The sequence below is a fragment of the Melanotaenia boesemani genome, chromosome 22, assembly GCF_017639745.1.
Source record: "Melanotaenia boesemani isolate fMelBoe1 chromosome 22, fMelBoe1.pri, whole genome shotgun sequence".
Lineage (NCBI taxonomy): Eukaryota > Metazoa > Chordata > Actinopteri > Atheriniformes > Melanotaeniidae > Melanotaenia > Melanotaenia boesemani.
In genome coordinates, this window is record NC_055703.1 from 11,318,525 (window position 1) to 11,462,703 (window position 144,179).

Below are 144,179 nucleotides of genomic sequence, written 5' to 3' on the forward strand. Positions count from 1 at the left end.
TTATCATTGCTCCTCTGTTTCTCTGCATGCTATCCTTCCCAATTTCTTCCCTTTGGTCTTTCCTTCTATTTCTTACCATTTGAGCCTCATTTTATTCTCTGTATGGTGTTGTCTCCTCTGGGAGAGGAAAATAAATTTGCCATTTCTTTGATCTTATTGAACTACTAAACAACTTTAAAGCACCTCACATGGAGAATTTAGTGAAGAGTAAACTGACAGATAATAAATCCTCCACTAGATGTGTAACTGAAAATAGTGTGTATCATCTCTGCATTCAGTTAAACAGCAATCAGTGTGTCGATGAGAGGTTTTTATCTAATGTATTGTGTGCACATGGTTCCATCATTTTCTAATACTTTTAGATGTTTACTTTTAAACTGTGCTGATGTGATTAAGAGTAGCTTTCTTGTTTTTGAACCACCTGGAAGCTGAGGATGATTGCTCTCTGACTATGTGCTTTGACTGCTGTAAAGCCTTGAACACCTGTCTTACCCAGAACAAGTCTGCCCACATGCTGCTAAGCAACTGCTAATTAGCTCCAGCACCTTCAGTGTAGCACAGAGTGGAATTACAAAAAGCATTTTCATCACTTAAATGATGTCAAATCTGGAGACTGGATGGCAAACAATGAAGTATGTGACAGAAAGGGGGATGGATGGATGGATGGCTCACACGTTTCCTGTTTTGATTGTGTAAAATTAGAGGAACAGGTCTGCATCCAAATTAATAACATGCAAAGCAAATAATAAAATTTTACTTTAATTTTCATGCTGTACAGTTAATACCTGCACACCAAACACTGAAGAAGAATCAGTGTGTGAGGTTTTTCTAATGTTTCTCTGCATGGAGGACAGCAGTGCACATAACACCAGTAAAAAAATGAGCAGAATTGCAAAAATGTGGCACTCACTAACCAGAGATGCACAAACTCTGGTTAGCGATCATTAGCCGAGTGCAGTCAGACAGGAGCATATGGAGAGGTTGGGCCCAAAAGCACGGTCCATCGTATCGTGGGGAGGGTGGAACAGGTGGACCTGGCAGATGAGCTGTTCATCTTGCTCCTGAATCATTTCACTGTGCATGCAAAGGTTTTTCATCACTCACCAGTGCCAAACATTTCTGTTTCTTTCATGTAGCTAAAAGTTTGAATTAGTTTACTTGACATCTCACATGCAAGCTTGGCAATATTAATAGTTGAATGATTGTTTGAAAGGTTGAAAAGGACAACTGGTTTGATGATATTGCTAAATGATGGGTTAGAGCAACTGTTTTTGTTTTCGTTCTTTTTTTTCATAAATATCTCCTATTGCCCGTGTTTTTTTTTTTGTCATAATATTAAGTAATACAAATGCCCCAAAATAGCCCATATTTCTTTAGTTTCTTGCTTTGAAGCCATCAGAGTCTCTTGTGCAATGATTTTTCAGGAATAAACCCTGCAAAGACCAGACACAAGACCTGACTCATTCATCTGACTGTTGATCCATCTATTGTTCACCAAAGTCGTATTAAAAATGCTTTCTGGACGGGTGGCTGTCAAGAAGTCCTCGTTAAAGTAACACTATGTAACTTTCAGACCTTAAAACATGCATTTCTGGTTTGTTTTACATCACGTGCTAGCAACTGGATATCAACAAACTAGCTGTATCGAACACACACTGTTGCTTATTCAGTGTCAGTGCAATCAACTTTATTGTCTTCATACAAGTATAACTAAATGTGAACCAGCAGTTCTCAACATTGTAAAGTGCATTTGTAAAATCCAAATAAACTAAGCTATATTAAAACTCAGATAATTTTTAAACCCATCAATTAAAAAGCATTAGCGGCATGTAAACAATTTGATTGCATAATACAGTAAAATAATAAATCTAAACATTTTAGCCATTGTGAGTTATAAAAGAGGCTCAGTAGCTTATACAGGATTGGATTGTTCTATAAAAGTTCAAACAGTGTGCAACCAGGGTATGAAGATTCTGAAATGATGCTGCTAGCCTTCTTCCTCAGACGGTTGGTGTACCCATCCTTTAGGTGTGGGCACTCTGAACTTACCACACGCTGTGCCATCTTCCCCGCATGGTGTAGGCCAATCCGCCCAGCTGCTGTGCAGCTTCTGAATTCCACCATGATGCTGTTTGTGAGGATAGTGGTTCTATAAAAACTACCAGCAGTTTCCAGGAGAGCCATTCTTGTTTTAGCTTCCTACAACAAGCTGTACCAAGTGACTCTAAGAAATTTGATTATTTCCACACCTGTGAATGGGAGCTGGACTGTTCTTGTTCTCCTGAAGTCAATTGTCATAGGGTCATTAATCCTCCATGAGTCTGAATCTCAACATTACTGACACAGCGTTGAATGATCTTGACGGAGAGCAGAACATACAGCAGAAAACATCCAAAGAAAGAAAGAAGGAAATGCCCTTTAAAGAAGTATTAAATAGCTTTCCCACCTTAAAACTACGTTTGGGACTCGTTCGATGGCACAGTGGCATCTAATTGTGCATTATAGATCCCAGCAGCGTCTCGAGGCTGAGAAACTGCACAATACAACTTTTTCACCCGGGACACCACATGACGTTGCAGCCAAGTTTTGTTTTACGCACTGCGCCACACGTTTACACATTTCAAGAAATCAACTATAACCAATCAATATATCTGACAACAAGGGGTGATTCAAGACTTTTACACAGTATTGTGCCTACTGCTCTCCCTCTGTCCTAGTGCATCAGAGCTGTGCTCTTCCTCCTGCAATGCCTAGCATCAAGCATTGGCCTTGGACTTACATAGTGGAATGCAATATTTTCCATTATGGACATACACTGCACAGCCAAACATGAGACTGTCAACTGTGAAAGATTGATAATCCCATGAAACTGTATGTGTGTTGAATGATATGTGTGAGTGCCTCCTGTGAGTTTCTGAAGCACATATCTGTGAGTCCTTAAATAGAATTTAACATGAAGCCATGTGTCAGTATTCTGTCAGCTGTTCATTTAAGCCTACTTTATCTCCTCTGCTGTAGCAGCCTGGAACAAGAGATATTTGGAACCAGCAGTGATCTGGACATGTGGGTTGTACCATCATGTCACCATTTAACAAGCAAGTGGCTGTAATGGCTGCCTGTTGTGATTTGTCTCAGCTGGCATTCAGATATACACCTGCAGAGTTCCTCCACACCCACAGCTCTCACATCAGTGGATGCCAGATGGACACCAGAGATAGGGAGAATGACCCTGTGTTCCAACCATTATTGCAGAGGGGTTCTTTTTTGACTAGCCTGTTGGCAGAGCACAGCCCCAGGAAACCCACTGGCTGGAACCAAATGTGCAGTCTGATCACAAACTTTGCATATCTAATCAGATAAACATATACTATCAGGACATCATCCCCAAGCTACAGAGATGCTTTATTACATCCCCAGCAGAGATACTGAGGTTTTCTCAGCTCCAGGCAATGCTTAGGTAACTGATTGTCCTGGAAAAACATGACCCATTGTGCTAGATTTCATGCCTATGCTATGAAATTTTACTACAACCTGGTAACGAGAACAACAAATGTCTGTGATTCTGCACAAAAAAAAAGAAAAAAAAGAAAGTAATCTAGTAAACTGGAGGCACAGTCTGGGTTCTGCCCATCGTGAGCAAATTGAATCATTAGAGGAAAATGACTGAGACAGGCATGGAGACATTCTACTTTCTGAACATCTAAGGAGAAGCAAGAAGATAAAAGACTACAACTTTGAGGCATTCAGAAGACACATACATTTTCTGTGACTTTGGGAAAAAAATTACAGTATCCTCTTCTACAAGAGACAATAAATCTTGCTTTTCATTTCCTTAGAATAGGTTTGGAAACTGCTTAATGCTAGAATATAATGACCTGTAAATAGGACTGTAAAACCATGAGCACATTACATCAGTGGCATGAAAAAGAAGCATCGATCTCCAAAAGGACATTTTTGCCAAAGATAAGTAAAGCAACAAAGGAAACACAGACAAATTAAAAATTCCAATATTTTATACAGTGTCATTCAAAATGTTTGGACGAATCTATTCACACAAAAATACACATGCATGAAGAGCTGTACAGGAGCCAGTAAGTTTGTGGGAGACAACCTTTGACCCTGAGCCTGTTTCTGTTGAATATGCTTCGTCTGTGTGGGTGGTGGAAACTAAAGTTCATGCTTACTGAATAAAGATACAGCAAATATCAAGAGTGTGCAGACAAGAATAATAAAGCACAAACTGAAAGAGGAAAGCTAACTTAATGCTGACTGGAGTATTCAAATCCTAAACTCTGCAAACAACTCATACCAGAGCTACAACATTAATATTTGTCGTGATTAACTGTGATTTAATAATGATTATATTTGCAAGGTAAATTACTTTTATAGTTCTCAATTTGTTTGACGTATTCCTTTTGCAATTAAGAGCAAATTGCTCCTGAGCAATTGATTTAATCACCATACAATCAAAATGAGAACATATCCAATCTCAGACATTACACAATTACCATTTTTAATTGGTTCAAATGTAATTGAAACAGGTGGGGTGTGAACATAAATCATAATTTTATATAAACTGTACATAAAGCGTTGAGCCAGTGATGGCATAGTAAAATGTCAGTTTCCTAGCAACAGAACATATTGGAGACTTCTCCCATGTTTGTTTTTTTTTTTTTTTAGTCCGTAATGGGGGCTGATGACTACAGAATCTGCAGGAAAGCAAACTGATTAAAATCAGATGTAACACTACGCTTCAGCTCTAAAAATATACCTGATGTGAAATTTGTCTTCACTGTAACTCCCCTGACAGTATGTCATCACATCTGATGATTAACTTTGTGCAATACCTTGGTGCAATATTAATGAGACTTGTCTTTTTAAAATAAACTTTTTAAAGTGTTGCTTATTAATTAGAACATAAAATATCCTCAGTTTTCACATTAGGCCTACTGTACATACCGGAGCAGGTAGCGTAGAGATGGTGTTTTTTTTAAATGAAATATAATTAAAATCTGATGTACAGAGTGGCTGAAGAGGACATTAAAGGGTTTGGTGGCGTGATTGATGACAGCAACACACAGATGTAAAAAACAGTAACTGCACAAACAGAGACATTTTGTTCAAAAGTTAAAAAATCTGAGTTAGAGGTAATTGAAACGTCCACACAAAAAGGGTTAAAAGAATATACACCCCCTAGAGGAGATGAGATGCAACTGCATCTGTTGGTGTTGTAGAAAGAATGTATTTTAGCCATACTAACGATCTTTTTCTACAGCGACAAACAACTATCGATTTTTAACCGAACATGTTTGCAAGCATTTTGCGTGTGTTTGTGCATGTGCATGAGAGACAGACCTGTTTAGTAGTTGAGTTGTTGGTTGCTACACCTTTTCTCTATCTGGCATTTGGTAGCATGTGATGTCTACTTGTTGAGATTAGTTGAAAAAAAAGACACTAGCATCGAGGTCTGCCTGCCTTTGGACTGTAATTCTATTATACTAATGCTTTTCTAGTAGTAACTGGTATAAGTTTAATTCGTATTACTGTGAAAAGATAATAACCATAATAACTTTTTTTTTCCTTTTTTACTAAGAGTTTTATTCAGTACAGAAACATTTGCAGATGTGAATGACATTGTGTGAGTTTGCTGGACCACCATATCTTTCAGGAAAATCCAATTTACTGTTTCCCTTCCTGATCACCATGGCAACCATCAAATCAGTGTGATTTTGGACAGGACACTCATCCCGTATGCCATCTGTCTCTCTAGTATTGGGATTGGTTTTGATTTCTTTTTTTTTTTTTGTTCTTTCTTCTGTACAAAAAAATTCTTTGAGGTAGAAGAAGAGGAAAAGGTTGGCAGAGCACCAAACAGATTTTCTCCACTTGTTTATGTAAATTATTCATGGTCCTGATGCATTATGCATTCGGCATGAGACACACACAAATGAAGCAGTTCTGTTTCATGTTTTGTCTTCATGTGAACAGGTTGTAATTTGGCAGAGCCACAGTCATGCACCAGGTACTCTGGGAACTGATCCTGATGGCAGCCTCCATCTGACCACAGACATGAAGCTGAGTTCTTTCCCTGTGTATGGTTTGGCAAAACTATGGATAACAATATTAAAAGTAATTTGAATTATTTAACTGCTTGTTGTAATTTACATTTGTGATAGTATGGACCATTCACAGTGAGATCACATTGTTTCTTTAGGCCCCATGATGAGTGGCAGTGAGTGACTGTTAATTTGCCTTTTTTTTAAATTATAAATTTATTGACTGAAGAAACGCTGTTATACAATGACATTTTTCAGTCCGTTACAATAGCATAACTGCATTTTTTGCAATTATGTTAGTGAACTTCATATTTTACAAGCCAGTTCAACACTTATGTGTGAGGTCAGGGAGCAATTTTTTTTAAAAAATGTGTGCTTGTTAGCTCTCAAGACCCAAATGATTTTCAAAAATCCAGGTTTACAAACTTCCAAATCTGCCAACTGACAGAGATATTGCTACCCAATTTAGGTTACCACAACTTTACAAGTGTTACACTGCTATTTTATTACTGTTTCATTTACTGACACAATTCGAGTGCTGGCTAGACAGCCGAGAGCCCTGAGACGGCTTCCTGTTATCTTGTTTGATAGCAGCAACCATTTAGTCCATCATTCAGGATCACCAGGTAGTCTGTAAGATTAAATCCCATCCTTAAGATTTCAGTTGAAACATGCAAAGGCGCGGCATGAATGTGCTGTTTTTTGTTTTTGTTTTTTTTTACGCGAAAAGCACTCTGCAGTATCTTTTTGCAACCCACAAATGTCACAGATGTGCAAGTCACACATCTGAGTGAATGACAGAAAAAAATCTACCAAATAAAAGTTGGAACACATGGTTAAAAGTTACCAAAAAAAATAAAATCCCAGTCTTCACTTTTGATGTCTGGCTGCCATGAACATACAATACATTAATGACCTTATTTATTCCTTGGTGGACACCTGGGTCAGTGGAACTTGTCCTTCACATGCATCTTTTCCCTGTTGGAGAGAAATGAAACAGATATGTGTTTTGTTGTTTTAGGCGATAAAGCTACAGAGAGCAGTCTGGTCCTCTCAACCTCCTGCCTTGAAGCAATAATTTCAAACAGTTTCACACACTCAAAGTCATCACACACAGTCCTGCAGTATGGCGGAGCAGGATTAAGCCAATTACCCTAACTCAGTGGCTGCACTTCCTGTCTTACATGCACCGATGCACAATCCAAATAAAGTAGAACTACCCTGTGTGTCCCACTGTGCAAAGTGCAAAAAGGCTGTCTGATATTTTGAACCCATTGTTCATATGGTATTAGAATCCCATGGACACTGCTAAAAATAGTCCAGATTATATTGTTTTATGACATTTTGTGATATCAAAAGGAGACGGTCTTTACTGGGGCATTTGCTTATGGATACCAAAATTACCTTGAATAATAATTTAAGGAAATACTACCTCAAGTTTTTGTATGTGTAACTTTATGTGAAGTGTGGAAATCTTTTATGTGAAGGTGATGGCCATGTTGTAAAAATGACCCAAATAACTTAAAAATTATGATAAGCAATAATATACAGAACCAGCCCAAATCTGAAAAAGTTAAGACAGAAAAATGAAGAAATTATAATAGAATATACAGTATGAGTATTTTTTAATTCACTTCGATATTTAACTTCAGATAGCATGAACTCGTCATTTAATTTAGTCCTTTTTCCACTGTACACCATCTAATGTAATGTTATCATTTTTTCTCACAAAACTTGTAATATGTTGGAATATTGAGGATACCAAATAATAAACAATTTCAGATGATCTTTAGTCAGTTAACAGTGATAACTTACTGGTTAGTTATGCATATGCATCTGTATAACAAACCAGTTGACATGTCTGCTTGTTTTCCACAATATACATATATTTGTATATTTTATACACACAGTAGGTTGATGTTTTTACTTGTAATTATATGTCAAACTGAGGTAACTCAGTCCTACATCACTGTGTGCTAACACACTTCAGTCTGGCATCGTGGAATCGAGTGATGCTGGCTCAGTGGTTGTACAAATAGGCCATGTTTTAGAACGTCTTTTAAATGTTGTAAAAAGGAATTGTACACCGAGTTTGTTTCACCTTTGTTACTTCCTCCTTTGTTGCGATGTAAAGCCCTTTAGCTGCTCTTATACATTCGAAAAATGTGCTGTTAAATAAAGTTAAGTACAGTTGAATATTGGCATAAAATATAAATTTGTCTTTTCTAAATTAATGACAGAAGGTTGCAACAAATGTTCCAGGTGTAATGTTTAATAGAGCCAAAATTATAAACAAGGCTAGCCAGAAGGACAGTTAGAATTGTGTTGATCGTTTGATCATTGATCTTTCTGTGTGTTTACTCTGTAAAATGAGTCTTGTTTAAAGCCTTTTATTTTCCTCTGTGAGATAAAGAACTTTCTGAGTTTATAACACCAATTTTCAAAGTTTAAATCTTGTAAGATATTCTTTAAAATCTGTAAAAAAAAAATTTAACACTGAAGAGAGCTCAAAACTGTTATTTAAGGGTTTCCAGACACCTGAGAATCCCTGTATTTCACACACTGAATCTAGCCAAAGTTAACAGTGATCCTGTTGGATGTTGTAGTTAGTAATATATATTGACCACCCCACACTAACGTCTGTCTTATCTTGGCCACCCCATTAAAAATTTCCTGGATACGCCACTGCAGTATACAGGAAAAACTTATCAGTCCCGGCATGGAAAGGCATATGTAAGAAGCTAAACCGATGTTTACGGAGCTAAACTGTTTTGTAATGTTGATCAGTTCAGTAATGGGGCTGCTCCTCTTGGAATTCCAGACTTGGTACAAAATACAACAGCATGAAGAAAATTAACTTATGAAGAGGAGATATTATGGAAATGGGGAAGCTTGAGTTTCAGTAGTTTCTTGGTTTTACATTGTCAAAAAAAGCACCAAGAAGTATCATATAAATAATAAGTATAATTCTCTTATTCTTCACACAGAAAATAAAATTAAACCTTAAAGACACAAAGCTCTCTGACATAAAATATAACCTCTGTTCAGGAAAAAAGTGAGGACAGCTCATGGTCCCTAATTCATCAGACTGTCCAAAGACAATTGCACAGGCAGCCTCAGATCAAGCACACCATTTATTAACTTGAATCTCTTGGTGTCAGACACAACACCTCATTCATCCTACCACTGTGGTGATCCTAGCGGCCTCTTACTCCAAGACAATATCCTCTTGTTCAGGACCCACGGGAGTCTGACACATATAAATTGCAAGTGTTTTGGTTTGGATGTTTTTTGCTTTGCACCTGCATGTGACTTCTCATCATTTGTGCTTCATGAGGAATGAATGTCTCAAGCAGGATACACTCAGGGATAGCCTGAGTGTATCCTTCTTATTTTCTTTGAAAATCACTGATCATGTGACTTGCACGTTCGCAACATTCATGGGTGGCAAAAAAGATAAACAAAGCAGACATACTGCTACTGGCTCGGTACTGATACTGCTAATACCTTCTCAACTTGAACTGTACAATTATCTTGCAATATGAAAAGTCATTTACATTAACTTACAGAAATCAAGTGTCTGTAGGAGAACCTGAGAAATTAATAAGCAGATAATTTACATTCATATACTGTGAGACACCAAACATGCACGTATAAGAAGTGTTGACAAAGCATATCAAGAAATTACCATTCATCTTTTCCATTAGGAGCTAAAGCAGTGTTTTCCTTGCCAACTTATTGAAGCATCACTGTCGTTGAGTCAGAGCGCAAAGGCATTTTGAATATTTCATGATTTAAATCTAAGCTTTGAATCCCTATAAAGCCTTTTTCTGTTTCTAAACATATAACATAGCAATGTGAAACACCAAAACCAATTCTACTCAATTCAGAAAGTTTATTCTAATTTAAATGCATTATGTGGAAGCACTGATCTACTTGGCCTAGTACAATCCGGTGACTTCAAAATATGTTAGAATGATAAAATCTTTCACCACAGACTATTTTTTCTATAGAATTTATTCTATGACATGTTCCCAAAGCTAGGAATCAACATTAACCTACCATCCTACCATCCAAAGCTTGCAGATAAATCCATTCAAGCCCTAAGCACATCTTCCTGTTTATCCCAATAATTTATCTTAGCTTACTCAACTCCAGGCTAAATATGCAGAAAACTCTGTCATACTAACCTGTGATGCTCTTTGCAGTCACTTTAGACAGTCCTTGTAATTCTGTCAGATGTGCAGCAAGTTTCAGAAGTGTCCCAGAAACAGCTTGAAGCTCATCTAAAAATAAAAGCATGGTCTAATTACACACAGAAGTTGGCTGACACTGCACAGGGCTGATGAGTCTGACAAAGGTTAGACACAGGAGAGGATCACAGAGAATTCAATCTGTGTTCAAGATAAAGATTATTAATCATATATCACATCGGTACATCTATATAACTGCTTACACTATGCCAGCTGAAGAAGTTGAAAAGTAGACTGGGTCCTTATTTTCTTTTTCAAATACAAGGCAAGACATGGAACCTAAAGGTAAGTGACTGGTTAATATGCAATAAAATATGTGTTTTTTCGGGAACTCTTGTGAGGTGACATGAAGTCGTGTAAGGGACAGAAAAAAATTGTGTGGCATTTGAAGAGCGACATTGCTTTGGGTTAAATCCAGGTTAACAGCCTTGTCTCCTCTTTCCTCTCTCTCCCTATCTTTCTTCCTTTCTGTTTCCAAATGTGACAGATATAAATGGAAATGTCAGCAGTGAAGCAGCCACTGAGTCCTCAGGGCTGGATAATGGCCAATCTGCTGGGGAATCCTACAGGGGATTTGTTTCTAACCCCCAGATCCAAAAACCAATCGACCTTATGGCACTTTGATTGTCTCCACTGAGCAAAAAAGAGCTAAACAAAGGTTAAGATTTATTGTTACAATCAAAAACTATATGTCTTGAAATGACCTTTTCCGTGACACAGAATGGACAAAAACATGGACATGAGTATTTGTGTATTTTAAAATCAAATTTTCATGTATTATTCTTCTTCCACCTTTGGAATCAAGAGAATCCCCTGGATTTGTTTCAAATTCAGTTCATTGACCAGGGATAGTCCCCTAATTCGTTTCGTATATGCTTTCTGCATTCAAATTTTCTAGATATTAAGAATGCAAATATTTAATGCATCAATTCAACATTGCTTGCAGAGTTTAACCACAGCCGCTCCTTTGTACTTTTAGCCAAGAAAAAAGGGAGGCCAAGTATGAATACAACAACTTTTATGGCAAGTAGCTGATTACTGTCTAGTACTCTCCTTCTGGACTGTCAGTTGCTTCCAAACTGAGAATATTTTTTGCATCTTGTCCTAACAACATTGTTCTTTATTCAGACACCATTCTGGAGTCTTTCCAGTTGTGAACATATCTCATGTAAATTAGTAAATTGCTTCTGCCTTCAAAGCATGTGTTCAAACAGGCAACTGCAAGGAAAGCAGACAGTCTCCTGTTTTTACACCTAAAAACATTCAAATCAAATCAAATTTTATTTATAAAGCCCTTTTCATACCAAAAAGCAACACAAAGTGCTTTACATAATGAAAACAATGTGAGCATAATAACATAAAACAAGCCTTTACATTACAAAGTATAACAGAGCAATTTCAAAATATTCTAGTTTCTCTGTCATACACATGCGTACACACACATACACACACACAAGAACGCAAGTACACCCCCCTCACAATTTCACCCACTTCTCCCTCCCTCTCTGTTCTACCCAAATACGAATCCTAACCACCCTGTTTTTTGTCTCTTAATCAAACGTAGGTATCGTACTAGAATACTAATACTAAAATAAGCATCTGGCTTGACGCTGCTGTGAGGAGACAATATTTTGAGCATTCATCCACACCCAGAGCCCATCCATCCATGACCAGAGCGAGCGCCATCACAGGAACTGCCCTGATCATATTTGACCAGGGTCTCTACCACAGCCATAGGGCTGCAGTGTAGGACCCCAGTCTTCCAGACAGGACGAAAGCTGCAGAACGAGCAGGTAGAACCCCCAGTATGGTGTCCCATGAAGAAAACACTGGATTGAAAAATTAAAACAAAGATCAAATAAACTAAAAACAATAACAGACAAAAGCAGAAGTTAAAAAGATACTGAAAAATACATTATTAAAATATGAGTAAATTTAAAGAGACTAAAACACAAATGAATTGATTAAATAACTTCATAAAAACAAATAACAAATGAAGGCACAAATAAATAATTACAATAAAGATTTAGTCAAAAGCTAAGCTAAGAAGGTAGGTCTTAATCAGAATCACTAAGTAGAAATATTTGCAACAAGTTCATGGCTGTTCTAAGGTACTCCATCATGAGGTGGGTCATAGTAAATATTTAGTTGTGCATAAAATATTTAAGCTTTAAGCCCAATTTCCAAACTGCTTTGCAGTTGGATAAAGCACCCTGTGGCCTGTTATTAAAATGTTTAGGCACAAACCTTTTCCAATAGTCTCCAAACATGGTACAGACAATCTTCTGCATAAATTCATCATATGGATCTTTGAATTTCAAGAATTCCCCCCTGTTAAATAAATATATCAACACCTACGAGCTACAGTAGTTCAGCAAGGCAACTCAAGTTGATCTGCTAATCCGATGTGACTTGTCTCACTCTACATGCCACATACCAAACATACACATCCAATTTGGGCAGAAAAAATATAAGCTGGGTTCCTATCTAGTTCTCTGTGTCATACTTGCTATCACTGCACTGCAACATAAAATGCTGCATGTTTTTACAGGAGCCTATAGCATCTACCTGCAGGTTAGACTTTCTCTCCAAACTGAGGTAATATATGCACAAGGAGTGATGGGATCAATGGCTAAACTTCAGTCATAATCCTTTCATTGACATACATGCAAGTTGTCTGACTGAACTGAAGATGAAATTGAAGTTAACAATTAATAGGTAGGTTAATAGCTCAACCACTGTTTCCAGTCCCCTCCTGTGGATTTCAAAAGATGTGTAGTTATTTGATCATTGCTGGATATGCTATAGCAAGGCTTTTAGCAGTTTTTTCAACATCAACATGCCAGGGTTAGTTTTTCCTACTGAATGCTTAGCACTCTGGTTATATATTAATTTAAGTAAAAGTTGGTAGGTTCATTTTTTTCTCTACACTATCAGAAAAATACATACCTAATTGTAACTTTAGGGGTACAAAGGCTTGTCACTGGTGTGGTACAGAGGAAGATATCTGACTTGGCTGATCTGTAAATATGTTTACATAAATAATCAGGATCAGCAAGTGGAAATATTTGCAACAAGTTCAAATGGTCTATAGAAAGGTAAGGTGGTTGTTTTGGGGCACAGTATGTTTGATGTGGTAGTAGGGGCTCAATGGCTTCCTAGAGGAGGAGAGGGGTAGGTGCTACAAGGTTGAGATAGTCGTCACTCGTAAAATTCTCTGACGCTAAAAGCAGGTAGCTGCTAACCACCAATTAGGTACAAAGGGGGAAACTGTGGGGCTGTGTAGCAATAACGCTGAAAAGCTGGGAAAGTTATTGTCACCACTGTCCTGGGTTCAGGTTTTTATGTTGTTTTTCAACAGGAGTCCCCCCACCATCATTTCTTAAGACTAAAAATTCCAGTTTTGTTATTTACAGTATTAAATATGGTTATGAAATAGATAAATGCTACAATAAATAAGGGTCTCAGGGGCCTGCATCTAAATTTAATTTGGGGACAAATGTTTTCTGACAAACTGAAGGGTAGACCAGAATGACATCTTCATTTGGCAAAACCTGTTTTTTCCTATTGAACATAACATTTTGTTCATATTTATGCTATCATATCTCATACAAAAACGTAATTTAATAAAGTTATTTATTCAAAATAACTGAATTTGTTACAGACTATTATTACTGTGGCTTCACAATGAGTCTGTTATGAAATAGTCAGTAACATGGTGATAATAAAGCTGTTGTCTTTACAATCACCCACTCACACTCCATCTTTTAGGACATAATAGTTAAATAATTATCCTTTTAAAGAGCAGATGAGAGGTAGATGAGAAAGTAGGTCAGGGAGACACTGAGATTGAACCTGGTCTGGCTGCATTTTAGGAGCAGCTGCTGTGCCAGGTGAACTAAACAGAGCACCCAAATGATTGTTCAGCAACAACAAAACCAGTTATTTTCTTCATCTTTCTGTTTGGTCTTTTTACTCCACTAACTAACTCAGTTTGATCAACTTGATGGCTGTAAAGCCCCCATCTATGAGTAAAGTTTATTTAACCATTTCTTTGTTTCTTTTGTTTCTTTTTTTCCACCACAGACTATCTCCATCTCCTGATATTTTTCCCTACCATTTACAAATATGTAGCATTTACTACTCAAGAACATAAATGTACCTTTTAGGCCCTCAAATGGGAACAAATAGTTACCTTGAGGTCCATTTGTGAGCCCTAGTGGGTACATAAGTCTAAATGTACCCTGTGGGACAGAAGTGTACTCTGACTTAACCTCTTTACTTTCAGTGTTAGTCAAATTATTATTTTAAACATGTTAACTGTTCAGGATATTTTCCATACATTACCATAAAACTGAAAAATGAAATGTTGATTGTTAAAAAAATTCAGCTTTAATTTCTTGTTTATCATGTTATGCCACTATACACAAACACAAATACGCACAAGACATCCAAGAGGCTGTTTTTGTTCAGCAGAGATACTGTTACTATCACTTATCTTCAGAAAGCAGTGTCCACTGTTGCGGCTTCACAGATGTATCTAGTGTGGCAGTACAGTTTGTTGTTGCAGCTGCCAGCATGTAATGCTGATGAAATGTTTGCTTCAGTGTGATTGGATTAAAGAAGCTTCCTGCCAAAAAAATGTCCCTTTGATGAAAGTCTAGAGCACAGTTTTTTGGAAGAATACAGCAGGCAGGTTAGAGGAGTGTTTCTACTCTGACATGTTCTTCCTAACACTAATGAAGACAGCAGACAAAGAAAAAGTATGTAAGACAAAAGTGTTGTTTCAGGTAGCTTCTCTATTCATGTGAATGTGGACATATTACATGACTGAAAATGCTGAAATGGTCTAATGAAGAGGAATTGTTGCTGTCAACTTGCATTAGCCCACACACTGTTAAATGCAAGCTGTGAAATCCATCATATTGCAGGGGGTAATTACGCATGGATAATTGCATCATGTACAGAGCATTGCTACAAAAGCAAATAAAGGCTTATTTCAGTGCCAGAGAAATACACAGCTCTGCAAGCTAAACATAACAGAGTGCAAGTCTCTCAAGCCCCATGTTTCATGCAGGAATTCAGAAAAATTTCTAAGGAGAGAAGTTAATTGTAAGCTTTGTGTACAACATGTCCCTGTTGTATATGACTGTAACATGAAACAGTTTCAAAAGGCAACAGAATATATCACCACATGTTTTGTTGTGCTGCAATTCAAACCAAACAACAAGCCTGCAGCCCTGCAAGGCTCTGCTCAGCTTTCAGCATTCGGTAAGATTTTAGCTGGTGCCTCCTTGTATCACAGTCAATTTCACAAGCAATCTCTATACACTTACATTAAAGCTGCATGCACTTATTAACGATTTTGTTTCTTCCAAGTAGAAAATAACACATTGAGTAAAACTGAAGGAACTATTGACACAACATAAAATATAATTCAAATAAAGTTTTGCATAGAATATTTTTGCTACATGCAAAATCAAAATGCTGAAAATGAACACAAGTAAGATCATATGAATTAAACCAGCGCAGACACAAGACACACTAGCTATTGCAGAGTATTACTAAGAGAAATCAGAGACCTTTTGATTTAATGCAGTTTACAGTGATTCCTAAGCTCTCTGCATGTTGATTGTAATAAAAGCCTCAACAACACCTCAACTAACTATTGTAAAGTTTTTCTTTTCTAGATTTTCTTGATGCAAAGTTGTTTTTAATGCCACCATATGACAGCTGTTTTGTGATATTATGTTTGCTGCTTATGATGAAAAGCCCACTGACATCTTCTTGTGCCATCATAGATCTCTGGTAGGTTTAAATAAACTGGGGCAATAGATAAGCTTCTTTTAGCGTCTGTTGGTCAAACCTTTAGTCTTGATGGTTTGATTTGGCTGTGCTGAGGTAGAGGAGCAAATGATACTGGTGGTGCTGGAAATATTTCTTAAGTGTATCTGAAGAGAAAGAAGCAAATGTGAGTACTGAATCATACACTGTAATAGAGAGGGAGAAAAAAAAAACTTGGTGTGGGCTATAGAAGACTAATATAATATAAGAATTAAAATATATCACTAGTGTGAAGGTATGACTATATAACTTATGACGTGAGAAAGTTAAGGTGTAAATGATTAACAATGATACATTTTAACTGCGCTTTAACGCAGATTTAAACTTTTAACATAAACTGTGACAAAATAAACCAAAGGCTTACATCTACTTATGAAGGGAATGGAAAACTGATAGTGTTTTAACTGACATTCCAGCAGGGGAAACACAGCCAACCGGTTTATCTGTTTTCTAATGGAAAGAGGGAAAAATGATGTACAACTCAATATAAGCTGGCAAGTCATAAAATTATGTATGTAAAATATCTATGTATTTTTAGGTTAATAATCTTAATTAAAAGTTTAAATTTTGGTTTTCTAACATAAAATTCATTTTTGGTATTAGAAATTATATTGATAATGAGTTCAAGTTTGATGTCTACGTGTGTTACGTCCTTGTTTGCTAGGGGTGATGAGGACAGAACACAAAGTGAGTCAGAAACCGGATCTCAAATGAGAATACAATTTATTCTAAAACAAAGGGTTCAGGTACAGGTCTGGTGTCGACTAAAACAAACAATAAACAGGTAACTCAAAACCAATAAACAACCAAAAGTGTCCCACAAAGGGTAACAAGTACTAAAATATGCCAAACAGAAAGTCTCACCAAAAGGGTTTACAGTAGCCATTATGAATAAACTGAAAATGTCCCAAACAAAACAGGTTACACACACATGGGTGGATTTTAGCTCAATAACAAACAAAAGACTTCACCTCACGCTGGGTATAGGTAACACAAACTCCAAAGATTAACCAACTTTACAATGCCAAGCGCACACAGGGTAACTTCCATAACCACAGGTTCACAATACTCCCAGTCTGGCAAGCTGCGTCCCTCTGTCCACAGCTGCCTCGAGTGAAGCAGATGACGGGGCTTAATAGGCGCACCAACAATGTTATTGGTCGGCAGCTGGCATCCCGGAAGCAGGTGGACCAATCCAGGTGGGGGTAGGGCGGCGCCAGATGAGGTTTCCCTGTCAGTCATCGACAAGACAAGCTGCAGTCTCGTCTGGTCATTAGGCCGGCAGGCAGGCGGCCGTAACACTCCCCTCCTTAAAGTGTAGCTCCATAGCTACACTCAGGGTTCACCTGTTGGGATCTGCATACAGTGGGTGTGCTGGGTATGGATGGTTAACATAAACATAGTATACACTTAATACATTTCACACAGTTTGGTATATCACACATAATTCTTCACACAACAATCCTAGACAAGGCATCAGCGAGCACATTCTCACTGCCTCTCTTGTGTCGGATCTCAGTAGGGTTGATTAAATTCAGGCTGTTTCTGAAAGAGTAGCTAAGCAAAAACTTGCAGATGCTACAGCATGAAATTTTAGTCTTATTTAGTGACGCTACAGAAACTAAACAGTGTTTGTGCATCAAACTGAAAATGGTCCAAGCAGGAAAGAAGTTGAACATTCCGAGAAGTCCCTGAAAGCATAATTTCCTTGGAAACAGTGCAATGTGTTATTGTTTGTTTTTGTTTTGGGTTGTTTTGCTTAATGTTTACTGTTAATTTTGTTTGAAAAGTTACACTGCAAAATTGACTAAAACTGCGGAGGTAAAACGTGAAAAGCCGAGAAACATGGACAGCAAAAAGAAAACGCTACCGACTCTGGTGACTAAAGATGCCGCTGAAGGGAAAGAGAAGTCCTTGTATTCGACTCAGATGGAATACCTGGAGAAGGAGTTTGAGATGTAAACTTTTTTTTTTGTTTTGTTTTGTTAAAAATTACCAAGAGTGAGGTCAAATTAGCAGGGCTAGCATTAGCTTATATAGCCTGTTGTAGCTAAAGGTAACTGGCAGATTTAAGTAACTGACTGATAATAGATTTGTGGTTTTTTTTTCATGTCTTAGTATTATACTATTTCTATATGAAAAAAAAACCAATTAAATAACAAAAAGATTAAAAGAAAAAGTGTTGACTCAACGGAAGCAGCTATCGGCTATTTTTATTCATATTAAAATCAAATTGAGTTTTTTTAATAAGAATATATTTGAAAATGAACTGTGTTGACTGAAATGTGTTACAAAAAAAAGACAAAAATACTCAAAAATCTAACAGTAGCCTACACAATAAAAGTGTATGAAAGCAGAGGAAGAAAAAAAGTGAACAGCATTAAAATTATGAAAAAGTAATTAAAAGAGAGCAAAATACTTAATCTACTAAGAACATTAACTCTAAGTGATCTGAATTTGGAGCAAAGACACAGAAATGCACCAAAATATAATTTAGGCAAAGGTTTAAAAACAAAATAGAGGATTTTTAAGGATATTCTGTATTTGATGGGATGCCATTCAGTCAATCACATTTCACCTCCTGAAGGCTTTGTATGATAAATAGATATGACAGATACTCATTCAGGCTCAAAACTGTTGAAGAGACCCCCCCATGAATCTAACATGTTTTGTTTTATTCCTATGTGTCTTTTAATTCTGCAGATTTCAGCTAAGATCTAAGGAGCTAGAGAGAGAAATCGAGGCCATGAACTCTGAGGTCAGGGTCAAGGAGGTGGACTATAAAGATAAGTGCCTGGAGTACTTCGCAGGGTTAAATAAGAGAGGCGAGAAGTTGACTGAGGAGCTGGACATTGAGCTAGCTCTATACCAGAACATGGAATTACAAAGATTGCTAATGCGTCAAAAGTTGCAGGAGCTGGAACTCAAGGCCATGAACATGATGCTGGCTTCGAGAAAGGACAAGCTAAAGCAAAGGTTGAAGGAAAAGAATCAGCAGCTGGACAGTCTAATGAAGCAATATGAAGATGCTATACATAAGATGGAGTTGGAGGAGAGCAGACCGATTGAGAAAAAACAGGAGGAGTTTGATCAGAGCTGAAGACTGCAGCTATCGTTCAGAAGGAGAGAGCTCAGCACAAATAATAAATAAATGAATTAATTAATTAAACTTTATTTGCAGACACAGGTCCATAAAACACACTCAAGGGATAAAATAGTAAGAAAAGAGTAAAACCAAACATGATTAGTGCACATTAAAACACATACCGGTTGTTAAACCAGTGCTGTCTCAATTTAGAAGTGAATCGACAGCAGCTTTTCAGAGGGCTAGCCAGGGCTTCTATAATACGGTTTTCTGACACATAAAACCAAACATAAGCTGCCTTAAGAGTGCCTCAATAGATGGCACCCTTGTATACCACAAACAACTGACTAGCACTATGCCACCAAGGGACACCAAGTAGCAACCTCATTGCATCGTTGTAGGCTACCTTGAGCCTCTGCATGCTCTTTTTCCTGTAGTTTGACCATAGCTGACCAGTAAGAAACGGTGTGACATAGGTTCTAAACATGGAGCACTTCACAGAATCAGAGCACATAGAGAAGTTCCTTATCAGCGTGTTAGCTTAAGCATAAATTTTACAGCGCTGTCAATGGATGTGTCATCCCACCAGTCATCAGATATGACATGACCTAAGTACTTCATTTCCTCATATACAGACAGAGGACTGTCAGACAGATAAAAGTTAGGAAAGGTTGAATTCTTCTCATCAGCCTTTCTGTCATTATTTGGCTTTTCTTAGCATTATATTCTCTATCACAATCTATGCCATACTGAGAACACACCTTCAACATTTGCTGTAAACAAGCACTATATGGACTGAGCAGGACAAGGTTGTCAGCATACATAAGATTGTTGCAGAAAATGTGCTATATAAATAAACTTGAAGTTTAACTTGAACTTGCCTTATTTAACTGATAAGATAAGTCATCCATATAAATATAGGGGATAAAGGGAGAGGAGCAGGAGGAAATAGGTGGAGGGAGATTTAAAGACAGCAGTGTCAATGCTCACAACCATTGTATCAAATCCAGAGGTGGCAAACAAGAATAAGTTGATGATGAAAGGGCCGGAGGTCCTGGAGAGTCCAGGACCACAGGAAGCAGGGTCGGCAGCTCGTACTTTGACCCATGTGACTTTTTGTCTGAAAAGTAACACACACATGACACGAGGGGCTTTTTGAAAAGTTCAGAGATTCTTAACTTAAAGATCATGCTGCTAGTTTAGTAACAGCATAGTGGACATAGCAAGATTAGTTGCACTAATGTAATTCTTTATCTCAGGTACCTCTGGATTAGATGTGCACACATCATAACTCCAAATAGTGGATAACTGTTTGAGAACAGGGTGCAACATTCTACAGGGAACACGTTCTCCTAAGAATGAGAGGATTGGGATAAATAACCTTGTACCAACTAACTAAACTACAGTATGCTTATACTTTCCCCCCCTTTTTTTATTTTTATTGTAGCTTTGGATCATCACATTTTAAGTGATGATACATCATTTTAACATTTAGATGAGCTAGAAATCATCAAAAACCATATCTGTGAAAAATACTTTCATTATACATTAATAATTATATTTAAGTGCTCTGAACAAGTTCTGAACATAACTAATATGTAGAGGGAAGGTCAGAGGTATACTGAAGCATACAGACCATTCATATACACTGAGAAATTACACTCTCAGGGCTGGTTAGTGTCAAATCTGAAGGACCTTTTGCAGCATATTGTCAGAGACCTGCAACCTTTGAGGAAAGAGGAGCCCTCAGCTTTCATAAACTTGACAAATGCAAGACATGTGGTCTTGCATGTCTTTTTTGGTTTTGTTTTTTACTTATTCATTTGGGCTGAATGTTGCACTTTTATGACCAAGTTCTAGAACTTTTCTTTGGACAAACAAGTCAGAAAAAAATACATTCACAAAAAATTTAAAAGTGACTTAACGAACAGATAAATAAATTTGAGGTACATCCTTTGTTTCCTACCTCAGCCTGGTTCCTACCTCAGATAGTTTATTAATTCCTCATTAAAAAAAAAGGCCATTCAAGCAAGTTTTCCTCATGTTTTTACTATAGGAGTTAAAGCAGCAGCTGGTTACGAGTGTGGACTGAATATGAGGCAGTAATGGGAAAATACCAGTATTCTGAGGGTAATAGCTCGCAGCAACATATATGGTGAAAAAAGAACCATGAACAAGTTCATTTTTAGAACTGCGAACTTAGAAGCGGCATGGCTCAGTGGGTAGAGTTGTTGTCCAGCAGCCCAAGGGTTGCTGGTTCGATCCTGGCCTGCTGAGCTCATGTTGAGGTGTCCCTGAGCAAGATACTGTGTGTGTGAATGGGTGAATGTGACGTACATGTAAAGCGCTTTGGATAAAAGTGTAAGTACAGGCCATTTAGTTAAAAAATGTGAATTATGAACTAGTTCATTTTAAAATGAGTGAACTGAACTTTAAACTAGTTAATGTACAATTTAATGTACAGCAGTTTTTTCCTTAAGAAAAGGTTAAAAAGTTAATTGTTTTAGACAGTCATACAGAAATTTATTATGTTTAGCTCCCACCCATGTTATTTAAAAAGGTAGTTTTATTTTGTTTTAGTTATTAGCAGTAATTTTAATCCACTGATGATCACAGACTGTCACAGTTTGTCATATTTTGGTAATTTGCTATACAGTAAATTTAATGGGTTATCCCCACTGAGACAATGTGCTGTGTTCACAATAAATGACGATCCTTTCTTGTCCTTTTGTCATGTGCAGATCTTGACATTCTGCTGGAATAAATGGACTGTTACCATTATTCTGAGCAGCCTCAAGTGGTTTGCGAGCAGAAGGTTTACACCACATTTACACCAGCAAACTTTACTGCTGCTGTCAGTTGTTCCATCTTTCACAAAATGAAATGAAATGAAAAGTTTTTTCAGGTTTTTTGTAGAAACTATGTCTTACATTACTTTTATCTATCTTGTTTGGGATCAGTTTTCAGCCAACTTCTTCTTCAGGTATAAAGCAGGGTGGCTTCCGAAACATAACACACACTTTTTCAGGAGCTGCTTCTGGTTTGCAGACTATACCTTTTTATCTGATATTACCTTTTCAGTCCAGCACCCAGCATTACTTTTCTGGGATGTGGGTCTTATCTTCCCTTGTCTTTCAATAAAATCATATTGCCAATTACTTAAGGAGAAAGAGTAATGGCTTATTTGGAAACAGACCGTTGAAATGTCAAGTAAAAATAATATTAGTATTGAACGGTTTCCATTGGCCGTAAGAGCAAGTTCTGAAACTTAAATTGGATGGCAACTTTAATATCTTCTGTGCTAAAATCTGCCATTGGGTTTCTTGCTAGTTGTCCAGCATAACATTACAATATCAAATAGGATCAAATGCTCAGTGGAGATTAAAGTTGTTTGCCTGTGAATGTGTTTATGGGCTCACAATAACCTTATCTTTTGTTACTTAAAACACATACAATAAAGTCAAGCACGCAATCTCTTTTGAGCTATCTGTTGTCCTTATCTGTGGTTAGACTTTTTTTGACACTGTGTAGCTCTGTCAACTATTGTACTGAAAGTTTTTTCACTGTTATTTCTCAAATGATGCAAAACCATGAATCTTATTAGTTAAGATTAATTCATTTACATTTTCATGGGATGAAGTAATAAGGAGATTGGAAGGAAATTGCATCCTCCTTTTTATTCCCAATTTTGTCTGCTCTTTAGTTATTCAGCTAACTGCCTTCAGTTATTTTAGGGTGTGTTTCAGTCTTGTGTTGCTCATGGTTGAAGGACACTGCCAGAGGGCAAGAGAAATAATGTAATCTTCATGCAACACATGATGAAAGATGAATAGAAACATAAATGCCACAACTAAGTTTGGATCTGTATCAGTAAAAGTGTAGCTACTATCATCTAAAGTTGTTTGATCATTTTGAGTTAAAAATGTATAAATAAATGAACTACTTAAATTAAAGACAAAAACATTTACAAAAGATTCGGATTGGATCCCTGCTGAGCGTGTCAACATCATCACTGTTGACCTCTGACCTCTGTAGGTTTTACTAGTGTAAAGCTGTAGATAAAGATAATCATGTCTCAGTGCTTTTATTATGATGAAATTAGCTTTCTTACCTTTTCATCTCTGCTCTGTAAAAGTTTAACTCTTAGCAGGTTTTTTTTTTAAAGATTTTGCAGTTCTTTAAAAAAAAATATTGTGTATTAACACAACGGAGACAAAAACAAACAGTGCAGTTTCCAGAAGGGAAGAAAGTCCTCCTCTCTTCAGTTTTCCTTCTGTATTTGCCATTGTCCTCATACTGCTGACATCAAAACTTTGAAGTTCAAAAGGTCTCAATCACAACCCTGGCACAGATATTGCCATTAGATGTAAGAGAAAAATACAAGAAAAATGAAAAGAACTGGGAGAGGTTTGAATGCAGATGAAATGAAGCCAAACACTTGAGGTGCATTTTTTTTAGTTTCAGTGTTTACAACTTTGGTGTCTATATCATTTTCTAGCTGTCTAAGCCTCTTCCCCTTCAGAGTAAATGCCACTGAGCTGTGAAGTGCTCCATATTTCCATTTTAGAGGTGATTGGAAGCTCTATTCTTGAAGTGCCATGTTTGCAAGGCTTCTACCAGCAGACACCAAAGTGACAGGAAATTTCCTCCTCAATGGTTCGTGGCACAGTCCAACCCTCGTTTTTTTTTTTCCTCTCCAAGTGAGCATCAAGTGTAAGGGAAATGCTCCTGATGGGATGCTTTTGGATGTGCTCTCAAAAGTTTCTCCCCGAGGGAAACAAAGGATGTGATTTATGCTGTCATGTGTTGAATCAAGGAGTAAATGACAGAAATTGCAAACTTGACAGTGTTGCTCAGCAAGTGTCAAGTTAAAAACGTTTTCTCCTATTGAGCAGCATCTGAAAAGAATGTAAAAAGACCAGAGAATGATACCAACACAACCCATCACCAGAGTAAAATATAAGCCTTTAACATTTCCAGGAATAACATATGTGTATAATCTCAAAATTTTTTGCACTAAATGCAAAACATCTCAAATGAGATGTTCAGATCAGATGTTAGATGGAGGCAGATGATTTCCTGTGGGAATGAGAACACTCAAAAAGTAAAAAAAAAGTCAAAGAAGTCTTTATTAAACTCACAAAATAACAGAAATAAAAAGCTGATTATGCAGTGCTTGCAAGAAGACCACAAACAGAAAGACAAAGTGTTTGCATGACCGGTCTGCTGAGTGAAACCAGCAAATAAAAGGATCTGACTCTGGACAAAGGAAAACAAGTAGCAAACATACTGAAGGAGGAGACTTACAAGGAGCAAGTGTTATGATGAAAATCTAAACAGGTAAGAAACAAGAACAGGATGTTCCCTCCAGAAAACATAAGGGGCCAACCTACAAGATAAAACTAGATTGTTAACTAAACCATAACATTAGACCTTAAAAACTAATGAAAAAATAATCAGTCACATGACATAAAGTACAATCCTCTTGTGTTAATTGTACAATAAGGTGAAAGTTGGACTGCACTCAGTCTAATTTGGACACTAACCATTTTATTCGGAGGTCTAACCCTGGTTTAAACACACTGATGACATCCCCCTTCATTAAAAGGTAGTGCACGATTTCAAATGTCTTATCATATCTTCCCCTGCAGCAGCCTCAAGCTCTGAACTGTGAATAGATGACTGTTACGACCCACATCAGGGGCATGACTGGGCGCAACACAAAAGTACGTCCGGACAGATGTGTAAGTTAAACAACACATTTTTTATTGACATAAACACAAACACTGAATAAAAACCTGGAACGAAGGTAAACAAGTGTTGGAGTTAATGAAACTGCTAAAAGAAATACAAAAGGTTTAACCGAAAACCTTATACAAAAACCACTGAGGGAAACGTAGGAGTGTCCATAACTCGGGGTGAAAACTAAACAAACAAAAAGAACAGCAGTTCCCATTAACTAAGTGACCTCCGTCACAAACAAAAGCCTAACCTAGCCCAACACAACAAAACCTATAATACAAAGGATAACAAAATGGCTGAACACAAACTAAAGGTGCAGCAAAGCTTGAACCGAAACTGAGTGTATAACGAAGGTGAGTCCAAACTAAACAAGACTATAACTAAGTCCCCTGAAGGGACATGAACAGCCAGGTGCAGCCCCGCTGTAAATAGAAAATAGCCTTGCACCAAAAGGACCGCCATATGGCACAGCAAACTAACACCCAGAAAAGCCATGCCACCTTACTTCGGCCAAACCAAGAGAAGAGACCACCTGCGCTAATCAGCCGCTCTCATCTAAGGTGAGGGGAAGAAGTCCGCTTCTCCCTCTCGACTAAACACTGCAGCAGCCCTTTATTTCAGCTTTCCACCAAGCTGCAGTTTGATTGGCCGAGCATGGAGCCAATCACCGGGGAGGAGACCTGGGGTGCATTTGCTCCAGTCACTCCGAATGGATGTCGGGGCCAGGGATTTGCATGAAGAACAAGCCCCAACTGTCCGCAATGAGTGGCACTCATAACAATGACAAGTCCAGGACCTCCTCTTTCATGGACAACACATCCAGTTTTCTATATCCATCCATTTTCTATACCGCTTATTCCAATTCAGGGTCACTGGGAAGCTGGAGCCTATCCAAGCGATTACCAGGTGAGAGGCAGAGTACACCCTGGGCAGGTTGCAAGTTTATTTCAGGGTCACTGGGAAGCTGGAGCCTATCCAAGCGATTACCAGGTGAGAGGCAGAGTACTCCCTGGGCAGGTTGCAAGTTTATTTCAGGGTCAACACAGAGACAACTAACCACTCACATAGTTAACCTAACATGCATGTGTTTGGAATGTAGGAGGAAACTGGAGTACCCGGAGAGACATCAAGCACCTAGACCTTCATGATCTCATCCACCTGGCCTGTCATCAAAGGGCATGGTGGACTTGTTTTTGCTTGTTGGCAAATAAAGCTTAAAAATAGAGATGTTTCATGCTGTAAACTGAACTGATTAACATTATCTTTTCTAAAGTGTTGATGGCTTCTGCTTTTGCCTTTTCAAGTGGCAGGATTGTCACTTCATTTTTTAGCTGCACAGTCTAACATCCGTCCAAAAAGAAAGTCTTTGTCTGTTCACTCTGTGCTTGCACAGGCTTTTCCTTTTGAATGGAAGGAGCATCCAGTGCCATAAATTGTAATGCAGTAAAGGTGTGAGAGCAAGGAGACAGGGAGATGTAGACAGAAGAAGGCAGCTAGGGAACAAAGAGAGATGAACAGAGTAGTGAAAAAGAAAGAAATGGACGGAACATTGAATCCTCACCAGTGCATGTTATGAGTGAAACAGAGGGGTGGCTGTAAATTACAGGTAATTTGTGTCACGAGGTGGAAGATTTAAATCTCTGGAATCAATGTCAAGGAGGAGAGGAAAGCTATTGTGCACTGTCAACATTACAAAGCAGAAAGGGGTGGGCTGGTGTTAACGGATGGGTGGAGATGAGGAGTTAAAAGAGCTTGAGAGGAGGTCAGGAAAAAAAGGGCTAATTTTTCACCGTCCTTTCCGTCTGCTGGCAGGTGTATGCACGCGCCATTAAGAAGTAGAAAAATGTGTAAGCAGGTTGTAATGACTCACTAATCACCTAGACCAGCAACTTCAGTAAAATGGTGTCCGCTGCTACCTGAGCAGAAAGAGAAGTGTCGACATAATTAAGTCAATCACTGCCAAGAACAGAAGTGAGGAGATAAAAGAATGATCCAGGTGATTGAAGTGGTCAATGTTCAGTCACAACTTCTTTTATTTTTGTCTGCTGGGACTCAAAATTCCACATCCTTTTCCAGTCTCCATATTCTTAGCGCAAATCGGTGGCTTTCTCATTCATCTTGTGATGGAAAGTTTCCAAAACAGGTGGATTTTAAATACAAACATGGCAGTGTTGTCAAAAAAGCAGATTCTGAGAAAGAAAAATGAACTTTTCTGCATCCCACTGCTGGTGCCTGTGAAGAATATGTCCTGACTTCACCTGTCATGAACCACTGCTGCAATGCATTACGCATTTCCAGACAGTTCCATAGTATAAGTGAAGATAATAAGATAGTGCTTAGTTGGCATAGAGCCCAGACTCTTCAGAAATAGTCTCCCACACTGAAGCAAATAACTGTGTTGCACTTTTTTTCACAGAATGCAATAATAAATACACCAGATTAGCATACAAGCATAAATCAGCCGAATTGATACCAGAGCAGTCCCTTTTTGCAATTCAAAACAAAATAATTTTCTCCCTCATTTGCATGTTGAATAATTCAATATTAGTTTTTTTAATTTTAAAATCAAATCTGGGTGATATCTGCAATCCTTATTTTGGTGTTGGTTTTACAACTCTTTATGATGCTTGTTGAATTCACATCCCCACAAAACAACCTGCAAAGCCCTTGCCTAAACCATCTTATCCATCTCACCTGTCAGAGAGGAACAATGCAAGACAAAGAGAAAGCCTGGAAATGAATTACAGAGCAAAATGGAATGTCATATAGTGCTGGGACAGAATATTCTCACAGCACAGATAAGGAAATCCCATTTGTAGGAAGCAGCCACTCAGCATTTTTTCAGCATAACTCGCCAACAGAGCAGGTCAGCCTGCAGGTCAGCACAGAGATAATTCCACTTCGATGGTGGTAGGCAAAACATATGTGTCACAGGATGTTCTTAATACTTGAACATGCTTATTTTCTGTATGTAACATAGAAAATTTAACTTTTGCTTGTGACTCATTGCTGATCATTAGCAATGACAGGTTTCTATGAAGCCACAGCAGTAACAGATAAAAAATAATTAAAATTCAATTTTACAGTATATGAGATTTTCTGGTTAATTTAGCAACAGTTCATTAACAGCTCTTGGGTTTTTTCAGGACTTGACAGTCAAAGGTAACATTAACTTTGCTCTTCCAGTGGAAAAGTTTGAATGATTAATTCCTCCAAGCTGCAAAGAGAAAGAAAAAATACTTCCTTTGCTATTAATCTTGTTGAAGTTGAATGCTCTTTTTCCACAATAGCATGTTCTGTTATTGTATGTATGTATGCATACATTTCAAATACACTATAGACAAACAAGTCATTACTCTGTACTTCTCCACAAACAACATTAGCATCAGCCAAGAAGCTATTCAGTCACATCCAGCCCTTTACTTACTCTGCCTATGTGGGCACTTCAAAGATAGCTTTGGTCATTTAACTCTCCTTTTATCCCTTCTGTCTGTGCCTCTTTTAATTAAAACCTCTTCTCTGGTAGGAATCAAACAGAAACAATTAAACGAAGAGTGTCTTCAAACTACTCAATGCAGCTAATGAATGGACTTTGAATACAAACTAGGAAAGAACTTCCGAGAAAGTATAAAAGAAAAATTAACTGAGTGGGAAAGCTTTAATTCTAATAGAGGATGCTTATGATAATGATGTAGTTTTCATCTTAGACTGTGGGGGGCTATGGTTCCTATTCAATACAACACTTATGTAAGCTGACATTCAAAGCCAGAGGCTGAGACTTTGATGACATGTTAATAAGCGTCAGCTGCAACTGGCTACTTTGCCTGAGATTGCACAAAGTTTATCGAGGAAGACAGATGATGAGTTAAAGGAGCTGTCATTCAAGGAAATATATCTCAGATGCATGTCAAATCAGAAGAGTCCCATGACTGAGAAGTAGTTAAAAAAGTAAGTAGATGTTAAAGCTTGGACAGTTTACAGGGACATCTTAGCTCGATAAATGAATATACCAACACTGCAAAATGAGGTCTGTGTTGGTTGTTGTTTGCAGGTGCAGAGCAGAAAATTGAAAAGTATAATCTCACTTGCGCTTTTTGCCATCAGGGATATGTCAACTGGATATTAAAACTGCAGGTACTGCTTGCTTCCTTGTTGTTTTATTCAGTTTGATTGTATTTTCATTCACCAGACTGGAAACAGTTCTGTACATTGGACTGAGGATTAACTCTGTAGATTCAGTTAGGTAAATGTTTCAGTTCAGTTTGATCCTATTATATATATATAAATATATATATATATATATATATATATATATATATATATATATATATATATAAGTTAAAAAAAAGTTTTAAGATTTAAGTCTATGGAAACCATAAGATGGCACATCACATTGTCAATTTGATTCAATTGCTCTTCCTGAGCATATCTAGAAAATTTCCATTTTAACCAGGAAGACCTCCAGCAAAAACAGACTTAAGGAGGGCGACCATTTGCCTTGAGGACAAGACAAAGACACATACATGTCAAGCCAAACATTTAACACAGAATCAAACAAACATTTTAGGTTAATGATACTTACCATGGATAAGAGAAACAGACACAAGTTGATGTAAGCTATAACAGCATCTACACACATCGAGAGCAAGACAATGCAATGTGGATGATGCCTCCATGCAGTTTAGGCCTATAGCCGCATAATTAAAGGAAAGACTCTCAGTCATCCAAAACATCCCTAATTATTTTTTTTTTAAACTGTAAAATTTTTAAAGCTAGAGAGGCTCACATGCTATGGCTAACTTGCACATTTGTGAAAACACTATTAATACTGAATGATACATGTAGATTTTGGACCAATAGTATGTGGTGTTATATGTTTGCTGTGTTGGATGCTCATTTTACACCCAATCACGTGGTGATTTGTTAACTTGGGTTCTGAGATGTTTTACAGTATGTGTTCTAGTCCAAGATTTTTTTTTCTCTTGTTCTGTGTGCCTTTTACAGCTGTCTATGTTTAGATTGCCATATAACATTGACTTAGTTTGCTCAGAACCTGGCAACAGTGCAGCCAGTACATTATCATAAAAAACAATGTATGATTACAATATTAAATAGTTTTAGTAGCTATTTATCAGTATATTAGCATTTTCCATTAAGATTTAAGTTCTGGGCACTTATCTCTCTTGGCCTGCTAGTCTCAAACATAAAGGCCTTTCAGAAATATCAGCTTGAGATCAACAACAGTCCAGCAATGAACATTCTTTCAAACTATCACTTAGACAGTACTCACTCAGAACTGATGCTGATGAAACACCAGACAGCATACTAAATATAGCTCATCCACAAACTCTAACGGTTAGATCTTTAATCAATTCAGGAAGCATAAACTATTCCGTCTGATTATGATTCAAATAAGCCGAATGAAAGCATGAACAATGTACTTTGAGTTACTGGAAGAGCCGTATGACTCCATTTAAAAGAGAATCTATAGACTAATGCAAAATTATATAAAACTTGTTTTTAAATACAGTTGAATACCACAATGAGAATATAATGTGATTAACTACAGATCATTTTTATATAAGACATGAGTTGTTTTTTTCTGATACAACTTGGTCAAACAAACCCAAATAGTAAGATGGAAGATTATACAGGGAATAAAATTTCGTCAAACTTCTAAATGATATATTTGAATACTCTCTCATTCTAAGATATATCTGCATTTGTGACTTTTGCAAGTCATTTACCCAGAGCTGGCACATTTACAAAAGGACGATTCTACCATAATTTTAACTGAATGATGCGATGAAGCTCCATTTGCCAGTCACCATGGTTACATGTGTATATGAATGGCAATGGAAGCACAAAAAGGAAGAGATAACTGAGTTAGAGTGACATAGCAAACAAAATGGAAATGAAAGCAAAGGTAATACTGAAAAGGATATTATGTGATAAAGAGGAGCCAACAAGCAGCAGATTTTATTGATGAGACCTGTGTTTACCCAGCCACCATCTACACATCACATCTGCAGCATTTAAGTGTTCAATTATGCAGGAAAAGTTTATATTTTTGGTAAAAAAAATCCTTGCAAACATGAATAGAATTACAGTATAAAATGGAAATTATAGCTTGTACAATTATAACAATGTTGAAAGTCAGTATTTGATTTAATTAACTTTATACTTCAACACAGCCTGAACACTCTGAGGCTGTCTTTCTTGTCATTTCTTTAAGAAGTCTCCAGGAATCGTTCCCCAGGCTTCATTAAGGACATTTCAAAGCTCTTCTATTGATATTTGCTGCCGTTTGTTTTGTTATCAGTCAAGAAGATCCCACACTGCTTCAACAATGGGAGGATCTATCAGTCCATAGGTCCATTTGCTGTTGATTTCCAGTCTAGTTCTAATTGGCATACTTAAACATTTTTCCCATATTTCGTTTCCTTAAGAACGGCTTATTGACATGCTGATCTTTCTCCATTTCTCATAAAGCTTTAGTGAACAGCAGAAGAACCAACATTCGCATGCATCTCTTAGCTCTTGTGTCAGGTCTTTGCAGAAGTTTTCCTACTTCTGATGATCATCAATAATAAAAAAATCTGCTATTATTTCTTCTTTTGACCTTGACTTTTCCAGTGAAAGGCATATTACACATGATGCTAACTCTGTCAAACTGTGTTAGCTTTGGCAATTTTATAGCTGCAACTCAACAAAGTGTTTATATGTATTCATTTAAATTGGTCATTTGCCAAGTTGTCATTAAGTTAGGGACCTTTTTTTTTAATTGTGATTGGCTCATAGGTCAGTAGCAAGTGGCTTGACAGACACACATGGACAAAACAATACAAATAAACAAATAAATAAATAAATAAAATCATTCCCTGGACATAATCTGATAAAAGAATTGAACATCCAATCTTTACAGGAAATCTTTGAAAGACTGTAAGAGAGCCTGTAGAACTATTGATCAAGACCACTTTAACTCCGTGGTAGCAAAATATAAAAAAGACTTATGCATAATACTATATTACCCCAATGCATAACCTGTTAGGAGCTTAACATTCATAGCCTGATTACAAAGTTGCCATAGTTCATTTATTAAGGATTCATCAAACTCTTTTTTTCTTGTTCCAGTGGAAGTACCAGAATCAAAATATATTGACAATATTAAAACTATTTTTCTATGTCTGTATATTTGGTTTGCTCCACTTAGCTTGTTCTACTTGTTCATTCAGACAGAAATGGGTTACTCTCTGCACTGAGCACAAAGGATCCTCCAATGCCGCTGGCCTACAGCCCATTGTTTTCAGTATAACTCATCACAGGATCCCACTTGTTCTAGAAGCATTGGCTTCATTTTAAAGCACTAAGAATATCTTAAAATTCATTTTCCACTGTGCAGGGTAGCCTGGAAACTTTGGGAACAGATGTCTTGAGGAAATTGCAAAATGTTATTTGCCAGTGTTACAGGATTTGTTTCCATAGAAATCTACAAGCATAGGTCAGAAGCCTGTTGGGGGGGAGTATTGTACGTATATAGCCCAGTACTGTTGGGTTGTCTATCTGATTTACATGTTTACTGCAGGTTTAAGTTTGCTGATTGACAGATCATTTGAAGTGATATTCTTCACTTCTCCAGCAATCTGTGTTTTACTGCTTTCATCATCCTGCAAAATTCTTGCAACATTTGCAGTCTGTCAGGGCCATTCTTACATGTTTTGCCAAACAAGTTCTCATTCAGCAATATTTTTTGGAAATACTGTCACTGCCTCTTAGATTTATTGCAGAAGGCAACGGATTGATTTATATAGACGCAAAAATGGCACAGCACTATTTATTCTGTAATGGGCACAACCAGAGCATTCTCATCTGCAAATAGAGTAGTGTGGGGTCAGGCTTGGCTATGCATAAGTAACCTTATCCTAAAAAATTACTTTCTATGTTTAAATCTAACCAAACTGCCCTAAAAAAAAAACAAAAAAAAAAAGGAAAGTAGATAAACAAAATGACCCCACACAAGATTTAAATAAAACTCAAGGTTGTAAGTTATGTCTTTTGTTTCTAAGTTATTTCTTCTATTTACCCAAGAAATATTTGGTCCAATAGTTACCAAGATTCTAGTAAATATTTACTACTTTGCTTCTGCCAAAATATTCTTTTACAGACTACTGCTTGCAAAACCTGTCGTAAAATGAAAAAAAAAAAAAAAAAAAAAAAAAATGAAATAAATGAATGGATCATTGTTGTGTATCCTTGGACATACAGGTAGGTGCATGTGTGCTTCTTTATGCTATTGTCTCTTGCAGTGGCACTTTTGCAGTCCTTTATGACTCATTGATATGATTTTGATTAAAAAGCAGGCTGAAAGCCCTGACTTCACTGCAGTGCATAAGAAGTTATTTTAGTTTTTAAAGAAACTGTTACAATAAGCATCCCAACTATTTTCTGCCTTAGATAACTCTTAAGCTATGGGGAAAAAAGAAAAAAAAAGAAAAAAAGAAGAAAATAGTTCATGACCTCATCTGAAAAGACTCATGTCACTTCTGGTTTCATGTGATTTTGATGTAGGGACTTGTCATTACAGAAGATGTGAATTAAGTAAGATACATATAAGGACAACAAGGCTTTCTTACCATCAAACTGTCAATACAACCAGTATTCTTGATGAAAAACGTCCTCTGCCACTGCCGCAATGCCACTGACGTTCATACACGATTGGTTTGGGGTCGTTGCCGGTTTCTTTGTCTCTCATCCAACTCCCCTTGCGTGCACGCTCCAGTCAGTCATGTGAGAGAGGAATCTGACTTTCCCTGAGAAAAATTATCTCCACGGCTGTCCTCAGTAGTGGAAGGCTCTGCTCCAGCATGATCATATTACACACAGTAAGTACTAAGGCAGGAGCCTCAAAAGCTTCTGGGTGAGAGGATGGTTTGGTCCCTACAGCAAATTGAGGTTGAGGATTAGAGTGGAGATGTAGGGCCATGGGTGTGCTCCAGGGTGGGTGAGAGCTAGTGAATGCATGCTTATCAGTAAGCAGGGGCTCCTGTGTCAAGGTCCCATCATCCACAGCAGCAAAGCATGAATGAAAATGAGGCAATGTTCATGAATATTCTATAAAGTTGTTATCTTTCTCTTTTAACTTTCTTCTTTAGTCATTTTATCCTCCCTCTTAGATTTTCTCTCTGCTACTTCAATCACCAACTTGCTCTCCCTCACTTTATCTTCCTACATCTTTGTCTTGCTCTCTTGCTGTTGTGTGTCATAGGACATTAAGTCATTGTCTACAACAGGGTAGCAAGCACTCCCAGATCACTTTTAAATCTAGAAAGTCCCAAAGACTTTCTGAATCTCTGATAAAGCATCAGAAGCATGAGGATGTTACCACAGTGCTCCCACTGGGAAGCACCCGTTAAATATTCAGAGTACTTTTAAATGCATATATTTTTATTATTTTAACTCTGTCTTCCTTTCTTTTTCCATCATCATGGGTGTCCTCTCAGTAAATTCTACAATCTGTCTACATTCAGTTAACAAAAATCAGAAATCATTTATCCTAATTTTAGCCAAATGAAGTGTTTTCTTTACACCCATTACTCCCTTCTGCATTTATTCCACAATCCAAGCATGAATACAAAGTCCATAACAAATGCTAAAAGAGGCTTGAAGTGTCCTTCTAAGTATTATTGCCCAGACAATCTTTGTTCATCTAGCTCTATGGCATTATTTTTAAATGTTTGTTTCTTTCTCCAGCTATTACTAAAAAAAAAAAAAAAATTTAAATAAAAATATGTTGTACAGTTTAGCAGCTCACATTGCATCTGTTTTGATCTTCAGTGTCTGGTTGAATGTGAAAAGGAGATGGGTGTTTGATTCACAATGCTGCTGCAGTGTCCAGTTCCAGTTGGCGCAGAGGTCCAACCAACAGTGCCATGGTCTGTGGGCCGTAAAATGAGCGAAGAGATGCAGCTTTGAGTGCCTCATCCACAGGACCCTTGGGCATGGCAACAACAATCAACTGCTTCAAATGGAAGTGCAATTGTAAACGAAAAAGGGCAACAGCACTCTGGCAGACAGAAAAAGATAGTGGCCCCGCTAGACCACTTTCTGCCTGATCGGCTCTGAATTTGGCAGGGTCCACACACAGAGGTGTTTGGAAAGAAAAGAGAAGGGATAGTTTTGTGTTGTGTCCCTTGTTCAATCAGTTTGGTTTGTTTTGCTTTGTTTTTTTGTCTTAGGGAAAGATCTGATTATTTATGGACTTGAAATAAAGTTAACACCAAAGTGCAACAGGAGCAAACTGTTTCTAAAAGTATTATTACATTAAAAGCAAAAGTAAATATAAAAAATGAAATTTTTTGACACACTTAAATAAGCAAAATAAATGCTAACTTTAAAAACGTAGACAAATGCTAAGTGACAGCCCAGTCTATACTGATTTTAATTAACTTAGCATATTTGTCCACTTGCAGCATAACTCCAGAGATAGTAATGCTGTATTGCTGCACTGCAGCAGCTATTGGGTGGGCTGCAATTAAATACGTACAAGCAATTATGCTTAATGACAAGGAATCCTAATCACGTTGGCCCAGCTTCCCCTTTGCCTCTCTGGGGATTGTTAAGTAATGGCCATACATGCTTTGTTTGGGTGGATAATGTCCAGTGGTTTAATTTATAAAGGACACCTCATACAGTAGCCTGCATAATTGGTTCAAGTAATTGAATCAAGGGGGAAAAAACAACAACTTTGTGGGTTCCATTAGTAAGTAAAAGAGAATGCAGAAAAACATCCTTATCTGTTAGCTACAGTATAAAGAAGGACTTGCACAGTAACATCTGGTAGCCTACATTCACTTGTTTACACATGTTATGAACCGGCTTGTTTTCACACTCTTTCCAAAGTGACACACGTCTAGGAGTTTTCCATTTCACTCCAACAGGCGTACGGGCTAGATAGGGAATAACAAGGGAAAGGTTTACAAATGGTTGAGAGCTTCACCTTTGTCATTCTTCAGTAGCACAGTGGTATCATGAACCCTACTGCAAGCTAGACATAGAAAAGCTGAGCCAGATATCCCCAAAGGAGCTTCAGTCTTTAAAATAAATCCTCACAATCTCCACATCTCTATCACGTCTTTTCTTTCCTTTCTACTTTCTCTTGCAACACAAAGTTCATCTTGCAAACAGTAATCAACTTACCTGCCCATACTCAGGTTCAGGCTGCAAAGTATAACGGGAAGAGTAAACACACCCCAGCTAAACTCAAATCAAAATTGGAGATAGGCACAGGACAGGATTTATTTGTGTTCGCATGTGTGTGTGTGTGTGTGTGTGTGTGTGTGTGTGTGTGTGTGTGTGTGTGTGTGTGTGTGTGTGTGTGTGTGTGTGTTTGAGGTGCAGGGATACAAGAGGGTTATGAGGGAAAGTACAATCACGAGGGAATTGCTGTAGAAATGGATGAATTACAGAAGTAGATAGAAGACAGGGAATAGTGGTACATGAGAGAGAAAAGCAAACACTAATAAGAGAATACATCTGGAAGTTATACTGTATTTTCCTAGCCGAAGGGAATTAAAGTGCAAAAGTGATTCAGACAAGTCTTTCCTTTGCAAACAGACTCGGCTGAGTGATACTGACTGAGTAAGAAAGAAAAACAACCATAACCATTCACCTGGAAATATGAAAAACACAGACTTACAGCAGCCATATATATTTCAAGCAAAAGGACCTGCGATATACCTTCATGAAGGTTGCAAATTATTTTAGAAAACTCTTGGTTCAAGTGAAATCATCTTGGAGGATGGTGGAACAGTAGAACTATATTGCCATGAAAATTGAAGTCTGAAGATTTTTAGGGATCATTAATGTGAATAACATGAATAAAATACCATAATTACTTTGATTGGCTCCAAAAGTGAGTCAGTCCTCTCAACAAACCCCCATTATGAATTCTTTTCAGTACAAATAAACATTTAAGAACTGATACCCCTCCCTTCCCCTGTATCCAAAACCCAAACTCCTGATAGCCAAATTACAGAATCAAGATTTCAAAGCGGTTTAACACAAGAGTAATTGCTTTCAGTCTTTATTTATAGTAGCTCTCAAAATGTAAAACTTTATAACTATTACAGGTAGATTAAAGTAAAACACTTAACCTGCTGGGATCATTAAGAGTAAAAGGTTAACAGTTTTATTGTAGGGTATCATTAAAGTTTGTACATTTATGGAGCTGTATGTTGGGAGACATAGCGTGCAAAGAGATGCATAAACTGCCATCAGCTATGTTTAAACCAAAGCTTCTCATCTAATTTTTTAAGCATTTCTTAATAACAAATTAAAATAGAAATTTAAAATCAAACCAACCAAATATATTTCTATTGAACCCAGATGCTATGTGTAAAAACTTTGTTTAAAAGTTGCAGTTGACACAGTTTCATTTTTTTGGCTCGCTCGCCTTGTATTTATCACATATAACCTACATTTAACATAACTGTTAACCACATCTATATATAGACCTAGATCAAATATAATGTTAAAACTAATAATTAATTCTAAATATTATATGTTCTATATAAACAGGGTGGACTGGGACAAAATAATAAATAAATAAAATTAGGCCCTGCCATTTTGCCCCAGACCATCATGCACACCACAAAATTTTAAGCTCCCTTAAATGTGTGGCCTCACATCAGGAAGGTCACTGGTTCGAGCCTCAGTTGGGAGGAGGTTTGAACAGAGCTTGCATGTTCTCACTGCTTATGCATAGGTTCTCTCTGGGTACTTGGCTTCCTCCCAGCATACAAAGATGTGCAGGTTAGGTTAATGTTAATTGGTCACTCTAAATTCTCTCTATTGTTAATGAGCGGTTGTTTTTTCTCTCTGTGTTGGCCCTGCGATTGACTGGAGACCTGTCCAGGGTGTACGCTGCCTCTCGCCTGCTGATTGTACGGATAGACTCCAGCCCCCTGAAACCCTGAATTGGACTAAGCAGAATAAAAAATGAATGGACTCCATCACAGTGATGAATATTAGAGCAGCATCTCCTACCTTGTGTTTGATGGACAAAGAAAATTGAAAGAACAGACATGAGAAGTGATTAATCAGATAAAAACTGTTACTGGATAAAATGTAGAAACAGTTTCTGGAAATGCTATCTCAACCAGGTTCAACTAAAGATTAAATGGATTTTTTTGTTTGTTTTTAACATAATGATGCAGTCAGGTCCAGAATTGTGAGATTCTTTGGTAAAGGCAGACAGTATCAGTGTTACTATAAAGACTAAAGAAAAATATATTAACATGTTTTATTACTGTATATTGTCCATCAGCACCTACACAGAAGCTGCCTCAAAAACATTTTGATCCAAAAGTGTCAGAAATCTGCTGACTCACTGTTAATGTTGATGAAAGATTATTTAAAATAATTTATTCTTTTTCAAAACAATGATTCAGTTAAGTAAGACATAAAATAGCTAAATTTAAATCCTGCTCTTTTAATCAGTGAACAAAACCATTTAACATGTGAACAACTAGTCAACCATTAAACACAACCAGTTAACCAGCTGTTCTCCTGCTGGAAACTCTGACGTCATCAACTAAATTTATAAATGTAAGGAGACAAACTAACGTGATATTAAAACATCAGTTTTATTGATGAGTTTTTATCATTTTATAACTTTATAATCTAGCATGTTCAGAGCTAACTGGCTCATATGGGTCAGACTTATTAGGTTCAACGGGTCTTATTACTCAGAACAGAACCTCAATAATATGAAAGCAGTGCAGCTTACCACAACTTCTACCATCATAATCCATAGCAGCTGATGAAGGTCTTGCTGTGGCTGAGCTGTCGATAGTTTTTGGACATTTGGACGCATCTTTTTTTCATTTTTTATTTTTGTCTTTAATGGCAGTTTCTCTGCACCTTATGTCCATTTCCTCTACTCGGTTCTGTCAGGTAGCTGCATCCACTGGCACAGAGCCAAACCGGGTTTTAAAATATCTGATCTGGTGTTAGTTAAGAACAGAACCAATCAGCAGCAGCTCAACCTGTGTCATGGTCAGGAAAGAAAGTTCTGTGCTGACTATTTGGATGAATGAATTAACCATACATGGCAACCACAGGGAAAGAAGGTGGTACTTAAAAGCTTGAGTGAGTTAGCCCAGTGTTATTTGGGCTGCTGATCTACTGAGTTGAACCAGTCAGACCAACAAAAAAAATGTATTGGCCCAAAAAACATGTCACCCACCAGGAAAATGCCCAGTAGATCAGATGGCCAGTCCATCCCTGTATTTAAATGATATATCATAAATCTAAATCTTGATTTTATTTCAAAATCTTAAATAATAAATGTAAAGGTTTAAAATATTTACCAACTGACCCTGAAGAAAAACAGGCACACAAACATTGTCGCCCCATACGTAGCTGGAATGCCTGAAAAACTGAACAATCTTTTCCAAACACAACATTCCTGTGTATTTCAAACCCAGCAACACACTGAGGCAGAAACTGTTCCACCCGTAAGATAAAGCACAAGATGAGCGGAGTTGTATATGAAGTCTAGAGCAGCCAGGAGTATGCAGACCTCTGCATAGACCTCTACTTCACCAGAAAATGGTGCAACACAGAAGAGCCAGCTCTTCAGGTTAAGAGTCAGCAGTCCACCTCCACCTTAAGGATAACAAACAGTAATGTGCACATTTTGTACAGGCAAGACAGATGATTTATAGTCTTAGTATAATAACAATTTTGTAAATTTATAAATTATTTGAAAATTATAAGGCAAGATAATCTGTTCACTGGAATAGTTAAAAAGTTATAGCATACTGCAAAATAAAAACTAGAAGCTGTAAATGCTCGCTTAAGTCACATTTCCAGTGACTTGAGACTCAATTTAGACTCGACCTCAAAAGACTTTTGGCTCATTTTTAACTCTGACCCACTGACTTGTGAACAACCTTTTTTGTAATCTTTGTTTTTCTTTCATGATCTTCTTTCTGTCTGGTCTCATGTGTGCTGTCTGCGTTGTGTGCTGCCATTTTCCCGAGACATAACACTGATATAACATCACTCAAACACAGACGCAATCAATCAAAACAGTGGCAGCACTGGTGAACACATCTGTCACTGCAGCAGAGTTGTAACTTTTGGGGTTTAAAAGTGACAAATAAATATGCAGCAAACTGCAACGTCTGTGGTATAAAAATCCAGGACACTGTATCCACAACATTAACCTTTATCCATCTTAAAACACACTTGGAGAGGTAAGCTGTCCAGTGATATTAAAGCTAATGTTAGCATCTATGTCAGCAAGAAGGTTAGCACTTGATGCACCAGTGCAGAGATCACCAGTTGTGGACCTGTTGAGCCACTGTCCTGCAGATTTTACATGTCTACCTGTTGCAATACAGCTGAGTCGAATTATTAATCGGTCACTAAGAGGCCGGTGCAGAACTTGACAAGTTTATTTTAATCTGGTGTGTTGCAGCAGAGAAATGTCTAAAACCTGGAGGACAGTTGGTGATCCTGCACTAAAGTGAATCATACTGGCCCTCCTCGCTACATTTAGGAAAAAAATACTATAAGTTGCGGTATTTTTTAAAGTTTCTCCATAGGTCCAGATAGGTTTAGGTTTGCATTTAAAAAGTTATGATAAGAACATATTTACTAATCTGAATAAATTTCCATGATCATCTACAGATTTTCTAAATTCTGTAAAGCAAAGAAATCATCCAGAGGAGAGGGACAGGGCATTGTCAGTTTAAGCTACAACTCGGTGCTGTTATTAAAGGATTGTAGATAAAAGGTGAGTACGGATTTTAAATTCCTTGGATATTATAAGGCAGTCCTCTAAGCAGACTGGACAGCAGGCGTTGCATGGCAGATTACTCGTTACAACTAAAAGTGACATGCAACCTGACTTGGACTTGAGGTTAAAGACTTAAGACTTGACCAGGACTCGTGGACATATCTGCCTTGAGAGAACCCACATGCATGGCAAGAACATGCAAACTCCACACAGAAAGGCCTCAGCTGATGTTCGAACCATCTCGCTGCAGGTTCACAATGTCTACCAACACACTGCCATGCAGCCCCTGGATGCATTGGACACCTGGTACCTTGTTCCAGCTGGACCAAATGCAAGTGGGCAAGTTAAATTATCATTGGATGGCCTGAAACATAAGTGACCGCATTATTAGAACAGTGTAAATGCAAATAGATTCCCAGGCATGACAAAGTACTGGAATAAATGTGTCTTGGGCAAATCTAAAAAAAAATAATTGTACTCATTTTACAAAATTTGGAGTTTTGCAAAAAAAAAAAAAAAACTGTTGACATGTTAGTAAATTCTTTGTTGGCTGACACAATTTTCTGTGTGGGACTTAGGATAGAGCGGGGAAGTGACATCACATCGAAAGAACTAACTTAAGATGCATGCTAATAACAAACGTAAGAGAGCACATTTATAGCTGTCTACTTGACTCGTGAACAAATCATTGACGAATCTTGTAAACAGCCATCTTGTCTGATCTCTCTTGTCTGAGCTCTGTGACAGCTGTGACTTAAAGACACACATCTGCACCCCAACTGTGTATCTGTATACAAGGGAGAAAGAAAAATGAATCACCTACAAAGCCCATTAATACGCACCATGAAACTCAATTTAGCAGGAGCCCCTGGGAGCATTTCTTTCATTCTGCTGTAATTAACACTTTACCTGGTGATGAGCCTTAATGATAATCTTTAAATATGCACTCAGCCATATACATTACTCTGTTTTGGTCATAACAGCTTAAAGCCATGTTGTAAGAGAGTATTATTCTTTTTTAGGTTGGAACAGATTGATGCAGAAAGTTCTGGTAGTTTCACTCCGAACGTTCAGATGCAGACTGAAAGTAAATTGTTTAACAGACACAGTGCTGTTACCGCAGGGTTAGGTTCTAAATTACATTTGCTGTGTCAGTTTTCTATAAGAATCCACTTTGCAATTTTCCTTTCAATGACTTTCCTTGAGTATTTCGAATGTGAGTATGTTAGTGAATAAAGATAGAATTGTATATAAATGTACCCAAGTGTTAACTTTCGTGGTTGCTAGTGAACAAGGTGGCATAAAATTAGTTTATTAATTGATGTCATTATTATTTATGTCATTTCATGTAGGAGCAGTCAAGTTAAAAGCTGATCAGCGTCGAATAATTTTGAGATTAGAAAAGCTCATTCCTTGATGTACTAAAAGCTCCACTCTTTCAAAAGTGAGCTCAGAAAAGCCACAAAAAGCAAATTATCTTGAAATAAAAACCTTATCCGCTGTCTCGTCAACTAAAACCAAAATCTCATTCCTTTCTAAGTCTTCTCAGCTTGGACTATTTCATTCTGGAAGTGAGATCTATCCTATTATCTTCAAAGTTGTGCTTAGTCATGTGGAAAGCACAAAACAAATGCAGGGTTACAAGCTTTTCTCCTTTCATCTGTATCATTCCTTCACAGCTTTCTTTCTCTCTTCCTGCATGCCCATAATTTCTGTTTCTTTGTCTTCTACATTGCAGTAATGGATTTTGCATTAATCTTCATATTAATGAAGCATACAATCTGATTTTAGTAAAGTCAGAACTGTATTGTTTACTGAGATGTGCTTATGTGTCAGGTTTGCTCCTGAAGACCCGGAAATTCAGCCACACGTAGGACAAATGGATTTGAAAAGAATAAGGTTTATTGAGGACCAGGGGATGGAGGGAGTGAAACCAGTTCTGGTTAGCTGGCGGAGTCAGGCAATCCCAGGTCTGTGAGAGAGAATTCCTGAAATGAACTTCAGACAGGAAGTTTAGTCCACAAATCCAAAAGACGTAGTCAGGGCAGGCAACGTTCATTCACAGTGAGGCTCAGTGCAGTACTTATCCAGAGGGACAGGCTATTCCGTGGTCATGCGGGCAAGGGTCAATCCAGGCAGGCACTTGAAGGGATCCGGCAGGGGTCAGGCAAAAGAATATCCACGGACGTGACAGGGTCGATGACAAGGAAGTCTGGAACTAGAAATAACTGGATATCACAAGGTAAGTACTGGTGACCATCTGGCAGGGAAGCAGGGAGTGAAGAGAGGTTAAGTAGGGGAGGGAGCAGGTGAGGGAAATGACAATCAGGACAGGTGTAGGAGATCATCCTGATTGCAGCTCTGCAGAGCAGCTCTGCAACATGACACTTATGTTGTTTAATGCAGATTTGCATAAATAAAGTAATGATTCAGTGTCCTTTTTAAAAGGGCAGAATAGGATAGAATGCCCTTTACCCATTACAATACAAAATGATTAACATAGGTGCTGTATATGGTGCTATTTAATGTAGAAAATAAAAACTTTGCTCTACCAGACAGAAATCATTATTAGTTGTAGCATCAGTTCTCTCGAATTGCGGTCTTGGAGTAATCCCAGCCTAAAAAAACTGCTTTACATGCAGTACATACATCCATGTTTAGACGTTTTATCTGGCATTTCTGGCAAACTTGATGCAGGCTGGAAAGACTGGGAGGGAAAATCTTTTACCAGATGTTGCAGCCCATTTGAAGTTAAGAATGTACCTCAGGGGAAGGGTTGAATAACCATGTCTGGTCTAGGCCTTACCTGGTCTGTAATGTATGTGCAGGAAGGAAGTCTATAATAATATGACAAGTCAACAGGAAATGGCTCAATAACTCTGAACATGTTACAGTATGTAGGTACCCCTCAGCTCTCTCCATAACTTTAGGAGACAAAGGCCAGTTTACCCTGGGACTCTGGAGAAGTCTCACTGACATCCACACACAACTAAAGTCATCAAATGCATTTAATGTTTGTGTATACCCACAATGCCCTGCGCTGAACCCACAATGACTTTTCCTTTGTAGTCTGCATGCTGATTCACTTGAAGCAAACATTTTTAGCCAGACTACAGTTCCACATGCTGGCTTTTTTATGCAGTGCATATATGTATACCATCTTCACTTTCACGGAATATTTTACAAACAGATAAATTATAGGATTCCCGTAACTTCATCAGGAGCAGACTGCTATGCATATAAGCAGATGGTTTCATCACTTCAGTCACTTTTGCTGGTAGGATGTTTCTTAGTTTAAAAATGCTGTCAGAAAATAACAGAAGCAATAGCATCATTATTTAGGTTTAATCAGATAATAATTACCAAAAACGGCAGTCAAGCTGGACTTTTTCTGTAAAATTATTTGAAATTATTTTTGTGTAAATTAGCATTTTGTAAATAAAGCTAGATGAAACTTAATAAAACAGGATTGTGTGATTTTCTGAATCTAGTCAAGCAGTAAGAAAACATCTGGAGGGAACATTGGGAAGTTAAACAAGTTTATCCTTAAGAAGGTCGTGAAGTTAAAGGGACAATGTGTAACATTTTCTGTTGTTTACTGGCCATAATCAGTGTCTGTATGTATATATGTGTGATCATAGGTGTATTATGACCATTTGAAAAATGGAAATAAAAAGATAAACTATCTTTAATCACAGTTGGTGCTAAAATATATATATATATATATATATATTTTTTTTACCAATGTCATATTCTGCGTCAGTGATGTACTTATCACTGCAAACATTGTCAGAAAAGGCCATAGAAAAAGGCTGAAGCCCTTTTCACTTGTGATCACACCATTTCTCCACTGTGACACTTTTCAGTTGCAGCTGCAAACATGAGGTCGTTACACAAAAGTTGCAATGCCTCACACCATTCTGTATGAACCTTGCAGCACTTTTTATGGCAAAATTTCAACTAGCAACTGAAAAGGTCAACACTTACGCTCCAACCATGCCCTTTCCTTTCCACAGTCGCCAACCAGGGAAAGTGTATATGTGTGTATATGACCTTCGGGCCCTCACTCAAGCAAGCACAAACACACACGCCAACAGTTCTCAGATGGACCAAGTAAGGTTGGGCGATGGAGTATGTGATAACACTACTGTCTGCTGCTATGCCAAGACAGGTCAGAGCAGCAGAGGCTGGATGCATGTTTGACTGGTTCAGTTAATGACCTGCCACTCTGACCTACCTGCTGCAGTCTCCTCACATCCCTCTACAACCTCAAAGGTGTATGTGTGGCTTAACAATGAGCTGCTTCACCACATGTGTTTCTGAGAGAGAGTGTATCTGCATCAATTTGTAGTAGATGTGACATTTGTGTGAGAGAAGGAGCCCGTGAAATAGATCTGAGAATGTCAGGCAAGTGGGCTGATATGTACTGATTGCCCTGACAGCCGTCATTGTTACACAGGACATTTCACCTGTGAGCGCAATTAGAAGACAGAGAATGATGCAGAAACAAAAGTCAAGAGGTTATAAATCAGATTCTTTATTTATGTATTTTTTCTTTAGACAGGTTCAGAGAAAAAAGTGCAGACAAAATGCAGTTTTTCTGTTTAATAAATGTTGGCTCCATAGTATTCCTAATAATGTTTATTTCATTGTTTCAGTTTGCAAACAGCTTTAAAAAAAAAGAAGAAGATCTTCATTCTGGGGATCAAGCTGTATATTATTACCCTCCTCTTTGTTCATGGTTCTTCTAAATGCTATCATGAAATTTCAATTATGATATTAGTTAATTATGCAAAGTGCAATAGCAATGCACGAGACAAGCTCTTGATTTAGTCTGTATCAGAATTTGATCTCAGGTCTCTACTTAGTGAAAGTAAGTACCTGAGTATAGCCACGTCCTCAATGACAAAGTCCTTTAAGGTTAAGTACATTTTATTTGTATGTGTGAAAATATATCAAATTTAGTACATTTATCAAAAAGGGCTACACAAGTGTATCATTTTTTTGTCCTTTTAAACGCTAAGATTTTGTTAAATCTATTTAGTTAGATATCCTGATTATTTTACTAAATGTTGTCGTCCCATCCATATGGGCCTTAAGGCACTAAACTGTCCACTATTTTCACCACAGTTGTTTTTTTTTTTTTTGTTTGTTTTTTTTTCCTTTCTTTTAGAGCTAGACAGAAAATGGAAATGTAAGCCGCAAATAGAAACAGGTATAGGGACAAGGCAAGGTAATTACTCTGTTTGACAGTTGTTGATGTATGTTGCAACAAACAGCAATCAGAGAGTCAAAATATAAAAATGTTGACTTATCAACCAAATGGATCTAATCAGACAATCACCTGAAAGAAAATGTCAAGCATTAACTAAAATGTATTAGTGTAGTAATTATGCAGATGATGAATGTCACTACATTGAAGAAAGGTCGAAACATGAAAGAAACATGAATCACATGAAGAGAAGTATGTTTTCCCATCGTCTGATTATCAGCTTCAACAACAATGCTCTCCTTCGCCTCCATAATAAATAACTTGTGAAAACAGGAACTGTAAAGCTTATTTTTAATACCTTGATTGACTAAGTGGTAAATTAGTGTTGCACACAAACACACAGAGCATCAATGCAGTTGCAATCAGTCACTCCTCAATGGCTTAACAAGGAATCCAAATAGCCTTATTCCCCCTGATAAACATTTGCCTAGACTATTGGAGTCCACACAAGTGGCAAATTGGCTGTCCGCCTCTCATCATCAATGCCACTGGTTTTGCTGCCTCAAACCTCATTGTGTTTCCTGGAGTTGATTGATTTGAAAATTGTTTTGCATCAGCACAGAGCTAAGTAAATAAGCACAAACGATGGAAGGGAAGTGGGGATCTGGTTAGATAAGATTACACGGTGGTTTAAATGATAAACCAACATAATTTTGTGATTCTGACGTTCTGCATGTGCATTCATCTTTTACCGGGCCTAGAAGGAGGCTTGCTAGCAAATTTCTTTGTTAAGACAAGGCTGCAAAGACTTTTTGTGTTTTTCTATGTTTATTTTTTTTGGTATAAACCAGGACTAACAGAATTAAAGAAAAAATATTCTCTGCATTTCATTATCTGTTATTGCTGTAGCCTTTTTTATATGACTGTCAGTCAACAGCTCACTCTACAATTATTTTTACAAATGAAATATGCTCTTTGTGCCAAAATGTAATGATTGTTTGAAGAGCCTATTTCTTTTGAGAGAATTGATTTAAGAGGGAAGTTTTGGCCTTTTTTTAACATTGGATGTTTTTGCTTTGGAAAGTTTTGAAAAAGAAGAAGAAGAAAAAAAAACGATTATTTCTCTGCAATTTCATTAGCAAGACAGTTTAATGAAATGAACTGTGCATGGCAAGAACGCTAAAAGGTAATCTAGTTTCCATTAAATTGATATTCTTAAATTCCCCTCAAGACCTTATGGGGAATGCTATGATTGTAACTGTGAATTCACGTCAATTTATTTGAGCATTTCATAAGATGAGAACTATTAATAAGAATGTGGCCTTGGAGATAAATTGCACACACACACACACACACATATTCCTGACCCTGCAGCTCCATCTCAATCATCATATTTGGATTACATTTTTAAAAAATGAACTTGATTATAATCTTCATCTCAAAGAAGAGTGAGTTCTCCATTTAGAGTTCAAAAGAATGCTTACCAACATCTCTCTCTCTCAGTACTGTTCCAGAAAATATCTCACATTATATTCATAGCACAAAACCTTTCTGCTTGAGATGCAGGCCCCTGCTCATCCAGCGTATGTCATGCAGCTTATCATCATCCTCGTCATCATGCACATCAAGAAGGGATCTTTTGGGATTATGCATCAATAATACTGTTTATATTTGTAAAGAATGAAGCAGGACAAACAAACTATCAGTTTTATTTGTAGAGAGAATAATGTAGTCATATGAGGGTGCTGATCTTTCTTCACACACAAACCTGAGTTTGTTTATGAAGGATTTCACCCAAACTTCATTGTAGATCTAAGTAAGAAGAAAAACAAAGAAATAAAAGGCTCTTGTCTACAGAACTGAGTCTTTAGAAACTTCAATGAAAATAAGCTAAAAGATGGAAGAAAGCTCAAAGACATCAAGCAAAAGCAACTTGGATCCAATGATTTTATCTCTAAACAACTTTGGTTTTGCATTTTTTTTAGAGCTATATTCTCATATTTTATGTATTTTCTGTTGTGGACATAGTAGTAGCAAATTGGTTATACACCATGTCAGTTCTGGGAATTTTTTATACCCTCAAGTGCTGCTCTGTAGGGATGGTATTGTTTCATGCTTTAACGGTTTGTTTCAGTCTGGTGAATACTGGATGGATTGCTCTGAAATGGTGTGCAGGTATTCACAGTTCCCAGAGGATGAATTCAAATCACCATGGTGATCGGTCTGAGTACATTCAGGCAGTTTGTTTTTTCATTTGAAATGAAAAATGCTCAATTGAAAAACCACTTGTTTTTCCTATTTTCGTTTCCTAAGCGAAAAATTGGAAAACCATTTATCATGGCTATCCAAAACGTAATAATCAGTTATACTGCCACCTATCGGTGACAACTGTTAGCACTTATCATTACGCTGTAATTTTATGTCTTTATCTGTTGTGTGGATGGATGCATGGAAAATCCCATATTTGCAGCATGCTCTGAAAGCCTGGTTGTTTGCAGATCCTGCACCACTTTGTGGCTTCAAAGTTCTTCTTTTCTGCTAGAGATGGGATTTATGGCTCTTTGAAGGGAGCCGGATCTTGAGGAGCCATTCCTTTCAAAGAGCCATTCAAAAGACTGGCTCGTTCTCACAATATCTTACAAAATTTCACAATATATAAGAATGACAAACAATCAAAATATGTACCTATATAAAATCTACTATGCAAGATTAAAAAATTATAGGAAAAATATAGATTAAAAAGGATAAACCTGAGCAGTCAGTGCAAATTCTAGTAAATGTTTTGGATAGAACTCACAGTATTTGTTTCCAAACAATACTCTCTGCCCATAGATGCTTCACATGAATGGAGCGTGTTGGACATCAGACTTCTATGATGTCACAAATGTTATTTATTTTATTTTCATTTTACTCAACTGTACGACTTCTTATTTACTTATTTATTCATTCATTCATTTTTAGCTCGAAGGGGGGTGGGGTGGGGTTGGGCTTGGTGTGTGTGTGTATACGTGTGTGAGTGTGACTGTGTGAAAGATTTCATTGAGTGTTTTTATTCTTATGTTTTTAATCATGTAAAGAACTTTGTGTTGCATATAGCATGAAAGCGCTTTATAAATAATGTTTTATTTGATTGCATTTGATGAAGGCAGTGTAAAAAAATTGTATATAAAAAGAATGGCTCACAAATGAACGGCTCATAGTTGTGAATCGGTTCCCATCGTTCATTTAAAAGAGCCGTTCAAAAGAATCGATTCGTTCATGAACGTCACATCTCTATTTTCTGCCAGTATTCACACGGTTACTGGCCATTCTGAAGTTCTAAATGCCATTAAACAACTTCCGTTTGAAGAATAAATGCTTTGTTCTTGCCACCAAACCCTACTTTTAAGAGATAATGTAAATTATGTACTTACATGTTTTGGATAATGAAAATTGAAATGTTTGTTTTATGTTATAGTTTTGTTCTCACCTCACAAGGGGAGGAACAAAGAAGAAAAATGTGGCAAGATGTTGTTCTGACTTTTCTATGGATCACCATACTGTTATGTATGTGTGTGTGTTTGCCAATTTGCCAGATTTTTTACATGTAGAAGAGTTCAAAGCTGGACTCACTGTGTGTCTTTCATTGTTCCCTCTGTATACAAGCAGTCTTTGTTTTCTAGTAAAATAAATATTTTGCCCATTTTTGTCACATGGGTGTGACTACTGTAATGGAAATGGAGTGGCCTTTTTTATTTTGGATATTAAAAATTATAGACAGTTAACATTATTTATTAACATTTAGCTGAAAGGTCAGGGTAAACCTGGGCAAAGAGCTTCTCTGCTCTCACTTTGTAAAGCCATTATAATGCATGAACTAGACTATACAATGGAACTTCCGGTAGCCTTCATTTTTGGCACTCGGACCAGTCTGTTGCATCTGTCACCATGGTAACATATTCATGAAGTTGGTCAGCATGTTGTTGGCTACTTTATTGTGCATGCACTAGCAGTAGAAAGGCACCATGGGGGGAAATCAATAACCCGAAAACGTAAATTGAATTTATTATTTGGTTTTGGTTTCCCAGTTTAATATTTTTGTTTTGGGTTGAACAAATACCAATCTTCCAATTTTTCATTAAACAGAAAAACAGAAAATATTGACGATATACTGACTCGATTTTTTCATTTTGCCAGATTGAATGGAATAATTGAATGAACAGATGATACATGGATCCCCTCATTTTTGTCTCCTACCCACTGCAAAAAAAGCCTGTTTGTAGGTCATGTGTATTTTTCTTTTACCAAAATATACATATACAACTGTTTGTAAAAACATTGCAAGACATAATAAAAAATTCACCCAGGAGGTTAAAGTTCAAGTCCCATGTAAGACTGGCTAACCACTCTGAACTTTTACATTTATCATGTGGTTTATATTTTCCATTTAACACTACATTTTATGCAACTTCGTAATGTTTCTGTCTTTTGTTTCCCCCTCAGACTTAGCAGCAGTTTTAGTTTTATGTTTTCCTTGAAAAGGTTTGATTTCTTTTTACTTTACCTGGCCTAAGTATTAAGTTGATGGCTGTATTAAGATCTTATGGTTATGACTTTTTTCCTGTCCAAACAACCTTTACAGAAATAAAGCAGCAAACTGACCTGACCAAACCTTAGAGAGATGTGTATGAATGCTAAATTACACTAAGACGTTTGTTTGTTTGTTTGTTTATTATTTAATAAAGGGACAATGCATATTGATTACAGAGGCCTGGGGGACAAATCCCATACCTGTAAATATGCAGGATTATAGCCAGTGCTAAACGTGGGTAAATAGTTTTCACAAATGAGAGATAAATGAATCAGTTTCAATCCATTCTTTGTCTGGAGTGCTGTTTTTGAGCAATATCAACTTCCCATTTTAAATTGGGAACCAGTTTTTCCCAGATTGTTGCCATTTTCTTGCCCTCGCACTCAGACACCAAACTCTCTATAGCCTTTGCACCAAGACAAATAGCTTCTGCAAATTACCTGCAAACACTCTGCCAGTGATTGCCTCTTTATGCTTTGTGTGCCCAAACTCCTCAGGCAGCTGAAATAGATGGATGGTGTGTTGAACTCCACTGCAATCTCAACCCAGAAAACATATAGTTTGGTGTTACCCGTGAAAAGTAATATTGCTTTTATTTGTTTTTTCAATTATAGATAATGAAAAGCAAAAAATGAAACTGCTCTTTTATTCTATTGAATGTACTTTCAAATAGCAGTGTGCAAGGAAAATGAAATATTTTTCTTAGGTTTAGTTCTTGACTTTTTTCAGTGTGTGCATGTGAGTGAAAGGGAGACATAATCATAACAGGTTCAACATTATTACTATGATGAAAGATTACAACAATAAGTAAATGTAGACACATTGCTAGGTTGCAAAATGTATCTCCAATGTACATTAATTTTTAACCATTTAACACCTGAGCCATGAAATTATGGACACAAAAGTCTCTTTTTTAATCTGAAGTTGTTAATTAGCTCCTAAATAAAATGCAATAATAAATAAACATACCATTTATTACTGTATGACATGTACTTTAGTGCAAAGGGTGTCCACCAGGGGGCAGAAGACAATAATCAGGTTGTTTGTAACAGTGTTTTTTTTAAGCAAGGTTTTTACCATAAAAGATGAAATAGGTCTCAGATACAGTTATTTTATTTAGTGGATAAAAGAAACCCATTCATTCAAATGGGACAGAATATGATACTTGGTAATTTATTTATTGAATAAAAAAAAAACATATTACATATCTGCAAGTGAAAACAGTTTGATATCCTTTGCTTTATTAATTAGTGTGGCCTTCTTGTGCTTTAATAACTTTATCTATCTAGTAGTGTTATGCATGACAAAATATTGTCCACTGTGAGTGTGACATTACCAGGGGTCACATTAGTAAAAATATGACCCACATATAAGATGTTTAATGGTTTTTTAGAACGCTTTCACTTTTGGAGGTTTTGCTCATGTTTATATGAAACTTAGGTTATTTGAATGAAATGTCTGCTTGTTTTCTTATTGGGAATATTATATACATGTTTAAAGGAGATATATTTTACTTTTTATAAACAGCTCATTTCCTTTAGCTGTAATGTAGTGTCTATACATGCTTTGTTGAAGACGGCATTGAAAACAGTACAGCAGGTCCCTTTTCAACCATGTCTTTACAGTTCTGTTCAAAGCAGCCTGTTTTTAGGGCAGGGGAGTCCAAGTAGAGCATTATTACACTTTTTTCATCGGCAAATATGACTGGTTAGGATTGTTTCTGCAAAAGCGGGAGTTTTCACTTCCATGGTGAAGAGAATGCTGAAGGATTTAAAATAAAATTTTGGTAGTGATAAAGATGATGGAGGCTGGATTACTGTTCTCTGAGCTCCATGTGTGTTTTTTAGACTTTTTGAGCCAGTAGTCAATTTAGATACCCAAACATCTGCTCAGAAAATTTATTATTTTATCCATGATATATCATCTTAGTTAAATAAGATAAAAATCAAAGTCTTGTGCTAGTTATATGTGTATACTTCATTTTGGAGGTGGGCAGGCCTGTTGTGAATTTGTGCACATTAGCAGCAATTTTTACAGGACTATATTTCCCATGTGAGTGGTACTTAAGAACGTTTTTTCCCCCTAAAAAAAAAAAAAAAAAAGCTTTTCACTATATTTATATAACTCCTAACTTAAATCTTAAGAAGTTAAATGATCACTTAAAGCTTATTCTCCCCCCGCATTCAAAGATCAAGGTAGACCTAAAGATCAAGCTGGACACAATGTAATCCTAATTATTATCTGAGGCATACAGTGTGTGCATGTCTGTGTGCGAATGTAGACCTGTGAGCATTTTATGTCATTCAGCTTTCTGTCTAATTCTAGTTTGGAAATACTATTGAGAGCTCAAATGTCTGAGGTAATTGAGGATGCATAACCTGAGAGTTGTCTGCAACAGTGATTAGAAGCATACATTTTCTGCATGTGTTCCAAAAGAAGCAGATGAGGTAACATAAATAAATAAATGAAGCATTACAAGAGGGGATGTTGTGGTACATGGACATGAATAATCAGCTAAGAAACTACAAAGTCATACTTGTGAGGCTCCCTCAGAAACATTGACAATGATACAGAATGATGGGATCTAAGCACCAAGATGATCTTAAAACATGTAAAAAAAAAACAACAAAAAAAGTCTGGTTAGAGGGCATCTAACAAAAGTGCACACATATTTTAAAAGCTTCATAAAAAGCTTTGGATAGAAAGAAATACAAGACCAAAGTGCATTATTGTATTGTCCAGCACATACATCATCACAATGACATCTTCTGAGATCTGAGACTGTTTTCTAAAAATAACATCTGTCAGGTCTTCTGCCCTCGGCATGAATATGCCCCTGTTACTGCAGCTCATAGGGCTCAATATTTCACCATGGCAACAGTAGACATATAGGTAGGCTATTGGTGATTTGAGCCTCCTACACTGCAAACATCATTGATAATGCAACAGGGAATAACATTTTTAGATCAGGCAAACCAACACTCAGTGAGTGAGCGTATGATGATTTAGTTACTTTTTTATTTATCTGGGCGAAAGGGATTAGCTCTGCTTTTGTAATTACACGTTTAGCATTTCATTGGAATGAGCAGCATGTTTTTATACAGTCACAAGGAAAAGTAATTGCACCCTCTTCCAGTTCAGGAGTTTTATGTATCAGGACATCATAGAAACATGATAGATACTAATGAAATATAACTGATCATCAGGAGCTACGAGCACCTCCATAAAAGCAAACATTTTTTTTTCAGTTTGCTGAGCTGGAGCATTCAGGTAACACCTTGTGTTGTCTTGCTAACAGACAAACAAACAAACACAAGTGAAAGAAAACTTGTCTGTGGATTTCTACTTAAAAATGTTTGCATTCCATATACAATATACTGCATGCACTCAGAAAAAAATCTAGTCTGTGCATACAGGCAATCAAAAAGCTTGCTTTCTCAAGTGTAAGTAGAAAGGTTTCCTGGGAAGTAATGTTTGGTATCATTCAGCACAGCTGCAGCTTCCCACGTGCAGCCGTCAGAGACTTAAAACGATTCCTTTTTACAGAAATGTTTTTATATGAAGTCATTTCTGATCAATAGTTGGAGCCGTGTTCAGCTGTAGCCATCTCTCTCCCTCTTTCAGTCTAATCAATATCATAAATGATCAAAATACAGTTAGAGCCATAAAACCAGTGTTAAGAACACTGAGGCAGATATATGAATGCAGGTCACGCTATCATTTCATGGTCATTAAGGGCTGTAGGAAGACTCAGTGCAGCCCAGAGGAGATATATTAGATGACATTTTAATCACAGTGTAGCCCACATTAAGCCAGTCCTCCTCTCCTAAGCGTTTCATCTCTTTCCTCCGTATTCCTACTCTGAGATAGTGAGTGCATTTCTCTTCATCTTAATTTATTGTGTCTGTGGACTGTGTGTTTGCTTGATACCTGGGACAACAGCAGCGGGAGCTGCATCCTAAGCTGACTGATCTGCCTGTGTGCTCAGACAGAGCAGCAGAGAAAAACCAGCAGCATTCACTTTAAGGTTGACCTGTTACCCCCAGCATAGTCTTAGTGTGTGTCAGTGTGTGTGGAGGGGAGGTGGGCAAAGGGAAGTAGAGAACATGCATTGTTTTTTAATGGATAGACCAGATCAAATTGCCCACAGAGAAATTGAAATATGGTTGGGTATCTAGCATAATTTTCTGAAGTTGTAAAATACTAAATATAGCATCCTGGGGTTTTGGCAAGATCACATGATGTTCGTCCCCACTGGATGAACATGGATGAAGGAGATATTTCACTTTGCCCAATCATTTCAATTTACATTAAAACTGTGGGCAACCAAGCTTACAACTGAGCTGGGTGCTACGAGAGGAGATCATTTTTATCTTAATAAATGCTTTATAAGTTCACGGGTTGTAATACAGCAGTAAAAAAAAGCAACCTGTGTGCTGATAAGGTGCATCATTTGACTGTCATTACATCTGATCTAATCCTTGACATGATGTTGAAAGACTAGTTATTTGATGCAGAAATTAATTTAAACAGTTTCTTTGTGACCACAGTATGAAGGAACATTTTAGTGCCTTGCAAAGCTTATCACTCCGTCAGGGCAACAATGCTGTAAACTTTGGTCAAAACCATCATTGGACTATATAACTAGAATATAAAAAGTTATTACACATGTATGATAGTAGGATGATATTAACATGAATAGTTAAGTATTGCGTTTCTAAATCTCAGTCTGCCCATCAAAGCAGCTTCGGCCTCTGAAGTGTTAACGTGAACTAAGATTGTAAGTCATATTACAAAAATGTACAAACAAAAACATAAAACAGACTTTGCCATATGCGATTCAATCACACAATGATGCAGTTGTAAAATATTTGACTGCTGGTTAAGTTGTGATCTCAACTGTTGATATTCCAGTCTCTAACAACATCGCTAATAACACTGAAAAAAATACAGTGAAATGACAAGTCTTATTGGGATTTTAGTTGCATTACAATACAAATAAAAGGAAAAAGAAAAGGAGAGAAGCAAAAGAGTTTGTTTTTTTTCTCTCTATATCACCAGTTTTTAACTGTATCTGTAAAAGCTAGTTAGCAAAAACATAAAAACAGACAGAAAAGGGGGGGTTGATTTTTGGCTTAGTTTTCATTTGTGTTGCTACCTTGAAATCGTTAAAATGTTGTGTAATCTTAGCATATTTTTTACTTTGAAGAGAAAATGTATTAAAAGCTGTTTTTAATATGGATTAAATGCACTAATTGGCTTAACTTTTTGACAGTTAGTTTTAAAAATGGTTGCATATTCTACAAAAACAAAAAATAAATTGTGTGGTTCATGTTTAACGACCAACCATATTTCTATTTAAAGCTCTTTCAAAAGGTGAAAGTATTAATTCTCTGACTGTTTGATTGATTACCAATGAGATAAATGATAGAATACTCCATTAGGTGAATAATCTTTTACTTCAGGTACTTTGTTATCAAATCTGAGGCATTAAGTGTTTTAGCTTTTATGTTTAATGTCTCAAGCAGCACATAAAATATCACCCACATCTCACCCCAATATTTAAACAAAACCTATATAAAATTTCCAAGCATCAAAGTTGCCCAAAGGATTAATCCATGAAATCGATGATTATGCTGAATCGACTCAAATTACAACTGTGAGTAACCCCAGAGCAGCCAGAGTCTCCTGTCATATTTTCTGATTGGCCATGGAAAATCTCTTCAGCCACACGCTGACATAAGATTGATGGAAAATGCATTAAAAACAGCAGCTTAGCTTTGAGATTACTGACAAATGATGCTCCTACTGAAAATCCTGAAGTTTCTCAGTTTGCTTTTACACCCCACACAAACAGCTTTTATAGCAGCTTTATATTAACAATATGCACTTTTTATATATATCTATATATATATATATATATATATATATATATATATATATATATATATATACACTCAGTCTTAATTTATCAGTGTCATATTTCTTGTAGTCCTTGTTGTTTTTGTTGTCGTTGTTATTGTTAGTTTTAGTTGTTCAAGTCTTCAGCTCTTGGTGGAGCTGCCCCACGAAACACTGCAGCACCTTCAACATGGTTCCTTCGGGGACTGATAGTATAGACTAAGAGCCCTCAGCCTGCCAATAGCATTACTATTACCATGTCGCTATGTACTCAATCTGACTTCTCCCTGAACAACTACTCTGCTCCTCAGGCCAGTCATTTTCAGAGCTGAAGCTGTGTCGATATTGACCTCCCACAGGTACATGACTTTCCTTTCATTATTCCCCTTTCTGCACCTCAGGAGTAAAAAATAGGCAGGCTTCCTTCAGTGTCTCAGTTCATCACCTCTCAGCTGTCAGTCAGAACTTATGGTTAGTGTATTTGTTTGTGAGTTTGTCTGTTTGTGTGTCTGTTTGCATTTGGCTTTCCCCTGGTGTAAGAGTAAGAGGAAAGGATTTCCATAGAACTAACTTTTGACTTTGAAAATGGCAAACGTACATTTTAAAACTTTACAAATTCTGCAGCATTGTTTGTCTTCAAATTTTTACATCATACGTTAATTGTAAATAAACTTTTAATGTGGCTTTGACAGGTTTATTCTGAATAAATGCGCCTTGTTATTCCTTACAACATGTTAAATTAATCAATGAGAGCTTTCCTTAAATGACTAGACATTAATTTATATGTTGCAGGTGCAGGAGTGTTATAATTCTAACTAGCCCTTATAAAATCAGAAATAATCAATGCCGTGTTGATAAATAAAAATATAACTGATTGGCTCTTTATGGTGACCTGTACTTAAAAACTGAGACACACAAAAAAAAAACACTCAAAACGTTAAGATGCCTAAACAAACCAATTGCTGCACAACCCATCATGCCTCTTAAGTTGAAGAATTTGCATGTTGTTCTTTCTTCTGACTGAAATTTGCAGAATCACCTGGAAAAAATTGAAAACATTTAGTCTAATAACATCGAAAACATACCATGTTTATTTTTATGAAGCAACTTTAAGCAAAAGTAGTTTATCCAACTTTGAAAAGCTTGAATGATCCTCTCACATTTATAACCGTAGAATTATTCATAACCTCGACAAATTTTACCTGACTATCATGTCAGTGTTAATTTTAAGCTGATGATAGTGATTTTATTAGAAGCCTTTGGGAGATACTAAGAAATGCCAAAATGATCAAGTATCACTTGTAGACATGGTTTTGGAGCCTTGAAAATGAATTATTTACCACTATATTTTCTCGGTTTGCTTTTTGTTGTTCTTAATCTTTATTTTAAAAGTGCTAGCTTTAGCACTGCTGACTAATGTAGCAGTTACACATTCAGGTGTGAGACAATGATGCCTTGCATCATCTCGCATCCTCAGTCTGAACTTCTCTGTATTTTGTGTGTATAGTTCTACTGGTGCAACAGGCAGATAAAATATTAATTATAATTTGATATATGACTTTGGTTGGCCTCAAGCTTTTGCAATTGAATGCTGCTCATTAAATACTTATGACTCACGAATATAAGCATGGTCAGCACTGCTGGTTTATAGAAATGTAATCTCTTTGAAAAAGTGGATCCATATTGATTGTTTAAAAAGAAACAAAATATTTCTGAGAAGCTTTAAAGTCTATAAGTTATCTTGAATCTAAAGGCCTCTGCTTAAAAGTTTATAACAGGACACTTAGTTCTGTAAAATAGAACCACTCTAGTTATTTTATGATGAAGGTTTTAATATTTGCAATGTGGCTGTTTCATAGTTTCATATGGGGCTGTGCTTTTGCTCTGAGTGGCTTTTTCATTATTATTTTCTCTTATGAAAACTTCAAGAAAATCAATCCTGAATATACACATTTTCGATCTTCTGTAACAAAGTCTAGAAAAATCTATATCTGAATCCTTGCCATGATGAAAGGCTATTTATGTAAACTTGAACATATTCCCACTAAATCCAATAAAATGGGAAGCACACACAGCACGTTTTCACACTGTGCATGTTTCTTTAAAAAACAGTGTTTCAAGATACTTTCTCTGAATTTGCTTCTTTTTTTTTTTTGCCACTTTTATAAATTAATTAAACTAAAACACTGACCTTGCCACATTATCTGATCCTGTGACAAGTGAATGTGCCTTCCTTTCATCTACAGCACAGTCGCCCACAGACTGCATAATAACATGATTCCACCACCGCTCTTCAAGTGAAAAATAAATACAAGGATAATTAATGCCCAAATTCTTGCCCTTGAAATTAAGCTCATAACTTTTTTGATAAGAGCTGAGCAGAATGAACTTGAAAACACTCCTCAGTGTTTTAGTGGAACTGTGGAGCCAATAACTTTAATGACAATATTGTGTTTAAAAAAAGAAACACCAGAGGAAGAGGGGCAGCTAACAAAGTTACCAAAAAACTTCATCAATAAGAAGCATTTACATGCATTTTAGTCAGTAAGCACAGACGTCAGATGGCAAGAAATTGAATATGTATGAAGGTGACTGATTTTTATTTTTGTAATGTCTAAAAAAAGACATCTACATAAAGAAAAAAAAACTTTGAACACATCTTTTCAGCTCTGCTCTGTTCTATCAACAAACTTCACATGAGTCATACAATCTTTATCACTACAAAACTAGACAAAAAACAAAATTAGATTAGACAATGATCTTTTGGTAAAATAGTGAAGCAATCTGAGACAATACATTTAATTGTAGACACCTGGTCATATAATCAGTATTTACATTTTATGCAAAGCAACCCTAAAATGTTTTATTAAAATATTAAATTCACACAGTTGACTAAAAACTGTGGATTGAATGGGGTCCATATGAACTGATATTTACACATTAAAAAAAAAAAAAAAAAACAATAAAATAAATTTGTCTTGCTTTGAGCAGTGACTGCTTTGAGTAAAATCCTCCCCTGAGTTATGGTTTGGTTAATTTTCTTTATAGAAAACAAGTGTAATTAGCATGTTTACTCACTAATCTTGCAGAGAGACAAATATTATATAAATAAGTTTTATTTGCAACCGAAAGGTGAGAGCCACAGAATGAAAACATCAGCATCCTGGACTCTAAAATCTTCATTCACAGGTGGAAATCAACTGTCTTCTAAACGAAGACAGAAACATGTACAGCTGTGATTTGAAGAGCAGACCTTTCCCACCACAGAGGATCACTCCTGACAGTATAACAAGAACTGGAAATGTTCAGTTCCAGTTAAAACTGAACACACCTCCACATTCATATAGAGCATGGGCTATTTCTGGACATAAATGGGAAGATATTCCTAAGATAATAAATCCAACATAACTCATTTTTTTCTAACACACCATAGTCGGGTGCCTAATTGTATTTTTCAACCTAAACCAAATACCAAGGGAATTCAGAAAAACAAAATAAAATCTACAGGAGCTACATAATTGTATATTTTTTATTTGTGTATGTTAAATGTGAATCCATTCCCAATTTGCAAAGCCTGGCATTAATACTGGAAAGAAGTATTTTTTGTCAGGCTTAACTACTTCGGAACTGATCAGACTATGCAAATGTAGAAAAAGCTTCAGACCGCAGCATTTAAAGAACACTAATAGGCATGCAACATTTTAATTGTGCAATTAGGCTGCTCAGTATTTTTATTCCTTAGACAGACTTAGATATAAGAACCATATACAAAGGAAAGCTCATTGGTAAATTATCTGCACTAATGAATATTTATAAATCAGAGTGCTAATAGAAATTTTCCATATAAATAAAAACATATAAGCCAGATGACAGTTGAGGCCTTGGCTGCATGTTTTGCTAGCATAATGCTTTTGCTGTGCGTCGTCTCGTCTTCTTTATTCTAAAGCAGCAGCCAGTCATAAAGTGAGTGTGAGATTTCATCTGTCCTTCAAAGCTGCCAAAGGGAGGTTACACTGCCTAAATTTACAAATGAAAGCTAACTCCAATTCAAATCTGGACTGTATTTCCAGGACAAAACTTATTTCACTTTATATTCAGCTTCTTCTATATTGCATTTTGCTGAACAAATCCACATTTTTAACACTTGTGAACCCATAGACAGAGTAATCTTTTCCCCTTTGCCATCATTCTCTGGTGTGACTCTATTATTATACTCCTTTTTCACTCTTCTGTGTGTCTATGTCAGCCCCTTTAAATGAGATTTAATCCTCTTCTCTTGGTATCCTGCTTCTTTCCTCTACTACTTTAACCCATTATTTCCATATGGGGCATGCCACCTCACCTTTTCTGACTGAAAATGTAAAAAAAAAAGCAATGGAGTAAAATCTACTTTTTCGCTCTATACTCTGCTCAATCCCTAATTTTACACTTTTTCATCTTTTGCTCTAAGTCATCTCTAGCATTGACCGCCTTTCTCACCCAATGGTTTCACCAGCTCTGTTCTTCCTCGTTTTATACATCTGCAACAGCATATTAACGATGGGAGCTGCTCTGATTCCATCTCCCAAATAAATGACTGTCGAGAAGATAAAGAAAAGGGAAAGGCAAAACGATTGTGTGGGTGGAGAGAGGCCTCTCGTTCTTTAGAGATAAGCGGGAACATTGAGTGCAGTTCTCTGTTGTTGTGAGTGTCTGTGCGAGTGTGTGTATAGGGTAGAGGAAGCAGAGTGGAAGCTCCTGCGGGCACCACAACATGTCACCTTATCAGCCACCAACACTCAAGCATCAGTGAAGACCACCCCTCACTGCTTCTTCTTGATCTGCAGTGATAGGCCACTCTCCCGTCTGGGCTCTTGCTCAAACTGCCAAAGGTGCAGAATCATATCACCATCAACCTGCAAACTCCCTGATATGAGATTGACGCACATTCAGGCGGCAAGAAATGTATTTTACGGAACAGTGTTCTTCCTTAAAGGATGAAACTACAACTGGAACAAAATTGAAATCATTTTGACTTTCTCAGAGGAAGCCCCAAAAAGCGTCGCTATGCTCCGCGGGTCAGCAGCTTTTGTTGAATTTTGAATGAATTTGCGATGAATGAGTAAATACATTTTTCATCAACAGAATTGCATTTGCTTTTAAAAAGGGAGCTTAATGTGAATAATGGATCTCTACACTCCATGTGGTCATCAAATACTCCCACACACGCAATCTCTTACTGACTTCCTGATGTTCCTCAGTCGCTTTACCAAAACAGTGTAGTAATAAGGATCTGCAGATGCTGCATCTAACACACCAATTCAGTATCTCACAGGTTTCACAAATTCACTTTTACAGTCTATTGCATTTCTTGTTTTTGTCTGCATTAGTGTGATAAATTGAGATCAGAATTTGAATGTATAATGCTGTTTTTTTACTGTTTGCAAGCTCCTCCTAAAATGTTTCAGGAGTAATTTCACTTCAAAACACACCCTGAAACAGAGTCTTGTGGAAAACTGCACACCAAAGGAAAACAGGTAAGAGTACAGGACATTTTCAGACTTTATTGCCTCTTATTTGTTATGATTAATCAGAAGGTGGAATATAAAATAAATATCTTAAAACCTCGTTTACTTGTGGAAGTCTGTTTATGTTGCCATCTGATGCATTGTAGAATATTATGCCGTGTAACTACAACTAAATCGTGCTGCCAGTACCACAAAAATATTAAATCAATCATCCTCTTTTAATAATGCAAATAGATTACAGGAATTCATCCTAAATTTCAATTTACTGTTCCTCATGAATCTAGTCTTTCAGAAATAATAAAGAAACCACATATTAAATTACAAAGATTAGGGGAAATAAAACTTTGATTGCTTTAAAAAGCACATTTTTTCTCCTCTGGACGACTAGTCTGGACAGCAAACCAGGTGAATTCAGTTAACTCTTTTGCTAGCAGAGCCAGGCTGTTGAATTAAATGCAGAATTTGGTTTGACATTTTACAGAAACAAATAAGATCCAAATAAGAAAAAAGGTAAGTTGTCTGGATGATTGTATATGTTGCTCCAAACCTTTATATCTAATTTAGCATTAATGATGTGCATGTTGATCATTTCATCATACAATTATACTGATGCTGGTTTCTTTTTGAGAAGTTTCCTTTTCCTGTTACTTCCAGATAATGATGCATCATACTTTATAATTTTTAACATCAGGCCACAGAGCTTTTATTCCAAGTCACCTCAGTCCATCCTAAAGGAATTCAGACCCAAAGAAGTCTGCAGGAATTGTGGATCTCCTTTGTAAAGATTTTTCTTTGCACGGTAGAGTTGTGTGTGTTTGCTCTCTGCAGTTTTTAGGTGTGCTCTTAGCTCATGCATTAGCTTTCGCCACAGAAAAAACATTATGTATTTTCACTGTAGTTACTGAGTGTTGCAGAGCCAGCCGAAGCCATACATGAGGCTTAGTTTTAAGTTATTTTGTTGTAGAAGATTGCATTTCATCTCTGTACACTTTATTACCGCTGCAGTCCACTCTACTGTCCACCCCATACACTGAAAAGTTGTAATAAGTAATTAAACTGGCTAATTTTATTACTCTAAATGTGTCTTGTTATTGTCTTTTCTTTTACTTTCAAACATAAATTTAATATGCTACACATATAGATCACACTGCACATTAAAAAGTGCAAATTAATATTAGTACACTTTTACAATATTTGCTTACCCCATCAAGGTTTAAAACCACAGCAGATCAAATTCTCCCTGGGCCCCCATAAAGGCTCTGCGATATAGATCATGCCTATCAATATAAGTTATCAACCTAGTCTTTTTTGTACAGAGATGTCTATGCACAGCTGACAGTTAAATCCCCCATTAGTTTACATTAAACCTTTTTCTTCAGAAGTTTATTGGTTCAACTTCTAATTTCCCCAGACTACATGTCAAAGATGAAAACGTCTGCTAAAAGGAAATTTGTCTCTTAACTATTAAATTAAACATGGAATTTAAAAGATTTGAAAATCACTGCATTCTGTTTTTATTTACATTTTGCACGTCTTGCATTCCAACCTGTTTGGTAGTGAATGACACTGCAAGCAGGTGATTGTGGGTGAAAACATAAAGTCCTGTTGCATTTGGGTTGTAAATGAGCAGAAGTTACCATCTTTTTAATCCCACACATTATAGTATAGTGAGAAACCCACTCAGTAAGTGTGATATTTCACAGGTCATAGCCTCCTGAAAACTTCACAGAGCTTCTATAACAACTTCTGCAACATATTGTATGAGGAGCACAGAGCTGTCTTCTGCCCTCAGGTGCAAACATGACGAGGCAAAGAGGAATTTATCCTGCTGAGTAGCAGTGTTGGAGTCTAGATAACTTAACAAGTCAGGCCTTGAGAAGCAAACATGTTGCATAAGCTGTTAGTAACTATGAAAAATTAGAAAAAAATGACAACAAACTTATAAATATCTTATTATTAAAAGCAGTTTCCTGATGATTCATTAACCATTGTTAACATCCATGACCTACAAACGTGCTGGTTGTGTATCACAAACTAAACTCTAAATGACTTCAACTATTCATAACTAAAGTTATGAATAGTAGAAGTAAACTAAAGCCATTCATAATTTATCAAGGCATTCCTGAGCGTTTACATTTTTAACAAGATGGAAAACTGGTTTTATATCCTGATCCTTTATCTGGCCTTTAAAACATTAATTGTTTTCCACAATTAATTATATAATAAATCCCTATTTATAAACCACTTTTAAATGATGCCTTGTTAGAAACTTAAAACCGAGAAGACACGGCAGCATCAGCTATGCAACATCTTTTCCATAATTAAATTGTTTGTCGGTGCCCTGACCTTTACAGCTACTCAGTTTTTAACAGGAAATAAGACAAATGAAGAGACTAATGTCAGCTGTGTCTTCAATAATATAGTTTCCAAAAATGAGTTTAATACAGCAACGTGCAAGAGTTTCTTTTAAAAAAGGAAAAAGAAAAGTTCACGCAGTTCATCCAAACACTGATATCTTTCTTTGGTTTGTCAGCAGTGCATCCTTAATGTATTCTCTCCAGAAGGTGCAGTCTGGCATTGACCTTTATGTGACTTTTCTGTTTGCAAACCAGCACACCATCTTGTCTTCTCCCCATGGGCACTGTGGTAGTGCTCTCATTCTTAGAATAACCAGGATGTGTTTGTGTTTCATCACTGTCCTCAAACACTGAAGGAATAGTAGGTACTTTGTTATCAAACTGGAGAAAGAAGTAGACAAATATGTGAAGTTACTTTGTTATATTTGCTGAAACTGTCTCTAGGAGTGAAATGTTATACTGTACAAGAAACAAAAAAGTATGCAAGGATCCATTGAAAACAATCAGCAAGAACAGTGAGGAATCTTTAACTGGTGTAAGCCACTTCTGCCTCCTCTACACCTGCTCACTAGCTTAGCATCCTATAAATGCATGGCAGTCTTCGTTGAAGGTGGAGCTTTAGAGGTAGAAGTGAAACACAACAGAGAAGGAGGGACCTGATAAGACTGCAACCTTTTAGTTGCAATTTTTTGAGACAGTGTAACAGTTCAGTATGGTAAAAGTCAATAAAAAAATAAAAGGAATAAAGAGAAAAAAAAGTGGAAAACAGAAGAGATGTGGACAGAAGCTAAAGCTTTTATACTGCCCACCCGTTACCAATATGACAATGTAAAAACGGGAATAAATGTAATTAAAGAAAAGGTCAATGTCACCACCATTGATAATATACACTATTTACAATAAGAGCAACTTATAAATTAAATACTGTTATCCACAAGATCTTTACAATTTCATTTGGCATGATACTTATGATTATTTTGTCATCTCTATACGTTCTTTTAAATTATTTCATAATTAATAACTAATTTTTTTCTTTGTCACCAGAAGCTCTTTTGTTTTGTCCCCACCACAAAAGAAAGTTATACAACCTGAATTCCAGAAAAGGTGGGACATTCTTTATATATAAAATTTGAAACTCTGTGCACAAATTGAGCTCATGTCAAATGTGATTCTTGTACAAGGTCTTGTAATAGTTGGCATGGGGACATGTTTATCATTGTGTGGCGCCTTCTATTCTTTTCAGAACAGTTTGGAGATCTCTGGGCATTGAGGTTATGAGTTTCTGGAGCTGTGGTGTTGAATTTCAGCCCCATTCTCGCCTGACTTTCCAGTTGCTGAAGAGTTTGTAGTCGCCTTTGAAGTATTTTTCATTTAATGATGAGCCGAATATTCTCTATCAGTAAAGGATCTAGACTGCAGGCAGGCCAGTTCAGCACCCAGACTAATCTCCAGCAAAGCAATGCTGTTGTAATACGGTGGATGAAGTATGTGGTTTCTCATTGTCCTGCTGAAATTCACAAGGCCTTCCCTAAAATAGATGTCATCTGGATGGGAGCATATGCTGCTCTAAAACCTTTATATACTTTTCCACATTAATAGTTCCTCCCAAAACATGCAAGCTGCCCATACTACATGCACTTATGCGCCCTTATACCGCCACAGATGAAGACTTTTTAAAATGAACGTTGAAAACATGCAAGAAGGTTTCCCTCCTCTTCATCCTGGATGACATGGTATCCATGATTACCAACAAGAATATCAAATTTGGACTCTTCTGACCATAGAACAATTCTCCACTTTGCAACAATCCACTTCAAATGGTCCTGGTCCACAGGACATAACAATACTTCTGGATCATGTTAAAAATATGGTTTCCATTTTGCATGATAGAGCTTTGAGTTGTGTTTTTGAAGTGGTTTTGGAGTGTATTCCTGGACCCATTTGGTAATGTCAGTGACACAATTATGCTGATAAGTGATATAGTGTCATCTGAGGGTTGAAGACCAGGGGCATCCAATAAAGGTCTTCAGCCTTGTCCCTTATGCATAAAGACATCTACAGTTTCCTTTGATGTTGTTATGCACTGTAGATGATGAAGGCTGCAAAGCCTTTGCAATTTGACATTGAGAAACATTGTTTTTGAAGTATTCCACAATCTTTTTATGCACTCTTTCACAAATTGGATAGCCTCTGCCCATCTTTACTTCTAAGAGGCTCTGCCTCTCTAGGACATCCCTTTTATCACTAATCATGTTACAGACCTGGTATCATTTAAGTTAATTACTTGCTGGATGTTCTTCAAGCTTAATCTTTTTTAACTTTCTTGTTTTTTCAGGAATTTGTTGCCCTGGAGACTATTTTGAGACTTGTAGCAAGCATCACATTTGACATGAGTTCATTTTGTGCCTAATATTGTCAAATTTCTCAGTTTAAATATTCATTATGTTATGTATATTCTGTTGTGAATAAAATACTGGCTCATGTGATTTGAAGGTTTTTTAGTTTTCATTTTGTTCAAATTTAAAGAACATCCCAACTTTTGAAGGAATTTGGGTTGTATCATCAGCAAATAAAAGAAACTTTAACAACTTTATCTTTCAAATACAGGGGCAAGGGTTGGTGTGTGCTTGCACGTAGGACATTTCAGCAACGCTTGTCATCTATCTGTGTCTAGTCAGTAAGTGCTATGGCTCTGACTTCAACATTCAAGTCAGAGCCTTCTGTGTGACAAGTTGAAATTTCTTATGAAGACTGGACAAGGAATCAACTTTGAAAGAGTAGGGCTTTCTCTTCTGACAGGAACTATTCATATGATGCATGTGGTTGAGAGATTACAAAGAAAGGAACATCATGTTTTGTATCATATGTACCACCTACAATTGCTCAACTCAAATTGACAATTTAATCAAGAAAAAACTTCTAACTTATTAAACTGGATGCACAATCAGATGCATTCATGGGACCAGATATACCTTTAAGGGAGGAATCAAAAGATTTCTGCAGAAGAGGATAAAGCATAAGGGGATTCAATAAAGACTACCACAAGAAGGACAATTTTATCTTTTGTAATAATATAAATGGGTCACATTTGATGAAAGTAAAAAGCGTGACAGAAACAACTTAGTGTATGCTGCTCAGAGGCAGTGTCAGCAAATTATTTTAAATGGACATACAATTTTTTTTCATGTTAATTTCTAATATATTGCCTTTGCATTTATCAGTAAATCAATTAAAAGGTCATAAATTTTAGGAAGCTGCATTGAATTGAGTACATGTTTCTAGTCAAAAAAGTTTTTTAAGCATTCTAAGCTGAATCTACCTCATTTTCAAGGATACCAAGCTCTTTTTTACATATATTATTAAAGACAAGACAGAAAAACTTTTTATCAACCAATCTAACAACAAAATACAGAAGTAGTTCAGCACTGATTAGGAATGTAGTTTAATTTATGTAAACCAAAAAATGCAAAAAGCAACCAAATTAAACACAATCAAACTGCTCCAGGATAAATTCCTGTTTACTCATACTGCATGTGCTTTTACAACTCTTGTTTGTTAGACAAAGAGAGTTCTTTTTTTTTTCAAAGGCTTTGCTGAAGATGGACCATCAGGTTATTAGGGTGATGTTAGCAATTATCAAAACTCTAAGATAAGATTTTGATTTAGCTGTGAAGTATTTGGGAGCAAGGACATACAATGAGCACTCTGAAACACTCTCTCTCATTTTTGGTCTAAAAATGTAATCCTGTTAACTGATGAAAGGGAGGTGAGTCAGACAGTAGAATAGATGGGCTTTTAAGATTTAAGCATGCGGGGAGGGGGGATGCTTGGATGACTTTTTAACCTTGGGCACATCATGTTCACTCACTTGTCATTGCTTACTGGGTGTGAAGCAGCAACTGTCCTATCAACCAGAGTTTGAGTAGCATGGCATGCAGGAGGAGATACTCAGAACCAATTATGTGAACCAAGGACAAGGCTGCTCTTTTTTTTCTCTCCATGTGATATAATTGCATGGAGAGGACATGTTGTCTGCATTGACAGTCATGCTCATCAAATAAGCATCTATGAGAAAAATTCAATTAAATTACCTGGGCATTAATTTAGTGGAAACATCACAGTCCTGTGTCCTGACTAATTTTAGCACAAAACAAACATTCAGAATTACATCACTGTAGTGATGCATTGGCATTTTTTGTGTATGTGTGAGTATACATGAAGGAAGATTTCCAGCAAGACCAGTGATGGGATTAATGTGGCAAATATTTGAGGTGATACAGAGTCAAAACTGTATTCTTAATTTGGGAGCCAGGACATACAAATGTTTTACGTTCAGTCTCAAGGTGAAAAGTGATTAAGGAGTATCTGTATAACAATGTAGTGAAGAACTTCTGTCTGAATGGGAAGAGCTTGATATGATATGATATGATATGATATGATATGATATGCATCCCAAACCATCTTTGTAAAGGAAAAGGAAAATAATGCATTGTGGTCAGAGTATTTAATGTAATGGTTTTGGGTAAGGGACATGTGCAGTCATTATTTTACTTTTACACCCTTTACATGAGAGCAAGTTAACACAACACATAGCTTAAAATTTTCTTCCCTATTCAAAGTCAAGGCATTTTTAAGCCATGTAAATCATCCATGCATGAAGGAGTCGTGCATATCAGTCTTTAGCAATATACTATCTGTGCCGGTACAAAGATAATGACATCTTTATCAACAACTCTTGCAAACTGACTTCATGAGAGCAAGAAATTAGGCAGCAAAACCGTAAGAATGCATCAATCTTTAGTGGCAGCTTTCATTCAGAAGTTGTTAAACATCATCAAACCTGTGAAAGTTCACTTTTTATGTTATCAGTGCTGGATCTTGTCTGTCCAATAACATTTGGAAAGAACTATTTGCAAATAATTAAATAGTTGTTTCCAAGCCATAGGGGGACTCAACAACTTTGGCTGGAGGATGATTGTGTGTGCTTTCAGTTTGGCTTGGCAGGGCTGCCAGTGTGCATGCTCTGTGTGCCCAAAGACACAAACTCATGAGGAAGCCAGATGAAACACAAGCACATGCTGTGTGTTTTATTTATTTATTTATTTATTTATTTTTTACTTGGCCTCCAACTTTCCGCACAGCATCCAGCTTTCCTTAATACATCAAACCACAGATGAAAAAGAAATTAATAAATAAATTTAAAACAAAATATTAAATAAAATATACAAACAACAATAAAAGTGCCGTTTGTCATAAAAGTCAGGGGACTTCAAAATTTTCTTTGGCTGTAAAGAAAAGACTTTTTCCTTCACTTGAACATTAAAATCAATAGTTACAAATTCAGTGTCCTTGGAGTCATCATGCTGCTCTTTAAGGTTTTTCCATCCTGTGATGTGTCACAGTAGGTTTTGGAAGCATGCTAAGTACTCTGTTCTCTGTCTTTGTAAAGCCATGCAGAAAATCTAAAGTACAGACTGTAATATGCAATTGCAGCTTCAACTCCAAGCAGATATTACAGCCTGTGCATGCTGCCTGTTTTCTTCCTTCTTTCTATTTCTTCCTTATTCACCTATTCTTTCCTAAGTCTCGCCAATCTCTGCACTTTTCTCAGTGTATCCTTTCATTCCCGCCTGTCTTGCTATATCAAAATGGAAATGATGGACAGGCAATCTATATGGAAATTTAATACGGGTATACACACCCAGTTCAGGGAAATGGGCATCCCTTGTCTTAATCTCTGCACAACAATACATTATCTATTGAAATAGCTGTGCTAACATTTGATTGTGGTTAATCAGTTTTATGAGATTCTTTTTTTCTGCATGTCACTGGAAGGAACAGTACACTAAATAGCAAATGTTGCTTCCGAATGCCTCTAACAACATACTGTGAAGGTAGTCAGGAAAATATAATCAATATTACTTATTGAAGAGCATTGTTGCTGATAAAAACTAAAACCTTGTAGTGTGCTGTTGCAATTGGGCTGCATCACACCCGAACACCAACACTAGGATACAATCCCCCAGCGTAGTTATTAGAGCAGCACACTGCTTTAAAAACCCCAAAAAGAATGAATCTGGTTAAGGTGATATCTGTAAAGGACGTCAAATAGCTAAATTCAAGCATTTTAATGGCAGTATTAAGAAGATTACTTGGTGATCTCTGAACTGTGTGTTCTGATTGCTGCTTTAAATTGTCTCTCAGCAGTCAAAGTTAAAGCTGTGCAGAAAGCAAAATAAGGCATTAGAATTTAGAGGGTGCAGTTCTCTGGTCTGCATTCATTATTAACAATAATGACAAGCATCACAACACTAACACTGATTGATTCTGGCTGGCAAATACATAAATGCCCTTTTTGGGCTCTTTGGGACACACACTGGTGAGGCTATGTACTTTCAGTAATCAACAACTTTTTATTGCCCACTCACTGGAGCTGAACCAGAAGCTACTTAAGCTTCTTCCTCCTACTTCCAGAGTGATTTAAATTACATATATCAAATATGACTGTGCTTTATATAATACCTCAGGGAGGGTGTCTATAGTGAGACGACTTACTGACAGATTAATAAAAGACATTACAGGTAACTTGTCAAACCTTACATGCTAGACATAGAGTTACAATAACACTGAAGTTTAAATCTACACCCCTGCTGTAATTATAAAATGAAGTAATATGTTCTTGTACCTGATATGTAATTTACATCCCTAATCAACAGTATTTTAGTCACAGGAAGTAATGCATTTCCTAATAAACACATTACACCTAATTTAACCTTGGAATTGGGTTCAGTTTTCCCTCTGATACGCCCATCTGCCTCCAACAGATCAGATGAAGTGAAAAAAAAGATTAAATAATAATAATAATAATTACTATTATTATTATTGTTATTATTATTTGATTTCAATTATTTACCATTCTTATGGGGAGTTTCTCACACTACATTTCTCAAGTACTTCTATTAACAGATTCAAGGTGTTAAAATTTGAACTCTTGTTGTTGTCAGCAGGCACCTCATTATTTAAAGTCTCTGTTTCACATCACATTACCTTTAATGTGATGTGAAATTTAATGCCATTTAATGTCATCTACCATTGAGGAGATTTCAGCCATTTTGTTAAAAACTGTGTGCTATTGTTTTCCTGATTGATTGATTGATTTCCTGATTTTCCTTTAGCTGAAAAAGAGGAGAAATCCATCAGAGAGACAGTACAAATGTTAAGAGTGGCCAAATCCACAGTTTGATACATTCTGAGAGAAAGAAAGCGCACCGCTGAGGTTGGGAAATGTCTGAACATCCATGGAAGAGAAAAGAGATGGATGTTTGCAAGGTCCTTTCTATTGTGATAAAATATAAACCCTTCACAATATCCACCCCAGAGAAGAACACTTTACAGAAAGTAGGTGTATCAGTATCTAAGTCTACCATAAAGAGTACAGAGGATTTGCCACAAGGTTCAACCGTTAATCAGCCTCAAAAATATAAAGTCCAGATTAGACAGTACCAAAACCCATCTAAAGAAGCCGGCTCAGTTCTGGAACAGCTCAGAAGACTGAAACAGCTCATGATCCAAAGCACACCTGATCTTCTGTAAAGCATGGTGAAGGCAGGCAGGTGGCATGAGCATTCATGGCTTCCAACAGCTTTGGCATGACAGAAGACAGAAGCGGCCGGATGAATTCTGAAGTTATAGGGATTTACTTTCTGCTCAGATTCAGTTGATTAAATGTCACATCAAGTACAGCTGAATAATGACCCAAAACATGCTGTGAAAGCAACCCAAGAGTTTTTAAGACAAAGAAGTGGAATATTCTGCAATGGCCATCAGATCTAAACATGACTGACCATGAATTTCACTTGCTTAAGATAAACTTAAGACAGAAAGACCCACAAACAGGCAGCAACTGAAGACAGCTGCAGTAAAGGTTGAGCTACGGGTCACAAAGCAGGAAACCCAGCACTATGTGATGTACATGGATTCCAGACTCCAGGCAGTCATTACCCGCAAAGGATTCTCAATTATTAAAAATAAAAACATTTTATTTATGGTAATGTCAATTGTTCATTTACTTTCCTGAAATGAGGAGATTTAACATTAAGTGGTTGAAACAAACAAGTTCTACATCCATTTTAGTCATATTGTAGAGTTAATGCCAGGGGAAGCATCCTAGCTGTTAGCTCATGTCTCTCCTGCTGTTTTAATTATCCAGTCCCACTTGGTCATGTTTTGATAAAAATAATGGTTTTATTCCTCAAGTGTCACAAAATATGCTTGTCACAAGAACTTTCCTGCTGGATAACAAATTAAGTAGACAAGATACAGAATGGAAACTGTGGCTTCATGGCTAGTATCATACATAGTCATCCTGTATCCTTAAAGCCGCAGGACACATTTACCAAGGAAGGAAATGATCTCCTCCTTTGCTTCACATGTTAAACTCAACTAACTCAAAGTAAACTTAAATGCCCAACATAACTACTTTTCATTTACTGCCCAAAATATAATGATTAAAAATTAAGACATCTTCTGAAAAAAACATGAAAAAATAATAAGATGAATTTGCTTTACACATGCAGTAACCCAGATGTCTCCTTCAATCTGAATTTCCATGCAAGGGCAATTTTTAACCAATAGCTCTGAACAGATACACACAGAGTGCAGTGTTTCGATCTCATCAAGGGAGAAATATGTTAATGACTGTGATTTTTAATGGTGTAATTGCCATTGTTCTCATATGCAAATGTTGCATTCTCTTTTGATTATTGTCAGTTTATGCATTCCAGCCTCCTGTTTGGACTGCATGGTCCAGCACAGTGCTGTCCTGGTTGCACATATCCTGGCTTTTTTATTACTGCCTTTTTTTGTTTTGTATATGATCTTATTGATAGAGTCCAATCAGAACCTTTCAAAAAATTTTTGTAATTTCCCCAGCTATTTTTGACAGCCAATAAAATTTTTTAAAATTTGTGGAAGCTGTTATTGAACTCAATGTGGTTTTATATGGATCAAAGAGAATCCACCAAAAAAATTTCATACATCGATTTGTTTAATTGCCTTTATGAGAAGAATTGTAACCCCCCACCCCCACTTGGTATTTTACACCAAAAACTTTACACTTACAAATAAAGCACTGCAGCAAAGGAAAATATAATGTGGGTACACATTGCTGGAGACCAGGTTATTTTTCCCATTAGAAACATGATGAGAAGCTGCTATTCAGCCCACCGTTTTAACATGCTGCTTTAGAAAGGTCAGTGCAGACGCTGAAGTAAAAGCCTCCTACAGCTGGACCAAGACTGCTGATGAGAATACAGACGGAGCAACAGGTCCCAGGTGAGGCTGGAATTATTGAGCAGTGAGGCTCAAATGGAGAGCTAAGCTAAATCAGACACAAAGTCTAGTGAAGGCCATGTGGGGAGGTATCGGATTCAGACTAAAGGTGAGGACTGTGACAGGAAAGGTGCCATTTGAAATCCCCAACCAATAAAGAAGGCTGATGTTGGTTCATGAAGTCTCAGGTTGTTATCTACACCTTATCAGTTCCTCAAACGTTCTCTGAAACAAGAAGATTCAGTCTTTCACCCTTAAAAGTTCGGCCTCCACCTCTAAATGTTTTCATACTCTGCTGCATCTTATGAAGGATTTTGCATAGGCTGATTTCTCTCCAAATGTCTTTATAACTTCCAAAATAATATCACTTTGAAAGAATGTTGTCACTAAACGGTGTAAAGGAGAAAACCTCAAGAGTCCTTTTTTTTTTTTTTTTTTGTTAGTTTGTTTTGGTTTTTTCGTTGTTGTGGTTTTTCTTGCTCTGCTTCTTTAAATGAAAACGAGGAGGCCACTGCATATATATATATATATATATATATATATATATATATATATTTGTTCGCATTTAACTAGACTCTTGCCACATCTTGTAACCTTGGAAACCTTAAGATTTCTAAAAGAATTTAACATAAAGCTTGTATGGCTTTGAACAAAGTGTGCACGGCAAAAGCCTAAAAGCCCCATGACAGCCACTGCTTGTTAGGTGTTACCCAGCGTGAAAAGACTCTGGATAGTCTCAGTGTGCTGAATGTGTACAAGAGTTCAGTCTCACACAGTGAAAATTTAAAGAAACCATTTGTTGCAAAACGAGCCTCAAATTAGGTTTCAAACAAACTTTTACACTGTGTAAGTACCTCCAATCAGGAAGGACATCAAAGAATTGTACAATGGTTTAGGTTGCAACAATAATTACACACTGGACATTATTTATATTCTGTGTTGTTTCCATAACAACAAGTCATGTGGCCAGAAGAAAGGAGCTGTTAAAAGAGGCAACACATCTAAAAAACGTTTACTATCTTCTGCTTATCCGTCATCTCAGTCTCTGTCCACAAGTTTCTCATTCTTTAGTGTAATCTGCTCTGTTATTCTCACTCACTCCAGAATAACATGCACATCTGTGCCGAGTGTCTTCAGCTTCGTCTCAGCACAAACAGCCTGTGTTAAGTCCCATTTGCCTTCAGATCAGACTTTGCTCGCTCTTTGTTCTCTTTGCTTCGCTCTCCTCATGCTGCCTGGATAATCAAAACTTGACGGTTCTTTCCTCAGTTTTAGGGACAACCCAAGAGAGAAAAAGTTACTCAGTAACAACAGTGTCAGTAATGAGGACCTTGTTTTTGTTCTTACTGGTTGTCCTACTTTAAAGTAACGCAGTCAAGGGTCACCTCTTTCCAGTATGTCAGTCCCTCTAATGAGCAGAATAGACACCTCCCATCCACTGCTGCTTGCTTTCAAATGATGCACCAACCAATTATTTATCTATTTTAGATTTTTCATTGCCAAGAAATGAAAAAAATCAAACTGGTTTTTGGCCAAGAATATTTCCTAGCAAAAAACTAAGTGCAGAGATTCATAAAGGCAGTCTTTGATAACCTCTGTAAGTTGGTATCAAGTCATACATAAAATTATATTCCTGATCTGGGATCCATTTAAGAACCACTTGATTTTCTTAATTTGTTCCCAACCATATTCTCATTTAATAAAGATAATTAAAAGGCAAATGAGACAGTCCCACTGGGATGTGCAAAGAAATGTGTGTTGACTGTGTAGGTAGCTAAACAACAAACATGCAGCAGCTAACACACTCTCGACACATTTATTCAAATAGGCAGCCCTGCTAATCTGTATTCAGTGTCAACAGCATCTTTCACACCAACGACAAAACTGTTTATGCTTCTATAAACCTATCCCACTCATACAAAGCACACTAGAGGCTAATGACACATTTTTCTGTGAATACAAAAATTCAGAATTAAATTTCTTTCTGCTAAATGACACTTGCTAGTCCCGCCCACCACCAGACAACCAAATAACTAATGGGGAAAACGTAGATTTTACTTGGAGTAAAATATTGTCAAGTTAAAAGTAGAACTACATACCTAAAACTCCATACCTCCATACTCCATGACTCTTTTTGATTTCACAGTAATATATCATTAATTAATTACTACTCCTGGAGCCGTCAGCCAGCAGTGTCCAGGACCGAGAAACCGCACTTCATAATTTCTTTTCTTTCCTGTCACATCACTTTAAAACAGCATTTTCCTTAACAGCACCGCATCACATGCCAGCAACTGGATATCGACACACTGGTCATTTTGAAAGCGCACCATGGCTGATTCAGTAAAGAAACACAGGAGGACATTATCAGAAGAAGCAAGAAAAATAAAGAGAGAAAGTGACGGAGCAAGAGATTAGACAAGAGTCAACATCTAAATGATGTTTATTAGCTAGAGAGAGCTCAAAGACACAGAATGCAAGACAGATGCCAAAGTGGCATTTGCTAGGGGGTGCCCCTGTGAGAAAATCCAGCAACAGAGCTTTAAGCCATTAAATATAAATTTTTGAAGACCTGTGAAGACAAATATATGTGCCATGATGACATAGCATCTGGGCCGGGACTGACTCCCAAAGCGCCACAGCCTAATTTAATTTGTTAAAATTCAAAACTTTTACTTTTAAGGAGATCATTTATGCTCAGAAAGCCATAAAGACATCTGGATTTGTTAGGTTAGTCATCAAATGTCTCTCCAAACATAACATGTGACACTGCTGCATCAGTTAATTAATTTATCAGCAGACTACAGCTGTTTCTGAGGATGACTTGAACTGGACCAATTTTTTAGCTGTCCACCTCAATCTCACCACCAACATCTGTAATGCAGCACAAAAATATAATGAAACCTTCAGCACAGTATCTCTCATATACTCTCATACCAAAAACAGCAATGCTGATGATTCCAGCAAGGTCAAACAAAGGTCAATGTACACACAGGAATACCACTGCATGGATACAGATTGTAAATTATTTAAATACAAAGGAATATATTTATCAGGAGTATTAATTTAAAAACATATCAGATAGGCGAAAGAAAATATGACGTCAACTGAGCTCCATGACCTCTGGCAGCGGATGTTTTATTCCCTGATTGCTACCAAAGAGGACCCTGTGGCTCTCATTCTCCTTGTTTACAAAGGTTGGGGGCAAAAGGTCACAGGCTATCTGATGTATTTTTCATGAGTAAGTTTTAAAAAACTGTGTAACTCTTATTGAGTTTAAGTACGATGTTGGAAAGGAAAGGAAAATAAGCCAGTTGGCCAAAAGTTCAGTTGTGTTCTTTGTGGTGGGTCTTGCCCTCGACAGCTGGTAATTAAATGTTCACTGTCAATGATCCAGCTTTTGATAAGGGGGTAGCTTCACCAGGTTGGTGAAAATGCTTCATGGCCAACAAGTACATACTGCATGAAAACGTTGGTGTCTGGCAGTGGCTTCTGTCCAAAGCAGCCTGGAGGTCTGACTGGCCAAACGTAGCTCCATCTGATACATTCTTCCCCAACTGCCAACAGAATGTACTTGCACTATTCACCACAGTAGAACATAAAATTGGGATTTGTAATCATAGAAAGTATTTCAAACGGGTGTACAGCTGTTGACACCTCAACAAGTCAGTGATGTAGGCCTGTTAACAAATCAGACGATAGCTGAGTTTCGATTCAATAGTGAATCAAATCTGGTAGGATTAGTTTAAAAAGCAACAAAGAACGAAATGTGAGTTAGATAATTTTCCACTGAATAGTTTAAATCACCTAAACTAGATTGTGTAGTGTTACCAACTCACACCAAGTGTCAAGAATTGGTTGTCCTAAGCAGGACAATTTTGAAAGGTAAAACAAACAACTCTGGTTTATGTTCTAAAGAGGAAAATGGGGAGAGCTTTTCTTCAGGAATATCTTTGAGAATAACTTGGATATTTTTTTTAAAATTGGGGAAGACTCAGTGAAGAACATGTTCTGGCTAAAGGCCTGAAACAGATGCTGAGTTGCACCATTTTAAGAGTAAAAAAGACTGTTCACACTGCAGCTCAATTCAGATTGTTTGCCCATTTGTGACTCATCAGATTGTTTAATGACAGTTTGAATGGCACAAATCCGATTTTTTTAAATCCAACCGAGGCCACTTTCATATGTGGTCGGACATGCATCCGATCTGTGTTGAAGTGACTTCAGCCTGAACAGTCGTGTCACATTTCATCCGACTTTTATCATTAAAGTGAGACAAACATCACAAATGGCACCAGAGGGAATGCAAGAAATGGTATGATCGAATGTAAACAATGGATGGAACAATAGTGGGCTTAACTGATACACACACACGCTACAAAGTGTAGCATCCATATTTACCTCCATAAACACAGCGTTTATGGAGCCACTTAAGGGCGACGTACTGTTCATATTTACGTGTGATGAAGGTTGCATTGAAACAACCATGCAAAAAAATAAAAATCAGATTTTGGTAAAAATTTGGATTTGAGCCCAGCACTTGTGGTTACATCACTTTCTTCCTACTGTACTATTTTCCTGGTTTACTGTTAACATATATAATCAGTGTGTGTGGTTCGTTAAGGCTATATGTTATGTATTGTTACACTGTAATGCCACGCAATGTTCAGTTAGAAAGCAAAACTTAATGGGACTGCCCCATGGGAGTGGTCAGGGCTGACCATGTCCTGGGCACAGCCCCATGGGGTGGCAACCTTCTTAAAAATGCTGAGTAAGTGTTATTTATTTATTAAAAGCATTACATTGTTTAATGGAACTGTTTTCTGTTCTGAACTGATGCACATGAAATGATGATGTGTGCAGTAGTCTGTGGTCAGCAATGTTAATGAAAAAGTCACATCTACAGAATGTTCAGTTCTCTGGAAAAGTTAATGTTACACCTGGAAAATATAACAGTTAAGGTTTCAATACACAATTAGAACGGTAGTAATGCTGTAATGTAATCTGGGATTAATACATTAAAATTAGTGGACAAGGATCTAAGAACAGCACCCTGGGAGAGTGAAATCAGTCTGGACCCCCAGGTCCTGACTCATTTGTTGTCTGTATTTGCTGTGCTGGTTCAGTAAAAGCACCACGCTTGTACCTCGTTGTCTTTGGAGTTTTTGACTCTAGATTTTCATTTTCTACTGTCAGGTGTTAAGAAACAATTTTTTTGTAGTATCACAGATTCAGATATAAGTTTTATATTGTTAATTTACAACAGTATTCCTCTAAAAGTTATGGTTTTAAAGAACCATCTTTCAAAAAGGATGGCCCAGCATAACTCATGTTAAAGGAGCCCTCAAAAGACACTGGAGCTTATTTCCTTAGCATTTAGAGGACTCAAACAGCTTTTATCACGGCTGCTACTTCAATGCTTACCGCAAATTTCACTCAGGTGGGGTGGTTCCTTAGTAAATTATTAACCTTTGTATATGTTTATTGACCTCCTCCAAATTTTCCTCATTATGTTATGATGATATGTAGTGCTATGAAATGTTGCAACATGGGTTTTAAAGCAAGACTGCCTAACTTTCTGACCTTAAAACTTAGTTCTTCTAAGTCATTTTGATGGCAAGCTAATATTCAATATGCACATTCCATGGGCCATAATTTCACTGCAATGTCGTGAGGCTGCAGAACCACTTTTTTTTAGCTTTTTTTTTCTCCCGAGGTCAGGGTATCATCTGACAGTTGCATTTAGCGCTAAGGCACAGCATCAAACACCAGAAGCTAAATATCAACACACTGGCTGTTTTGAATGTGTACCATAGAGGTTTAGACAAAGAAACACAAGAGGACATCATCGGAGAAAGTAAGGAAAAGAAATAGAGAAAGGGACAGAGCAAGAGATAAGACAAAAGTCAACATTGGACTGGCATTTACTGGCTGGAGAGAGCTCAGAAAAGATGCGGGATGCAAGACAGATGCTGAATTGGCCTTTGTTAGTGGGTGGCAAAGTGTGAAAATCTGTTCCACAGTGTGACTTTTAGGGCCATGCAATCACATCTCTGAATTTTTACAATTTTAATGATGACCATCAAGATACTCAAAACTAACTGTGATGAAAAAAAATATACTTAGTGTATAGTCTACTTTTGGGATAATTTTCATACCAATTAATGCTTATTAACCAACAGAGGCCCAGTAACAAACATTTCAGTCTCACATTTAACATCACGCTAACATAATGTTACTTCACCAGCAGATAAATAAAATGCAGTAACTCAGTAGTAACCTGCCAAATGCATAAAAGAAACTATTAAATTAATGCACTTCAAGTGTGGGATCGCGGAAGATAAAATCATAATTAAATGCGGTGCACAGCACAGGTTAAGACAGAGTCAGTGGACATGGAGTTATCTGCCCCAAGGCCAAAACGAAAGTTAAACCAGCATAAAAGGTGTTCTCCTCTGGCCTTCTGCTGTGCAGCATCATCCTTCAGATTCAGCTGGCTGGTCTCGCTCTTTTTTCACTTCTTTATAGCTCTCTTCTAAAATGTTCTTTTGTGTTGGTACTCCTGCAGGGCATGTGCAGAATCAGTTCAACATGTGGCCTCACATGTGCTCACTTCAAGTTGATTAATTAAAAATAGCCTAGTCCATTTAAAAAAATTACAGATAATATAAACACTGCTAATGAATGTGCTATTTTGACACATTTAGCCACAACAGTGGAATAATTTTTTGCTTACTGATTTTCACAGTGTCTCCCTTTGTAGTGGTGGTTGGCTAAATTTTGCTTTAGATTTTTGTTATGAACGTACATTTTTTTCAGAATTCAGTACTTTTGTCTTTAGTTTTTATGATTTCTTTGTTTCTTATGCAGCATCATGCTCACTAATTTGTTTGCACTGTATCTTCTGGAGGTTTGTCCCTGGCTCCTCCTTTCTGAAGATCGCCACTTGTGCCAGATGGTTGAATCAGTCAGCCACTTGGCCAAAGTGATAATTTCTTCAGACAAAAAACGCAGAGCAGCATGAGGTGTTGGGCAGGGCACTGAATAACTGGCTAAAATCATCTGCTTTCTTAATGTTTTCTTAATGTTTTACAGGCAACGCTCTTCCTTTCATTATTTTACCAGCTATTATGTGTTAGTTCAAGTTCAAGTCATTTTATTGTCCTTATTTAAAACTAGTATACAGACAGGTCCTCACAATATCACATCAAACAATAAAATCCACACATCACCTTACTTTTCCTCAGCCTATTCATTTAAGTAAAATTCATGATCAAATATGTGTTTTTTATGAGAAATTAGCTCCAACAGCTGAAAACTGTTCTAATTTTAACAACAATATATATTAAAGTTGTATTTTTATTAGGAAACTTTTTCACATATTAATTTCCGTTTATATGCTTTGTAAAACACTTTTACAGGACATAATAATGATGCAAAAAGCTTTAATATGGGACAGTGCTTCCCATTGTTTCACACTGGGTTCTGTCATTTTTGTAGTAGATATTAAGAGGGACAGTTATAGAGTTTTTATATTCAAGCTGTATTCCAGGCTACTTCTTCCATGAATTTTAAGTGTAAGCCTAAAGAGCCTGTCTCTAAAAGCCAACTATCGTAATGAAATCTGACAACAACTGACCTTTCTTTTCCTCTATCCTTTTAAAAAGTGGTTAACTGGACATAAGTGCTGCATTTGTGTTTTGTGACTTCACAGTAAATACAACTGTTGTGAGATTTCCACTAAATGAATATTTTCTTTTTTTGCATTCATTTAACTATTAAAAAAAAAGAATCCTCATAACAATACAATCTTTTTTCTCCACCCTCACTTATGGTTATGGGCTGATAGGCCTGAATGATATAGAAAAAAATCTAATAGCAATTTTTCTGATAAATATTGCAATTGGATTCTGTTCAAGAATCTGTTCAATGGTCACACAGCAATGTTATTTATATATAATATATATAACATGAGATGGAGGATTACCACACGCCATGTAGAAACACACATAGCAAACAACAGTATGTTTACTGTGCTTCTGTATTATCAAAGAGAGAAAGACAGTTTGCTTTTGTCTGAGGCTAAGCTTTCAAAAGAGCAGCATTCATCTGATGTGTGATATATTCACTTAAAAGAGGACATAATATATTGTTAGGACAACAATTAGCCCATGCAAACACTCAGATTATATGCTTCTTATCATCAGACATTACCATGCTTTTTGGTCAATAAATATTTTAGAGTTTCTCATTTAAAATATGTCTACTGCATCTGCCTGCCTGTGTGCACTCTTTCAGGTACAAGAGTAGAGAAAAAGCCATCTTTATTTATGCAAGGTTGTATTACAGAGACAGCAGATCCGGGAGGAAAATCCAGACATTACTCTGCTCAGTGACACTCCACAGCTACTCCTACAGGATCCCGATGCATTCCAAAGCCAGAGGGAATAGATAATCCCTCCAGCATGTTCTGGGTCTGCCCCAGGTCTCATCCCAGCTGGACTTACAAGAAAACTTCCAGAAAGGAGGCAGCCAGAAGAAGATGCTTGACTCAACTCAGCTGACTCTTCTGTAAGCCACAGAATAGCACCTCTACTCCAAGTTATCACCACGATACTTGAGCTCAGGCTGAGCCTAACCAATCTTTCACATGAAGCTAATATCAACTGCTTATATCAACAATTTTATTCTGTCAGTCATTCCTCAACTCTCATGACTACAGGTGACAAGATTTGAGCTTTTAAGTAAAGGTTTAAAGCAAACCAGAGATTTAGAGATTTAAAGCTCCACTCATCATTTGACACTTCTTCTGCACAAAATACCTTCATCACCTGACACTTCATTCAGAAGAGCAGGTTCTGTGAATAAACAGATGTGAAATACACTGGCTGGCCAAAAAAAAAAAGTTTAGTTTTGGATTTACCTAAGCAAAAAGGTATGAGCCTCCTGTTGGATAATGAATGCATTAGTGATTATCTTTTGACTGGCAACAAGTTATTTAACCCTAAGTAATGCAATAAATAGCTTCTCATTTCTTAAACAACCATGTGGAAAAAACACATCTCGTGGTCGTGGAAAAGATGTTAGTCGTTTAAAAAGGGTCAAATCATTGGCATCCATGAAGCCGAGAAAACATCTAAGGAGATGCAGTAGATACTAAATTTGGGTTAATATCTGTCCAAACCATTATTAAAAACTGGAAGGATAATGGGGAACCATCATCTTTCAGGAATGTGGTCATAAAAAAAGTCCTGAATGATAGTGATCATCAATCAATTAGACTTTTGGTGAAATCAGATGGAAGAAAAACAACAGTAGAACTCAGGGCTATGTTAAACAGTGAAAGTAAAACATTTCCACACGCACAATATGATAGGAACACAAGGGACTGGGACTAAACAGCTAAGAAAACCACTGATCAGTGAGGCTAACCCCGTCATCAATACAAGAACTTGGCAAAAAATTGATGCAACGCTAAATGGAAATACATGTTGTGACATTTCAGAATGTTATTGAAACAAGGTCCCAGCTAATGCTGCCGCAATCAAAGCTAAAGACAGCCCAAAAAAAATATAAGGGTGTCTGACAATTATTTTGAGGGGCAACATTTTTGTTCGGCTTGTGAGTGTATCTAAAATCATTAATAGTAAAAAGCAAACTATTGCTGCAACTATAAAAAGAAGAATGCAATCATTGTATGCAAATGTTTCTTAAGTTGCTTTAGACTTATGTTAAGCTGCACACTAAGCTCTTAAATATTTAATATACAATTCAACGAGTACATTCAGCTCAGACACTCATAATAATATGGATTTTTTCTCAGACCAAAAATATAACTGAATTTTGTATTTATTTATTTATTTATTTATTTAAATTAACTAACTCTTTGTTTATAAAGACTTGTTTTCTAAACTGGGAGTGGAAATGGAAAGAAAGGTTTGAGGTATGCCAAAAGATACAAGAAATTACCTAAAAAGTCAGTGGCAACACGTTTTATGGAGTAATAAATATTCCCCAGAGCCCAGACCTCAACATTACTGAAGCAGTGTGGGATCATCTGAACAGAGAACAGAGCAAAAGAACACAAAAGAAGAGCTGTTTTGAGAGTTATTCCTGTAGACTACTAAAATAATTTACAAGAAAGCTTGTTTAACAGGGTTTGTACTTTGTTAAAGGATAAAAGTACTCCTGTCAGACTCTTGAACTGGTTTGGAAATGCATTAGAAACGAATAAACTCTGCTTTGGCATTACTTATGAAATTTTCATGAAGTTTTTTTTACATTTTTCAGTATATAACTACACAAGAGAGATGGCACACGCATGTAGTACTGTATATGTACATGTGTGTTAGTATTAAATTAAAAAGAGAGGAGCAACACAGTCACAAACTGTTCATGATATTATAAATAATGTTTCCTTTTCATACATATTTAAAATGATGGGGGTTGTACTGTGGTATATCCTTTAGTACTAGAGTATAAACTGTAGTACACAGTGACATCAGTTTACAGAAAAGTCTACTTTATTAACAAAGGCCCCGGTGATATAATAATATGGGTGCATGAAATCCAGTCACACACTTTAATGTTCATCCCAGTTAAGTTTGAGCCTTTGGAGCTGCTAGAGCACCCTTTACAAATCATCTCAGAAAGCCTTTCAGGAAGCTGTACATGACAAAATGAAGTTTAACTTTGATATATTTAGCACCAGAAGTTGATGCATTTGACATTGACTCTTTGACTCTACCTTTTAACTTGTCTATCCGTCAGCTTTCTTTATTTTGTTTTTTTTTTCCTGCCTCAGACACATTTTAGGAGTAAGAAATGATTGCAGGGCAAACATTTCAGAAATGTAATGTTGTTCCATTAGTATCACAGAAAAAAAAATCTGGTTCTGCAGTGCATCTGATGAGAAAGAGAGAGGAATCTATATTAGGAAACATGAGCTTGTGTGTGTGCTAAAAATTAATGAGCACAGATCCAAACTGGCTAACGGACAAGCCACCAGAAGGGTTAAATAGCACTTTGATTCTTTTTAATCTGTAGCTTCCCTCAGCAGCATGCTTGACTAAATTGATTATTAGGGATACTTGAACTGTTACATTTCTATGTTGCAGATATTCCTTCTGGTTTTGAGAAGCTGCGGCCTGTTGGAACTCTTGCTGACATCTGGCATTTCCTGGCAAAAACCTGCCAGGAAATTTTTTTTCTGACTTCTAATTGTCAGAGAAAAATATATATAAGCTAGAAACTTCTCACCATCTGTGCTAGTTTACAGTGGAGCAGAGAAGAGATGCACGTCATGCAAACGTTTATCCTTTTTGCAGATGGAAGTCATCTTAGTGGTGTGGAAGGATTTGTACAAGTAAATTTCCACATTGTGAACTTTGAAGTTTCCTCTTCAATACAGCATGGCATTCATTTTGTAAACTATATGTATGCTGCATGACTTAGATCATAAATACTTGAATTACAAGTTCTGAGCAGAATCTGAGACTCATTTCATATTTAAAAAGTGACAAATCAAAACTGACCCTTTGGCTAAATCTGGCAAAGTTTTTCTTTGTTTTTTTAATATGCCCTGTCCCTGTCAAATAAACAAGTAAAGTTAATCCCTAATATTTAGATATACCAAATGTTTGTGTAACCAATGTGGTGTATCAACTTCTCCCAAATACTCTGCACCTCACCACCCAAAATTATTATTTTCCCCCTTCAGTGTGGCTGGCTGTGCCATGGGCTGAATGGCTGATGGATCCAGGCTTCACTTTTGATGACAGTAAGGCAGCTAGAGGCAGTTGAAGCTGGCAGAGAATTAAGACAAGAGAGCTCCTGCACAAAGATCCACTTTTCTCAAGGGGCTCCAGAAATGTTTGCCTCACAAATTAAGAATTCATTTAAAAGTCCTGATGAAAAAAAAAAAAAAGACTCTGAACCAATTACCTCTGCTGTCTGGGATACAGTCTCCAGAGGCTGGTGGGAGAAGCAGGAGGCCATAGGCTCTATTATTTCTATTTTTAGATACTTCGAGGTTCCCAGACAGATATTTTTGAAGAGCATTAGATATAGATAGCAGTGTTTTTTTTTTTGGTTTTTTTTGTGCTCTGTTTCGCCTCTATATCTTCCATTTCCACCAAACTGCATCACTTTTAAATGACATTTAAAACATTTAAATAGTGTTCAGAAGGATTTACCTTGGACTAAGCGGCAAACCAGTGACATTTAAGGGTTTAATGTTATTATTACCCATAACCCCTTTCTTTTCATTGGCTTATCCTGACAAAAACATGCAAAGCTTTTTTAATTTGCTATTCTTTTTATCACTGCATTTAAAAGTTAATGCTTTCTGCTGCAAGTCCCATAAGAGTGCCTCCATCTTTAAATTCTATCCCCATTTACAGAGTCAGTATTTTCCTCCCAAGTGATGTAAACAATAGTTTAAATTGCATAAAATATTTTCTCAGTACTGTCTTCCCAGTATGCATCCAGTGCTGTCAGCAGCAGCCACCACATTGGGAATAAAAGATGAAAATGATTCATGTGGTGTTATGTTGTGCTCCTTAGTAAATCAGCCAGAGCAAGTAAACAAATTTATGTAGCTTACACAACATAGATTGTGACAAGTGAGGGAAAAATATGAGTGAAAGGTTTTATTTTATCCTTGTTGTCCTTCAGGAGCATGAAAGGGGCTGATTTATGGGTCTGCTGTGGGTCTCAGTGAGGCCATGTGTGAGTGTTGATATACTGTGTGTGTGTTGTCAGTCTCTGTGGTTGACAGCAGGGCTGGCACTGCTCTGTTCTGGTCATCCAAGCCAAACACGCAGGCTCAACTGTGATTGATAGAGGTCAAAGTTCTGAACAAATCAAATATGAAGGGACAAAACACAAACAAAAAACACACACCAAAACTCCTGTATTATGTGAGCTGTACATCATCATCCACATTACCCTGCACTTCTCAATACCTGCAGAGCGCTGGAGTATTAAAATTTGTGGTTAATGGCCTGCCATCACTACTCAAACCCACATGTGGAGGAAGCGAAATACCAAAGCTCACACGGTCTCTCGCTTTTCCTCACATTTGTATTGACATGTTGAAATTCACTGCCCCCCATTCACTCTGCCTCGAATCACACTGAGCAATCTGTTCCAGCAGACAAAAGGTCCGCAATATGATTTATTTTGGAAAAGCAGTGCGCACGTGTTATAACACCCTCTCTGGCCCAAGAATCTGTGCAAGGCATGAAGCAGAATACATCCATGCCAAATTATGCACTGTATCATCTCAACTGAAAAAGGCTTGACTATAACCATAATAGGTTTTCAATTAAAGTCTTGCTGAAATCTTTCTGTAGTTGCAAATAAGAACTTGTCCTAAAGAAGAAGACAGAATACCAGTCAGAGTTTAAATGTTAAATATGTGCATAAAATATTTTAAAGAAATATATTGTAAATAAATTATGTTTCCTGTACTTGTAAACATATTTTAGTTTTCTCCAAATCAATACTAATTCAAAATCTCCACTAAAACCCAACTATGGCACTTTGTTTGGCATCTACTACTGTAAGTCTGAAAATGTGTTTTTGAGTGAATATATTATTTTTCTATTTTGTTCTCAGTTGGAAGTCGGGTGTTTCTATATCCTCTTTGTCAATGATTGAATAGCCTTTTGCTGTTACAAAAAAAAAAAAAAAAGCTATGGTTAAAAGAAGCTCGCATAAGCAACAAGTCCTAACAATAAGGCAAAATAATTACATATTTTCTTTGTGTGCCCATCTTACCCACAAACTCAACGGCTGGCAACAGCACTTGGATTTTTAGCTGTGTCACTATGAGCAGGAAAGCTGCAGGGAGCAGAGAGGAGACAGGCGCACCCACTGTGGCTGCAGAGCATTGCACACACTCACACTGCCTTTCTGTGGTGCATGAAACTAAGTACAGCTAGAGAAAATTCTACTCCTGTTGAAAATCTGTCATTCTAAAAGTACAAGTAAAACATGGAAAAGCTATTTTAAAAGATAAGGTATCAGAACCTCTCTCAAGGAATCTGTACACCATGCAGCAGTAATTAGGACAGCTCACCGGTCAGCCACATGGTTTACACAGACAGTAGGTACTGATCATGTTCCCTTCTACTCATATTTATTCATAAGAATCACTGTTACTACAACTGCATGGAAATAATCAAGCGTCACTTTGAAAGGGATTGGGGGAAGGAATTATCCCCTTTTCTTTCATTAAAAATGGTCCAGTGTTACCAGTAAAAACAGAAATACAGGGAAACATTAAAACCACAGTTAAAACCACACAGAAAAAAAATCATGTCTTGGTTTTAATAATATGTTAAAAATAACAATGTATAAAAAATTTGTTAGGATTTACCTCATTTATCTAAAGACTGTTTTCAAATAAAAAAAAATGCAGGTTTTCCTCTCATGCTAAACATTAGTTGTGTGAATATCATCTCTGAACAATATAAACATTACCTTTTCTTAGTGTGAGATACACAGCTTTATAGCATGCATACTAAGATGCAAAGGAAAAGATTAATGTATTTTTTTTTTTTTTTTTAAACTATAAAATGAATAGTTTATCTTAAATTCAAATAGTCAAACTTATGCTCCTAAAGTGCCTGTGCACACAGCAAAATTAGCAGGCATTCCTTCTTCAAAAACATACTGCTGCATAGTGAAATAGAGAAAAGACTGCACATTGGCTCACAGTACCTGGGTTTAGTAATGAAACATCGTATGACAAAATCACTTCTTGAAAACACTGTCTTGTTATGGGTAGTGATGCGATGCATGAAGTTGAGTAAGAAGGCCAGTAAAGCAGGGCAAATTTATTTATATAGCATATTTCATACATAAGGCAACCAAACGGATTGTACATGATCAAAAGAAACACACACAGTGAGTTACATATGTTACAGATGTCAACAGGAAATACATCATAAATGTCATCATCATCATCATCATAATCATTATCATCATCATCACCATCAGTGACTGTGCATAGACCATGATAATACCCACATTCAAGGCTTTTATCAGAAGTCGCATGATCAATAACAGATGAAGCTTCACTGCCAATATCATCACTGTTAGTTCATCTGGATATTCACAAACGTGTTTACCTCACTGATTTTTCCCCAGAGTTTCTTCTTCTTTTTTATTTATGTTTTTTAACCTATCTCTCATTTATAAACTGCTTAACATTTTAATATTGTCATTGGTTCAACTGAAACTGGTGAAAATTATTTGTATAAAGTTAAAAAAATACCTTCATATAAATGCATTACTTTATAAGTCCCTTTGGTACACTTATATTTTACATATGGTGTTGAAATATGGGTAAATAGTTACCATAGAACAATTAATCCATTAGTTATTTTACAGAAACGAGCAGTCCAGATTATTCTTTAGGTTAGAGTGGGTTTCTAGAACCCACTCGTAATCTGTTTATTCAATGAAAACTGGTAAAAATCAATGATCTTTTAAAGTATTGTATGTCAATTATTCTATTCAAAGCATTACTACCCAGTAATATACAAACATTTTCACAATTCGGAAGAATTTACATAATTTTTAAGGATATGGCGATTTCACATTACCTAAATTTTAAACAACTCGGAAGCATTTTTGTGTGTCTGTATGTGGAGTGAAATTTTGGAACAGTCTGGATATCTAACACAATCAATGCCCAAATATCTCCAGATTTAACTGTTGTATAAATGTATGGGCTTGTCACTGTAAAGGATGGAGATGATCTTTACCATTAGCTGTTGTTGTTCTTACATTTGTTGGTGTGTAGATACCATTTAACCTGTGGTTATACTGGTCCAAATATACCTTGTCTCTATTTTTCACATACTGGCAAATACGTTTATTGTGATCTAGTGCAGTCCTTCTAGTTTATTTTCCAGGTTTAAGGCTTGGGAAACAGTACTTGAAACTTCAAATGTTAAGTTATTGATGAGGTAATAAGTATTCCTTAACCCCTTCCTTTCTGAGCATTAAGGATATATATATATATATATACATATATATATATATATATATATATATATTAATATTATGCTTGCATTTTTTCTGTTTGGGTGAAACTTTATTGTCAAATGCTGTCGTGTGTTGGTTATTTGTGTTAGAAGTGTTCAAATTAAAATTAAATTAAATTAAATGAAGAAGAAAAAGTAATTCTTTAGATTTGTCCAATACATCATTACAGGATTGTTTTTTGAAAAACAAAGGTGCTTAGTCTGCAACAGTTAGGAGAAATTATCTAGTGCAGCTTTGCTTGTTTTGTTTTTTTACAAGGGAAAGGTGCTGGCCTGGCTGAAGTGCACACAGGTGCAGATTTACAGGCGGCACAGATGGTTTCAGATTATTTTGGTGTAAATTGTACAGGTTGATTTCACACCTTGTTTAGAAAAACAGCAACTATAAGCTAAAAAGTTGGTAAATTGTGTTACCAGTTGGTGAATGGTAACACAACTATGGGAATATTAGAAACACCAGTTTTTCTGATATGCAAAGGAGCATGTTAGAATATGGGTTTGAGGAAACCAATTCCTCCGTAAAAATCACACAGGATGAACATGATTAAACACACAAAGGTGCACAAATTCTGTAGCAGTGATAATTAATGTTTTGTTCAATGTTGCAAAAATATTAAGTCTAATTTGAGATCTATTACTGCACCGTTCAAATATAAAGCTCTTTATTAAGTAAGGAAGTGAAAGATCAGAGATTTGTGTGTGTGTGTGTGTGTGTGTGTGTGTGTGTGTGTGTGTGTGTGGGTGTGTGTGTGTGGGTGTGTGTGTGTGTGTGTATTAAGAGAAGGATGAGAAAGACTGGAGGTCATAATTAGCAGTTCTTGTAATTAGACTAAAGGTCAGTGATAAAGAGACAGAGCAATTTCTCACTGGAAATAAATCCGAACACAGACCACAGGGTGAGAGTGCACACACACACACACATAAACGCACACATGCATACACACTGAAACACAACTGTCTTACATGTACACAAAAAAAGAGTGACGTTTTCATTCTTGAGCTAAGGTGAACTTGCTCGTGACATTTTGCACTCGACTCTTAAACCACCATCTTCCTCTCCTCAGCCACTGCATCTCATTAATGATGATAGCCAATTAACACTAGCAAGAATTTCTAACCTTTTCCAGCTCCCCCCCTCCCCATACCGCTAATGACCCCAGTGTGCTTGGCTACTTATCTTTATCCTTGCTATCTGGAGACACAAGTAAGTCCATTTCTATGCCTGGAGTCAAAGTTAATGCTGCTGCACTCTTGAGGAAGAAGATGAATATAATCGCACTTGTGTTTATTGTCATACAGGGCACCACCAGCTACAATGGTGCTTTCATTAAGATTATACTCAGAGATAAATAATTCCCCCACAAAGACTCAATGACAGGTTTTATGGTTATTTCTTAAAGATTTGAATTTTTTATGCAGATGATGCTCACCTCTAAGTACTTTCTCTGGCATAATTTCTCCAAGATAGTTTAAAAACAGGACAGGACGGTATCAAGACATAAATGAGATTAAATGAGATTTAAAACATTGCAAAGACTTGTCATTCTGAGATTCTTCTCCGAGGTTTTTAGAAACCGCTGTTTTAGATACATGTTTTCAAGGACCAATGTTGCTGATTAACACTATACTTGATGCATCACAGTAAGAATACAGTATGGAAATAATAAAAGCTCAACAGGGCCTCTATATACTTTGGAACTACTTTTTTACTCTCCTATATAAGCACAGAGAAAAGCAAGAGACACACATACTGTATACTAGGAAAAGTAAGAGATATAAGACTGGACCTTGCAGCACCTATCCATTGCTTCCTCAATTAACATTTGATTATCCTAGATGGTGGTCTGTATCGGCATTTCATTAGTAGCAGAGTCACTACAGCACCATGGCAGATATGTTAATGGCCTGACTAGACTGGAGCCTCACAGTCACACACCATAAATTGGAAAGCAGAGGTTGGAGCTACTGTAGCTGGGGACTCTAATGAAGATGTCTTCCTCTTCTTTTATAGCAGTGCCCTGTAGTGAATGGCTTGCTTCCATGTTGGGCAATACATTTACGTTACTGCCTGGCCTATGTGTGTCTGAGAGGAAAACTAATGGCTGCTTTTTGGCCACCAGTTCTGCCATATTGTCATGTTTTAAGGTGATTTGGTGCAGATATTAGCAAGCAACTGCCTCTGCACACATCTTTTCTGCAGATGCAGTGTGGTACGGAGCAGCAACAGCTACACTTGCATCACAGCATTAAGCTGTTTTTAAACAAAATTTTAAGAAAATGTTCAAAAGAGAAAGCAAATAAATGCTGTTTTTGATTCATCGCCCATATCCGAACACTGAAAGAGTTGCTTGATTGAGATAAACAGATGGCAGTTTGAAGCCTTTAATTTCCAGCAGCGATAAAATGTGCAAAAAAAGATTACACAATGATGATAATCACAAAACATGATAAGGATTATAGTACGGAAGCTGAGAACAGCCGTTATCGGATATTATTCTTTTTAATTGTTATCTCGAGATAACGAGAACCGTTTTTCTCATAAGTGATCCATTTATCTCATTATCTCAAAAAACGAAGTTTGTTTTTTCACGATAACGAGATGATTAAGGTGGGCTCAAAAGTAAGTGTGTGACACCTGCTTTCAGTGATTAAACAGACCCCATGACAGCTACAGGGAGGGGCTACAGTCATGGTGTATATGTGTAATTTTGTGAATGAGTGATTGGTAAAACTTAACAATCGGCCACATTGCAATTTTAGCCTTTGTTAGACTAGATAGAAGTAAAATCGGATGTATTGATCAGTGATGGATGTTCCTCGATCTGACTTAAGCTTACATCTGTTGCTGTACTGAGGCATCTCTGTACTGGGATGTACCGCTCTTGGCTTTCATATCACATCAGTCACATAAGGGACTACATTATTTTCCTTGCAGCTATTATTTTTTTGGTGTGTGTGTGTGTGTGTGTGCAGTACATTGCAATATAGAATATAATGATTTACTGTCATGATTATTCAGTTGAAATGGCACTTTGAACCTTATAGTTTAAACAATGACAATAATAATAAAATAATAATAATAATAATAATAATAATAATAATAATAATAATAATAATAATAATAATTTACAGTGCCATTAGATGCACTTTTTTGTTGTTTTTTTTTTTTTTTTTTACATTTTGCTTTGACTTGAAAGACTTGAAAATAAATAAATAGTTTATTTTTACTATTCACCAAAACAATACTGTGGCAGCTCACCTCCACTGTGCTTTCCTCGTGGTTCACAACAATATGTCAAAAGATCACTTCATTCACTGCTCATGCAGTCCAATTTGGACACTTTTAAATAATTTTTTTGTCATTTCATGAATATAATGTAGGGAACTGCATTTAGGACTACAGAGACATAAACGTTAGGTTTTATTTTTCTTTTATCAAACCACGACAGTTACATTAATGGGGACAAGCTGCTAATGGTTGCAGGTATGGTCTCTGAACATTTCATTTCTCCCATGACTGCCTGTTAGGTCAGTTAACTTATATCATGAACAGCAGCATTTAATATAACATTGTTGTTTTAATTTTATGATGAAGTCCACGTGTTTCCTCCTTTCAGCGGCTTTATTACTGACAGTTGTGAAAAACCCTGTAAGTGATGCGAAATTGTGCTGGTTTGAACGACTGAGTACAATCATTTTTTACAATTGCTGCTGTAATTCTGTTGTACTGTAAGATTGCTTCAGAAACCCAAAACTGCATAAATTTAATGTTGCTCCATTGTTTGCTTGTGGTGAACGAGCCATTTTTGGTCGTGGCCAATCAATGTGCAAGGTTTTTGCTTCTTCCTCATGCTGTTTTTATTCTGCTGATTTCAGTGGTCATTTCAGGGATTATTGCCCCTAGCGAGGGATTGTTGTAAATGTGGGATGTTGTGGAGTGTGAAACTAAAGTCCATCACTATTATTCTGGTGTGAATGTGTCCTAAGTCTTTTTCTATTCTCCTTTTCTCAGTTACATCGTCTAAACGCAAATCAAAATGACAACAGAGATAAACCTTTTGAGAGTGAATCAAACCAGTAGCTGTGGTCTGCAGAGCTGCAGCATTGCAGTAATAATTCCTAATGGGACCACAAGAAACTTCTCCGCATTACACAATGGTAATGTGATTTGAACCAGTTCTATTATAAAAAAACATTGATTAGAAATGTTAAAAAAAATAACCTAGATTGAGGTTATATGGAGAAAAGAAAGATTCTATGTGTAGACATTATGTTTGTATTGCTGTCAGATTGGAAAGTACTCTGTCTTCTACTTCATCTGAAACTCACCAAGTGTGAAAAGGCTCCTAATTGCCAAGTACAAAAAACAATATCAGACTGTAGATTATCTGGCTTGTACAATCAATGATAACGATGTTTCCCCAATGCCATCAGGAGCCCTGTCTGTAGAAAATAAGTAGCAGCTTTGAATAATAAGGTGCAAACAGATTGATGCCAAAATGAAGATATCTGTAATAAATGCAGTGCAGGTTAAAAAAAAATGGCTACCAGGAGAGAAACAAAAGGGGGTGGGGATGTGGACAGTTACTCTCAGCCTCTGCAGGGAGGGATATTACCCAGCAATGAATCAATCTGGATACACAGCACAGTTGTAATCAATACAAACTTTGATACTGCCCATACTAAATATTACAATTACATATTTTGCCACCTCATTTCTTCAGGTAAAAGTGCCTCGTTGTATTTCTTTTCACCCCTTTTCCATTCTACACCACATGTGCACTTCAGGGGGCACTTGCAAATTTTAAAGTTGCATTTTTCAGTCCATTTACTGGCTGCCATGAAAACTGTTTGAGGTCTATAAAGTCTAAGGTTTCATCAGTCCTTTCTGCAACAATGGTGTATACTTAAATTCCCTCTGAGACTAATATGAAAATGTCTGAGCAGTCCTGTGCTCTATTTGAGTCAGCATTTGTTTGGCTTTCTGTTTTGACCTGCTGCAGCTAAGATTTAAAGATTATGGGGTCATTTGAAATAGTTTGATTTCATCACTTATGGAGGTTGACTAAGTGGCAATTATCTAACAACAGCTCCCTCATGTGGTGAAAAGCTGCTAAACCGCTAGTCTTTCTGTGACGTATGCACAGTATATGATTTTGATATGATAGTTGAATAATGCATTATGTATGTATGCATTTCCCAGTGCATATTAAACAGAATGTTTTTTCCCCCCATGACCACAGAACACTCTCTGTCTTTGAAGTTGGATCACTTTTACAAAACGTCAACATTTGTCCAGACCACTAAAAATTATTCAAACCAAAATGTCACATTTGCATTCTAGTGGCGAGCCTATTCCCCTGCAGCTCTCTGCTTAGATACATCCTTTCTACCTTCAGGCTAGAGGTTTCAGGGAACAGGACTTTTCACCACAGCAAAGACGAGGCCGTGAACTACACTAAAACCGCTAAGCATTCATCTACATCAGAGGTAAACCAAACCTGATAGAACTATAAATAAGGGACACCTGTACAAATTTTATTTTCCAACTCTATAGATTCAATCCTGTCCTACACCTATGAACTCTATCAGGCATTCCACTCTCAGCTGCATGCCAAGATATCTCAGCAAAATGCAGGCATAATGAGTGCGTATTATAATGCCAACATGCTAGGACAGGTCTGCTCTTTCAGCTCCTGGTAAAAAACTGTCAAAGAAAGTCCTTTAGGGAGGTCCAGGATCCAAGACCTTCCTCTTTTTTTCCTGTTACCTCCTGCTCTCCTGGCATGACCTGGATAAGGTCTGATCGCACTGCCCCTGCCCCTGGGAAAGGGGAAGCCATTAAGAGTCCCGTGAGAAGGACACACTCAAATAGGAAACCATGCAGAATAAACACAGCGTGAGCTCACCGTCGCGTTCCCATGACCCAAAATGACTGGATGTGAGCTTGCGTGTGTATGTGTGTGCGTATATGGGCATGTGTTTAGTGTCAGCCAGATAACAAAGGGTGTTGTATGTTGACCCAGCCGACTCCCTTCTTGAGTTTAGACTACAGGTGGTACCACCCTTAGATGTCGTTGCAGAACATTTGGAAAAATTATTTCTAAAGCTTATTGGCAATTTTTGCTGGAACATGAAAACTTGTGTCAATGCAACATTTGGAGTGTGAAAAACCACAGCCTTTTACAATCAATCTGGTTTAAATAAATGCTTGATTTAGATTCATTTTTGAACACGAATAACTCAGGAACTGAGCCATGACAGCTTAATATTATTTGACATGAATTCATACAACACCAAATAATTTTTAAAAGGCTTCTCCCAAGTAATGTGTTATCTATCTAGTGTTTGATTTGGTTAAGAAGTTTGGTCATTTTTACTGTTCTCCTCTGTTTGCCAGACATACTTTTAATTTAAAATTTCTTTACTGTTGTCCCCTTTTCCTTTGTTAGATGTTGCTGCATTTCTTTGGTTTAGATGTAGCCTATAAGACATGTTTAATGGCAAAAAAAATTCAAATGAAAGGCAGGACATAGTAAGGGGGGGCTTCAAATATATTCAGAGGAGGTGCAGTTAATGGTAGGGATGATACATTTTATTAGTTATAACATTAGCTCTCCAGGACAGATCATGTCTGTTTTGTCTATAATTCCATTTAGAATCAACACAGTGAGTTTTGTAGATTCCAGATGCCACATTTAGAAAGCTTGTTTTTGTCAAATCTGTCCTCCTCTCAGATGTGAAATAAATCTACCTTTGAACCAGCCGCTGCCCACTGAGAGGCAGTATTGTTCCATTATTGAGCCCTCCAAAAATGAAGCCCTTACCATACTGTCTGCTTGGAGCCAAGTCAGTCCCAAACACTTTTAGTATTTTTTTAATGTGCTGCAGTCAAAGCTATATTTAATCCAGCCCAAATACATCTAAATGAAATGCATCATACATGCTTACGCTGACACTATGTTGTTCATATAACATAAAATGAACATTTCTTTTAAAAAAAAAAATGCACTTTGACCAAATCTTACATACATGCTTTGACTCATGGCCTTGGAAAAATACCAGGTTGCTTTTCATTATTTCACAAAGATTTACTATGTGAACAGTTTCAGCTTTCAGAGCACCGTTTCTCACTTGGGGATGAGCCAGAGAGCTTTTAAGATTGCCAACATCCTTTTACCCCACTCCCTTTGCACTTTAATGGGTAGTGTGAGTCAGTTTTGGACTAAAACTTAGCTGGGTGACCTGTATATGTGTAACGATGGGCTCTGACAAAAGTAGAGGAGGTAACTGAGAGCTCAGGGCTTTCCAAAGGAGTCTTTGATTATAACACAATGAAGCAGGAGGGTAAGAGTAAGACAGAGGAAGGTGGGTTTTTTTAAATATGATTATTGCATGTAACAAAAATACTAATTTTTTTGTGATTTTGTCCTGTCAGAATTAGCTTTAATGTATGAGTGTATCAACAAGGTTATCTTCACAGGCCTGATGTGCATTTGTGTGTGTGTTCATGTACCCTTCTGCTTCCCTACTTGTGTCTAATACCTTCTTTTCATGTGAGAGTGCACATGCATGTAGTGTGCATTTATATCAAGGGGGATGGGGTCCCTCCCTGAAAGCATGGTGCAGATTAAAAAGGGACGGTAGGGGGGTATGCACAGGAGTAATGACAAGAAAGAGGGAGCCGAGGGTTCCCAAGGCAACCTGCTGCTCCCTGGCCCTTGCGAGCTGGCGTGGGGGGCCCTGTCTCATCGTGTGTTGTGCCTAAGCACCTGCATACTGTTTGCACAGGCAACAGTGATTATTTTGATGATCTTTTGGCTTGCTATAAGCCCACATTGCAGGCTATTTTCACTCATCTAACATCCCCTTCTGGATGTCATCCATTTATTCAGCTGGAAATGTGCTGAAGAAATGCCACATATGTAGAGACACAAAGACTCAGCCCAGGAGTGGAGAAATAATCAGAGTAGACCTTGAATCCACATGGAGAATGACAGTTGCAACTTGCTCAGCATAGCCCTGAGCAATGGCCAAGTTTCTGCCTAATTTCTACGCCTTCATCAAAGTAGGGGTCCTCAGAGGGAAGCCGCTCAGTCGATTAGTTTATGTAGGAGCATTTCAAAGGACTGACACCAGTAATGGAGCAAAGTATGGAACAAATTACTGAACATCAGTGCAATATCCTGCACTGTACAGCACAATTACATATACACTTAAAGAGGACACAGTACTAGGGATTACAAAAAGTCATAAATGTTCCTCAGCTGACTATATGGGATGATACTTCATTGCAAGTTTTCTAAATCAATTTGCAGTAATTGAAATTTCATGGTCTCTTTTGGGATTATAGGGGTTAATTTATGGTTATGGCAGGATCTAAATGCATGCTACATTTTGCTGACATTAGATTCAATAGTTGATAGAGAGGATTTTGTATTTCAAAGCTTCCTTTAATTTACTAAAAATATGGACATCCCCATGAAGCTTCCTTAGCTGACCTATAACTTAATACAATTCTTTGTACTCCAAGTGCCCTCAAATCTTATGTTTGCAAATTCAAAATGATCAAATTAAATTTATCTAAAAGACCAAGTGTGACCAAATGTGGGATTTGGATCCTGGTAAGTAGGCATGTAAAGTATGCAAAGAAGCAAAGCAAACGCATGGTTTCAGCTAAAAATATTACTTAATTTTGGAGCTCTTGAGCTGCCAAACACTTGTGTTTTTCAATCATCTGAAGACTTTGTCTATCAACTGATGCAGGGCAGGTACTGTAGTTCGTTTACCCGGTCAATGATACAGGTGAGACCCATAAGACAATCGAAACTGTGTCGGGCATTAAAAGCATCACAGTAAGTTGAAACGATACAACACTCCAGACAGCTGGATGGTAATTGTTCTTGCTTTTATGAAAAATTAATTAATTGTTGCTTCAACTTATATCCTTAAGTCGCAGTGGCATTTTTGAAAGAATAACAAGCTACCATGTAAACACACACATACACACACTTTACCCCTTCTGAAGACCTCTGCATTTCCTGTTAGTCCCAATAATGCAGGAACAAGCAGTTCTACTTCCTGGCTCTCAGGCTGGTGAGGAAGTAACCGCAGTCTGGTCACACGGTGCTCACTGCCTCCCCCATACCTCAACCCCACCCTCCCACCCGCCCTCCCTCCATTCTTCACACTTCTCTTTCATTAAGCTTCTCTCATTCTCCAGCAGTCTTATGTCATTTTACCTTTTTCCTTACTGCCCTCACTTTTGTCTGCTGTTGCCTCTCGCAAGGGAGAGGCGGAAAGGAAAGAGAGCCACCTTTTGAAAAAGACGTATCACAAACACACACAAACAAGCCATGTTTTCCCACTGGTGGCAGGATGTTCCCTACATTGAAGGATATTTTCACATGTCACTGACATGGTCTGAGGAGCGAAAAACACTAGTTCTATATTTACTGCCTGTGTTTATCTCCTCTTGTGGAAGTAGGATATGGAAGTTGTTTTTAAAAAGGCAGCTCTTGTGTGATTCTAAGAGGGTCATTGATGGAGAAGAGGGAAGAGAGAGGACAGAGAAATTTAGTCAATTCAGAGTGTGCTGTTGTAGTTGGGTGCAGGGAAAGTGATCTTCTCTGCATTCTCGTCTGAAAAATGGCCACTCAACACCCCAAAACTCTTATAAATCATTCACTCAGGCCTCCAGAGCACCATATGGGAAGTTGCTGATGCAGTTCCAGGACAAGTGCCGACAAAGTAGTGCACTACTCAGTTATGTGTCCCCGTAGACGTGTCATAGCATCATTGTCTGGCTGCGAGCTCTGTGCTCTTTGCTCCTGCTCCCCGTGGCAGGTCCCATTAGTGGTCTCTCGTAGGCCACAACTCATTCCCGGCATAAGACCAAATACTGCATTATTAACCAGCCTTGCTTGTTTACTTTGTGTGAGATCAGCCTTCAAAGCAACCAGTATGATATGGCCCCACACATGTACCCTGTCATTAATTTGTTCTTTCTGCATAAACACACACACACATTATTTACACTAAGCTATAATGCCCACCAGGTCTGAAGCCCTATGGGAAAAAAAATTGTGCTCTGGTTACGGGCAACAATGGTGGCATTTAATATGGGTCACGGTTACTAGGCAACCACAAGCAGAGTGGACTGGTGTTGGATTACTGATTGTTTCATAATTAATTATGGATTATGAATAATTGATTGAGAAGTGTGGGGTAATTTACAGTCATGTGTAAATGTGAGCTACTCCGCCGTTTTACTCATGAAGTGTGTGAGTGCATCCTCAGGCAAACCATATGAATTTATGCATCTATTATCTCTGTTGCAGTGAGTAGGGGGTGATCGAGGACATTTCAAAAATCTCTTTGACTAATAATAACATTTATCTCTATGCAGAAATTAGCCAAAAATGTTTAGTTTTCCCTAACTACATAAAAAATTGAACTTATACCATCAGCTGATCTTTGTTATTTATTGTGCAGTGAAACAAAAAGGTCAAGGAAGATATTCACCTTATTTGCTACAGTTTCTGTCTTTATTTTAAGTCTGTGTATATTACAGGCCCCCAAATATGAAATTAGGGGAAAAAAGCAGTTTTTTTTGGATGATGGCATACAGGCATCAATGACTGGCTGGTGAGAGAGGTTTAGAGAAGTGTGTTAACAGAGAGTTAGAAAGAGAGGCAAAAGGAGAGAAGAGGATGTAGGTGAGAGGTAGATAAGCGGCGCGTAGGAGTTTGAGTGGGCTGAAGAGAGGAGAGGAGTGAAGAGGAGTGGAGAGGGAAGGATGGAGATGGAAGCAGATCTGGACAAAGGACGGCCAGGAGAGAAAACTGTCCTCTGTTCATCAATATAAGTTGAATTTAAAGGCAGTGCACACTTAAAAATACACACAAACATATGAGTTATCATCTGTTAGCATAACTAACTAAGTTATTTAAAGCAGACTCTATATTTTAGTCATTTCTGTAATAATATAAGTAATTAATATTGCATGACTTAAAGATTGTGAGATGTTGTTCTGCAGGTGTCCAGCAGGGGTCAATGACCATCACAAAGTCTTTAAATGCACTGATCAGTTATTGTGTTTGTAGAAGATGAAGGATATTAGCCTTCCCTTTCATTTGGATGGATGGATGGATGGATGGATGGATGGATGGATGGATGGATGGATGGATGGATGGATGGATAGATAGATAGATAGATAGATAGATAGATAGATAGATAGATAGATAGATAGATAGATAGATAGATAGATAGATAGATAGATAGATAGATAGATAGATAGATAGATAGATAGATGTAAAGTAAAAATGCAAATGCACATCACTGACAGGAGAGATTACACAGAAGAAGCTGCACTAATGTGCAGTTTTTCAAGTCAACTACCCTCAAGCACTACAACCTGTTACTATGGAAACACAGAGATATGTCAAAAATATGTTTAGACATCAGCATTATGGGTAAGAGGAATTGCATGAGGATTACAAAGATGATGTAAAGCAAAGATATAAAAAAAATTGTCAATCAACAAACTTAGAAATGTGAAAACTGCAAGAATTTACATAATCAGTCCAGATTAAATTAAGCCTTTCAGACATCATTTCATGTGTAAAAACAAAAGTTTCAATCCCATCTTAAGCAGTTTTTGTTATCTTTCTAAAAAAGGTGGTGTATTGTTTGCAAGGCTTTGACATGACAACTGTGATATTTAAGCAAAAGAAGCCGGCACAGCAGGGAACACTGTTCGTGTTGTGACATGTTTTTACTGCTTCTGAAGTAACATCAATCCCCAAGTAGTGCTCGGAGGGGGTCTGAAAAGCTCTAAACATTAATACAGGAAAGAGAGAAAGAAAAAAAAGGGGTGGAGGAAGTAACGGAAAGAAATGGACACCAGTATGTGTGGCATGAGTGGGAGATGCATAAAAGAAGCCGAGGAAGAATAGAGTAGAGAGAAAATAAAGGAGAGAGGTGAAAGCAGAGGCAAATTACTCCTGTATCATTTTCCTCCTTCAACCCCCACCATCACACTGTTCTACCTTTAAGCCACGACATTACATGAGGTACCATTTCTGCTGTGGGTACATAACAATTTCTTAGATCTTCGACTTTTATATCTACAAGGCAATCCAGAGGACAACAAAGGTTGAACTGTTCGGACACATGAAAGTCCCTATCACGTCACATTAAGGTGTATGTAAGTGTTTCTGTGTGTGTGAGGAGAGGACAAACATGAGACTGAAATGACATGCTAATGAAAAGTATAAGGAGTTGACCTTTTACCATGCAAACATTTTGAGATTTGGAAATTTTTTCTGAAAACATTTCCATTCTATCTAAGGAAGTAGTGTGAACAGAAAAATGGCAACCAAAGCAAAAACATGGGTACAGGTTAGTAGGTCAAATGTTTTAACAATTTCTCAAAATTGGCAATAAAAGGCTTTACCGATGTATAAGGGGAAAAAAAAGTAAGCAAATATTTTAATGAATAAGACATAAATTAAGGAAATAAAACAGTGAAAGCTGTACCTATGGGTGTAAAATGATTACATAAAATATGCTGTTGAAACCGTGGTGTTGCACATGTACAAGACCCATTTTTTGGTTTAAAAAGGAAAACTTCACAATATGAGGAGCATTAAGAGTGTAAGATCTGTTTGAGTTACCTGAAAGATCCGATTATGCTAGATTTGGAAATGCTTCTGACCTATGGATGATTACGGTAGTTGAAGAAAAATGGATCTAGCTACCAAGATTACACCAACTGGTTTGTGGACTTCCACTCTGAAGCTCCTTGTTCTTTTTGCTTTTGGCTGTTACTATTTTACTTAAAGACAAGAACTAAGCAGTGGATCTGACTGAAAATGACAGAAATAATGCACTCCCATGAAGGTGGTGACTCGTCAGTCATATAGTGAATCTACCCAAAGCATACTTAACTTTACTGCTTATTTTTAATGTAAATGAGACCACAATTTACTGAACAGTTTAATCATTTTTGCTGACTGTGCTGCACTCAAGGTCGCAAGAGTGAGCACAGGTCTAAAATTAGCCTAAAAAAACACGCCAACTAAAGCAGTTCAGATGAAGGCTCTATCTAGAATGACACATTGACCCATTTTACCAGCCTGCACAGTGACTGGTACAATCACCCTCTGTCTAAGTGTGTAATGCTGACACTGATAGCGAAGTAAAAAAAAGGTAACCTATTTTTCTCAGAAATACATGCTAATCAGAAGCTGCATTCCCCCTTTTGCTATAGGATCATAAAGTAGGCTACCATCGCTTCCTGATGAGTTAACAGGGTTGTTTCTGGGAGAAAATGATAATATGTGCAGTACCTCTTCACAGTCCTGTTGGTAATTACACTATACTGGCAATGGTAAAGGCTAAATCTCCATCTATAAATAGGTGTATATATAGGCATGTAAAATCCATAAGTAAAAGAAATCTTCTGTGGTTCCAGAGCTAATCCTGGGTATCCAGAACAAAAGTCTTACATTTAAATCCACCACCACCCCTCCTACCTCATTAAGAGGACTATATCCAACACATCATCAGTATTTATGTCTCAAAATTTGCCACTTGTTTTGACTAAATAGCTGTATTTAACACTGGTAGTGAGAAAATATTGAAAAATTACCATAATTCTTCTGTGCAGGTACTTTTTATTTTACCCTAACTGTGAACAACAAAGTAGAAGTGCATATGAAAGTGAAGAAGGAACTACAGAAAAGTAGGTTACTCATAAATGATCATTAAAAAGTCAGAAATAAAAATATAAACAAAGAGAAAGGACAAAAGCAATTTGAAACAGACCTCTACTTGGGGTTTTGCTAGCAGCTCTGAAGTTTTATATGATAAAAACAAAGGTGGAGGAGAAAAATATCTTGGTTGTGTGGTGCAGGTCATGTGTATATTTAGTAAACAGTAGTAAAGCTGCCACAGGTCAAAGTACAGAGGTTCAATAGTCTGAAAGCACCACAGATACACTGCAGATCTGTTTGTCAGTTTATTACTGTTTATTCATAAGCAAGGACTGAATTCTGTGTGAGCTGTAGATTGATTTTTATGTGGACTGACTCATCTTTGCTACAGTCCAGAGAGATGCTATGCATTGTTGTAGGATTGTTGACCATGAACTGAATGTGAGGGAAGTGGCTGTGTTCATATATAATGATGGCCTTAGAAGAAAATGCATGTATGTATGGTACCAACAGGCCATCCTCCGTGCTCCTCTGCTCTTGTAACCTATTAATTAGAGAACTGCTATCTCAAGGCTGTGATAATCTCTTTATCAGCCCCTCATACTCTGTCTCTTTATGCAATCTCTCTTTCAATTTGACTCCTTCTTACTCCTGTCTTTCTATTTTACTTCATTTCCCTGACTCTGTCTTTCATTTTTCTTCTCATTACAAATTCATTTTGTTTTTCTTTTTTTCTTTTTCTTTCTCTCTTTCATTCTTTCTAACAAAGCTCCACATGACTACGGGTTTACTGGCAAAGTCAGGAAGGATATACCTGAATAAACATGCACTAAGTGTGAAACTTGAAAGTGTGTGTCTGTGCATGTTCGCAGCCCACATACTAGTTCAAAACCTTCACTCGTGTGTGTGTGTGTGTGTGTGTGTGTATTTGTGTGTGTGGGAATACATAAAGTGTAAGGTTCTGCTGCTGCTTATGTGCATATTGTTCAGGACAGCATACACAACTTGGGGTGTAAGTTAGTGTGTGTTTTGACAGGTAGTGTGTGTATGCCCGTGAGTGGTGTGTGCACACTGGACAGGTTGTAATTTACAGACGGAACATGGAGGCAGGACCCAGGGGAGCCATCAGGCTGAACTCGCTGTTCCCGGGACGTGCCCTGGGAAGAGACCTGATGTCACTCGGATAAAAACAACATACACGCCCTGTCAAACAGCAGGGGGGATGGATGGATGGATGGATGGATAGATGGAGAGAGAATGGGAGGTGATAAAGAGGATGGAAAAAAAGAACAATGGCTGCTGGAGTTAAATGGACAGAGATATAAAGTGATAGGAAGAGGTGGATAAAGAGAAAAAGGAAAAGTGAGGAGAGTGTAATCTGTGCTTCTCTGGAAACATCATGCCATGGCTAGGCAGAAATAAGATTAGTCAACTCTTCGTAGCCATAAAAGATAATAGTTAAAACCTTATTCTACAATATATGAAGTACTGGTGGAGTAGCAGCCACCCAAGAAGTATAAAAAAAAACTATGGTGACAGCTGAAATGAGTCCGTTTAGGTGCCGTCACTTTCTCATGTCTCTCTTTATCACAGATGAACCCCAGTTGTGCGGAGACATAAAAAGGCAACATCTGGGGAACCTCCAGTTTTTATGGTGGAATTCACAGATTTATGAGAGGCATCCAGAGAGATGAATGTTTGGGTTTGACACAGGAGCTGGAGGTATGGGAAACATTTTAAAAGGCTACCTCAAATGCAAGGCGAGGAAGTTCGTTTAGTTTTAAAACGTGTGTTTTCAGCATTGTTGCTCTGCATGAGTCTTTGCCCCCCCACTGTTCAGCAATTACAGAGACTTCCTAATGGATATCCTTTTGTCTCTGCTCTCTGATCCTCTACTGCCCCTCTGGGATCGGGTCTTGTTTGTCTGCAGGTTCGTGAGCATACATGTGTTTGTGTTGCATTACAATACTGTATGTATGCAGTGTAATTGGACAGGACTTTTACAAAACATCCTTGGGGCTGTGCATCACAGGCTGCACTGTTTGACCTGGTGACCTGGTTATTCCAACTGTTTTTTTTACCCCTTGCAGTGGTCTATCAAGTAAACCATCATGCCAATTGCAGGTCATAAACACATAAATAAATATTTGTCATTTTAGTTTAACTAAGATTTTAATTATGTGAAACATCATACAGACACAATATGTGGAATATAGTGTTTTGTTTTGTTTTGTTTTTTTTGTTTTTTTTATGTAAGTACCTACATACACATTACCTCTATAAACCCAAATCCCTGTAAGTAGGAAAAAACACTGACTGTGTGTGACTAGGTATGCAGTGAGTTCCAGGAAGAGCGATCAAAGCCTCTTCCTCTTCTCAGAGATCAAAGAAGGAAGGGACATTTACTGCTTTGTTTGGTTCTGTGGTGAAGAATTGCATCACTAAATGATGAAAGGAAACAGGAGAAACAGATAGGTAAACAGAAAGGTGTGCCAGCAATAGAAAAAGGCTGCCAAAAATAAAAGTCTGAGTTCAGTATTTGAACCATAATTAAGGGAACCACATGTGTATGTGTTTTTTTTCCGCACTGCTGTTAGATTGTAAATGGTCTGTACTTATATAGCTCTTTTATCCAAAGTGCTTTACATGTACGTCACATTCACCCATTCGCACACACATTCACACACTGATGGCGGTAGCTGCCATGCAAGGCGCTAACCACAACACATCAGGAGCAATTAGGGGTTCGGTGTCTTGCTCAGGGACACCTCGACATGATCTCTATGGGCCGGGATCGAACCAGCAACCCTTGGGCTACAGGACGACCACTCTACACTGTGCCATATTAGTATTAAGTGTCTTTATTGGACAAGATGTAGAATCCAGCTTGGACTGATCACCACTTTATTAGAAGGGGATGACACTAATTTAAACTTGTATTTGGATTCTACTTCCCATTAACCTGCATGTCATCAATAGACTGTAGGAGGAAACCACAGCACTCAGAGAAAACTCATGCAAGCCCATGGCTCTAATCCAACGACAAGACCACTTCTAATGGTTCAGCACAAGGTATTATAAATAAGATTTTATATGAAGCTGTTGAAAAGTTTAAATAAAATATTGCAAACAAAGCATACTGTTTCAGCTGTAATACTTATCAGACTAAAGCCCTTTTAACACTGGTCAGAAAAGCTCATTAACACTAGCTCTGCATCAAATGACTGCAGTAAATGAGGGTTTTTAAATCTGTGCTGATTTGGCATGAAACTTGGAAACACAAACCCAAGTGAAATAAATATGTATTCTTTTTTTTTTCTTTTTCTTTCTTTTTTCATAATAGCTAGACGCACTCAGAGAGTGTAGACCAGCAATAGGGTCACTCCCCTGAGAAAAACACCTAAAGGCCCAACAGCACACCCAGTACCTAAATTTGAATCTTCTAGATTACCAAGTCCATGTCAACATGACCCAGGTCAAAAAATGTCAGAATATAGCAATTATATCATCTTCATTTTTTTTTTTTTTTTTTTTTTTTTCTGTTTTGTTTGCCAGTGATTATAGAGATAATCTGATGAGTTGGAAGCTGTAATGGCAAAATTATCCCTATCACCAAATAGTAAGGATCCTTAAAAACATTCCTGTATCCAAATGATGATTCAGATCACTCCCAAAATGTAATTTCTTGTTCCTTTATTCCATTTCCGACCTTTCCTAAGAATTTAATCAAAATCCGAACATAACGTTTTGAGTTATTTTGCTAATAGTCTGTGTGTGTAACACCGCCGAAAACATAATAAAAACAAAAAATGAACAGAAGCAGAAGAATGAATGCAGAATAAGCTTTGGCTATGCTCCAACAAATGAATGAGGAAGACTCAGGTGGGGAGAAAGGATCAGCTCCTTATACTACAACAGGACCGAGTTGTAAACATCCCTAACAAGATGCCGGCTGGGGCTGCAACTAGACGTTGGCCTGTTGTGGTGTTTTATAATGTTTTGGACATCGCTGCACTCAGAGGCAGACTGGGACAAAAAATTGCCCCGGCATTTTGGTCCAGACTGGCTCACATATGATCATGTACACCACAAATCCTTGAGCTTCCTTAAATGTGAATATCAACTGTGAAACTCCTTAAAGCCACTAAACCTGTGCAGTTAGTTAGCAGGAATCAATGAGAGTAGACACGTTAAAAACTCCCAAAAAGTGTCTTTTATAATAAAATAAAATTCTACACTTCAGCACATTGATGGAAGTTAGAGCAGCAATCATCCCACTTTGTGTTGATGGAGAAAGAAACTAGAAAAAACAGACATAAAAAAAGATTGATCAGATGTCTCTGTGTCTTCTTCCTGCATTTCTCTTCTATGTTATTTCAGCCAATTTTAACTAAAGATTGAATGTTTTTATTTATTTATTTTTGTTTATCATAATGATGCAGTCAGGCCCAGAATTGCTGGACTCTCTGATTAAAAGGCAAACAGCTGCATCAGTAATAACATATGGACAGAAGTGTAGGCTGAATAAAGAAATCGTCTTAAAAAGTGTTTATTCATATATATTGTCCATAAACAAAACACATTTTGACCTAAAAGTATATGACTATCAGCCCACAACCAATAAGAGAAAAAGAAAATCAGAAATTTGGCGACTCCTTATTAATTTCGATGATGAGAAAATTATGTTTTCACTTCAATAAGATGATTTAGTTTAAAAAGACATTAAAGAGCTAAATTTAGGACCAGCTGTTTTAACTTGTGAACACAACCAGTTAACCAGTGAGCACAACTTGTTAGTTAACCAGTCAAAACAACCAGTTAGCCAGGTAATAAAACAGCTAGCATGTTTTCTTCACCTCATCATAACTTTGTAAACAGCTAGCTTGTTCACTGCTGTCTCACATGGATCAGACTCACTGGTTTTAATGGGTCTCTTTATTTAGAACAGAACCTCAGTGATGTGAAACAAGTGCAGCTTTCCACAGCCTCTACCATCATCATCATCATCATCCAAGGTAGATGATGAAGGTCCTTCTACAGTCAAACTGTCAATCCTTTTTGGAGATTTCCCACAGTTCTTTTTTTTAATCGCATAATTTTGTAATAGTGCAATTTTTTTAATCTCTGTGCCTTCTCTCTGCTCAGACCTCTGTTTCCCCTCCTTGCAATAGGTAGCTGGATACACTGGCACACAGCCAAATGGGATTTAAAGCATCTGATTGCATCAGCCTGGTGTGAGTACGTAAAGAACCAATGAGCTTCATGTTAAGGTGTCTCATGGGCCAGTGGTCAGGAAAGAAAGTTCAGTACTGACTGGATGAATGAATTACTCAAGCACAGGGACCCCTGGGAGAGGACGTGGTGTTTAAAAATTTGAGTGGGCTGGGCAAGTGTTAGTTGGGCTGCCGATCTACTGACTTTTATGGACCTTTCAGACCAATAAATAAATTGTGTCAGCCCAAAAAACCCGTTGGTTTGATGCCAGAATGACCCAGCATGCGTTCATTATTGAGCTGACATGAGGTACAATAAATCAATATCAGCTGACATCCAGTGGTCTGTTCCATTACTTTAGCATTATATGATTTTTTTTTTTTTTTTTTTTTTTTTTAATCGTTCGCCCTCAAATAATTAATCAAATATACACACATTTAAAAAATGACTTCATGTTGTTATATGTTAGTGGATAACTGAATGTTGTAAGCTAGTATTTGACATTTTCTATTGAAATGCAAGCCCAAAGTAATCCCACGCACTAATCAATTAACTACTTATTTACTGAAGCTTAATCTACTTCCATATGACAAAAAAGATTCAAAGGAAAAAAAATTACCTCTGTAAAAGCAATCTTCATCATTTTTATGCTGTGTTAGTGTCAAAATGACCTCCTTTGGTGGTTTGAGGGGGCATTGGAATGTTGGCAGTTTTAGTGTTAAATAGTGTTTTAAAAAATTCCTGGATTTCAGGGATTTTCTGAGAGTTTAATCAAAATCCATTCATTACTTTTTGAGTTATGCTGCTAACAGAGAGACAGACAGACAAACATATGCCGCCGAAAACATACCCTTCACCTTTGAAGAATTTAGTGCGTTGTTCTGGACAGCGATGGCTGCTGGCAGGAATGATTTCTGATACCTTTCTGTCTTGCATTGGACTTGACGATGCCTCACACTGAACACATCAGATCTTTGCTATGATGTGACGTTGACATTGTGAAGAATGGTCTATTATTTTCAGCAGCTTGTGCAGCACTCTTTTCTGGACAATCATCTCCAGTGGCTTCAGAGTTATCTCCAGCACAGAGCCTATTCTTGATCATTTTATTCAGTCTCTTTAAGTCTCTGATGCTGCCTCCCCAAGAGATGGCTGCAAAGCTGATTGCACTTTCAACAACAAACTTGTAGACAATGTGCAACATCTTGGTGCAGACATTGAATGACCTTAGCTTTCTTAAGTAGAATCTACTTTGTCCCTTCTTGTAGATGCTTCTCTGTTGCATTTCCAGTCTAATCTATCGTCTAGCTGAACTCCTGCAATGGCAGGACTTAGAGATGCATTGGAAGTCTGAAGTGTACAGAGGGAAGAGAAATGGTGAGCATACAGTCCCTTGTGGTGCTCCAGTGCTGCTGAGGAGGTCTCAGTATTTTCAGATGTGAACGGAGATGAGGATGTGTAAAGGTCCATGGCTGAGCTGCAGGATGACAGAGTGAAGGTGTGACAGAAAAGCTGTTGGATCATGGAGGATGTGAGGTATGTTAGGCTGATTGATGAACTTTGCTGTGAACTGAACGTATTGAAGAACATGTTCAGCTCATTAGCTCTGTCCAGACCTCCATCAGTCTGATCCCCCTTTAACTTGAAGCTGGTAATCTTTTCATTCCTGACCACACACCCCTCACATTGTTCTGCTGGAGCTGACTTTTAACTTTTCCCTGCAGTCCTTGCACTTCTTCATCTTTAAGTTGTTTTTGTTGCTGGCTGTTCTTGTTTGGATGATGCTTTCTACATAAAAGTATATATAATCTGTCACACAATTCCTTTCTTTTTTGTTAAACACACATATGGCCCATAACATCTTTCACATGGAGGCTCTGAAGCTGATATTGACAGAACCTAAACATAAGAGATTCATCAAATTTTCCATCAGTAAGACAGTTGGCAGCTTCCTGTCTGTGCTGCTGTGTTGGACTTGTGTCTGTGTACTGGTTAAAAAAATAATAAACAAGTCTGTCTCAGAGAAACAGGATTATCAACTGTGGCTTGAAGGATACAGTGTAATTCTTTCCCTTCATGTTTGCAGTTCAGGCTGAAACTAGTTGTAGCCCTTAACCAATTTGATCAAGTTATTTTAGTAATTATATCCATATTTGTTTTTGTTGTATTTTCTCTTTTGTGATTCACTAATTGAATAAATATATTCCACGTGAGTTCTAGAAAACAAGGAATCAATGAAAAGCTCACTGGAGCTGCCCTGACTGGTTAGTTCTCTAACATGTTGTCATAGGAGCCTGGAAATTTTCCTTTAGTTGACTTCACAACTTATATTACAGTGGCCAGCTAAACACTCACTATAAAAAACATAATTACAAAGAACAGGGACAAAGAAAAGGTGACATTATGTCATCAAAAGAAACATATGCACAGAGTAATCTGACAAAACATATCCATATGTCCATTATGAGCTGCAGGGATTATCACAAATAGAGGTTTTATTACTTGTTTGTGCAGAAAAAAACACACCTGTGTGTTTTTCCAGGGAGCAATCCAAGCACAGGGTGATCATGCCAGTTGTTTTGATTGTACCATTTTATATTATCCTCGCAAGAAGCATGGCAGGTGTTTAATTATGTTTGCATCACTGCTTGGTACTTAACTGGACAAGTGATAGCAGCAAGGTTTTTATTACCACTCTTTATCAGCAGAACTGTTTCTCTGTGTTCTGCTTCAGTTATTTTTAGATATAAGCCTGAGCTTTAATGCAGGACAAAAATGGTGTGATTTTGTGGAACATAAAATTATATCAGTATCAAAATATGGGGAATGATTCTGTAATTTTTTCGTATGGAAAAGTCTGGACACCAGAAGAGTATCCACAATATTAAAAAATTAAAGTACAAAATGTCATTAGAAGATTTATGAAACACAAGATAATACTGTAACAATAACAAGAAATTGGCAAAGACAAAGGCTGAAAGAATTTCCATTAAAGAGACTAATTTTGATTAATTTCTATTGTGTGCGTCTGTTTTATTTTCATGTAAGTGTTGCATATTACGAAAACACAATGAAATTACCCTTTTTTCCCACATTGTATTGCTCTTACATTTAACAGGCCAGAAATCATTCCCTGATCGGTTTAAGTAAAAGTCAATAATAGGACTTAGTGCTTTGTTAGAGCCGGCCTTTTTGGTAGACATTCACAGGGAAATGATTTTGATTTTGCTTTATTTTTTCACCCATAAATGTCTAACCTATTGCTGTCTGGTCCTGGCATAAGGAGCAGGATTTAATGGCCGTCTCATCGTTCCAACAAGCAGTCATAAGGTGGGCCTTGGGTCCCAGCTGCTATCTTAGCTCCACAGTGAGTCTGCAGATTGTGAATATTTATTAAGTTGGACAGATAATTGTGGGATCTCCAATGTTTGTGTTGCTGCCTCAGGGGCTGAGGGGCCATTCAAGCATGCACGATTCAAATATGTTTAAAGCTATGTCTCTTATAAATTCTACATTACTGCTTCATAAACCGCATTTTTATTGTATTATTATAACTACAAAACTACAGGATACTGGTTCATAAATATGGTAAATTTTTTCATGCTCTTGGGATGCTGTCTGAGGAAAATGAAGAAAGAAATCCATCAAACTGCCAGGGATAGCCCATGTTGCGATGAAAGAGTGGAGTAAATGCACACACTTAGTCTATTCAACACCCACTTTTAATCAAAACCATGGTGGGAGCTGGCTCAGCAGGCAGAAACCAGCATAAGCAGCTCTGGGTCTTTTGGCCCCAATGAGGCTTCATGATCCTCCAGGGCCTGCAGGGCACGGGTATGCTGAACAGCCCCAGCATCCCGCTCTGCTGAACCAAGTAATTCCCTGCCAGTTGGAGGCTTATAGAACAACACCACTCCCTGGGAAGATGTCTTTCAGTGCTACAACACCCACAAATCACCATTTTCATGGCTTGACTTCCCCTACAGAGCCAGGGATTTTGCCCCAATGGTATACTTAGGGAAGAGGGTTAATTTCCAGGTCTCCTTTGCCCAATGCTGTTAATAAAATTGGGACCTCTGACTGGACAGGAAAAGACTCTATTTTGGTGGATAGGAGCAGGACCAGATGGTCCAATGCCCACAATTTGCTTCCCCCTGCAAATTAGGTTGGATGACATCAAGGCAGCAGCTGGAGAACTGTGGAGGATTAGGTGGTAACTGGAAGTTGACTTGTTTTGATTCAAACCACCAAGGGCATAGCAATTCATGGAAATAAAATTATTAAAGAGAAACATTTAAAACAAATAGATCTCATAACCCCCTGAAATTTCTCTGTACCAGTTTTGTAGATTTACAAACAGCTCCTTGGGTAGTATTATATTGCATCTTTGGATAATTAATTCAGACTGTTTAGGTGAACATACCGCAGAAAGCAAGTGTGGTATTATCTTTCCTTTCCAGTTGTCTCCTTTTCTGTTCCATCTCCCTCTTTCACGGCAAGCAGCAGCACGCGTGGCTGCAGAACGTATCTTCCAGGTGAGTTTTCAGCCAAAGCCACCCTGAATTATTAACCACGTGGTGGGCGAGCCTGCTCAGGTTTCGCAGTTGATTCAGATTACAGTGTGTATATAAACAGATGGAGGCGCGTACATAAGCACACGTACCCTCACACAGGCTCTCCTCTGCATAAAGTACACACAAATACAAACACACTCCAGCCAGGCCCTTGGCTATGCAGCTTTGTGGGAGGCTATCTCACACCATTATCTGCCTCTATGGGCCACCTCCCTCCCTCTCACTATCTGCTGTATAATCAAATGTGGCTTCAAAACAACTTAATCCCTCTGACTGGCACAGTGTGCCATGTTGTTGCTATGCCTGCTAGATGTCCTGCACCAGGGTATAATTTCACATCATTGTATTGCACTAAATCCGGTAGTTATGTTTATCCTTCACTGTATTATGGAAATAAAATGTTCCATATGAAGGAGCAACAGCACTTAACGGATGATTTAAACATACTTCCTTCATGCTCTGGACTTTCTAGATTTATGCTGCCAAGAACAGGAAGTGGGCTGTTTGTCAGTTTGGGTTCATGGCTCTGAAGACTAAAGAGTCTTTGTATGCATATGTGGCCAGAGTCTACGCATGTGTTATGTGGTGTAAAGGAGGCATGATGATCCATTGCTTCCAGTGACCTTTTCTGAATAGTGTAATAGGTTAGACACACTTTAAAATGATGTTTCGCTTTTTCCACAACAGCTTTGTCTTGGTGCCCGTTATGGCCCCACAATGACTTAACAGGTTGCATTTACATTGTAAGTGCCTCTTTCATTTTTAAATCTTATCTATCCTAAAATTATGTGAACATAATTAACAGATTTAGACTGATTTTGGTTTTTGTTTGTTTGTTTGTAAGCTTTGTGAAGAATTTGATCCTCAGTAACCCTGATGTAGTTGAGCTGATGCGCCTTTTTGCTCTTAAATTTGTAATGTAACCATTTTCTTTATTTTAATGTGGGGTCCCATGCTCTGACCTTACAATTTTCCCCCTACTTTTTCACTTTCACAGCAAATTTAGAATGTACATGATTCCAGAGCAGAAACCACCAAGTAAAACAGATTTCAATGTCTCTAAAGATGGATAAATATTAAAGTCAAAATATTGTTTAGCTTGTGTAAAGTTTCTGATTCATAAAAGACAACAATGCATATGCACAGCTCTATAAAACCCATGAAAGCAATATGTTTGTGCATATATTACTGGCTTGAAGTACTTGACAATTACCTACAAGATAAAGCAGAGTTGAAAGTGCTATTAAATATGATGAATGAAAAAACTTTCATTACTAATATTAAAGCTAATAGAGAAAACAATGCGGTGCTAGTCCCACCTCCCTCCTTGCCAGCTTCCTGGTATGCCAAGCTGGCATCTCTCCTCTGGGCGATCATAGCGGTAGATGTCAGGCATCTGGCCGGCCTCCGCTGCTGCTGTGACACCCGATCACGTTTGGCATGGCCTTGGTGCTGTTCATGAATGTTAGTACAAGTGTAATGTGACAGCTCGTTCCTTTCACATGGCATGCATCTGATGTCTCTACACTAGTGATAGGCTCACGCTACTAAGTTGCAGCAATCTTCACTTGCCAGGACACAGGAAGCTCACATCTATTCTGATCTATTCTGCTGAGTTGGATCAGGAGAGGGGTATAGCTATACCAGAGGCTGCTAACTTGCAGATACACACAGATTACATAGATGTAAATGCATGCATGCATCTGAGATGATCTAAGATCTTATTCATGACTTTTACAACAAATGCAATAAAAATGGCCTTTGTAGCGTGTTATAGACCCAGTTCAGTTTTCTAAGTTCTGAATCTATGATCTGAAAAAGTTTTCAGGTTGCAAGCCAACACAGACAAATTGCAAGCAGAGGTGCATTGTAGGATCAATGCACCACCTAAACCATAGAAAGCTGCCAATCAGTCTTGAACATTTTAGATTCTATGTCCTTCAGATTTTCAAACGTGAATGAAATGTGTTTTACAGTATGTGCACAGTAACAGTCTTCTGACACATCTGTATTAGTGTGTTTTTATTGTGACATTAAATAGTAGCAAATGTAATTTTTAATGTCTTAAAAATGAAGAACAATTACGACAATGAAAACACTCTTATTGTGATCTGCTCATCAACTCGTATGAGCTGTTGCTATTTTTCATTTTATGACATTGTGCTGCAGTATACTTTCCTATGTCTTTGCACATCTAGCTGAATAACTTTAATTCATTTTCCAGACATGTTTGCAGTCCATGCTGTCACACTGAAAGGATAACAGAGTGGAGTGTTTAGACCTGGGAAGCAAAGAAGCATTGGCTGAATGTTGTGTTGGGTGGGAGAGCCTCTGGGCTTCCACCACCTGCTCCATTTCTCACATTCTGTCACACCTTGGGGGGACATATCTCATGCGTTCCTCAACCCAATTACTTTGCAACACGTTTAACTGCCATCAAACGCTGCACAGCAGGGGTGCGAGGGAGCTGCGGAGAGCCAGGCTGTTGCTATGGCCACTGTCACTCAGCAGATTTCCAAGGATGGAGAAAGATACAGAGAGCTCTCTGATTGGTTGCTGTAATATTTTGACCAACAGAGACATAGCCAATACTCACAACAATCACAGACACTGTTGTTATGTAATTGAACAATTAGAATATGCACATTTGTGGATACTGGCTGGTCCTGCTTGTTCTATTGGAAGCATGTCAGGAAAAGTGGTTAGAGACAAATTGTAATATCTCTCTATGATTTGAATATCAGATAAATCATGAATTTCTGCCATGTGCTCCTTCATATGAACAGTGAAATTACAGTATAAGTAAAACGATGAATGTCTCATTAATCTTCATGCAAGAATCTAGGACAGAATCATGTTGTGCTATGTTTTTATTTTTGTGAATAAAATTAATGTTCAGCATCTTGCAGCATAATTGTTTCAAATGAGGAGATTAAAAAAAGAGTGAGTGCATTGTGTCTGGAAAGGCTTAAAATTCAGTGCTATAATAAAAATCTCAGATATGAAAAGAAAAGAACTGGCGTGCAGAGACAGAGAAGTGGAGAGACTGACGCATCAGCAGATCTTTAAGCCACACACATAGAGGTTTTCTACTTGAACAACAATCAGATATGCATGTCAGAGTCTTGTGAAGATAAGATACCTGTCAAAACTAAGCCCCTGTCCTTAGCCAAGAACTAACCTAAGAAAAATATTAAGACATTCCACAGTGTTAACGTAGCAAAAGCGCAGAAAGCACAGTTCACATTTCAGCATCTTAACATATATCTAACTTAAAGTTTACAGAAATAATTAACTGTTTCCATGAAATTCAGAGATTTTTTTTTGTTTGTTTTGTTTTGTTTTGCTTTGTTTTTTTATTTGGCTTTAAAGTTGCATGCTTTGCCAAAAAGAAAGTAGGGGCTCAGATAAAATATCATATGATAATATGCTAAATCTGTTCTGATAAAAATCATGAGATATCTTGATCTGAGGATTAGAGAGGAAAAACCAAATATGGCATCTGGACCAAAGACCTGTGACAAATGGATATTTAATGGAAAATATCTCTACATTCAAGGCTGTGATTTTGTTCCACTGCCTAGAGAGAGTAGTAGTGAAGTATTGTTATTGATAGTTTGCTTTGATGGATGCTAGAGCCACAACATGAATTCACTGAGTTTCAACAAGTGTGCATGTACAAGGTTCACAAAACAATGTCACTTTAGGCAAATATGCAAAAAAAAGTTGTACAACAAAACAGGAAAACCTAAAAACTAACCAATATACGATTTTTATTATATAGCTTTAGTGAATGACTTATAAAGGTTCTGATATACATGGAGCTTTATTCCACAAAACAAGACTTTAGATGCACACAGACAAAGTCAAAAACCTGGAAGAAAACTAAAGAAATGGAAAAGAAAGGAAACATGCATTAAAATATAGTGGCTATTAGAAGGGTCATTTTATCCAAATACTTGTCAGCAATCACTTGTAATTGCTGACACATAACACAGCAATATGACAAACTGATTATAAAGCTATTTATTACAAAAAGCATCTCTGGAGTCTTGCTGACTTCCCCTTTAATATACATTCAGAAGAACAGTGACAGCACTCTCCTGCTTTTATGATAGAAAGTGTCCACTGAAAACAGCATGTTTTGATGGAGATTTGGATCATGCAAGAGCCTGCTTTATTTTTCCACAATCAAAAAATGGTAAATAAACTGTCCTTACACAATGCTTTCTAGTCTTTCTACTTTACTCTTTCTAAGTACTTTTACATTTCAAGCCACATTCACTCATTCTCGCAAACTTCTTAAGAATTATCTACAGAGTGCTACCTATCACACACATTCACACACCGATGAGCACATTGGAGGCAACGTTGGGTTCTGTGTCTTTCCCAAGGACACCTCAACATGTAGTCTGGGGAGGCCTGGATCAAACCAGTATCCTATACAGGAACTGATAAAGGAATAAAAATCTATCTCTGACACAGCATAGTAGAGATAGGTCTTCTCATGCATGACTATGGTCATAGCGACAACACATACAACAGGAACCGGATCTGACTAGTACACTCATTTCCTCCAAGCTGCGTTTCCTCTGAATCATTGTCTTGGGTCATAAGGGTAAAACACACAGGAATAAACACAAATTTACCCCCTTGTTAATGAAAGTGCATACATTACAAAAACAGTCCAACAACCTGTGTTTGAATCTCCCTCTTTGAATAGAAAACATGATTTAAATGGTCAGTTATAAATGTCACAGGCTGTTGTTTGGCTATTAGGCATCAAAGCAGTGGAAACTTGGTGCTGTTCAGTTGTAATGAAGTGCTGCAGGGTAGTGCCACAAACATACTGCAAAAGCCAGATTCCAGGCCATTGCTAATGCAGAACGGAACCCTCCTGGGCCTTGTAACCATCAGCCTCAGAGATACTGTAAGGGGGGGAAAGCAGGGGGGGACTAATGTGGACCAGAGGTCTGTGGTCTACGTGATGCTGACCAGTGAAACCAGACGACTGATGACTGATCTGGAAGGAGGTAGTAGTGAAGGGGGGGATCATTAAGGAGCTGCTCCACCTCTAATCACAGAATAACACTCCTTCTTTTATCTACCTTCAGTTCCATCTCACAGTGACAAAAACCAAAAAAAAAACATGATCCAAGTCATGGTGGGGCAGCTAAGTTTACTGATGAGTTTCTGCAAGGAAACATCTGTAAACCATCCACTTGGAATGAGACTCAGAATGAGGGGAGCATGCCAAAATGAGGAGGATTAATTGGATTATTGCAAGGAGTAGTTGTTTGCCGAAGCCATTACGAGAATCGTGATTTATATTGTGCAAGAAAGGCATGGCTGCAATGAATTATTTCGTAAAGTAAACCATTACCCTGCATGCCAGAAACATGTATAAAAAGTAATCTCACTTTTGTTAGTAAAGTTTGGCTTTGACTTAAATCTGGCTGTAAATCCAGAAAAAATGTCATACTGTCTGGTTGAGGAAAGGGAAAATAGGGGGTGTTCGCTCTGTTGCAAATAAAATGACAGCATTGCAGATTTGCAGAAAAAAAGAGACTACAATAAATGTGTAGAGGCCCATCACACTGATCCGATCAAAAACACATGAGATGTGTGAATTGGCTCATTCAGATAATTTGTTTTGACATTTTTATTCCTGAATGGTGAGTAGATCCAAAACAGATCTCCAACTGATTAAAAGGCCCAGGGAGAGAGCAAGGAGGGCATTAGTTAAGAAAACAGAGGCAAAGTCTGAGAGCGACAGAGGTTGGGCTTATCGACACTGTGAGCTGGGGCGCTCTGAATTCACCCAGAATTGGCCAAGTCATGTGTGCTGAAATAATCATCCCCTTGTTTATTTATTCAGGCCTTGGCACAAGCCTTTATCTAGTTGGCTGGCAGTAACAACTCCACAACTCCTCCCTCCACTCTCCAAGTCTTAAACTCAGCATGAAAACCAAGTCCTAATTAACAGGAAACACGGGACCGAGGGTCAGTGGAACCTGGCGTACAAAATCACCTCTTGTTTTCTGTAGGTCTTGGTGCCCCATCAGCAGCTGGAGCGTATGATTGGGCTGAGTAACTGACAAGCCCTACAGGGAAAACCCGCCTGTCAGACCAGTGTTTTTCATAGAGTTTAAATAAAGGAGCCCCCCACACACATTCAACGTCACACATCGAAACGCATTACTTAGCTTTTGTGAGACAGGAAAATAAGACTGTGATTGAAATGTAGTTATTACTCTACAAACGAGATGACAGCGTGTAAGCTGGAGTGAAACGTTTGCTGTCACTGCAGCAGCTTGGCTGTTAAACATAATAATACAGAGACACTGTCCAAGTTTGACAACCTGCCTCACATTTTGAAGCAATGCACAGATATGCCTGCTTTGTTTGTTGGAGACAAGGCAGAGCCTTTACTAATCATCCATGGCAAATATTCATTAGGAATCACTCTGGATTGTCTGCATCTATGAGGCAACGCTGAAATTGTGCACGGCATACCTCACTGATTTGCAGACTGATTCATTTATAAGACTGTATAAATATCCCAGAGACCAAACAGAGCAGATTACATGGACAATCCAGACATTGATGCTCTGGCTAATTATAGGCATCACTCAGTAGAGCAAAGTAGACATCTGTTAGTACATATTTAATGAAGCAAAAGAGAGAAAAACTATTGTGTGACCTATATTACACATATGCATCAGACATATTGTGAATCTATTCAACTCAGTCACTCATCTTTTATGACCTTTTGAATTTGTCTGTGAGGCTCATTCATCACCTCTGCTCCCATGAACTTGTAGCTGGCATGCATATCACATTGGCACAGGTTTCCATTTTGATTACCATTGTGGTTGAGTCTGTCATTAAGAGTGGAAGAAACAATGGCTAGAATGAGTAGTGCCACAGTAAACAGCTCCCCTGTGAATCCAAGCACAACAGTTCCACATTGCGGGAACGGGGGACTATGGCATACTCGCACTTGAGCTGCAAATCATCTTATGACATTATTGCAACCAGTAAATGCTCATTCCCACACAATGGCTTTAAATCACACTATAACGGAAAATGGTGGGTGTACTGCAAAGATGATAAGTGAGAAAGCAGCCTGTCTTTTGGCTCTCTGTGCCCTCATCATGACCTCTCAGGGGTGGTACTGGGATTGGACAGATTGTGCTATTGTGGGTGTGGAGTGCCAAATGTCTGCTGGTTGCTGAGGGAAAAACTACCATAAAGTTTTCGGACGATCGTTAGAATATGCTTTGTGGTACCAAAGGCACAGAAGGTCATGTTTGCATTACTGTGGCAAAAAGGCAAAGTTAAAGTGCTGCATTAACAGCAAGTACTGAGTTGCTAAGTCAAGTCACAGTTTGCACTTCGTAAGGAGAACCATAGATTGTATACAAAAGATCGATGCAATATTCATGGTTTTTTTTTTGTTTGTTTTTTTTTTTTCCGCTTAAAGCCAGAGGTCTACAAATGATAGATTTGACTCAGTACACAATCAGTCCATGTCCAAATGGTAAAGAACCTGTCAATGAAAGTTTCCCAGTCTTCAATAATGCTTAACTGGTACCCATTTTAACTGTGTTTCATGCTAAGTTAATGGTTTACAAAAAATAAAAACAGTCTTTGGTGCATCAAGATGCAAACATGAAATTGTCATATAAAAATCATTTACATGTGTTAATTGATAAGGTCATGTTGGCAGCATGGAAACAAAGCTGGAAAAGTGGACGTGAAGCTACAGCAAGCACAAGACAGCTCAGCGGGAGATCCAAACAATGGAACTGTGTGCATTAAGAGCCTGCATATGGAAGCACTTTGGATGATGAAGGATGAAAAACATACAGTCAGTTATAGTTGCTGCTGATCAGGGGAGAACCGAGGAAGCTTCATCTCAACTGTGAAGTAAATTTTAAACTCTACTGCAGCCCTTATGACTAAAGATATGTGTTTGTATCAAGACTGAAGGCTTTTGCACTATGTTGCACTATGTCAGGATACAACATTTCATCTTGGAGATATTTAATTAATACAGTGACCCTTGTGGTCTAAAGGACCAAAACCAAAGTCACTGAGCATTTATAAAAAGCATGTAGGACACTTGATGACAGGTGATAGCAGGATAGCTCCACCTGTGTTTATTTTAGCTTGAGCATGGCACATAAACTTAATAAATATTCCATTTTTAAAAATCTGCTTTCCTCCAATTTATTTATCTATTCATACATATTTAGATAATTTTTTAAACTATGTAGTACTAAATCAAGAAGATTAATAATGTTGTTATATAGTGACTGTTAAACTTGAGGATGGAAACAACCAGCTTCACTTACATTCACAAACAGCACTTTAATTACAGTATCATGATTTTGTTTATCTGTGAAACACAATGTAACATAATTAAAACCTGGATGTATATGAACAAGTATGTTCTGTAGTGAAGAACCTACTTTAAGAACCTTTTTTTAAGTGATAACATTAGGCTGACATTCATTTGGTAATAGTCAATCGTAGAGCAAGAAACAAATTATATGGGTGACCAAACACAGACCAATACTCTCACTGGAGTGGCACAAACCAATATATTTCTTCTTTTTTTTTCTTCATGTCTTTTCTTTTCCTTTTATTTCTTTATATTTTCTTTTCTTTTCTTTTCCTTTTTTTTCCTTTAATGACTATTGTGCCGAAGTACATTGTGTTTACGACTTTTTAATGATCAAATGAGATAAGTAGCAGTTTAAACTATGAAGCTTTCTGTCTAAAAGTCTGAATTTATTATTGAAAATATGTTAAGTAAATACATTTATGCAGGATCAATTGTAGCTCAATTTTAGTTATTTGTCTACTTTTTTGTTTATTTGGCCATATTTTTTTGTCTTTGTTTCTTGTTATGCAAATGTTTTTATAGTATCTTTAAAAACAGAATTTCATTTATTTATTCATTTTTGTTTTACTATTTAGTTTTATCTGTTTATCCCCAAAGTAATCCAAATAAATACATTTTTACTTAATTTTGTAGTTGTAGTTAGTTTAGTTTTGTAACTTTAAATCGGTTTCATGGGTCGCATGACGGTGTGGTGGTTGGCAACGTCAGCTCGCAGCATGGAGGTTCCTAGTTTGAATCTCATTTGAGGCCTTTCTCTCCATGTTCTCACCTGAATTGGATTAAATAGGTGTAGAAAGTGGATGGACGTTTTGTTTAAAGACTTGAGGTGGGCTGGAGCAATGGCCCCTGCTGGCCACTCCTTGGCTCCACCCCTGGTCATGGTGCCTTCTATTAGCAGTTCACAGGTGTGCCCCTATAAATATATATATATATATATATATATATATATATATATATATATATATATATATATATATATATATATACATATTATATATATATATATTCAAATTAGCAATGCAACGCAAATGACAATACATCTACTACCACTGTACCTCAACAGTACTGATAAGTTTAAGTGCACCAGAAACAGCAGTTTATGTCCATATTTTGGAAACACTTTGCTGTAGCTGTTTTCCTCTGCTGAAACAGGTGCTGCAGTGGGGCGGTACATCCCATAAAAAAAAATCAAGCCCCAAGTGAGAGCTAAACTACTGCTGTTCTCACCTTTCAGCATACCCCAAACACCACACTGCACAAAGCAGCTTTCCCCACTCAGTTAACCTCAGTGGCCCTTTAGTGCCTGCTACTGTCAACAACAAATTTAATGGAGCACTTCTCTCCCTACTGGCAAACAATCAAATTTTTGTTCTAACCAGAGGCAGCATAACATTTGTAAGTTGAGAATCTAGGAGATGTGAATGTGTAAACATACATTTAAAAACATCTATACACTGTAAGTGTATTGATATGAAATGCATGGCGATCAGGGCTTCCCTTTCTAGTTATTTAGGGAAGTGACTGTGTGCCAGTTGTCTGCAGACTGTTCTGGTGTTGATAAAGACTTTAACCACGCACTCACATTTACGCACACATAACTGTAATCACAGAATGATCATGGCTGTTGGTTTGTAATCCCAGCCTCTAAAGATGCATATGTGAATGAGTGGATGAGCTCCTAGTCGGAGAAACAGCATGACTTAGAGAGGCTATGTTCATGTGACTCATACAAAGGAGCTGAGTGATAGAATGGGCAGCTTTTAGACATATTTAACAATACAATAACGATAAAACTATAAACATAGTTTTATTTGGTTATGTTTGAAGTCTAATAAATGTATTCAACTACCCAAACCATAACAGGCACCCACTGCTAATGGTTGAAAACCCTAAGAACCAAAACTGTTAATGATATCCAGTTGTGGCCATTTGCAGCAACTTGCATGTGTGTCTGGTTGAAAATGAGTGATGTTTTGACTTCCCTTGTTTCAGTGAAGTCCAAACTGATTCACATACTTTAGCTGATCCAGAAATGACATTAAGTGCAGCCTGTTGAGATATTTTTCTGTGGGCACAATTTTCCAAAACTCTGTGGTTCCCTCACTCTAAACACTTCAAAATCAGACATCCTCTGAAAGTTCAGTGATCTCCAGCTAGGATGCTGATCCATCTGCCAAAAAGAGGCCTTTTTTAAACAATTTGATTCAGCCATGGCAAGAAGGAATGGGATCGCTAGCTTATTATGCTGCAAAATCAGTCCTCACAACTGCATATTTTCACCCAGGATGGCTTATGCAACGCTCCCCTTTGAAACCTCAACTGCTTCTTCTTGCTTTCAGTAAGAACAGCCTTGTTTATTTATGGTGGAAGGGCTCAAGTTTGTAACTGATTAAGTTGGTTCAAATGATGCAATATGTCTACCAGAAGCCCCACATATATAATCTACCGGGGTATGTGCAGCTATGAAGATATTCCTTAAACTTAACTGGGTTGAAATGTTCAGAAAAACAGGAATATGCTACCTCTTGAAAGCCAGTGCCACAGAGATGAAGATGCCTGGGAAATTCTTGAGCCCAAGAAAAATCCAAAAGCAATGCTGAAATACCAGAAAAGAAAAAAGATTTATACATAAAATAACTGTGTTTCAACATAGATGTTAATAGCCAAAATTATTTGTTCAACTTAATGCCATGAACACAGATCTGACACAACACAATCTCTGAGAAAGATCTTCACCTCTTCTTTTTCACCATGTTGCTTAACAAGAGTAAGCTTCCATGCAACCTGATATGATGTAAATATGAGCACTCTCAATAGCATGAGCTCTGTCATGCTGTGGAGGTCATTTTGCCCATTTGGTTTGGTTTGGACCAGCCCGTCTGCTCACAACATGCAGTGAGTGGTGTGAATGTGATGTGATTTTGCCTCTAATTTGTCCCCCATTTTGTCCATTCGTCCATTTTCCCATAGGGGAAATCTGTGGAAATGAATGAATGTTGTCTTGTCTAATCTGAAGTTTCTTACTTATTTTTACTCATCAAGAGTGAGTTGAGCTAATTTTAACATGAACTAGTGTTTTTTTACTCAATGTGATGAAAGTGACAGATGCGTTTATGACATGATGAGTACAAGTTCTCCAATTAAAAGCCTAAATCTTTCCAGGAAAACATAAAGATCTTTGTCATCACGTAGCTCATCTTGCATCTAAACTTTAACAATACTCAGACAATATCTTACATTTTCTTTGCATACCATTAACAATTTTCAATTTGTTTGGCTACCACTTGGTTCACCAGAAGAACAAGAGCCATGAGTAAAGTCGCTTTGTTCTTGGTTCAGTGCACAGCTTATGTTGCAGGCTGAAAACGGTGTTCCACATCAACGCACAGCTCTTCAGATGTCGAATCACATCACAATCCTTCTAGTACCCAAACCTTAACATGACTGAGAAACTATTACATAACATTATAAATAGTTGAGATGGGCATTTTCAAATCTCTGGTGATTGACTTGTAGTCTTTAGAACCATTATGGTTTTGATGAGGTTTTTAGATAGTCCTTTTGTCTTCCCTGTTGTAAGAAACTGGAAACAATTATCCTTTTTTATGTGGTGAAAACATTATTCATTGTTAACAAGTCAGCATGGAAAATTAAGAACAAGTGTCATTTGTTTTTTCTCCATTTTATTTATTCATTTTTGTCTTAACAAATTCATTCAAATTCATCACTGACCACAAGTTGCCATATTGGGACCAAATGTTATTAATCTCCATTTCAGACCATTAGCTAATTCTTTTGAAGTATCTATTTACATAAGTATATACATTAATCATGTATTTTTGTTTGACACTGATAATTGGAAAGTTGTATCCTCAATAAAGTCATCTATCTTTTAACATATTTTATTTAAATAGAAATAAATTTACATTTAGTAACAGTCAACACATGGCTGCTGTCACAGATTAAGAAGTTAAAAAAAAAAAGTCTAGAGCACAAACGTTTTCCTTCAAACACTGACAAATCACTGGGATTAGATAAAGGGTAAGAGACTTAAAGTTGACTTACCTGTAATTATATGCACACCAAGGCAAAACACACTAATGTCACTACATACTGTCATTATAATGTTCGACTCATCACTAACATGCATGGGAAAGTCTTTTGTAAAGTGTTTCCAGTTAAACGCCACTTGTATTATATTAAATGACCTTTCTGTATCAACAGAAGAGGCCTCTGCTGCTTTGTGCCAAGCCTGTTCTCTCCCATGCAAAGCTAAATGAGAACAATGTGTATTTCCATTTGATGATAGCACTGCTCTCAGTGGCAGACGAAGAACACCCAAGAAAAACGGGCATAAAAAAAAGAAAAAAAATGGTCAAATAGACATTTTTCAGAGTTTCATATATAAGCAGAATTAGTCATCACACACACTCACCCAGCACACACACACCCAAAAAGGAAATGACATGCTCAGCAGCCTGTTTCTTTTCATGGATTCTTTGCAGCAGAGTGCTCTCAAGAAAAACTCCGACCTTATATTGGACACAGGTGAAGATCTATGCAGTGTCATCAACAACATCCCATATCATTCCCCTAAAAAAGCACACGGCAAGCCCGTCTGGCCCACTGCATCGACACAGTTTGTCACAAGTTATTACATCCAAACCTTTAAAATGCTTCCAGTGTTTGAGCCAGCATCTGCTTTCTATTTACCCTCTAAAAGTGCTTGACGATGCGTAAGGAAAGTACCTGACAGGGAATCGGATCATACAGCAGTTCTCAGAAAATGGGTGTGTGTGCTAATCACACCGGTTTTTGAAAATACTTTTAATTTTATTAGTTCACCTGGGTCGTGACCAATGGAAAGCACGCAAGAGCATGTTTTCTGTATACAGTCCTCGTAAAAGTTCAAAACAAGAGTTTCTGTTCTGACTCACTTTTCCTTTTTAGCTTTTAGACAAGTAAGACATACGTCCTTTGGAGCCATCATTTAAAACAGATATGCTGTGTTTAACAGCTGCTTCAACAATTCAGTTATTACTAGACTGATTTCTGAGCTTTTTAATAGTTTCTATGACAATGTATAAATATATTTAATTTTACAATGTAAGTTAACTGCTCCTCCTTCCACTCTGCTCTGGATGCAAGCTGGAAAGGTTGCAACACGTGCTTTTTAAATTTACATCACACATTTTGTCAGTTTGTCAAACCACTATAATTTAAAATGTTTTCACAGTTTGATTGTATTTTGTCTACATGCAAAAATTCAAGGAATAAACATTAGATCCACTTGAAGTTGCAGAAGAATTAACAAGAAGTGTGTCATGCTTCTGCATCGGAAAAATTTTAACTTTGAAAACAAACACATCTACTGGTCCTTCTCCCAGTTTTCTTCTGCCTCTTCTATGACTAATTGACCTTAAGAGGCATTTTGTTCATCCAAACCATTTTCCTTGCACAGCTTGTTATTTAAGACAGCTTTAGATGCCTGACTCTCAGCGTCTCTTTTCTTTCCAGCTTGCTCCACCAAGCAGTGAGAGGCAAGCGGTGGGCTGCTTCATCATATTACAGCTGGGTAGTTCAGTCAGGTCAGGCACAGGTAACACCACACATGCTGCTTTAGATGCAAAAGGTCAAGTTACTTGATTTCATGTAAAAGATTCAGAGGCAAGAAGCAGACTTTTCCCACTGTATGACCATTGAACCTATGAAAACATATATTTCCAGTTTTCCCCCCAAAATGAAATCACTTATCTTATTGCGGTTTCCATTACACAACATTAACCTTTACTGTAACACTTTTAAAAGGTTCATGATTTCCAGACATCAGCGGTAAGCTTTTTAGGATCAAACAACTCTGTACGTCCAGTTCTATAAGCCACCTGAACTGCTCAGTGCTGCTTCATGTGTGAGTCCCAGTGTAAAGAGCTTCAAGGCACTGGGAAAGCTCAATATAAATTCACTCCATTATTGTCCGCATATGTCGGTATATCCAGACATTAATGGAGTCCCCATGCCCTCGTTGTGCTCTACTATATTTGTAGCCTAATGATTTAAACAGAGGGAGAGCCACCAGGAGTAAAGAAGGTGTTTCAGATCCACTGTTACATTGTGGTTCCAGAAAATACTCTGAAACTGGGAGTAAATTAGCTCATTTTTATATTACTACTCTGTGACGAGAAGAGAAAGCCTATAAAAGGTGTTTAAGGGAAAACATTCCTAATGTGAGCATGCTGTTAAGATTTTTATCTACCACCTGAGATTAGTGGCCCAAAAGCTGAAACCCAATCATTAGTGCTGTTGCCAAGTGTTTGCCAAAAACAACAAACTATCAACTGAAGCTCTGCCTTGCATGTTTGATGGAGCAGAACCTTTTTAACACTTCACGCTTCCAGGTGCCTCCCTGCGTTTTCACTTTATAAGTGTGAGTGTCATCCATTTTCTGCAGCCTCAAGCATTATTTCTGACATATTGTCATAAGTGTCAACAGGCTGAGCTGTTTTGCTCCTGTTAGGCAGGAGGTGGTGTGTGTACATACGCACGTAAACATACATGATGTATGTTCCAAAACAGGAATATTGTGCCAAGACAAACCTAGAATTTGGGCACACTCAAACACTTCTCAAGGGCACCAAAAGATCACATTCAGCTTTTTTTCTTAATTGTCATTGTGCCATAGTGTGTGTTTTCCAGAGGCATGGTGTCAGGAAGATAAGAACAACAATTCATGAAGGAAGACAAGTGGCAGAGAACAGTTTACGAGAGTCTTTCTGAAATGTGCATGCCATATTTCGATAAGGGACATTGTAAACTATTTGGGCTAGTCTTGATAAACAAGCTTCCCTGCAGCAGTTTCAGCTAAAGGCAGCTGTGCTGAGATTACAAGGCAGCATAATTTGCAACAGAGGGTTTTTTGCATTTTTTTTTTCTTACCCACTGGAAACCAGTGATCAGCTGGAAATCTGACATGATGCAGGTCTGTCTCAGTTTTTTTGTCATGTTTTTTTGTGGTTTGGTTATATAAATATGCATTAGTTCCTAGTTTTCATTCTACCATTGACAAAATAACCTCTAAAAATATGAATATTTAATCAGAGCTTAGAACTCAGGCAGCTGCATTTGCCCACAAAGACATTTCTTCAAGCATGTGAAATATTTTGACAAATGATAATTAGCTTCAAGCTAAAAAAAACTTTTTAAAGTGATTGATCTGTTGTTCTAAAAAAATCTACACTGTAAAATATTGTCTTACTATTAAAAAAGCATTTTACAAAGGATCAAATATAAGAACTCATTAAATATTTCTAACTTAAACAGCTAATATTTAATATTCCCATCCCTTTAATACGTCCAAAGGATTTATATAAATAAAAAAGCAAGTATTTTTATTTCTCTTTCTCTGACCATCTAATGAGAAATGTACATTTTAAAGGGTCTCCCCCATGTTGCTCTTTGGCCTGCTGTGTTTTTCTCTCCATTCCATTAAAAACCCAGATCCAGACAATCACCAGACAAGCTGTCATTTTTCCAGCCTCTGGAATGTCTGAAAATCTCCTCCTTATTTCACATGTAAAAAGCAACAAAGAGAGAGAGGGATGAAATAAAACCTTTTATACAACAAAGCATGTTTTATGACAATCTGGTATCAAGTGAAAGTGAAGTGGAAGGATCCAGGTTGATAAGATGATTTCATTTATGGTGATCTGGAATGTTTAAAAAAAAATGCATGGGAGACAGGAAGGAGACTTATCACTTTGACTTTGGTTGATTCAGGCCAGAAGCAGCTCCATGGGACCTGTGACCAGGGTCTGCTGCCCTACACGATTCATTTACACTTAAAAAAAAAAAGAAAAGAAAAGAAAAAAAATCAGGCTGTTCCTGCTGTGACATTCTACTTCTCAACTACAAGCCTCACACACATCACATATCAATATATCAAGGCTGTTAAATAAAAGTCCTTATGTTTAGAGTAAATCCGTACTTTATATTTAGTTATATTTTTGCATTTGTGTCATTAATAGCACAAAGTTTTGTTGAATTTTCTTCTTTAATATAACAGCATTTAAATATATCATTTAGCTTCCTTTCAGACTAGCATCCCTCAAAGATAGAAATACTGATTAACCCCTTACGATGCAGACGTACCGGTCCTGGTACATGACTACTAATCAACAACATTGCAGCCATGTGTGCAAGCCCCTCCGTCATGAATGCCCACAATATAGACATCAAATGAAAGCTCAAAGTCTCGTCTTTCCGATGATATAAACCATTTGGACACGCAACAACCACAGCACTAACACTAAAGCCTTTTTTACAGAAAAGCAGAAAGTTCAAATGTTGACTTTTCTTACCTTTGAGGGCTCTCTATAGGTCAAACATCAATATTTCCCATCAAGATTGGTCTCATTCTGTCCGTACAGGTTAGGCGAGGACAAAAAAATTTTTTCTGTGTGTTCTAAAGTGTATAATTTTTTATTAGTAATACTTACGGTGATTCTGATTGCTGTGGGTGAAACTAGAGAGTGTTACCTTTACAAAGAGTCCAAGCCTGTACTTACAATCCAGAGGGTTCAATAACAGCAGTAATTCTAATTTAGAGAGGTCATATTACAGCCGTTTTTGCCAAAATGACCCTGCTTGATAAGGGGTTAAGTAAAGTCACTCTATACAATGCTACCGATGCACATGACTGTATTTCTCCACAGAAAAACCCCTGAACTTCCCTCTAACTGTGTGCTTGTCGCCAATCTGTGCAGTACATTTTGAATGCAGATAAGACCACTTTACAGCAAGATCACACATGTAGGCCAAGAGATAACAAAAATGTCCCCACAGTGCAGCATGTGCAGGACTGTAGAAAAAGTACCCTGACACTGATCTGTGATCAGTTTGATAGCCTAGAAGCAATGCTGACGTGAATCTTCCAAGAGATGCAGTGCAAGTCAGTACAGGATGAAAGCTGTGATGTTGAAACTGTTACTGAAAGAAAAAGGAAAACAGACAACTATCTGGAGTGCTTATTGTAGCTGAAGTTTCATCGTGTCTGAGCTTGGAACCAGAGACTCAAAACTGTGTGTTTCCATGAAACATGTTAAAACTAAGTACAGCATATTTCATTTACTTTTTGAATCATATGCATATAATGTAAACTGTGGAAAATGTCAAAAGTTGATGCTATACTGATATCATATCATAAATGTTGGACACTTACATAGAATCATGCAATGTTTTTTTGTTTTTTTTTTATACCACATCATAAAATGTCAATGTCTTAATAACTTGCCATGTGTCAGGTGTCGTCTTGGTCTAATTATGTCAAAATGTGAACAGTATGATGAAGAGGACTGTTTAAATACAAAAATACAAGCTATCATTGACCCAGAACATTAAGTGATAAATTAATAGTTCAAACACTTTTTGTTGTTGTTGTTGTTTTTGCAGTTAATTGTCTTGTTAGAGAACAGCATGTTGTGTAATAAGTACTTAAATATTGAATAATTGTTCATGTGCATTAAAAAGTTTAGACATATTCAAATTTAGTTCACCTGTAAAGGTTATGGTGTGTTGTAGGTTCATTATTACATCACACAAAGAGCCGGCTGTTCCTTACTGTTTGAGTAGTGTGCACGTAAGTTGGAAATTTCAGTGGGTAACATTAAAATCCTCATGAAATGGCTGAAACATACATAACAACGTTAGGGAGATTATCCCCCTCTGTAGAGTCTATTCTGAATATTCAATTGCAAAAAAAATGTGTATGTTTTCTTTTTTTGTTGTTGTTGTTGTTTTTGTTTTTTCTTTTTTTTTTTTTTTTTTTTAACTTCCAAGAAATGGTAAACTGTAGGATACCGGTGTGCAGGTGTAATATAATCCACCAATATTAATAGACAAACATTTAAACCTTAAATTAGGTTTAATGGGGACTTCAAAGACTGCTTCCCAGCTGCTGTACCAAATCCAGGTGTTTATTACCATGTTTATTTCAAATGCATTTCAAGCATTAGTCTCATCTGGATTTTGCTTTATTAACTCCTAAAATTCTGCTAGATCACCAGTGCCCCAGAACGTTATCATTTACACTGTTAACAGTTTCTCAGGAACAGTTGTGGAGTAAATTGTGATCAATAGCTTACCCTATAAAGGATCTACAGAAGTTGTCCAGGCATTTATATCCCATCCAGGAAGTTTACAATCCAGCCATAAAACGTAGAGTTTATTCAGAGGCTCCATGTGCTAAATCCACAGTTATTTGTGGTAATATGATTATTTATCATGTTTGCAGCTAAAAATAAATAAATGAAATGCTATCACTACTAATAATTATGTGTTTTATTTTATTAATCTTTGTTAAACCATTTATCTTTATTCTTTTTTTTAATTCCTGATTAGAAAATAAGGCTCTGCATTTTACCCATCTTTGGATTTCCTAAAGAGCAGTGGGGTGCTGGGGAGCAGTTTAGGCCCATTTATGCTCCCTTACGTACATTAATAGTTACGCCCATTTCAAACGTTGTCATACGTCGCTGTCCTCATACTTTCATGTGACTTTTACATTGCTATGGTTATTAAGTTGATTCCTCCACTAGTAGCGGTGCTGAGTTCAGAGTTCACTCCCACGTCAGTTTCAGACACTGATTGGCAGCGGTAATGCTTTACTATGAAGTTTTTTTTCCAATCACCCAACATGCCCTAAACACTCACATTGCCTTTCTTCAAAAACTCGCAAAATTTCTACATTTTTGTCCTCGTTTTCATTCTTTTTTTCTTTTTCTTTTCCTTCCTGTTTCTCTTCTCTGGTTTGCTTCCTTCGCTGATCGCATGTGAGCTATTCTGCTCAGCACTGCCCCCAGCGACAGATAGCTAAGCTCCGACGCAGGAGACGGAGCTATCGTGTCCATCTGCATATCCATCTTCTGCGTCGAGCATAAATGGTTCACCTCCAGACCCAAGCCCACTTCTATAACCACTCGGCCACTGCTTCCCCCACCCTTATCTGCTATTTTACAAAGAGATGTCTATTTTGACCTGGAAATTATGATGAGGCCACTTCCTGACTAATTTCAACCAATCGGATAGCTTGAGGATTTCCCCTTGAACAATACAACTGTATCTATGTATACTGAGAGGATTTAAAACAGCTATCATGTTGGGTAGGAGACTGAGTAAGCAACAGTGGAAGTCAGTCCATACCATTGATCCCAGACTAGGATATCCTCTTAACAAAAGTGGCAACAAATGAGCATGTTTCTTTTACTCATATAGGTAGATTAGAACAATATTATTGAAAATGAGGTAGATTCATTAACTATATTACCAGCCCATAAAAAATTATTTGGTTCAGTCCCATCAAGGTTAATGACATATGAAATTGGTGACATAATGTGAATTATAACACAACAATCAGCAGTGTTTTTGGGGGCTGTCAGGTAACACATTGTACTTCCAAATGTGCAACAGGTATGCATGAAAATATATATAATAAACAGTGGTGCCAAAAATGAGTTGAGTTGGAGTTGTTGTTTTAGAGAATAGTAAGTAAATAGTAGCATAAATAACTGTAAATTTAAAAAAAAAAAATATATCTCCACAGCAATGTTACTAATAAATTCTGTTATGTTGTTTTTTGTTTGGTTTTTTGTTTGTTTGTTTTTTTGTTTGTTTGTTTTTTGTTGTTTGTTTGTTTGGTTGGTTTTTTTTTTTGGCCTTTATGACATTTCTATTAAAACATTAATTTTACATTATTCTAGCCTTTTTTTAGTTGGGTAGATCTGAAAAAATTATATATCTGTATGTTGACTCTGCTAAAAAGGAAAAAAGGGTTAATGTTTTACATGCATTATATATAAACAAGACAGACCAAAAATAGTGAAAATTGGCTTGGGCATTCAAGAATTAATAAAAAAAAAAAAAAGATCATTATAACACATGTAGTATAAAATGAGTAAGACACAGCAAATATTAAAATGAGCATGCAGTGGAAGGCTGAGTTCAGTCCTGTGTTACTGCCATTCACTCCACAGAGCCTCATTACATGCAAGTATGTTTGATCGCTGCTGACACAATTCAATTAATTTATGTCAGCAATTTGCCCATGAATAGGGGTTGGTGTAGAGTATGTCCAATTCCAAAAGGTCGAGCTCCTCAAGATGTACATTTCCCAGAGCACTGTAGGAGACTTCTGCATATATAATTCTGACATCATGAAACTGGTGAATTATTTGTTTCTGGATTATTTCAAGATAATTGGGCCAATATATCAGCAGATACAGTGTTTCCACTGAGGTAGAAAGCCCAGGCCAAACACTAGTATGTCATTCGTCTGAGTGAGACTATTTCATTTTCATGTTTTTGCTTATTGGTTTTAGAGGAGGCCTCTTTAAACCTTTGTATGTAAGCTGAAAAGAAATTTATTGCCCATTTGTCTAGACTACAACATACAGAATTCTTTTATTGATGCAATGCATTTAATTCTTGAGTGACACAAGGTGAATTGGATGTAATTGACGTCTGCTTTGCCCAGATGGCCTTATGTGTGTTTGATTTTCTGTGTATGAAAGGCCATGTGTTCCACTGTATGATGTAGGAGCTGTGTTTCTCCCACAAAATTACACTCTGGCCAATGTCACTCCTCTGCCTCAGGGGGTAATATCCCTGAGAACCAAATTCCATATGAGAAAACCCTCCACAGCCAAACTCGCACATACAAACAACCCCCAAACCTTTAAACCAAAGGCCTGTGACAACAATAACACCAAAAATGTACCTATTCAAAGGCATATATGCCTGTAATCAAGATTATAAAGCATCAGATGCAGAGGTCACCACCTTGGCTCCTAATCAGCTTGCATTTAAACCTGATTTAAAGCCTGCTCCACAAACACACATGCACAATTTGCAGTCTCTGCAACATTTGTTGTTCACCCCACTTTGGTATACAGCTCTAGACTTTTCTAACTTAGGCTCTCTCAGGATCTGAAGACCACTTGGGACTTGAGAAAGGGGGAGCGTTTTTTCAAAGAGGGCCATTAAGCATATATGCCATTTACCAAACAAATGGCATCAAACCAATGCCCATTAAAAAGGAAATTGCACAAAAATTACCCCTGAGTCAATTAGCCTCATTATTTTTTTTTCTCCAGTATTGTGGGGGGGATGGGGTGCCATCAGGAAACAAGCAAGCTTTGACGGTTGAGGTCAGAAAAGGTGAATTTGGAGGGGGTTGAAACACCTGCTTGATAACAACATGGACAGAAGCAAACAGGATGTACAAAGTGCCAGTAAACCAACCAGTTTACAAGAAAAAAGTGACTCACTTTGTTATGCATCCATGATGTAGATCCGAAAGCAAAAGAATATTTACCAAGCTACAGGCTTCTGTGATGCTGTTGATAGATTTTGTAAGTCTTTGTAGCAAACCACATAGCAACAACAACATGAGCACATCTAGATGTGATAAGAGTCTGCTCAACTTAAAATAGATCATATTTTGGCTCGGTGTCTCCTACACTGAAGCAAACTGTCTGAGATCAATTTTATTACACTCCATCACCCTATTCATATCCCCCAGGTATCAAAAAATAATGTTTTTTAGAGCTGGTATAGTTTAAAATGTGGTGGTTAATTAGTTGTGTGATCCTTGCTATAGAGAGTCCAGCTTTTTTTGAGATAGTTTACCATTTGAAGCTACAGTTTGCATCAGTTGTCTGACATGACTGAGCCTCAATCATATTTTTCTCTGCTTCTTGTGTTTGTTTGTTTGTTTGTTTTTAAAGGACACCAAGAAATCTCATATTTATGGCATATTCTTAAACAGCAGACTTCCTCACCTCTGTTTTTCTATTCTATTCTACAGTCATTTAGCAGACGCTTTTATGAAAAGCGACTTATATTTGAGAGTAAGAACAACACAAGCATGAATTCAAACAAGATGGGACATCATAATTAAGTGATAGTCAGACCGCTCTGAGTCCAGTTGGACCCAGGTGCTGTCATGTAGTGCTAGAGGCAGTGCATATTTTTTTATTTTCTAAAGTTTTGTTTTTTTTTTTTTTTTTAGTTTTTGTAAGTCATTTTGTTTAAATACAAACATCAAGATTTCATCAAACAATATCATCTTGGGCATAAGTGCACATAGCTTCTTCAGTACTTGGTTGAACCAAAGAGCTGGACAAATCTTTCTAACTCATTCTGTTGAGTAAAAGAGTTAAGCTAAGTGTGGAAATGCTCCTTAAACAACTGAGTCTTTAGCTTGCTCTTAAAAGTGGATAAGGACTCTGTGGATCGGACGGAGTTTGGTAGATTGTTCCACCACCGGGGGACAACAGAGGAGAAGAGTCTAGCTACTGATTTTGTACCACGTTGCGGTGGGAGCACTAGGCGTTTTTCGCTGGCAGAGCATAACTGTTGAGAGGGAGTGTAGCTCTGGATTAAGGAGTGAAGATAGACAGGAGCTGCTTGGGTTATTGTTTTGTAAGCCAGAAGAAGAGCTTTGAATTTGATGCATGCTGCAACTGGAAGCCAGTGAAGAGCAATTAGCAGCGGAGTGACATGAGCTCTTTTGGGCTGGTTGAAGACCAGACGTGCTGCTGTGTTCTGGATCATCTACAGAGGTTTAACTGAGCATGCAGGCAGGCCAGCTAGTAAGGAGTTGCAGTAATCAATACTTGAAATGAGCAAAGCCTGGACCACGAACTGTGCCGTGTGTTCAGTCAGGTAGGGTCTGATCCTCCTGATGTTGTAGAGAGCAAATCAGCAAGAGCGGGCAACCGAGGCAACATGGTCCTTAAAGGTTAGCTGGTTGTCTACCATGACACCAAGAAGACGTAGGCACAAGCGTGGTAGAATCAAGCTGCACACTTACCTGTGGCAGTAAGGAAGGATTTGCTGGAAAGACAATAAGCTCAGTCTTGGACAGATTTATCTGAAGGTGGCGATCCTTCATCCATGCGGAGATATCAGCAAGGCATGCTGATATTCGCATTGAGTCGGTTGTGTCGCCAGGTGGGAAAGAAAGGAAAAGCTGAGTGTCATCTGCATAGCAGTGGTAGGATACGGTAAAGATACTGTGTGCCCCAAAAGGCATTATACACAAAGTAAAACATAAAGAGAAAGAGAAGCCAATAATGACCATATCCAAATTTAAGGAACAGAAAGCCTTTCCACTATTCATAAACTCATAAATTAGAAGAAATCTGCTTTTTGTCCTTTAAAACACATTTTCAAGTGGTGCATTTGTTAGTTTAATACTACTACTACTACTAATAATAATAATAATAATAATAATAATAATAATAATCATAATAATACATTTTATTTAAAAGAGTCTTTCAAAAAACTAAAGGAAACTCTGGACTAAAGTGAGTAGGCAAACTTAAGCAGATGAGTCTTGATTCTGGATTTGAAGATGGGAAGAGAGCCAACAATTTGGATGTTGGGTGATACAGAGTTCCAAAGTTAGTTGGGAACAGAGCAGCTGAAAGCTCTGCTCCAGCAGCTTGTGGCCCTGCCAATGAATTGTTTGTTGATGGAAGATACCGCACTTTTTTTTAACATAACTAACAAAGAGAAACAGTATTTTGTTCCAACATTGCTGAAGCAGAAGTAAATATGTAATTTTAGCCATTAAAAACAAAATCTGTGATAATTTAAATAATCCTTGATAATTGGCTCTAATTAAAATAATCATGTAAAAGTCTAATTGTATTTTTAATATAGTGTAATGGTTTGTAAAATGAAAATTAAAGTATTAATTCATAAATATTAGTCTGGTGATTGAAGGGTGTCTATGTGTAAATTAAGTAAAAGAAAAAACAACATTTCATTATAAAAACAAAAATAGGTTTCCACATAAACTACTTGTTTATAATGAGAAATAGATAATGTACTAGCATAATATGCTGATCTATTAGTACCATTAAGCTTGTTATTTGCCTGTTTAATTTATCTGCATTCTGGTCTCCAGAAAAATAAATTTTGGCATAGTTTTGTATTATCAAGAATCTGGCATCTGGAAAAAAATATTGTTGCCCTTTTAGATAAATGTATCTTAAAATGCTGTAGGTCTACATATTTAATCTTAATTTTAACTTTCCATTTGTAAAGCAAAGCACATTTTTACTATATAAATATATATATATATATTACCTAAAAGAAGGATATTATTAAACTCTACAGGGTCCATCCCCAAGTAATATGAATTAATGTTGAATTACAAAACCAGAAAATGTGCCAAGGGGCATTTTTGACCATTGAAAAGCATTCTGTTTCTGAAACATACAGTAGATCCTGTGTTTCTTTTAAGTGTAATTACAAAGCTCTACTTGTATGGCTTTCTTTGCTACCACCATACCATTAGACTAATAAAAAAAAGCAAGCAAGCTGTGTCACCTACAAAAGTAATTGAATCACTTCTTTAAAACCACTATTCAATTACTGCCACTCATAAATGCACCTCGGTTATTTGTCCTAGGGGTCCATTTGTCATGTTGGAAGAGCAGTCAAGATCCTCTTAACAAAATAACATTGGGTGCAATTTAGTAATGTAGGACTGTCAATAAATAGTTACTGAAAAACCTCTTGTAGAGGAAGACTGTTCTTTTTCATTGCTAGTGGACTATGTGAGTTTATTTACCCTGATTTAGGCAATCACAATGAATTTAAAGGAGTTTTTCAACCAAATAACTGTTACTATTGACTATTAACTGCATTTTTCTGGAGGAAATACCATCATGCAAGTACCTGACTGAGTGTCAGGGGTGGAGGTTTATTAGAGTTGAAAAAGAGGGCTAGGAAGATGTCTCCTGAGTCTGTCTGCTGTGCTTCCACAGTTGACTCATTCCAAAAAAAGTGAAGTGTGCAACAACCCATCTGGTCTCATCCTGGGCTTGCATCAGAGAATTCTCTAGACTGCCTTTGAAGGGATCAAGGGAAAAACTCCTGCTGGTTGACAAACACAGTTCAAAAACACTATATGTTTTCTGCAAGTTGGAGTAATGTAAAGGAACTGTGGTGGTTTCATGAACCAAACTGCTTCAGACAGTGTCATTCTTGAAAAAAAAAGTCTGATAATGTAACTCTGTCTACATTTATTAGTTGATGGGAATGAATTGACAAATTAATCATTTCGTACTTTAATGAAGGTTATAGATTGGCTGACTCAAGGCAGTCTATTATTTTCAAAATCTTTTGGCACTTTAGTATTTCAGTGGAAGATTAATTTGTGTTCACACCATGTTCTATTTATTCTAAAGAGGGACAAAACTCGTTTTGCTAAAAAAAAAAAAAAAAAAAAAAAAAAGATTTGCATGATGACATAAGATTGTCTGGAAAGCTGTGGAGTTTCCTAACCCTAAATAATTTTCAATGCCTAAATCTGACTAAAATTTTATGCCAATATGCATGTAAAAATCTCTGCCAAAAAACAGTTTGATAATGTTTCAGCTCAGGTTGACATACGTCCATGAGACTAAAGGTTCAGCTATTGCTTTCCAGGTCCAGAACCACATGCAGCAGTTTATTTGTGTACTTTTTTCATTTGCCCAAATCCAGGAGTCAATGAATTTTCACGTGCACCTATGCATGAAATCTGCACGGTAACTTTTTTAACTTATCTTGCTTTTAATCATTTTAATGTCATTTATTATTTTATTGTGATTTGATTATTCTAAATATCTGTAATGTCTTTGTTTTATGTAAAGCACTTTGAATTGTCCTGTACATGGAATGTGCTATACAAAAAAACTGCCTTGCCTTGCCTTGCAACTCAAAATCTGTCACCACACGTATTGTACGTAATATATGAATGCTGCAAATGAAAATTAGTTCTTGCTCTAAGGAGAGGAATTTCACCACTGTTTATTTATTAGAAAAGAATCTGTAAACGCAACATAAACTCATGGCAATGTGTATAAATCGTGCAACTTTAAAGACAGTTTGCTTATTGCTGTATACACCAAAATAACACACCAAATAATTAAGAGTTGGAGTAAACGTATAGGGCAGGAATTTACCATCATTTAATCATTTTACTTTAAATAATGTTGCATCATGTTCAAACTGTTCAGTTGAATGAATTAATCTAAATATGGTTTACTAATGCTACAGTCCAATTCTGTGCTTCTCTGAGCTAAGTCTGATGTCAGGCCTTAGAAGAAATGTGAGCAAGGTAACAGCAGCACTCTAAAGATCAATGAGCCCCAGAAAAGGAACAGGAGGAGCTTGTGTGGACCAATACCAGCAGGCCACAGGGAGCAGCATCTGACGCAAACCAGGAAGCCACCTAATGTGAGGGGGGTCAGATAAATGCAACAGAACTGACGGTCACACGGGACAGGTGCTTCCTTCATGACACACACTCACACATACACTTGACAAAAGCACACATACACTTGCATACTATATTAGGCCTGTTGCTCATCTCCTCCCTCAGATGTGTCAGAGGCTTTCCCAGACATCCAGCCCACGCACATGCACACATGCATCCTCAGACAGAAGGGTCTGGGTGTGGAGGACAAGCAAGCCAAGGAGGATGGAGGACAGGGCACGCACGCAGACAAGCCTGACAACAGGCAGGAAACTCTAGAGAGCAGTCGTGGCTATTTTCTCTCCTATCTTTTTGCTCTCAGTTTCCATTTTCATCAGCACAGGTAGGACGCAAAACATTTGTGGAAAAGAAACCCAAAAGGTAAACAGGAACACAATGAAAAAGTCAAATAAACCTTGAAGAAACAACCTGAGCACCAAAATAGGAATGTCTCCTGTTTTACGCATGAGAGGGATTTGGATGGCTCATCCTTCCTTTCATGCTTCCTCCTTGCAGTCTGCAGAAAAACATACATCGAATACAGAGTTTGGGACTTCTGCCAGGTTGCCTGTATCAGCTCTGTAAAAAACCTGACACATGATAAGTAGTGGAATGGGGCTTATGTGTCCATACGTGCAGATTGCATAGCAGTGTAAAACAATAGGACCATCACAGCTCTCAAGGGGTCATGAGAGGGGATGGCTAGGGTTAGAAATTAGAATGGGGGCGGGAGGGGGGGACTTGAATCAGTGCCAATAGGTGCATGTATGCAAGGCTGTATTCCCTATTAAATGTACACAAAAAGAGACACATTTGGAACTTATTAAACTTCTGACCTGAGGTGGGCTGCAACCAAAGACAAGCAACTGCTCATTCCGATCTAAACAGGGCCAGACGTCTTTCCGGGTTACACTGAAGCTTTGTGGAAGCCTGAAATAAAAAAAAATAAAAAAAAAAACACCACTGCAGTGTACCATATCATGTGTAATAATAACTTGTATATGACAGCATAAGTGCATCCTTTTGTCAATGTGTCATCCCAACTATTTTAGTAGCTCTGTGGATACAGAAATAGGACTTTGGGGATTTAGTATGGTAATAAGATATGAATACCACCACCACTAGTTTTGTTCTTTAAGAACTATATAGTTTAAATGGGGCAAAATGGGTTTGGCCATGAGTGAAACACCAAAAATATGTAAAGATACTTTGGAAAGTTTCATACAAATATGCTCGTGCTCACTCCCATACATGAAAACATTCTTCAGTACACATTCCTTTTTAATCACAGAATGCTTGAAGGAAACATTTCAATATACACAGATAAATTTTTATGGGGATGAAAAAGGATAAAAAGTCATGGCTGAGAGAGCAGCAATCACTTTTTTATGATAACAATATTGCATTGTTGTTACAACAAAACAGATAATGCTGATACGCAGGCAGGCGGGCCAACAGCTGGCTGTTCAAACCCACTTAGAGCATTATAATGTCAGCCTCCCGTTTGCTTGAGTGAGCGTCAGTTGGGCACAGTGGGATCTTTTCTTCCCCTTTGTTTGTTTTCAATAGCCCATAAACAGTCTGAATAAAACAGCAGAAAAAAAACCTTCCTTCTCCTCTTTTTATTTAATTTCTCTTTCTCACTCACTCTGTTCGCTCAACTCTGCTGCCTTCTTTGCCGAACCTCGTACCCACAAACACTCTGGGATTGTTTTGAGCTGTCTGGCGGAGGAAGGAAAGCAGTGTGAGAAAGTGGCTGTTTTTTTGGAGCGGACAGGAATTGGCCTCACGGCGCATGGTTCCTCTCCTCGCAGCGGGAACAATGCCGTGGCGTCACACCCCTGCACTGACCCTCGCTGTTTCACATGGAAAAATGTTCCCAGAATTCCGCTCCCAGGCTTGGAGGTATAAGGCCGACAGCAGGGAGGGAGAGAGAGAAAGAGAGAGGGGGATGTCAGGGAAGGTAAGTGTGGACAGGAAACCTCTGCTACCAGGAGCATTTGTAGCCATGGAGACACAAGCAATGACTCCTGAAGCTGATGGGTTGGATGGACGGGAAAGGCGTGTCATAAAAATCATGCATCCTATCAGCCAGTCACATCATTGATCTGAGAGGACAGACAGACTTGCTCTGTCAGGTGAAGTGTACTGAAAAACAAATTCAAGTTCTTGCATTGTCACAGTCCCGCCTCCTTCACTCCCATACTCATTATGACATTGTTGCCCCTTTCCGCTCTCTGTATAAAAACCAATCAGACTTATCTACTGTTGTAAGAGAAAATGTGACATTGGCACGCAAAGCTTTACTTCCTTCCAAAAGTGGCCAGAAAGAGTCCCACTGGGGAAGTAGGACATGCAGACATGCAGCAAAGTGGCTAGCTGCTCAGTGGCTGTTGTGCATGTTGGGCTCTGGACAGTGGTCACCTGTTTTATGGTATAAGTAAAAATAAATTGATGAAAAAAATTATTCTTTTATATACTTAAAGTGTTTCTGACATTTCATCTCCTCTTTTCTACAGACTGATTAGTTTTGTAGATGCAAATATCTATAAAATACAATCTTGGGAATGAGTACAGGCAATAATGTTGGCAAAAACAGTATATCATAAACAAATATGATCTTAGCTACCCTTTGGTATAATTTGCTGATAATATGATAGCTTTATACCTTACCACACTTACCTGTAATCATCTTACATCCCCCACTTTTAGAAATACAGGTAAAACTTATCAATTCAGTCTATTCAAAGCTGATAGTATTGATGGTCAAAACAATAGAAATGTCAAATAAGTTGTAATAAACCAGGGATGTAGTGATATATATCTGCAATAATAACTGTAATTACTATTATATTATACTGTTATTAATTTTCCAGACTTACTGATGTTGATGCACTGAGGATTGACGTCATAAAAGTGCTGGCAATACTTTAGCAATGTTAGCCAAAGCTGCTAAAACAGCCAAAACTAGCCACCTAGTGTTTTTCAGTGTATTTTAACTAATGTTTGAGATCATCCAGAGCTAAAATGTCATTACTAATTTCTGGAACAGGTTCCATCACAGAACTGCTGGTGTTTCATAATCAAGCCTCCTGAAGGATCTCACAAAAATTAAGCTTGCTGTTGTTAATCATGCAAATGCCCACAAAAAGGAAAAGGCAGCAACTGCAACTGTGTGGCATTAATGTGGGTGGTCTCATTTACATTAAAGTTGCAAGACATTCACAGTTATAATCATGAACCATCTAATCTGATCAGTATTGAAGTAGAAATGCATTGAAATTGGACAATCTGGGCAAAAATTAGAGGGGAAAACAAACAGGTTGTTACCACTGAGGCTTCAAGATCAGTTGGGCACAGTATTGTTGTTGTGTGGTGCAAGGTACTAGAAATACCATAGTTTAAAGAAACATACGATCAGAACTCAGATATGTCCTGAAATTAAAGGCATTACTCTGCCTCTTTGAATTGTGATAGCATAAAGAGTTTTTAGACGATAACTTAGTGACACAAGTAACTTTTCATTATATAGACATAGAATGAGCAGCTATTGAACCTTGAGGGAATATATAATGCTTCATTTAACAAAAAGGGTTTATGTTAGAAAGGATTCAACAACTTTCATTCTGTGCAGACTCCTCCATCTTGTTCTGCCAGTGCAGCTCATTAGGGAAAATATACCTTGCTTGGAACAGGCCTAGGGGTATCTTAATGGTGTTTTGTTTAATGAGTAATTAGAGATTTGTGTCTTTAATTTGTTTTTTTTTTTTTTGTTTTTTTTTGTTTTGTTTTTTTTGTTTTTTTTATTGATATGATATTACCCGATGAGTCGATCATATTGAAAGAAATCAAAGGAAACTGCAGATTAATCTCAGTGTAGTGGAAAGTTTTAGAAAATAATTAATTTGGAGCAGCCACACAACTATGTGCTTATGCAGCTTTAATAGCCTTGCCAGTAACAATATATCCCTTGTGTGCTTGCCTCACATAATAACTATTTTATATGTTCTTGTGAACCTAGAATGTTTGCATAAAAGGCCAGTAAAATCACTGCTGTTCTTGTACAAAGATCATAAAGCATATAAAGAAAATGTGGCAGTGTGTGTTTATTGGTCGCACTGGGATGATTTGGCATCTCAACATGCATTATAGACAGAGACTGAAAATGTGATAGCAGGATATTGAAAGTGACTAAAGTTGAATGAGGTGTTTTTAACCACATGCTCTGTACTATAG